The 144,179-nt window shown below is 39.6% G+C and overlaps 1 protein-coding gene, 1 long non-coding RNA gene and 2 pseudogenes across 3 annotated transcripts; 3 read left to right on the top strand and 1 right to left on the bottom strand.

Moving 5' to 3' along the window:
• The first annotated feature begins 11,388 nt into the window (after positions 1 to 11,388).
• On the top strand, positions 11,389 to 12,365 carry LOC116274512 (annotated as a pseudogene).
• A 16,983-nt stretch (positions 12,366 to 29,348) lies between these two features.
• On the bottom strand, positions 29,349 to 101,410 carry SDHAF3 (succinate dehydrogenase complex assembly factor 3). The gene is made up of 2 exons (XM_003896291.4): positions 101,141 to 101,410; positions 29,349 to 30,111 (listed from the first exon to the last, which is right to left on the bottom strand). The coding sequence occupies exons 1-2, from the start codon at positions 101,312 to 101,314 to the stop codon at positions 29,908 to 29,910; spliced, it is 378 nt and encodes a 125-aa protein (XP_003896340.1). The 5' UTR covers positions 101,315 to 101,410; the 3' UTR covers positions 29,349 to 29,907.
• LOC101025588 lies at positions 70,251 to 71,068 on the top strand (annotated as a pseudogene). Its single transcript, XR_004183214.1, has one exon. The product of XR_004183214.1 is annotated as a 40S ribosomal protein S3 pseudogene (transcript).
• Positions 101,411 to 101,522: 112 nt separating the features above from the next.
• On the top strand, positions 101,523 to 128,304 carry LOC110742862. The gene is made up of 2 exons (XR_002521071.2): positions 101,523 to 101,604; positions 126,059 to 128,304. It is a non-coding gene; the product is annotated as an uncharacterized LOC110742862 (long non-coding RNA).
• Positions 128,305 to 144,179: the final 15,875 nt, after the last annotated feature.

Genomic DNA, 144,179 nt, shown 5'->3' with positions numbered 1-144,179 from the left:
TAGAAACTACCATCACAGAATATATAAATACCTCTATGCAAATAAACTAGAAAATCTAGAAGAAATGGATAAATTCCTGGACACATACACCCTCCCAAGCCTAAAGCAGGAAGAAGTTGAATCACTGAATAGACCAATAACAGGGTCTGAAATTGAGGCAATAATTAATAGCCTACCAACCAAAAGTCCAGGACCAGATGGAGTCACAGCTGAATTCCACCAGAGGTACGAAGAGGAGCTGGTAACATTCCTTCTGAAACTATTCCAATCAATAGAAAAAGAGGGAATCCTCCCTAACTCATTTTATGAGGCCAACATCATCCTGATACCAAAGCCTGGCAGAGACACAACCAAAAACGAGAATTTTAGACCAATATACCTGATGAACATTGATGTGAAAATCCTCAATACTGGCAAACTGAATCCAGCAGCACGTCAAAAAGCTTATCCACTTCGATCTAGTCAGCTTCATCCCTGGGATGCAAGGCTGGTTCAACATACACAAATCAATAAACGTAATCCATCACATAAACAGAACCAAGAACAAAAACCACATGATTATCTCAATAGATGAAGAAAAGGCCTTCAACAAAATTCAACAGCCCTTCATGCTAAACTCAATAAACTAGGTATGGATGGAATGTATCTCAAAGTAATAAGGGTTATTTATGACAAACCCATAGCCAATACCGTATCAAATGGGCAAAAACTGGAAGCATTCCCTTTGAAAACCAGCATAAAGATACGTGTGCATGTGTCTTTATAGCAGCATGATTTGTGGCACTATTCACAATAGCAAAGACTTGGAATCAACCCAAATGTCCATCAGTGACAGACTGGATTAAGAAAATGTGGCACATATACACCAGGGAATACTATGCAGCCATAAAAAAGAATGAGATTGTGTCCTTTGTAGGGACATGGATGCAGCTGGAAACCATCATTCTCAGCAAACTATCGCAAGAACAGAAAACCAAACACTGCATGTTCTCACTCATAGGTGTGAACTGAACAATGAGATCACTTGGACTCGGGAAGGGGAACATCACACACCGGGGCCTATTATGGGGAGGGGGTGGGGGGGAAGGATGGCATTGGGAGTTATACCTGATGTAAATGACGAGTTGATGGGTGCTGATGAGTTGATGGGTGCAGCACACCAACATGGCACAAGTATACATATGTAACAAACCTGCACGTTGTGCACATTTACCCTAGAACTTAAAGTATAATATAATAAATAAAATAAAATAAAAAAGAAAACCAGCATAAGACAGGGATGCCCTCTCACCACTCTTATTCAACATATTATTGGAATTTCTGGCCAGGGCAATCAGGCAAGAGAAAGAAATAAAGGGTATTCAATTAGGAAATGAGGAAGTCAAATTGTCCCTGTTTGCAGGTGACATGATTGTATATTTAGTAAACTCCATGGTCTCAGCTCCAAATCTCCTTAAACTGATAAGCAACTTCAACAAAATCTCAGCATACAAAATCAATGTTCAAAAATCACACCCATTCCTGTATGCCAATAATAGAGAGCCAAATCATGAGTGAACTCCCATTCACAATTGCTACAAAGAGAATAAAATACCTAGGAATCCAACTTACAAAGGATGTAACTAGAAATCACTGCTCAACGAAATAAAAGAGGACACAAACAAATGGAAGAACATTCCATGCTCATGGATAGGAAGAATCAATATTGTGAAAATGGCCATACTGCCCAAAGTTATTTATAGATTCAATGCCATCCCCATCAAGATACCAATGACTTTCTTCACAGAATTGGAAAAAATTACTTTAAAGTTCATATGGAACCAAAAAAGCGCCTGCATTGCCAAGACAATCCTAAGCCAAAAGAACAAAGCTGGAGACATCACGCTACCTGACTTCAAATTATACTACAAGGCTACAGTAACCAAAACAGCATGATACTGGTACCAAAACAGAGGTACAGACCAAGGGAACAGAACAGAGGCCTCAGAAATAACACCACACATCTATAATCATCTGACCTTTGACCAATCTGACAAAAACAAGCAATGGGGAAAGGATTCCCTATTTAATAAATGGTGCTGGGAAAACTGGCTAGCCATGTGTAGAAAGCTGAAACTGGATCCCTTCCTTACACCTTATACAAAAATTAATTCAAGATGGATTAAAGACTAAAATGTTAGATCTAAAACCATAAAAACCCTAGAAGAAAACCTAGGCAATACCATTCAGGACATAGGCACGGGCAAGGTCTTCATGACTCAAACACCAAAAGCAATAGCAACAAAAGCCAAAATAGACAAATGCGATCTAATTAAACTAAAGAACTTCTGCACAGCAAAAGAAACTACCATCAGAGTGAACAGGAAACGTACAGAATGGGAGAAAACTTTTGCAATCTACTCATCTGACAAAGGGCTAATATCCAGAATCTACAAAGAACTCAAACAAATTTACAAGGAAACAACCCCATCAAAAAGTGGGCAAAGGATATGAACAGACACTTCTCAAAAGAAGACATCTATGCAGCCAACAGACATATCAAAAAACGCTCATCACCGGTCATCAGAGAAATGCAAATCAAAATCACAATGAGATACCATCTCACACCAGTTAGAATGACAATCATTAAAAAGTCAGGAAACAACAGATGCTGGAGAGGATGTGGAGAAATAGGAACACTTTTACACTGTTGGTGGGAGTGTAAATTATTAAAACCATTGTGGAAGACAGTGTGGCATTTCCTCAAGTATCTAGAACTAGAATTACCATTTGACCCAGCCATCCCATTACTGGGTATATACTCAAAGGATTATAAATCATGCTACTATAAAGACATATGCACACGTGTACTGAGGCACTATTCACAATAGCAAAGACTTGGAACCAACCCAAATGTCCATCAATGATAGAGTGGATTAAGAAAATGTGGCACATATACACCATGGAATACAATGCAGCCATAAAAAGGATGAGTTCATGTCCTTTGCAGGGGCATGGATGAAGCTGGAAACCTTCATTCTCAGCAAACTATCAGAAGGACAGAAAACCAAACACTGCATGTTCTCACTCATAGGTGGGAATTGAACAATGAGATCACTTGGACACAGGGTGGGGAACATCACACACTGGGGCCTGTCATGGGGCGGGGGCCTGAGGGAGCAATAGCATTAGGAGAAATACCTAATGTAAATGATGAGTTGATGGGTGCAGCAAATCAACATGGCCCATGTATGCCTACGTATCAAACCTGCATGTTGTGCACATGTACCCTACAACTTAAAATATAATTAAAAAATAGAATCAATAAAACCAGTGACTTTCAAAAAAAGTCAACATCTTTTGTGATTAAACACTCTCAATACATTAGATATAGAAGGAATATACCTCAACACAATAAAGGCCATATATGATAAGCCCACAGTAAACATACTCAACAGTGAAAAACTGAAACCCTTTTCTCTACGATGTCAAAAAGACAAGAATGCCTACTCTCATTATTTCTATTCAATGTAGTGTGGGAAGTCCTTGCCAAAGCAATTAGACAAGAGAAAGAAATAAAAGGCATTGAAATAGGAAAGGAAGTAGTGATATTACTGTTTGATGACAAGAGCTTATATATAGAAAAACTATAAAGATTTCACCAAAAACTGTTAGAGTTAATTTAAGAAAATAGTAAAGTTGTAGAATACAAAATCAACATACAAAAATTGGAGGTCTTTATGTACACTAACAATGAACATCCCAAAAGAGAACAATCCTATTTATAATAGCCATACAAATAATTTAGAAATAAATTTAGTCAAGGAGATAAAGAGACCTGCACACTAAAAACTATAAAATGTTAATAAAATAAATTGAAAAAGACACAAATAAATGGAAAAATATCCCATGTTTATGGATTGGAAGAATTGATATTGTTTAAATATCCATAATACCTGAAGTGATCTACAGATTCAATGCAATCCCTATCAAAATTTCAATGTCATTTTTCATGGAAAAGAAAAATAAATCCTAAAATTCATACAGAACCACAAAAACCTCAAATAGTCAAGGGAATCATGAGGGAAAAAAAACTGGAGGCATCATACCACCTGAAGCAATCATAAAGCAATCATAAAGCAGCATGGTACTGGCCTAAAAATAGACTCATTGACTAATGGGGAAAAATAGCCTGGAAATAAATCCATGCACATATGGACAACTGATTTTCAAGAAAGGTGCCATGAATACAGGAAAAGGACAGTCTTTCATGAATTCTGTTGAAAAAAAAAAAAAGGGTATCCATATACAGAAGAATGAGATTAGACCCTTATCTCGCACCATATGCAAAAATTACTTCAAAATGGATTAAAGACTTAAACATAAGACCTGACACTATAAAACTACTAGGGGAAAACATTCTGGAAAAACTACAAGACACCGGTCTGGGCAATGATTTTTTAGATTTGACCCCAAAAGCACACTCAATAAAAGCAAAAAGAGACAAACAGGATTACCTAAAAATACAAATCCTCCAGACAACAAAGGAAACAGAGTGAAGAGACAACCTAAAGATCAGGAAAAAATACCTGCAAGCCATGCATCTGATTAGGGGTCAATATGTAAAATGTATTAGAGTCAATTCTATAGAAAGAAAACAAATCAGATTTAAAAATAGGTAAGGGAACTGAACAGACATTTATCCAAAGAAGATCTACAAATGGCCAACAGATATATGCAAAAATGCTCAATATTTCTAATACTAGAGAAATGCAAATTAAAACCACAATGAAATATCGCCATACACGTGTCAGAATGGCTATTCAAAAGATGAAAGATAATGAGTATTAATGAGAATGTATAGAAAAGGGAACCCTTGTACACTGTTGGTGGAAATATAAATTAGTACAGCCATTATGGAAAACTGTATAGAGATTTCTCAAAAAATTAACATAGAATTACATATGATTCATCATTCCCACTTCTGAATATTTACTCAAAATACTTGAAATCAATACATTGAAGAGATGTCTGCATTCCCATGTTCACTGCAGCACTGTTCACAGTGGGAAAGTTATGGAATCAGTCTAAGTGTCCATCAGAGGAATAGATAAAATATGATATTACACATGATGGAATACTATTCAGTTAAAAAAGTTGCATTTGTGGCAATATGGATGGAAGTTAAAAACATGCTAAACTAAATAAGCCAGACACAGATGAAGAGTGCATGTTCTCACTATATGTAGAATATAAAACACTCAAATGCAAAGAAGCACAGAATTGAATGGTAGTTACCAGGGTGTGAAGGTTGGGGGGTGGTGCAGGAGGAATGAGGAGATGATGGTTAAAGAAAACAAAGCCTCAATTAAAAGAAATATTTCTTTTTTCTTTAGATATATTGCATTGCAGAGTGAATATAGCAAAATAACCTATTGTACATTTCAAAATCACTGAGAGTTAAGTTCAAATGTTCTCACCGTAAAAAAAATAAGTATTAAAGGTAATGAACATATTAATTAGCTTGATTTAATTATTCCACATTATATTCATAAATATCACTTTGGGCCAGGCGTGGTGGCTCACACCTGTAATCCCAGCACTTTGGAAGGCTGAGGCAGTTGGATCACCAGGTGAGGAGTTCGAGAGCAGCCTAACATGGTGAAACCCCATCTCTACTAAAAATACCAAAAAAATTAGCCGGGCGTGGTGGCACACACCTGTAATCCCAGCTACTGAGGAGGCTGAGGGCAGGAGAATGGCTTGAACCCAGGAGGCAGAGGTTGCAATGAGCCAAGATCACACCAATGCATTCCAGCCTGGGCTACAGAGTAACACTCCATCTCTCCAAAAAAAAAAAAAAAAATCACTTTGAACCCCATAATTGCATGCAATTATAACTTGTCAATTTACAATTAAAAGTTTTTTAATAGGCCAGGCATGGTGGCTCATGCCTATCTCAGCATTTTGGGGGCTGAGACGAGAGGATTGCTTGAGCTCAGGAGTTTGAGACCAGCCTGGGCAACAGTGAGACCTCATCTGTACTAAAAAAATAAAAACTAATAAAAACATCTATGGGCTGGGCGTGGTGGCTCACGCCTGTAATCCCATCACTTTGAGAGGCCGAGGTGGGTGGATCATGGGGTCAGGGAGATATAGACCATCTTGGCTAACATGGTGAAATCCCATCTCTATTAAAAATACAAAAAAATTAGCTGGGCGTGGTGGCACGTACCTGTAGTCCCAACTACTCGGGAGGCTGAGGCAGGAGAATCACTTGAACCGGGAAACAGAGGTTGCAGTGAGCTGAGATGGTGCCACTGCACTCCAGCCTGGGCGACAGAGAGAGACTCCATCTCAAAAAACAAACATCTATGGCAGAGGAGATTCCCAGTAATCAGGTGAATAAATTGACATAATTTGTGAATATCTTTCAGCTTCTTTCTCCAACCATCCTAGTGCTTGATGGGCCTATGTACAAAGTGGCCATGGCAGCAGGGATATGGTGGCAGGATGCTATGCATGGGCTAAACAACATGGACTTGCCCTCAGCAAGGCTGACATGGATACCACTGTTGTTGAGCGTAATCTATCAACATCAGAGATCAATGCTGAGCACTTTGATGTGCCAGTACCCGCTAGGGGACTAGCTAGATATCTGGTAGCAAATTAATTACATCTGTCTCTTCTTCATGAGGAATAGGCAGGGATTTACCCTCATTGGAATAGGTATGTATTCTGGATATGAATTGGGCTTCCCTGTTGATAATACACTGCCAGCGTCACAATTTGTGAACCTGTGGATTGCCTCACTCATCATTATGTGATAATACAAATGTTGCTAGTAACTGGGGAACTCATTTCAGAGCAAAAGAAGTGCACGATGGGCTCATGCCCATGGAGTTCGTTAATCTCCCAGCACCAATTACCTAGAAGCAGTTGATCTAGTAGAATGCTAGAATAACCTAGTGAAGATTCAGTTATGATGCCAGTTTGGAGACAATGCCCTGAAAGTATGGGGTTCTATTTTACAGGATGAAGTTTATAGTTCGAATTAGTGACCAATATTTGGTGCTGTCTCTCCCAAAGTCAGGATGATGGACCCAGAAATTAACATACAGAACTGAATATCTGAATATCATTCCCTTCACTATTAGTAATATACTTGCAGAATTTTTGCTTTGAACTTTGCCAATTTAGAAGACATGGTTCCAAGGGAAAAATGTTTCTACCGGGGGACACAATGATGGTTCTATTGAATTAGAAGTTAGGGCTACCACCTGGCCATTTGGGGTTCTTCATGCTGCTGATCCAGCAGGTAAACTGGCTGGGATGATTGACTCTGATTACTAAGAAGAAATAGGGTTGCTGCCTAAACTGGAGCCAGGAGGACTATGTTTGGAACCCAGAAATTTTTCCGCCTCAAAAGGGCAGGTCCACTGAAGATTCAGGTCCTTCAGAATGAGGGTTTGAGACATCTCACCAGGTTAAAAAGAACAGTAAAGACAACTTTGATCTGGTGGAGTTATGGCAGAGAACAAAAAAGACAGGATTTGTAGTGAAAGAAGAAAGTTATAAACTATTACCTTGGGACTAGTTATAGAAATAATGACTAAATAATGTATTTTCTGTTTATTGTATAAGTGGGTGTTCATCTCTGTACATGTAAATACAAATTTTTCTTTCATATGCTTCCCCTTATTAATTTTCACAAATTTTGTTGGCATGTAAGTTTACAATTTGGTCTTTAGGTGACCAAATATTTACATGGAACTGTGACTGAATTTGGGAAGAAGTTATCATAGACCAGAGATAAATCATTTATGGACATGTGGATGCTTTTATTGTTGTAACTTTAGGCTACTCATTTTGAGAAAAGGATGAGAACATCTTCATTGTACAAAGGATAGTTGCATTTCTAAGTGAAAACATAGAGTTGTTTTTGTTGTTTGTAAGACGAATACATATATAAGGATGCGAGCATGCTGAGTAGCTAAAGGGATGGATTTTGCCAGTTTCTGAGTTATTGTCCTTTAGCTTCAAACCTACTCTTCTAACTCAGCTTTGTGATGCTGGTATTAGGACTCTACAAACTACATTTCTGCTTTGCCAGATGGTTTCCTTAGGCTCTGCCAAAAGGGGATACTAGAGGAAAACTACTGGATTGGAGAGAAGGAAAAGCCTTGTTACTTCCTGTTTGCTTCTTATTCCTATTCCTACCAGTGTCCTCCAGCCTCTTTTCACTCTAGAAGCTGCAGCCCATTCTAGTAGCAGCAGTTGAAGCGAATTTACACTTTCTAACATTTGCAAAACTAGCTGCATCATACTCCACCTAAGATACACCAGCTGTCCACTGCCCCTCTCCTCAGAGGCCTGAGTTTCGGCTGCTTGGGGCACACTTCTTTTAAAGTTTAATAATTTTAACCTCTTCCCATTATTCCCTCAGCCCTAGAATTGATAGCTTCTTCCTGCAATTGCCAACTCTATGACATCTTATTGTTCTCTTTTGCTTTACTAGTTCTTAATAAGTAATAAACAACTTTGCATGTTAAATTCAATGAAAATGACTGGTGTAGTTTCTGTCTCTGAGAGTAGTTTCGGTCTTCTGACTGGACCCAAGTTTAGCCTAAAACTGCCTTCTCACCTATTTTAAGTTCAGCTTAAAGGTTTCTCCATACAGAGAAATAGTGTAAACCAGAGCTGTAAACAAATTATAACCTAATCTTGTTTCAGTCAAGAACTTTTGGCCAGTTGAAGGCAGCCAGCTGTTCAAACCATGTTCAAATAAAGCAAACACAAAGATGTAATCAATCCAGCTGTTTCTGTACCTCAACTTCTACTTTCTGTATGTCACTTTCCTTTTCCTGTCCATAAATCATCTTCTACCAGAGAGCTGTGTTGAAGTCTCTCTGAACCTATTTTGGTTTGGGGACTGCCTGATTTGCCAGTCCTTCTTAGTTCAATTAAACTGTTTGTCTACGGTTGTTTCTTTTAGCAACTCTAAGTGATTCAAGAGGTAAACTCAGGCTAGATTGTAAAGCATCTAACAATACACATTGAGGAGTTTGGAATTACCTTGAACAAGATAGCATTGAAGGGTTTTTAAAGCAAGGAAGTGACATAATCAGATTTGAATTTGAGAAAAATTACCCTCGTGGCACTCTAGAGAACAGATTGGAGGGGCCAATACTAGAGGAAGTTGGGAAGATATTGTAGAAATCCAGATGAGATAATGGGTTGAACTAGAGTGAAAGTGTGGATAGAAAAAACTGAGTGAATGTAAGAGTTATTAAATAGAATAAACAAGACTTGGTGAGAGGTTGGATAAAGGTGGGGAGGGAACAAAAGGAATGTACTTCATGCAGAGGTAAGGAAGAGAAACACATCAAAGATCACACTCAGTTTTGGGTAATGACAGCTGGGTGATTGTTCATAAAAAGAAGCCCAGACAGGGTGACCAGGTTTAGGGCAATTGAATGAATGGAGTTTTGAACTGTCGTCTTGGGTCTTAGGATCGCTAGGGGTAGATATCTAAGGAATGCTTGGATTCAGAGGTATGGAGCTCATGAGAGAGATGTAGCCTGGGAAGAGATCTGGATATCATCAAATACATGGTTCAGAGAGCCAAAGGAGTTGATGGAGTACTCAGGGAGGGAATGGAGTAAGAAGAGATCTAAGACCAAAATCCTAACAACAAACTATGAGCATGTTTGGTGTGGTACTTTGAGTAAGCAGGTGTTTCTTTCCATTCCTGAATTTGAAAGATACTATTAACTGTGTCCAGAGTTAGGGAACATTTACATGATCTCAGGAAATTTGCCTCGCAGCCTCTTTTTGGAAGAGTTACTATCATCTAGTGTTGACTGTCACGCCTGCACTGTCTCCCTGCAAAGGGGACTCTAGTGGGACTACCCTATTGGCATCACTATTCGATGACCAGTATGGGGTGCTTGTCTGTGAGGAACTGATGCAGAGGTACCTAAAGGAATGCTTAGCACCCTACGAGCAACATGAGAACCTTTGAGTGGGTAAGACCGCTGAAAAGCAAGTGTCTAAAGGGGTCACTTGATGGGGACATGACCAGTAAGTGCTGACCCAACAGGTCACCTTTAAAAATTCAATTACATTTTCCTCTGGGAGGAAGTGTAATGGTATAGTGGTTAAAGGCATAGGTGCTAGGAAAACTAAAAAGGTTGTAATCCCACTTCTTGCTCTTATCAGCTATTTGACACCTAGCAAGTCATTTCATTCCTCTAAGCTTCAGATTATTCATCTATAAAACAAATAGCAAATCATAGGGAAGTTGAGGTTTAAATAATTTTTGTAACATGATCTATATAATAGATGAATGCTGCATACTATATGTAATCTAATAATCAATGTAAATCTCAGTATCTGGCATACATTCTATCTTAACTACCTATGCTTGATGTCAGTTTATTGCCTCTCTTCTCCAAAGTGATTCTGCCTTACCAGCTCTGTGATGATGGAGATTTAAATATTTTTCCTTTGTAGTGAGAAAATATCTAGCTTTATCAGTGGAGAGTGCTGAAGGATCATTGCAAAAGCAGGGATTTATCTAGTGTGCTGCCATTTTTGCTTCTCCTTTGCTCCTACTGCACAGATGCCAGCAGCATGTATGTTGGGACCCTGGCATACTCTGCCTACCTGCAGGTCCAGGATGTAAAGTCTCTTACCAAGCTTGTAGCCTGGCCTGGACTGGTGATCACCTCACCTGGCACTCAGGACATGATCAATGAACATTTCATGCTATGGGGCACCCTGCTCACAAGTAAACTCCAGATGCCTGACTCCCTCTTTGTGCCTACCTGGTTATCAGCTCTGCCCATCCATACCTGAGTTGCTTATTATGTAACTCTAGACACACACACACTGTGCACTCTAAGCCACACATTTCCTTAGGCCTCATACCCTCTGTGTGCCTGTTACCATCCTCAACCTGTCTGCATTGCATAAGGTTGTTTCTTAAGATGCCCAGATATCCACACTGCATATCCATCTGTACACGGCCTTACCAATGAGCAGAATCCCCAAACTCCCAATTCCTCTGTAAGCCTGCCTGTCTGCCATCACCATCACACCTGCCAGAGGGTAGTTTCCTGCTTACTTAGCTGTAGCCTGGGCAACACAGCAAATGCCTCTGCTATTTACTAGGCTCTGAGTTCTAACCTTGGGAAGGGCCTCTCTTTCCAAGTTTGTTCTTCTGTGGGCACTCTGCCTTATCCCTAAGGTATTCCTTTGAGTTCTCTTTACAGCTTTATAACAGCTTTACAGTTACTACCCTACTTAATACTTTTTATATTAAACTTTCCATATTCAAATTGATCGTTTGTTTCCAGAATGAACACTGACTGCTATACTATTTTTAGATATTATCTTATTCAACTAATGTTTATTGAGTCCCTATAGTGTGGCTGGCACTTTATAACTATTGGTCAAACATCAGAGAACAAAACAAAATTTCCGCCTTATGGAACTTGCATTCTCTATAGAAAGACTGAGATTGGGCTCTCTCCTCCCACCACCCAAGATGCCAAAAAGAAAGGGCAATGGGAAAAAGCAGGTGGCCAAGAAAGTGGTGAATCCCCTGTTTGAGAAAAGAATTAAGAATTTTGGCACTAGACAGGACATCCAGCCCAAAAGGGAGCTCACCTACTTTATGAAATGGCCCCATCTTATCAGATTGCAGCACCAGAGAGCCATCCTCTATAAGTGGCTGAAAGCGCCTCCAGCGATTAACCAGTTCACCCAGGCGTTGGACCGCCAAACAGCTACTCAGCTTCTTAAGCTGGCTCACTGACCAGAGAAGAAGCAGAGGCTGTTGGCCTGGGCTGAGAAGAAAGCTGCTGGCAAAGGGTAAGTCTCCACTAAGAGATCACCTGTCCTTCAAGCAGGAATTAACACCATCACCACCTTGGTAGAGAACAAGAAGACTGCAAAGGACATGGATCCCATGAGCTGGTGTCTTCCTGCCTGCCCTGTGTCATAATATGGGGGCCCCTTACTGCATTATCAAGGGAAAGGTAAGACTGGGGCATCTAGTCCACAGGAAGACCTGCACCACTGTAGCCTTCACAGCTTAACTTGGACAACAAAGGAGCTCTGGCTAAACTGTTGGAAGCTATCAGGACCAATTACAACGACAGATATAATGAGATTCCCCATCACTGGGGAGGCAACATCCTGAGTCCCAAGTCTGGCTCGCACTGCCAAACTGGAAAAGCCAAAGGCTAAAGAACTTGCCACCAAATGGTTAAATGTACACTGTTGAGTATTCTGTACATAAAAATAATGAAAATAATACAAATTATCCTTTTAAAAAAAGACAGATTGTGGCGACAGAGTTAAACAATGTGAGATGTGTCTTTAGGTCTAGAAGACACGAAGGTACCCTCACATGTTTCATAAAGCTAAGCTTTGAGAACAAATCCAATATTTTGAAGATATTCACTGTACTATTTTATTGAAGTGTTACAATGTTGCCTTTCTCCCTACTTGAGATTAGTTGGTTTAAAATATTATCTATTCCAACTCCCATTCATTCAAATGTTTTTACCATAATCTTTTTGTTTAGTCATATTTTAAAATAAAATTGCTACTGAGTAAGCTTGTCTTACAAGTTCATTATGATATACATTTTAAATGTAAAATTTTACTATTCTTGTACCCTGGTGCTTTGTTCTCCTTTCAGTCATCTAATGTGAGTGGCAGCATTCATTAGACATGCCATTACTATGCAGATAGTTATTCTTTTAATGTTGCTTAGCAACAATTATTCAACATTCAGCTCCTTTCAGCTTTTGCACTGATACATTTTGAAATCCTGAAAAGGGTGTACTATTTCAGGTATCTAGCATTGAACTCTATTGTTTCTTTGCTAAAACATTATAAGCTAATCTTACAATTTGTACAAAAATAATACATTTCCTAAAGCCCATAACTGCCAACTGACCCCAGCATTTCTGCAAGTTTCTGTAAGTCAGACTTAAAGATGTCTAAAATACTCAACTAGGTGGAATAAGTGAATTTATCTTTCAAATTCATTAATGTCCAGAGTCAAAATGCATTCCTTGATCAAATAAGGTCTGAAAATAAAAGGGTAAAAAATGTGGTTAAACTAGATACATTTATCAGCCTCTTGAAATTCCATAATTTTATAGGAATCAAATTGATATAACACTCTCATTTATAAGGCTCAATATGCCTTCGGAAAAGGAAAGGATGGGGTTCCATATCATATCCGCTCTTCAAATGTTTCCAAATGTCTTTGGACTGTCTATTTAGAGATTACACTTTCTCTTTCATATGCGCACACTTTGAACAATTATCTTTTCCATTCCAGAAGTTTTTACTGGCTTAAAAATGGAAGTCAATGACGTACACATACAATTTGAAGAATAATTGTGAACACTCACATAAACATAATACAACTTAAAATATGAAACACAGCCCCCTAGGATACGAGAAGACCCCATGTGCCCATTTCCAATCACAACCTTGTTAGTGGAGTTAACCACTATTTAATTTTTGTGATTGTAATTTGCTTGCTTTTCTTTAACATTTTACTATGAATACTTGCATCCCTCACAATATTGTTTTGTTTTGCCTGTTTTTCAATTTTGTACTAATGCATTCACACCATATTTATTTGACTTCTTTCTTCAATCAGTGTATATCAAAATAATAGTTCATTCAGGTTTGCTGCTATATGACTATATCATAACTTTTTTTCCATTCTACTATTGAGGGACATTAGCATTGTTTCTGGCTTCACAAAAGCAATGGGAAAAGGATTCCCTATTTAATAAATGGTGTTGGGAAAACTGGCTAGCACTACACAGAAAACTGAAACTGGACCCCTTCCTTATACCGTATACAAAAAATAACTCAAGATGGATTAAAGACTTAAACATAAGACCTAAAACCATAAAAACCCTAGAAAACTGAAGCTGCTAAAATAATTCTTATATGAACATTCTTGTATAGTATCCTAATTCACACATGCACAAAATTGTCTAGAACTGGTTTTGTGGGTTGCAAAGTAATAGCAGTAACAGCAGTAACAATAATAAATGCTTTGCAGTGTTTATTACATTCCAGGTACTGTTCTGAACATTTCACACAGACTAACTCGTTTAATGCTCAGAACACTATGAAAGCAAAAATTGGTTTTGGGGTGGGGAAACAAACCTTACTTTTATGAATCAAGTCACATGTTCAAGGTCAAAAGGCTAGGAAAATGGGATTCAAATCCATGTAGTTGGCAGAAGTGTCTGTACTCAACCATCATACTACAGTGCAATACCATTAATGCAGTAACATGAAAATGCAATAGTATTATGCATAATAATCTTCAAATTTACTAGAGAATATCAAAATCTATTCCAAAGACATTATACTAATCTACACTCCCAAGAGCAGGATAAGAGTTTTTAATATTTCCTTATCTTTTTCAACACTTGTTATTGTCAGACTTTATTTTATTAAACCTGGAAGTTGTGTAATGTAATCTCATTGTAATTTATATTTAAATTTCCCTATTACAAATGAGGCCAAGGATTTATTTATTTATTTATTTATTGAGACGGAGTCTCGCTCTGTGGCTCAGGCTGGAGTGCAGTGGCTTGATCTCAGCTCACTGAAAGCTCCGGCCCCCGGGTTCATGCCATTCTCCTGTCTCAGCTTCCCGAGTAGCTGGGACTACAGGCGCCCGCCACCACGCCCGGCTAATTATTTTTGTATTTTTAGTAGAGATGGGGTTTCACCATGTTTGTCAAGATGGTCTCCATCTCCTGACCTCGTGATCCACCCGCCTTGGCCTCCCAAAGTGCTGGGATTACAGACGTGAGCCACTGCGCTTGGCAGAGGCCAAGGATTTTTTTGTTAACTAACCATGTAAATTTCTTTTATTTGTGAATTTACTGTTCAATATTTTTGCCCTTATTCTATTGGAATGTACCCCTTTTTCATTGATTTATAGGAGTTTTTCAGATGTTCTGTTGGTCATTAATATGTGTAGCAATGATCTTTTTATACTGAGGCTTGTGTCTGCATTCTTTACTACTTTTAATAATAAGCTGTATGTTAATCAGATGTATTCATTTTGTTCTTTAGAACTTGTCTTATTTTAAAAGTTCTCTCCTACTCCAATATTTTGAAGATATTCTCTGTATTATTTTCTTGCAGTGTTGTAATACTGCCTTTCATATTTTGATCTTTAAGAAACCTATAACCAATGTGAGACACCAAAGTTTTTTTTTTTTTTTTCCGTAGAAAAATACCACTTTCCACAACAGTTTCTTGAAAAGTAGTCATTTCTCCATTATACTGCAGTACATCATTGCCGTAAGTCAAGGCATCCTATAACAAAAGGCTATATTATCTTAATAACTACAGCTATATTTTGACATCTGGTAGGGTAAGTCTGATTATATTGTTCTTAAGGGCGACTTGGTTATCCTTGGCCCTTTACAATTCTGTATCAGTTTTAAAATAAGTTTGCCAATTAAAAATAAAAACATTTAGAAATTAGATGAAGACTGCATTGCAACTACAGACCATTTGGAAACAAGGTATTTACAATATTAAATATTCTAATCCTTGACTGTGGAGTGCCACTTCCTTTAAGAGTTCCTTAGTGTCTTTAAGTAAAAAGTTCACAATTTCTTCCAGAAAATTTTTTTTAGTATAGTTAATTCCAATTATTATTTTTTTAAAATTATACTTTAAGTTCTGGCGTACATGTGCAGAACATGCAGGTTTGTTACATAGGTATACCCATGCCATGGTGGTGTGCTGCACCCATCAACCTGTGATCTACATTAGGTATGTCTCCTAATGCTATCCCTCCCATAGCCTCCCACCATCCGACACGCCCCCGGTGTGTGATGTTCCCCTCCCTGTGTCCATGTGTTCTCATTGTTCAACTCCCACTTATGAGAACATGCAGTGTTTGATTTTCTGTTCTTGTGTTAGTTTGGTGAGAATGATGGTTTCCAGCTTCATCCATGTCCCTGCAAAGGCCATAAACTCATCCTTTATGGCTGCATAGTATTCCATGGTATATATGTGCCACATTTTCTTTACCCAGTGTATCATTGATGGGCATCTGGGTTGTTTCCAAGTCTTTGCTATTGTGAACAGTGCCACAGTAAACATACATGTGCATGTGTCTTTATAGTAGAATGATTTGTAATCCTTTGGGTATATACCTAGTAATGGGATTGCTGGGTCAAATGGTATTTCTGGTTCTAGATCCTTGAGCAATTGCCACTGTCTTCCACAATGGTTAAACCAGCTTATACTCCCACCAACAGTGTAACAGTGTTCCTATTTCTCCACATCCTCTCCAGCATCTGTTGTTTCCTGACTTTTTAATGATCTCCATTCTAACTGGAGTGAGAAGGTATCTCAGTGTGGTTTTGATTTGCATTTCCCTAATGACCAGTGATGGTAAGCATAAGTTGTCCGCATATGTTGTCTGCATAAGTGTCATCTTTTGAGAAGTGTGTGTTCATATCCTTTGCCCATTTTTTTGATGGGGTTGTTTTTTTTCTCATAAATTTGTTTAAATTATTGGTAGATTCTGGATATTAGCCCTTTTCAGATGGATAGATTACAAAAATTTTTCCCCATTCTGTAGGTTGTCTGTTCACATTAATGATGAGCTTCTGCACAGCAAAAGAAATTTTTAGTTTAATTGATCCTAATTGCCAATTTTGGCTTTTGTTGCCATTGTTTTTGGTGTTTTAGTCACGAAACCCATGCCTATGTCGTGAATGGTATTGCCTAGGATTTCTTCTAGGGTTTTTATGGTTTTAGGTCTTATGTTTAAGTCTTTAATCCATCTTGAGTTAATTTTTGTATAAGGTATAAGAAAGGGGTCCAGTTTCAGTTTTCTGCATATGGCTAGCCAGTTTTCCCAACACCATTTATTAAATAGGGAATCCTTTCCCCATTGCTGGTTTTTATCAAAGATCAGATGGTTGTAGATGTGTGGTGTTATTTCTGAGGCCTCTGTTCTGTTCCATTGGTCTATGTATCTGCGTTGGTACCATACCATGCTGTTTTGGTTACTGTAGCCTTGTAGTATGGGTTACCTTGAATTGTGTTAACATCCTCAAATATGGGGCTGCTTAATCATTTACTTACCAGGTAATGCCAAACTATTTATTTATTTGAGACAAGTCTTGCTCTGTCACCCAGGCTGGAGTGCAGTGGCACAATCTCAGCTCACTGCAACCTCCGCCTCCTGGGTTCAAGCAACTCTCCTGCTTCAGTCAGCATCCCAAGTAGCTGGGATTACAGGCATGCACCACCACACCCAGCTAAATTTTGTATTTTTAGCAGAGACGGGGTTTCACCATGTTGGTCAGGCTTGTCTCAAACTCCTGACCTCAAGCAATCCACCCACCTGGGCCTCCCAAAGTGCTGGGATTACAGGTGTGAGCCACTGCACCTGGCTGGTAATGTCAATTTTGAATTGCCTCCTAGTGGACTGAAATTTTTATTATATGACTCTTTCCACAGCAATTTTTTTCCAATACTAATATATCTACATCAGCTTCCTTTTGGTTTGTGTAACTTTACCCATCACCTTACTTTCCAATTGTTTGTATTTTATGGTTTAGGTGTTGTCTTTTATAACAGTATACGATTGGTTTCATTTTTTAATCAGTTAACAATCTGCCTTTAACTGGATAACTCGGTCCATTTACATTTAATGTAATTACTGACATATTTCGGTTATGTCTATTAATACCGTCTCTTTTTTTCTACTTATTCTGTTCCTTCTATGTTTCTTCTATTTCTCTTATTTTATAATATTTTTTCTATTTCATTTTTCCACTCTACTAGTTTTGAAGTTATATATTCATTTCTATGTAACAATCATTTGTAGTGGTTACACTAGAAATTACATCTATACTTATTACATCTGTTAATATCTTTTTCTACTTACTCTGTTCCTTATATTTTTTTCTATTTCTTATTTTATAATTTTTATTTCATTTTTCCACTCTACTAGCTTGAAAGTTAAACATTCATTTCTATTTAACAGTCATTTGTAGTGGTTACACTAGAAATCACATCTGTATTTACAATTAAGTTTATCAGTATATTTTTTCACTTCTCCCACCGTCTAAACTTAAAGCACTTCCTTCAACCATTACCATACCAATTTATGTATTATTCTTGTATGTTTTTAAATCTCTCATTTTTAACCCCATGAAACATCATTATTCAATAAAAGCTCCTTCAGAGTTACCCATTTTTACAATCTAATTGGTCCTTTAGTTCTTCTCATTACACAAAGCACATCCTTTTTTATTGAAAAGAAACATTTTAAGTTCAGAGGTACATGTGCAGGTTACATAGGTAAACTCGTGTCATAGGGGTTTGTCATACAGATTATTTTGTCAGGTATTAAGCCAAGTACCCATTAGTTGTTTTTCCTGATCCTCTCCCTCCTCCCACTCCCCACCCTCCGACAGGCCTCAATGTCTGTTGTTCCCCTCTATGTGTCCATATGTTCTCATCACTTAGCTCCCACTTATAAATGAGAGTATGTGGCATATGGTTTTCTGTTTCTGTATTAGTTTGCTAAGGATAATGACCTCCAGCTCCATCAGCATTCCTGCAAAGGACATGATCTCAGTCTTTTATGGCTGAATAGTATTCCACGGTGTATATGTACCAGATTTTCATTTTACACTTCCACCAACAGTGTATAAGCATTCCTTTTTCTCCATAATCTCACCAGCATGTTAGTTTTTGACTTTTTAATAGTAGCCCTTCTTACTGGTGAGATGGTTTCTCATTGTGCTTTTGATTTGCATTTCTCTAATGATCCATGATATTAAGCTTTTCTTATATGCTTTTTGGCCACAAGTATATCTTCTTTGGAAGAGTGTCTGCTCATGTCTTTTGCCCACATCTTAATGGCGTTGTATTTTTCTTGTAGATTTAAATTCCTTCCAGATGGTGGATATTAGAACTTTGTCAAATACATAGTTTGCAAATACTTTCTCCCATTCTGAAGGCTCCCTGTTTGTGCAGCTTTTTAGTTGGAATTAAATCCCATTTGTAAATTTTTGCTTTTGTTGCAACTGTTTTTGGCATCTTCATCATGAAATCTTTGTCCGTGCCTATGTCCTGAATATTGCCTAGGTTGCTTTCTAGGGCTTTTATAGTTTTGGGCTTTCCATTTAAGTCTTTAATCCATCTTGAGATTTTTGTATATGGTATAAGGAAGGAATTCAGTTTCAATCTTCCGCATATGGCTAGCCAGTTATCCCAGTACCATTTATTTATAGGGAGTCCTTTCTCCATTGCTTGCTTCTGTCACCTTCATGAAAGATCAGATGGTTGTAGGTGTTTAGCTTAATTTCCAGGCTCTCTATTCTGTTCCACTGGTTTATGTGTTTGTTTTTGCACTAGTATTATGCATTTTGGTTACTGTAGCCCTGTAGTGTAGTTTGAAGTTGGGTAGTGTTAATGCCTCCAGCTTTGTTCTTTTTGCAAAGGAGTGCCTTCGCTACTTGGGCTCTTTTTTGGTTCCGTGTGAACTTTAAAGTAGTTTTCCCTAGTTCTGTGAGGATGTCATTGGTAATGTAGTACGAGTAGCATTGAATCTATAAACTGCTTTGGGCTGCTACAAGGTCATTTCAATAGAATTGGTTCTTCCTATCCATGAGCATGGAATGTTTTTCCATTTGTTTGTATCATCTCTGATTTCTCTCAGCAGTGTTTTGCAGTTCTCCATGTAGAGATCTTTCACCTCAATGGTTAACTGTATTCCTAGGCATTTTATTCCTTTTGTAGCAACTGTGAATAGGATTGCATTCCTGATTTCACTCTTGACTTGACTATAGTTGGTGTATAGGAATGCTACTGATTTTTGCATTTTATGTGTCCTGAGATTTTGCTGAAGTTGCTTCAGCTTAAGCTTTTGGGCTGAGATTATGTTTTCTAGATACAGAATCACGTCGTCTACAAACAGAAACAGACTTCCTCCTTCCTATCTAGATGCCCTTTCTTTCTCTTGCCTGGTTGCTCTGGCCAGGACTCCAATACTACGTTGAATAGGAGTAGTGAGAGAGAGGGTATGCTTTTGCCCATTCAGTATGATGTTGGCTGTAGGCTTGTCATAGACGGCTCTTAAAATTTTGAGGTATACTTTATTGAGAGTTTTTAACATGATGAGGTGTTTAATTTTATGGAAAGCCTTTTCAAAGCACATCCTTTATGATTTCCTTTAGTGAGAATCTGCAGGTGGCAACCTTGCTCATATTTTTTTGTCTGACACTATCTTTCTTCTACCATCGTTCCTGAAATACACTTGCTAGGTACAGAATTTTTAAATGGTATTTCTCTCAACACATTAGAGATAGTCATTCAACTGGTTTCTGATTTCCATTATTGTTCTTGAGAAGTCAGCTTAAGATTTAGTTGTGAGGAAGATTCACTGTCCACTGCTTACCACTTTAGCCCACTGCATCTTGCACTGTAATCTCTACTACTTCCAACAGTCTGGTGAGACAGGACATTCATACACACGTTTCATGAAGTCGTCTTATTAATTATAGGTAAGCAGTAAGGAACAACAGTAGCCCAGGATTCATGACAACCAAGTCTCCAAAGGCTGAGGAAAGCTACCTAGGGCAGATTTGGACTCATCTGTGCATACTCCACTTGTACTGTCGCTGAGGGCCCCTGGGTTTCGAAAGTCATACCCACTAGGAGGTGACATGGTCTGCTGGATTAAAGTGGTGAAGGACACCCTGTTCCAGGAGGGACAGGAACAGAGCATGGGCTGTTCTGGACAATTCTTTATTATCTTAGGATGTTGTATTCCTGGCACATTTTTACAAGAACTACAAGAACTACAAGTGAGAAAGTGGAGAACAGCTGGGTCACCAAACCTATCCAGGGACTTTCCTGTACTAGCTGAGGTTCCTTTGTGACTTTTGTTTTGGCTGCTTTTACAAGCTTTTGGCATTCTGCTGCTTCAGTACAGTATGTCTAAGAGTGAGGATTTTATATCTATCCTGCTTAGGATAAATCTATAGACTAATGTGTTTCATTGATTTGAAAAAGTCTCAGGAATTATAGCTTCAAATATTGGTTCTGCTGCAGTATCTATCTGAAACTATTAGATATACATTAGACCCTTGTGTTTTAACCACCTCTCATATTCTCAAGTTTGCTTTTTATGCTGAATTCTGGATAATTTCTTTTGGTTCTATGTAACAGTCACTAATTCTCATCATTTCAAATCCATCCAGTTTTTTAAACTTGTCCATTAGGGTTTATTTTTTAATTTCAGTTATTCTATTTTCTACTTCTACAAGTTCTACTTGGTTCTTTTTCAAATATGCCAGGTTACTTTTTATAATGCCTTGCTTCTTGCAGATATTTCCAAATAACTTTTAAGTTTAAACACGTGAACATGTTTTATATTATACATGTGTTAATTCCAATATCTGAGTTTTCTGTGTTAAGTCCAATATCTGAGACTCATGTGGAGTCTGCTTGTTTACTGAAACTTCAGGATTCACTTTCCTTGAAATTATTTGTGACCTGAGTGTCCTCAAAAACTTGTTTACATTTATCAGGTACTCATTCTGGGGCCATATATTAAATTTATAGCTTAAGTTTTGTTTTAGCACACAGATGACTTGAATCCAGGATAGCCTGCAATTCTGCACAAGTACTGGAGCAGGTTTTCTTCTGGCTCACTCTAACACTGAGAGTATAGTCCTTAGGGTCCTGTCTTTCTGGAAAAAGTGTTTCTTATGACTCTTATGTGGGTTCTGTGCTTTGTCTTCTGCCCATTGTGTCCCAAAGGACCATCAAAACCAAAGCAGAAATTCATGTTAGGGTAAAAGAGGCTTTACCAGTTTCACTTGCCAATATTGGCCTTATAATTAATCTCTTAGGATATTGCCAGCTCCTAGAAGCTTCTCAAAAATACTTTTTCTACTCTACCTAAAAGTTTTCATTTTCAGCAGGAGAACTGCTCAGGTTAGCATTGTCTGCCACATTACTGAAAAGAAAATATAACATTTTATTTAAAATCCCATATATTTCATAGCATCATTTTCTCACTTGTCAGGAAATTTTCCATGTCATTAAAAATTCTTCATAAAACTACATTTAAACTACTTCGTTATATATGTCATCACAACTCACTTAACCTTTTAAGTATTTGGGGGAGTTCTGCTGTTCCCAAATTCACTCAAAATCATTTTAATAACATTATATGAAAAACTTTGTGCACATTCCTGCATATCTTTTCTTTAGTATAGAATCTTAGAAATAAAATTTACAGGTTCAAAAAGTACCATTGTTCTTAAAGTTCTTAATACATATTTCCAATTTATTTTCAATAAGCTGTATCAGAATCCTCCCAACCACCAAGACCAATGGTAAGAAGCCAATTGTGCCATGTATCACTACCATTAAGTACAATTCAAACACCCTCCTCCACTCCAAATGTTAAGCAGGGAAATACGATAGGATTTGCATATCACTAAGGTGACTGGCTGCAAATAACATACTAAAAAACACGCTGGAGACAAGAAAGCCACATATAGATTGCTACATAAAAAAATTCTAAGTCTGAAGTATCAGACTAATATTCGGAAAAGGGGGAATGAGAGATTTTGAGACAATAAAGCAGTAGAGTGTATCAGTTCTAACTATATAATAAGCCATCCCGTAACGTACTGACTTAAAAGAACTGCCATTAATTTGGCTTGTAATTGGCAATTTGGACTGGGATTAGCTGTCATGGCTGAGCTCACTCATATAAATGTGGTTGGCTGAGAGCTGGCTGGTCTACGATGACTCACCTTTGCTCCACATCTGATCCCATCCTCTGGTAGGCCAGCCCTAGTTTGCTCACATGGCAGATGGACAGATGTCCAATAGTGCCGGCAGAAGTATGCAAAGCTCTGAGGGCCTAGAACCTAAGTCTGCATAATATTGCTATCTCATTATTTTGAGCAAATCAAGTCACAAAGCCTGCAGATTTGAATAACTGGAAAACAGATGAATAGGAGGCACTGCAAAGTTACCTTGCAAAGGGCATGGGTTCAAGGAGTGGTAGAGAACTATGAGCATTTTGTGATCCACCATATAGTGTTGTCAGAATTGCTGAATAATGAGGAAGAGGCCTCTAGGGAAATGGTGAAGTCGAAGCAAAATTACAAAAATCTGAACTGGTACTCTGTGTATATGTTATTATTCACTGAAAAGGGAAGAGAAGTATATTTGATTTTAAACATGAGTTGGAAATGTCCATTTCAAACACAGATCTGAAGTTCAGAAATGAGATTGACAGGCTCCATCAAAAACCACAAGAACTGATAAAATCAGTGAAATTGCAAGATACAAAATCAACATATAAAAATTAGTAACATCTCTATGCCAAAAGTGAACAATCTGAAAAAATTTTTAAATCATTTTACAATATTTACAAATAAAATTAAATATCTAGAAATTAACCCTTTAACCAAGAAGTAAATGATCTCTACAATGAAAACTATAAAACCATGAAAAAAATTGAAGAGGACACAAACTATGGAGATATTCCATGTTCATGGATCGGAAGCCTCAATATCGTTAAAATGTCCATATTAACAGATTTGATGCAATCCCTAACAATGACATTCTTCACAGAAATAGGAAAAACTCTAAAATTTATGTAGAACCACAAAAGACCCAGAATAGCAAAAATTATCGTGAGCATAAAGAAGAAAACTGGAGAAATCACATTACCTGACTTCATATTCTACTACAGAGCTATAGTAACAAAAACAGCATGGTACTGGCATAAAAACAGACATACAGAACAATGGACAGAAAAAAGAGAATCCAGTAATAAATCCACACATCTACTGGCCGGGCAAACTGGCTCATGCCTACAATCCCAGCATTTTGGGAGGCCGAGGCAGGTGGATCACTCGAGGTCAGGAGTTTGAGACCAGCCTGATCAACATGGCGAAACCTCATCTCTACCAAAAATGTAAAAACTAGCCAGGCATGCTAGCACATGCCTGTAGTTCCCAGCTACTCAGGAGGCCGAAGCGCAAGAATTACTTGAACCTGGGAGGGGGAGACTGCAGTGAGCCGAGATCATGCCACTGCATTCCAGCCTGGGTGACAGAGCAAGATTCTGTTAAAAAAAACAAAAACAAAAAACAAAAACAAAACAAAACCAAAAAACCACACATCTACAGTGAACTTCTAGTTGACAAAGATGCCAGGACACATCTACAGTAAACTTACTGTTGACAAAGGTGCCAGGAACATACACTGGAGAAAAGAAAGTCTTTTCAACAAATGATAGTGAGGAAAACTGGATATCCATATGCAGAAGAATGAAACTTGACCCGTTTCTCACCATATACAAAAATAAAATCAAAATGGATTAAAGACTTAAATCCAACAACTCAAATTATAGAACAACTATAAGAAAACACTGAAGAAAATATCCAGGGCACTGGTCTGGACAGAAATGTGAGTAATACCCCACAAGCACAGGCAACCAAAGCAAAAATGGAAAAATGGGATTATAGTACATTAAAAAGCCTTCTGCACAGCAAAGGAAATAATCAACAAAGTGAAGAGACAACTCAGAGAATGGGAGAAAATATCTGCAAACTACCCATATGACAAGGGAGTCATAATCAGAATATACAGGGAGTTCAAACAGCTCCACAGGAAAAAATCTAATCAGATTTAACAATGGGCAAAAGATCTGGTACACATTTCTCTAAAGAAGACATTTAATGGCAAACAGGCATATAAAAAGGTGCTCAAAATCACTGATCATCAGTGAACTGCAAATCAAAACTACAATGAGATATCATGTCACCCCAGTTAAAACGAGTTTTATCCAAAAGACAGGCAATAACAAATGCTGATGAGAATGTGGAGAAAAGGGAACCTTTGTACAGTTTAGGTGGGAATGTAAATTAGTACAACCACTATGGAGAACAGTTTGGAGGTTCTTCAAAAAACTAAAAATATAGAGCTAATGTATGATCCAGCAATCCCATTGATGGATACAGACCAAAAATAAGAGGAGTCAGTATTGTCATGCGCATCCGTGTGAAGAGACCAAGCAGGCTTTGTGTGAGCAATAAAGCTTTTTAATCACCTGGGTGCAGGCAGGCTGAGTCCAAAAAGAGAGTCAGTGAAGGGAGATAAGGGTGGGGCCATTTTATAGGATTTGGGTAGATAAATGAAAATTACTGTCAAAGGGGGCTTGTTCTTTGGCGGGCAGGAGTGGGGGTCGCAAGGTGCTCAGTGGGGGAGTTTTTGAGCCAGGAAAAGGAATTTCACAGGATGATGTCATCACTTAAGGCAAGGACCTGCCATTTTCACTTTTTGTGGTGGAATGTGTTGTCATCAGTTAAGGCAAGGACTGGCCATTTTTACTTCTTTTGTGGTGGAATGTCATCAGTTAAGGCAGGGCAGGGCATTTTCATTTCTTTTGTGATTCTTCAGTTACTTCAGGCCATCTGGGCATATATACGTGCAAGTCACAGGGGATGCAATGGCTTGGCTTGGGCTCAGAGGCCTGAGAAGTATACTACAGAGATATCTGCACACTCAAGTTGCAGCACTCTTCACAGTCGGGGAAAATTCACCCCCAATAATTCATGTAGGTTCTTTTCTATGTCCATAAGTGTCACCTCATCTGAGAAATAAACGGAAAGAGTACAAAAGAGAGAAATTTTAAAGTTGGGTGTCCGGGGGAGACATCACATGTTGGCAGGTTCTGTGATGCTCCCTGAGTTGTAAAACCAGCAAGTTTTTATTAGAAATTTTCAAAGGGGAGGGGAGCACACGAATAGGGTGTGGGTCACAGAGACCATGTGCTTTAAGGGCAACAAAAGATCATAAGGTCAGGGTGAAACTAGAATCACATGAACTTCCATGTCCAGCTGTGCACACATTGTCATTGATAAACAAGGTTCAAGAGCAGAGAACTGGTCTGACTAGAATTTGCCAGGCTGGAATTTCCTAATCAATAGCAAGCCTGGGGGCACTGCAGGAGACTAGGGTGTGTTTCATCCCTATTTACATCTGCATAAGGCAGGCACCCCCAGAGCAGCCATTCAGAGACCTCCTCTGGGAATGCATTCTTTTCCCAGGGCTGTTAATTAATATTCCTTACTGGGGAAAGAATTCAGTGATACATTTATCTTACCCATTTTTTGGTAATAAGATAAATATGGCTCTGTTCTGCCCGGCCCACAGACAGACTTTAATCTCCCTTGTTCCCTGAAAATCGCTGTTATCCTGTTCTTAAGGTGCTCAGATTTCATGTTGTTCAAATACACATGCTCTACAAACAACTTGTGCAGTTAACACAATCATCACAGGGTCCTGAGGTGACATTCATCTTCAGCTTACGAAGATGATGGGATTAAGAGATTAAAGACAGGCATAGGAAATCACAAGAGTATTGACTGGGGAAGGGATAAATGTCCATGAAATCTTCACAATTTATGTTCTTCAGCTATGGCTTCAGTCAGTCCCTCCATTCGGGATCCCTGACTTCCCGCAGCAACTCACAATACCAAAGTTATGGAATCAGCCTAAGTGTCCATCAATAGATGAATGGATAAAGAAAATGTGGTATACAATAAAGTACTATTTAGATATAAAAAAGAATGAGATCCTGTCATTTGCAACAACATGGATAGAACTGGAAGTCAGTATGTTAAGTGAAATAAGGAATGAACAATACCTAGTATTTCATAGCACAAGGTGACTATAGTCAGTGACTGTACATTTTAAAGTAACTAAGTATAACTGGATTGTTTGTAACACAAAAGATAAATGTTTGAGGGGATGGATAGCCCATTTTCCATGAGATGATTATTACACCTTGCATGCCTGTATTAAAATTATCTCATGTACCCCATAAATATATACATCTATGTACCCACAAAAAATTAAAAATTTTTAAATGAGATTTAGGTTGGTGTTAGTGATTTAGGGGTAGAGCTAATATTTGAAGCAACAGACATGTAATCTGAGAGTCCTGAGGATGAAATCCCCGAGAACATCATATTTTTAAAGTGGGGGTGGGGAGAAAATTTATAATCTAAAGGAGAATTAGGCAGTATAAAAAGCAGAAATGATTTAAAAGCAGAAGACAGTAACACTATCAAATCTTCAACATATCAATCTTACAGTGATTAATATCCCATTGATTTTGGCAAGTGAGTGGCTACCCTGGCTAGAGCAGCAGATGAAGTAAAAGAAAAAGGAGACATGGAAGGTACTCAGTGGCTGGCTGAAGCGAAGGATCACAGCAACTAGGCAGTCTGTAATGGAAATAAAAGCACTAGTAGAATGACATTGAAGGTGCCAAGTAGTCAAAGGACTGATAAGTTTATGTATCAGTTTACTGTTAAAGATCACTCCCTATTTCCCAAACTTTTAGTTTACAAACTTGTTTTCCCAGTATTTGCACAGTGCATCTAGGCAAAACAGCAAACAAAACTTAGTTTTGTTTATTAAGTAGTCCAAACAACTTATCTATGCCATAACAATTTAGCACCTGTTGGACACTATGCAACTTACACTGTAATCATATTGACCGACACTACCTACATTTTCTGTTACTCATCTTCTGTGATATTTGCATTTTTATCATGGTAACCACTAAAAGCCCAGCTTCACAAAGATCTGTCATTAAAAAGAATGGCAATATAGCTATAAAAGTGAAAAACCTTGCATAGTAATGTGTGTGGTGTCCAGCAAATACAAACGTGGCTGTGACTTCCTCAAAGTTAAAATATCCTGCAGCACCCCTGAGTTCTCTGTGATGCCCAGGAAATCTCAGTTTATAATTTGGGAACCATAGCCCTATTCTTGCTTTTATTTTTCTCAATAGTACTTATCACCCTACATATTTTATTTCTCTCCTTTAGAATGTGAGTTCCATGGTGGTAGTAGACTTTTTGTCTTTGATAAGTGCTGTATCCCTAGTCCCTAGAATGACATCTGGAAAATGCAGGCTTTTAATAAGTATCTGTGGAATGAATTGTGTGGTGGGAGTAAGAAACTGATTATATTGTTAACAGACAGTGGCAAAAGCACAGGATATTTAAATTCATAATTTCAGATGCAGAACAGTTCTGAACAGAGTGAAGGTTTAAGTGTAGCCATGGCATGAGTGAGTGGTTGAATGAGTGAAAGTGAATAATGCCAGATAACTCTCAGTCTACTGGATAAGTAAACGACATAAATACTAAGTCACCAAAATAATGGCAAGATTTGAGGTAAGTCAAGTGCCAATGAACAGAAGGGAAGTATACCCTAAAAGAAAGCCACAGAGGGAAGAGTTCTTAAGCGAGGGTGGCAGAGTGATGGGTTGAAAGGGACAATAGGATGGGTCTCTTGTAAAGTGGGAGTTGTGGCCCACTTTACAAGACTACAGTGAAGCAGTGTCTTCATAATTATTAGGTTTCTATTAGGCAAGATGAAAAGGATAATGCTGTAAAGAGTTTGCAGATGTATTTGTTCATTATGAAAGAGAGCTCCTGAATGCACAACTAGATTTTAACCTTCTTGAGGGCAGGAGCTTTGTCTTATCCCTGAAGCCTGTTATAACACAGACAGTAGAATAATTGATTATCTTTCTCAATGAGAAAGACCAACAGATCAGACTGACTCAAAAAAAAGCAGCTATATACAAGGAGAGAACACATGAGACACCAAACCAGATAAAACAAGTATCAGTTTCTAAAGAGATGACATAAATTGCAAGTGCATCTTAAAAAATGACCATTTCAGAATCTTGGAGTAAGCCTCCATAACAGTCTTAGTCTCCTTGGGCTGCTATAACAAATTACCATAAACTGGGTGGCTTATAGATAGAAATCTGTTTCTCATGTTTTGGAGACCGCAAAGTACAAGATCAGGGCACCAGCAGATTCAGTGTCTGATGAGGGGCCATGTTTGCTTTAACATCTTCTCACTGTATCCTCATATGGTAGAAGGGGCAAGAGATCTCTCTGGGGCTTTGTTTTATAGGCCAACAATCCCATTCATAAGGACTCTACCACCTAATAGTATCACACTGGGAATCAGGTTTCAATAACTAAAGATATAAGTCATTTGGCATAATATTTTTTAAAATACACATTTCATGTTGTAAATGGGGTTACCATTTTTTAAATGTAAGATCTTAGGGAAGTTTCTTATAGTTAAGTTGATTTGTAATGTCCTCAACTATTAGCTGATAAATCAGAGTCTCAAGGTAGCTACACATTATTTCAGGGGTTGTTATTAACAAACAAACACTGGAGGAAATGTATTAGACTTTGTATAGTCTATTATACAAATGATAGTAAAACAGTGAATTTTAAAGCTTCTCCCTAACCTTTCACTGTGAATGAACAGTGATGCAGGGAGAAGAGACATTCAGAAGAAAAATCATGTATGTATTATTAAAGTAGAAGTGATGAGAAATGTTCAAAATGACAATGTATTTAAAAAAATAACCTTGTTGGAATTCTGTATCTATCATTATCACAACATACTTACTTGATGAAGCTAAAGAAAAGACAGAAGGCTAATATGGTTGGATGAGAATAGCATTTTAAAATGTTTTCAGAAATTTGTCCATTTTAGATCCATTATTTCCCGTTTAGTTCCAAAATCGAATTTCATACAGCAAGTGCTATTATTCCAATAATTTTTTCAATTGTCACTAGTGATCTTGATTCATCTATTGTTGCATTCATAATATCCAAAATAAGAGAATATTTCATTAATAACAGGCATTTTCAAAGCTTAAATAATACATTTCAAAAACCAATGACAGTTAAAGTAAGGGTTCTCAATTTTTGCATATCTTGTTAAGTTTTGTCATATGAACTAAAATTTTGGTTTTGTAGACTCAGAAATACTAAATTGCCTATTGGGTTTTGTGGCTTCTTGCATCAGCTCCTGCAACTGTCCAATCTGTTCATCACGAAAGTCATTAAGTTTTTCTTCTGGGAGGAAGGTGCCAAAACATGCTTTTCCAGTTGAATTTTGTCTGTTTTCGTTAGCTTGTTGCGATAACACTGTTGCATACACCTAAAAAGACAAGGAATGAATGTTATAGATGTAAAGTTTAAATAATATTTAACATTAGAGGACCTGAAGTCTAATTCTTAGTCACCTATTTTTCCTCATCACTAAATGTAGAAGCATTTGGTTAGGAAAATAGAAATATAGTTGTGAAGATACAATTCATTGATAATTTCATATATATCTATTTTTAGCACTTTAAACGTTTTAATCAACTTTTAGCAAAATGTTTAACCTGGACATAAGTAAAGAGTGGTGAGTCCACGGATGGGCTTCAGGCGCATGCATAAACCACCTCAAACCATATGCAAAATTGTATTTACACAAGTATGGACATCATTTCTGGGGCCATAGCTTTCAATAGATTCTCAAACAGGAACCATGGGTCTTTTTCCCCCCAACTTTTATTTTAAACCTGCACATGTACCCCCTAGATACAAGGGGTACACGTGCAGGTTTCTTACATGGGAATAATTGCGTGATGCTGAAGTTTTGGGGACAGATCCTGTCACCCAGAGAGTAAGCCCAGTACCCAACAGGTAGTTTTTCAACCCATACCTCCCTCCAGTAGTCCATGCTGTCAATTGTTCCCTATTTACATCCATGTGTGCTCAATGTTTAGCTCCCACTTAAAATTTTATTTTTCTGTTCCTGTGTCAATTTGCTTTAGACAGCCTGTGCCACATGTCATCCTATTTATGTCAGCACAGTATTCTACTGTGACATGTAATACATCTTCAAGTGAGTCTAAATTCATTCCTATGTCTTCAATTACCACTTTATTTTTTATTTATTTATTTATTTATTTTTTTGAGACGGAGTCTTTGCTCTGTCGCCCAGGGTTGAAAGTGCAGTGCATGCTCACTGCTCTCATAAGCTCCCCCTCCTGGGTTTACGCATTCTCCCGCCTCAGCCTCCCGACAGCTGGGACTACAGGGCGCCTCGCCCACCTCACCGGGCTGGTTTTTGTACTTTTTAGTAGAGACGGGTTTCACCGTAGTCAGCCAGGGATGGTCTGATCTCCTGACCTTGTGATCCGCCTGCCTTCTGCCTCCCCTAGCATTACAGGCGTGGAGCCACCACCTACCGCCACTCAACACTCCTTAATTCAAAACATACTAGAGAGAAACTTCTTAAACCTTTAAGCCTTCAATATTTAACAACCATCTGTGTCAAGAAAAACTAAGTACATTCAGCCTAATATTCCAACTATCCCCATCTGCACAAGTGCCACTGTTTTGAAACAGACTCACTCTAAAATTAATCTTTTAATTAGACAAAGTACCAGTGTATTTTAGTTCATGAAGTTAAAGTGAATGAACTGGCTAACTCTGGATAATGCTGCTACCTAATCTGGCTTGAGGTATCTAAATTGCTTGTAATTGCTGGAACGGCAGCATAGACAGAGCAACTTTAATTCCAAACATTCCAAACCTATGGAGAAAATATTTTTCCATGATTTACAGAAATCCACTTATTAAGACAAAAACACCTCAAGTTTTATCAATTCCACTTCTATATGCTTCAGAGCAAGCAGGATTTTTCAACCTTGGCACTATTTTGTGTGTGTTGGGGGGTAGGGGTGGGGATGGGTCGGTGGGAGTCTGCATAGTAGGATGTTTAGTAGCATCTCTTGTCTCTGACCACCAGATGGCAGTAACGCCCCCTCCCAGTCTTGATAATCTAAAATGTCTCCAAACACGTGAACAAGTATCATGCACAAGAATGTTCATTGTTAAAAGCAAAACAAAATAAAAAAATGGAAACAATTGTACTTCAATAGGAGAAAGGTCAAATACACTGAAATTTACTCAGATGATTAATAAAGTCACAACAAATAAGCTATAAGTCTATGTATCAACATGGATGAATCTCCAAAAAATAAAATCTAAAAAGCAGGCTTTAAGAAAGTATTCATTTGCAAAAATGGAAAAGTTGATAAAGTAAGGAACTCTAAATAGCAAAAACAATCTTGAACAAGAACAAAATTAGAGGACTCACAACTCCCAATTTCAAAACTTAACTAGAAAGTTACATTAAACAAAACAGTGTGGTACTGGCATTAGAACAGATATGTAACACCAATAGAATGGAGAGTCCAGAATTAAATCCTTACATGTATAGCCAACTGGTTTTTGACAAAGATGGCAAATCCATTCAATGGAGGAAAGAATAGTCTGGTCAACAACTGGTTCTGGGAAAACTAAATTTCCACATGCAAAAGAGTGAAGTTGGACCCCCATCTTCTACCATACACAAAAATTAACTCAAAGTGAATCAAAGACCTAAACGCAAGAGTTAAAATCATGAGAATCCTAGAAGAAGACATATAGGTAAATCCTTATGACCTTTGACTTGGCAATAGGTTCTTAGATATGACACCAAAAAGCACAAGCAACAACAACAATAGATAAATTGGATAGTATCAAAATTAAATACTTTGGTGCATCAAAGGACACTTGAGTGAAAAGACAAACTACAGAATGAGAAAAAAATTGCAAATCATATCTGAAAAGGGTTTATTATCTAGAATATATAAAGAATCACAACTAAAAGACAAATAGCTCAATGTAAAAATGGGTAAAGCGTATGAATAGACATTTCTCCAAAGAAGATATAGATGGCCAAGTACATGAAAAGATGCTCAAAATCATTTGTCATTAGAAAAGTGTAAATCAAAACCACAATGAGATGCCACTTCACACCAAGATGTCTGCTATAATTTTTTAAACCCCAGAAAAATAACAGTTGTTGGCAAGGCTGTGAATAAACTGGAATCCTCATACATTGATAATGAGAATATAAAATGGCATAGCCACTGCAGAAAAGATTGGCAGTTCCTCAGAAAGTTAAACACAGAATTACCATATGATCCAGCAAATGCACTCATAGGTATATACCAAAATAACTGAGAGCAGGAACTCAAAAACACATACTTGTATACCCATGTTCACAGCAGCAATATTCACAAATAGATGACATTCAGAAAATAACCTAGATGTCCACCAGCAAGTAGATAAACAAAATGTGGTATAGATATACAGTAGAATATTTATCACTCTTAGAATGAAGTTCTGATCCATACAGCATGGGTAAACCTTGAAAACATTATGCTAAGAAGCCAAACATAAAAAGACATTGTATGATTCCACTTACATGAAATATCTAGAATAGGCAAATTCATAAAAGAATGGAGAATACTAAGGGCTGGGAGGAGGTAGGAGAGGGTGTTATTTAATGGCCACCAAGTTTCCGTTTGGGTGAGGAAAAATCTAGAATAATGTCTCTACAATGTATCATTTACAGTGTCCAGGAAAAAAATTCAAAATTATTACAAACAGTCAAGACAAAGGGCAATCAATGCAGACCAGTGCCTGAGATTATTCAGACATTAGAATTAGCAGAAACAGATTTTAAAGCAGGTACTATAAATGTACGTAAAAGACAATATGGTAATCATAAATGGGCAGATAAATCTCAGCAGAGAATGAGGAATTATAAGAACCAAATAAATTCGAGAACTCAAAAATGCAATAATGGAATTTTTTAAGTGTCACTTAATAGTAGACTGGAGATGAAGGGAAGATTCATGAACTTGAAAATACAGCAACAGAAATTATTCAGTTTTAAACAATGCCAAAAGATTTATCATAAGTTTAAGTGGAATCCAAGAAAAGAGGTAACTACCTTAGAAGAAAAATAAATTTTAATGGGTACCTTTTTTTTTTTTTTGAGATGGAGTCTTGCTCTGTTACCCAGGTTGGAGGGCAGAGGTGCGATCTCCGCTCACTGCAAGCTCCGCCTCCTGGCCTCAGCCTCCCAAGTAGCTGGGACTACAGGCGCCCGCCATCACGCCCGGCTAATTTTTTTTGTATTTTTAGTAGAGACGGGGTTTCACCGTGTTAGCTAGGATGGTCTCGATCTCCTGACCTCATGATCCACCTGCCTTGGCCTCCCAAAGTGCTGGGATTACAGGCATGAGCCACTGTGCCCAGCCGGGTATCTTATTTTTATAAATTTTTATGAATTTTAATGAGTATTTTAAGGAAACATAAATTCAAGAAGCTTAGCAAGTTCCAAGGAGAATACAAAATACTATACCTAAGCATATGATAGTTAAATTGTTGAAAAATAAAGCAAAAATTTTTTTAAAAGTTAAAATATATATGTATCATTTACAAATATACGCAAATGTACAAAACATAAAAACAAGCATGGAAACAACCAACATCAGGATCCTGATTACCTCTGAGGAGTAAAAAGGGGGAATGCAATTTTAGCTGTACTTTTAATATTATTTACTTTCAAAAAGTGATCTAAATATTTCAAAATATTAATATTTGTTAAATCTGAGTGGTGAATACATAACTTTCCCATTTTTGAAAATTTTTATAACTGTATATAATTTCAGAGAACATTTCACTTAGGGTATAATTTATAATAATTATGGGAATAATGTTTCTTATGGAAAGTAGAAATACATTTCATGTTTGAGAAATGATCAATGAATGAACATCCTGGGTTCTAGAAAGACTGTCACGAAAAGGAAACAGAAAAAAATCTCAACCGTCCCCCTGTACACCACCCATTTACCTACTAGTCTTTGACTCCATGTACTTGCAACAGTATTCCTTTCCTGGCAAGACAGAAGAATGGCCAAAATAAAAATAACTTCAGGACCACAATTTGGAGGTGGTCCAGACATAGGTAAGAAGCAGCAATAAAATGTGAATTTATGACTAGGTCACCCTGCCAAGCATATCTACCTAGAGGGAAGAGACTCAGAACAGAAAAATACTACACTACACATTAACAGCATCCTTTGGTTTCAAACTGTTAACATGCTGGCTTCTAGGAATAAAGCTATCCTGAAAGTTAGAAGATTCCTATGATTGCTCTCTTGAACCAAAGAGAATGTGCAGTGCTTCCTCAGGGTAAGTTAAGCAGCTGCTTTAAGTAGCACAAAGCCATCGAAGAGAAACACTTTGAGTATGGTGAGAGCAGGTGCAGTGGGCTGAATGGTGTCCCCAAAAGATGTCAAGTCCTAATCTTTGGAACTGTGTTACCTTATATGTATATTACAGGTTTTGCAAGTGTGATTAAGGATTCTGAGATGAGATTATACTGATGGTCCCGAAAAGTATTCTTAGAGGGGATGATAAATTAGGCATACAGAGGAGAACTTGATATGAAGAAAAAATCAGTTTGGAGTGATATGGCCATAATTCAAGGGAATCCTGGATCCACCAGAAGCTAAAAGATGTGGATTTCTTCCCTAGAGCCTCTCACTCTTTAATTAGGCCTCTCCAGAGTATGCTACCATTGTTTTAAGTCAGGCTGTGGTAGTTCATTGGAGCAGACACAGGAAATTAATACAGCAGTGAACTACAGAAACAGTCTTAAAGTCTCCTAGTAGAAAAAAACTAACCTTCATGCTAAACTGTTTCCCACTAGTTTTTGAAAAGGCAGAGAAGCTATAGTACCAGTTTGTCAGGGATAGAACAATCAAATATTTTGAGGCTCAGCTGTGCCTTCACTGTACTCTAATTCTCTATCTGTATATTAAACTTGTTTATAGTCTGAATCAAATTGATACTATTAAATTACTAGTATGGTCGAGCACACTGGCTCACACCTGTAATCCCAGAGCTTTGGGAGGCCGAGGCAAGAGGACTGCTTAGTTTTTAGTAAACCAAACATCACACATTCTCACTTCTAAGTGGGAGCTAAATGATGAGAACTCATGAACACAAAGAAGGGAACAACAGACACCTACATAAGGGTGGGAGAAGGAACAGAAAAGATAACTATTGGATACTGGGCTTAATGACTGGGTGATGAACCAATCTGTACAACAAACCCCCGTGACACAAGTTTACCTATGCAACAAACCTTCACATGTACCTAAAATTAAAATATAAAAAACTTGTCAGTTTAATAACATTAAGAAAACAAATTATAATTAAATTTTAAAAATCATTTATCTATTATACAGATGTTTTTAAAGAATAGAAATGAACTATATTAGATTGCTTCTTAACAGCATTTAGAATCAAACTAAATAAACCATTTCAAGTAACCATTTCTGAGTAACAGGACTATGAAGGCAGAAAAGCTACTGGACCCATTCATCCCTTAAAAAACATAAATAACATAAAAAGAGAAACAACCAGATATTATGTGCCTCCTGATAGAAGTATATATTACCAAAAAAAAAAAAAAAAACCAAAAAACAAAAAACATACACCTAATAAGCCTCTACATCTATTATCAATTTACAGGAAACACAAGAGACCTAAGTGTTAAACATCACCATGGGAATGCAATCAGCATGATTCAGACTATGAAAAACTACATAACAACCCCAGTCTCAGAAGTAATAAAGGAAAAATAGCAACTTTACAGTGATGAAAGCTGAAAGATGCCACCTCAATGAAATGATCAAGGTAAACATCACCAGTAATAAGTCACACTGCCCTCATGTACCTCCCGATAATTAGGCACTGAGAGGATGTATCACCTCGGTGGTATTCTTCCCAATAATGCACAACCTCAATCTAATCATAAGAAAACATCAGATAAACCTCAATTAAGGGACACTCTATAAAATAACTGATCAGTACCCTTCAAAAGTTTTAAGGCCATCAATGACAAGGAAAAAGGAAGGAACTATTACAGATTAGAGGAAACTAAGGAGCTCTGATGACTAAATGTGATGCAGGATCTTGCATCAGGCCCTGGAACAAAAAGAAAAAAATCCTATAAAAGCTGATGAAACTGAATATACTCTGTAGTTTAGTTAATAATATTGCATCCATGTTAGCTTCTTAGTTTTTATAATAGTACTATGGTTACGCAGGCTATTAACAGGGGAAGTAGCTGCAGAAAGGTATAGGGAACCTGTACTATCTTTGCAACTCTCTTCAGTAAGTCTAAAATTAACTCAGCTAAAAAAAAAAAGAATTTTAGATTTAACAGGTGTATGAACTAATTATAATACATTTATTTATTTCTTATTTGAACAAAAATGCTCACAGTGGCTCATGACTGTAATCCCAGCATTTTGGGAGGCTGAGCTGGGTGGATCACTTGAAGTCAGGAGTTCGAGATCAGCCTGGCCAACATGGTGAAACCCTGTCTCTACTAAAAATACAAAACTTAGCCGGTGTGGTGGCATGTGCCTGTAATCCCAGCTACTCAGAGGGCTGAGGCAGGAGAATTGCTTGAAACCAGGAGTTGGCCGGGCGCGGTGGCCCAAGCCTGTAATCCCAGCACTTTGGGAGGCTGAGACAGGCGGATCACGAGGTCAGGAGATCGAGACCATCCTGGCTAACATGGTGAAACCCTGTCTCTACTAAAAACATACAAAAAACTAGCCAGGTGAGGTGGCGGGCGCCTGTAGTCCCAGCTACACGGGAGGCTGAGGCAGGAGAATGGCGTAAACCTGGGAGGTGGAGCTTGCAGTGAGCTGAGATCCGGCCACTGCACTCCAGCCTGGGCGACAGAGCAAGACTCCGTCTCAAAAAAAAAAAAAAAAAACCAGGAGTTAGAGGTTGCAGTGAGCCGAGATTGTGCCACTGCACTCCAGCCTGGCAAAAGAGCAAGACCCCATCTAAAAAAAAAAAAAAATGCTGCTAACAAAAAGAATCAGGAAACTTTAAAAACTGACTGGATGTTTGGTATTAAGAATTATTTCGGCCAGGCACGGTGGCTCACACCTGTAATCCCAGCACTTTGGGAGGCTCAGGCAGGCGGATCACGAGGTCAGGAGGAGATCGAAATCATCCTGGCTAACATGGTGAAACCCCGTCTCTACTGAAAACACAAAAAATTAGCCTGGTGTGGTGGCAGGTGCCTGTAGTCCTCCCAGCTACTTGGGAGGCTGAGGCAGGAGAATGGCGTGAACCCAGGACACGGAGCTTGCAGCAAGGTGACAGAGCGAGACTCCATCTCAAAAAAAAAAAAAAAAAATATTTCTAATTTTGGAGGTGACATAATAGTATGGTCATGACTTTAAAGAGTCTACATTAAAATACTGAAGACAAATTTTATGTTTGTGATTTAAAAATAATCTGGGAGAAAGAGAAGTAAGTGGAGGTACAGATGAAACCTGATTGGCCATGAGTTGATAACTGTTGAAGTCAAGTGACAGGTACAAAGTGGTTCATTATATTTTCTCCACATTTGTATATGGTTGAGATTTCTCTAATTAAAAAAAATGCATATATACACATGCATACACACATTCATATATAACTTAAAATTAAAAACATTCAACTAAAACTATTTCAGTAATTTCTCACTTTCAACTATGGGTTTGATATTTCTTTCCAACAAAGCTTCCCAGGTACTGGTGCAGTCCACAGCCTGTTAGGAAGCAGGCAAGCATGATCACCTGAGCTCTGCCTCGTGTCAGGTCAGCAGTGGCATTAGATTCTTACAGAAGCATGAACCCTATTGTGAACTACTTATGCAAAGGACCTAGGTTATGTGCACTTCATGAGAATATAATGCTTGATGATCTGAGGTGGAGCCATTTCATTCCAAAACCATCCCCCACAACCTGTAGAAAAATTGTCTTCCATAAAACTAATCCCCAAAAGGGGACCACTTAAAGTTCTTGGATAAAGCCTTGATTTACCAGTAGTTTTTCTTCTGTTTCTAAAAATATTTCTTAAACATCTTATTATAATAATTTTTTACAATATACATTTTTAAAATCCAAGACATAGCAAAATCATTTTAAAATAGATTCACAGTAATTTCCTCACCAAAACAATGGGATTTCAGAACTGTCACTTTAGCACATAGCTGGTGAACCTTTATTTAATAATTCACTTTGTGTACCATTAATATTTTTATTTATAATGTAAATAATTTAATTTCCCCACAGGCTAGAACCAAAGTGGCATGAAATTCCTTATATAACTGACATACAAAAATTGAGACTGACTGGTTCAACAAACAAATCTGGGCCACAGTTTAAGATTCCAACAATGAACAGTGTTGGAAGAGAATGGGATTTGAATATGGAATGGTGATAGAGTCACAGAAAGACAAGAACCAAGAAAACAATGGATTTCGGAGAGTTGAGGACTCTGAGTAACAGGACTATGAAGGCAGAAAAGCTACTGGACCCATTCATCCCTGAAAAAATACATGCATATAGAAAGAGGTATAAGGATTGCTCACATTAACGATACAGTTCATCTAGACTACAAAAAAGCATGCGATAAGGATTGCTCACATTAACGATACAGTTCATCTAGACTACAAAAAAGCATGCGATAGTTAAAAAGAACAAGGTCAAACATGTACTGACATGAAAAGCTTCCCACATAAAATAATCAACTTGCAAAATATGTATAGATGCTATTTGTATATGCTTCAAAACATGTACAAATTTAAACAGAGGCTGAAAGGATGACCTGAAACTTCTGAATAGTTTTTCAAATTTTGTTCTGAACACCTCAACTCTGTACTGTTTTGATATTTTATAATAAATATTATTTAACTAACTAAATGAAAGGGAAAGAAATTAAAGAATACCTATAGGAAAAATTGGGGGATAAGGAAATTACAGCTCCAATGTTTCATTTGTCCTTACCAGCAGAGATCAAAGCGATTTTGCAGACTGTAATTAATGTACTTTGAACACAAAGCTTTAATCATGTATCTAGTATTTGCTTATCTGTGTTTTTTAAAACAAAATTCAAACTAAATGGCCCAAAAGTAATAATGATATATGAAAATCTAAACTGTCAAGTTCTGTAAATAAAGACAATTAGTTGCCTCACAAAAGGCTATTCTTATTTAGGAAAGCATGTATCATAGGCCTCCTTTAATACTAAAACCAAATGGTTTAAAACATTTTATGAAAATAGCATTTTTAAGATACTCATCGACTGTATAGAGTTCAAGAAAATACCAAACTATATAACATCTGTCCCATTAAAAACTTGACTTGTTAAATACTTTATATACAACGAATTTCCTTAATAGCATAAAAAAAATTTTAGGTTAAATCATAAAAATGCTGTCACAATCAGAATTAGTCTGATGCCTTTCTTTTGAATTACAAGAATTATAAATTCCTTTTAAAATAGGCATAAAGTGTGCTACTGTTCTCACAACTTCCTGAACAACTAAAATGACAGTAATTTTTTATAGTTTTGAACAATTATTTGTATTCTTCAATGTAAACAACCAAAGAGAAATCCAACTATTATCTAGGAAAGAAAAAGGTAACTTTCCCCCCAAATTCATTCAATTATTGTAAGATTCTATGTAGCAACACTGAACCAACAACCTAAGTTAGGAGCATTTGGTTAAGCTTTCCCTAGAGAACTTATTAAAAATATCATGCCTCCTAGAGGAGCAAAAACCAAAACACCCCTCTCCACAAGAAGCCTGAAAGTTACCTGAATTACAGTAGCTAAATTCAAAGACACTTTGGGGATGTGAGGCACATCTTCCCAAGTCATTAGTACACAATATATTATAGAAAGAAAAAAACAAAGAACCTATGTTGGCAATGACAATAAATTTGGTTTCTTGGGCTCATTCTGACGAGGTTTTATGATTTTCGAGTCAAAGATGATAGATTATACATGCTATTTCTTAGCCCACAAACACTCGTAATATATAACACTTTGATTCACAGAGTGCAAAGAATAGAAAGTAACACCAGTGTCACTAACAAGTGAATTTCTCAGGGGGCCATGAAGCTTAGCCTCTGTGAAGTCAAATTCCCCAGGTTCCTCTGTAAACCAAACTCAAGATTCACCTGTGACTCCCAGAGATAAGCCAAAAAGGTGTTAGTTGTGACACAGCACAGCAAAGAAAAAAAAAAAAAGCAAGAACATAGAAAGTTCTTGCCTAAGGAAGCAGTAAGGAAATGTTACAGAAAACCTAGTTCAGAAATATTCTTTACATTTGTCTACTATAAACTCTGTATGTCCGTGATATTGGACACTTACAAATCAAATGTCATAATGTCAGAAATGAGAAGTCAGCACAGAAAATAAGCACATTCTTGTTTATGAAATTCATCCAAAAGTTCCCAGAAACAATAATGGCATTGTACTTAAGGTAATATTACATAACTTATTTTACTTCATCTAAAAATGTATTCATGAAACTAATTTTAAAAATACATTCTCCTGATCATTTAGGTGAATGGACTATTTGTACATTTTATGTTTTATATATAACCTTTAATTTATCCTTTAGTAATATTAGAATACAGTGAGGCACAAGGAAATTTTCTGGAGTAATAGATTTTTGTTACCTTGACTGTGGTGACAGTTTCATGGGTGTATATATATTCCAAAACTCACCCAAGTGTACACATGTGTGGTTCACTGTGCATCAATGACACCACAGTAAAGCTGTTACATTCAAAAAAAAAAAGGAACTAGCCAACTCTTTACCTTACTTATACCTCAAAGGAGGTGAGGATGGGTTCTACGAAAGTAGCAAGAAAATAAGCTTAAATATAATACCTAAGGGTGACAACGACCCAGTTAGATAAGAATGTATATACACTACTGATTTAAAAATTGATGGGGAACAAAAAACAGCTTATAAAGCTAATATACAAAACTCAAAAAAAGTTTTCGAAAAAATTCTTCCAAATATCTTACTATCAGTCATCAAAAACAACTAAATTTTAATAGTTAAGAATAGAACAAAAAAGTTCACTCCTAGACATTAAAAACATAAAGCGTTCAAAACTGTAATTTTTTCTTTTTTTTTACATTTTTTATAATCAGGCTTTTTCTTTTCACTCTACAGAAAAACTGCATTTAGCAATAGATTTTTAACTACCTGCTCATCTGTGATGCAGGTTAATTCTATATTTTTTTAAAAAAACAATTATATAGGCCGGGCGCGGTGGCTCAAGCCTGTAATCCCAGCACTTTGGGAGGCCGAGACGGGTGGATCACGAGGTCAGGAGATCGAGACCATCCTGGCTAACACGGTGAAACCCCGTCTCTACTAAAAAAATACAAAAAAATAGCCGGGCGCGGTGGCGGGCGCCTGTAGTCCCAACTACTCGGGAGGCTGAGGCAGGAGAATGGCGTGAACCCGGGAGGTGGAGCTTGCAGTGAGCCGAGATCGGGCCACTGCACTCCAGCCTGGGCGGCAGAGCGAGACTCCGTCTCAAAAAAAAAAAAAAAAAAATTATATAAACTAAAGGACATGATGCATTCAAATTCTATTTTGATGTAATCTGTTTAGAAAATTCCCAATTTATTGAGAAAATAAAATCAGTATGTTTTATAACAAATTATTTACATTATAGCTGGCATCAAAAAAATGTATAGCAATCTGCATAATTCTTATATCTCCAAGGGAATCTAACATCAAGTGAGTTACATCAAATCAAATATTTTTAATGTTATATATTAAATTGACAGTACTTTCACAGGCAGACAATCATGATATTAATATTTTTTTTTTTTTTTGAGACAGTTTCGCTCTTGTTGCCCAGGCTGGAGTGCAGTGCCGTGATCTCAGCTCACTAGGTTCAAGCAATCCTCCCGCCTCAGTCTCCCAAGTACCCACCACCATGCCCAGCTAATTTTTGTATTTTTAGTAGAGGCAGGGTTTCACCATGTTGGCCAGGCTGGTCTGGAACTCCTGACCTCATGTGATCCTTCTGCCTCAGCCTCCCAAAGTGCTGGGATTACAGGCGTGAACCACTGCGCCCAGCCCTGAAAGGCAAATTTTAACAGAAAATTTAAATATATTCTAATATCTTACAAGTTATCTTCTGCATTGTTATTCTAATTAACCAAATGAAAGAGTGTAGCATTATCACAATCACATTTCACGTTACCCAGAATCTACACATCTGTAATCAAACTAAAATATCAAACAAATAAGATAGCTCACGCACTAAAGGAGAATATAAGTATATAAGAAATGAACAGGATATTTATTTATGGGCTAAAGAAAAGGGAACAAAAATAGTTAACAAAATAACATAATAAAAAATGTAAAAGGCATGAAGAAAACACAAAAGTCAAGTGTATGAAACCTCTCACCTTTGAGTCAACCCCCATCCCAATCACACCCCCAGTTAGCAGGAAGTTAGAGCAGTTGTCACACTTTTTCCATCTTCATTGGCCCACATCTTAAGATTAAGGTGTTATAAAACCCAAAGGAAGGGAATGAAACCATCATTGCAAAATTATAACTGGGACAGTGAAAGAGATCTGACCTAACCAACTCCATCTTGCTTCTCACATCCAAGCTGTCCTTATTCTTTCCTGGGTACAGGATTGAATTAACTTGGTGAGAATTTAGTTTACAGTTTGGAACAAAGATAACAGATCTTTCCCAAAACAAACACCCTTCTTGCCTGGGGACTAGACTGTTGTTGTAGGACTAACAAATTAGCCAAAAGATTATGATTTAAGACTCATGCAGCTGGAGGCTACAGATTCTGACCTTCCCCAAATTGCTCCTGAGGATAATATCACTACTGTGAAACTTAAGATTGACGCAGGATTTTTTGCTCTAAGCTTAGTTCAGCTAAATCCAGGTTCTTGTATCATGACCAGGAAAAATTAGGCAGGTGAACACACTGAAGGGTGACGAGGGCAGAATTCATTAGGTAAAAAGAGGGGGTCCCACCAGCAAGCTCCCGCCTCACAGACTGAATACCAGGGCTCTCACACATGAGCTGAAGAGACCACGCTCCTCCCCTGCATAAAGCACGAATTCCTGGTAGCTCCACCCCATTCCCCCCAGTGCATGTGGGCCTCTAGTTCACTGTGGGCATGCCCAGGGAAGACCCTGTGCAGGTATATTCCCTTATCTGCACAAAAAAGTCCAATGTAAACACTTGTGGGTGGATCAAAGATTCTCCAGGGACCCTTCCTTATCTAACTCGGCATTTGTCTGCCTCCTGCCTCTATCAAGATCAGTGCTTGTTTTGCAGACCCTGCACCTGAATCAGCTGGCACCATCCAGATGGATAAACTGGCTCATCTGATCTGTGGGCCCCCAACCCAGTGCAAGAGGATAGCTTCAACTCTGTATGATTTTATCTCTGACCCAATCCATCGGCACTCCAGACTCACTGTTCCCAATCCAATAAATTTTTCTTAAACACCCTGATCCCAAATGCTCGGAGAGATTGATTTGAATAATAATAAACTCATCTCTTGTACAGCCGACTATGTGTGAATTACTCTTTATTGCAAGTCCCCTGTCTTGATAAATTGGCTCCATCTAGGCAGCAGGCCTGGTGACATTGGGTAGTGTATTAGTCTGTTCTCACACTTCTATTAAAAAAACTACCTGAGACTGGGTAATTTTTGGAGAAAAGAGGTTTAATTGACTCACAGTTTGGTAGCCTTAACAGGAAACATGACTGGGAGGCTACAGGAAATGTACAATCATAGCAGAAGATGAACGAAAAGCAAGCACCTTTTTCACATAGCGGCAGGTGAGAGAGCAAGCCAAGGGGTGAAGTGCTACACACTTTTAAACCATCAGATCTTGTGAGAACTCACTATCATGACAACAGCAAGGGGGAAATCTGCCCCTATAATCCAGTCACCTCCCACCAGGCCCCTCCTCCAATTCGATATGAGATTTGGGTGGGGACACAAATCCAAACCGTATCAGGTGGTTACATGTAAATCCACCCTAACTCCTCTTTAACTGCCTTGGCATGAAAAGAAAAAAAAATCACTGAAAGTTATAAAATTTTATCAAGCATTGTCAAGAAAGAAAGTGCGTAGATCAGTCAAATCAGTATTTTGATGCCCTGAGCAAGACACTACAGTGGAAAAAGTACATAAAATCCATTATGCATTGTTCTATGCTGAATGAATAAGTTTTAGACGGCGATTATTATTTCTACTATTCTATAAGGTCCTTTATCTGGCTCCTTATTTCACCAGTATCATTACAAACTACCTATAATTCCTGTAAACCCAAAATAAAATTCTAAGCTCGCTGCCAACTAACTGGCCCCTTCTCTTGGCCAAGGGCATTCTAAAGTAAACCTGAAATATTAGTTCAGGCCATAATGGGAAAGGGTGGTCAGACATGCCTCATCATACCTTCTTCCCTTTGGAATTCAGGCACAACTGACCAGCATTAACATTAAAACAGAAACCTTAAAACTAACAGAACAGACTCTGTCTTACAATCTATTCTCTCCAAAAGCTGCTATCAGGAGACTTCATCTGCATAACAAGAACCTTCCTCTCCACAACCCCTTATCTTAACCCAGACACTCCCTTTTATTCATTTCAACTCTTTCAACCTACTGCCCATCAGAAAATGTTTGAATCCCCCTAAGACCTGGAACTCCCACCCTCCCCAATTTGAGTTCTCCCAGTTTTCCAGACTGAACCAGTGTACATCTTACATGCATTTACGGATGTCTTATGTCCCCTAATATGTATAAGGCCAAGCTGTTGCCCAACCACCTAGGGCATATGATGTCGGGACCTCCTAAGGCTTGTTTCACGAGCATGTCCTTAACTTTGACAAAAAACTGCTGAATTGATTGGTTGAGACTTGTCTCAGATAGTTTCTGGTTTACATTGCCAAATATTCTATACCCATCCATGCATCAGCAGCCATATACTCCCTCTATTTGGAATGTCCTTATTTACTTCATGGAGTAAGATTTCAAGACTCAGTTCAAATGTCATTTTCTTGAGGACACCTGTACCCCTGCCCCAGCTTTGCCTCTATGCTCCCTTGGCACTCTACGCAGTTTTTTACAGCAGAGTTCTTACTGTTGATACTGACAGCAAAGTCCTAAAGACATAGGATCATGCTAAGACACCCACATGCCTTCACTGTCTAACAATACCAGGCATTGATATCTACTTATTAAAGAAAAAAGGAAGAGAATAAAATGTGTAAACTGGGCTGACCAGCTAAAACCTGTATTCACAACTCATCTGACAATTTTTGTTTTACAAGGCAAACTGCCAATTTAGCCTTGGAGTCTGCATACTAACCTCTTCAATTTCACAAAAACACATACAACTTCAACAAGTTTGAATGGATGAGCTTGCAAATTTAAATATCAGAATTCAGACCTGGGTTTATCCCAAGAAAATGAGGATACTCAGTGAGCATTAGTATAAACATGATTATTTGGAGGTGTTTATTTCTCCTTTATACCATTTTACAAAATCTCACCTAGTCATTTAAATTCTTCAATCCCAAAAAAAGTATTATTAAAAAGGCAGCAAAGTCCCGTTAATCCCACATTTGAAAGTCAAATGTTGATTTTCAAGTAAATACCTCTAAAAAACATGCTAAGGGAATGCTAACTGGTAATCAAAATGAAAACAAGCAAAAAAAAAAAAAAAAAGGAAAATCCTTTGAGATACCCTAATTGATCTGAAGTCAATAAATTTGTCAGTATAAACACAAGTGTAATCTGGTCTCTTAAAAAATTTAACCTAAAAGGAGTTCTGAGGCTGTCTATACCTTCTTCTATTCCTTTCCCTGTACATATGTAAAAACTGCACCATTAAAATTACGTCAACTTTTTAACTTTTATTTTTATTGAAAGAATAAAATGCAGCTATCATATATGTGTACACTTTCTCAAAAGATGATAAATCTAACAAAACTGTTAACAAAAACTGTTGTTTTTGGAAGGTGATTCTCATGGCGACACTGTCTCTTTGCTTTTCAACCAGCTATGGTTTAATTTTTTTTTCGGGGGGGGAGTCTTGCTCTGTTTCCCAGGCTGGAATGCAGTGGCGTGATCTCGGCTCACTGCAAGCTCTGCCTCCCGGGTTCACACCATTCCCCTGCCTCAGCCTCCCGAGTAGCTGGGACTAGAAGCGCCCGCCACCAGGCCTGGCTAATTTTTTTTTGTATTATTTTAGTAGAGATGGGGTTTCACCATGTTAACCAGGATGGTCTCGATCTCCTGACTTCGTGATCTGCCCGCCGTGGCCTCCCAAAGTGTTGGGGGTTTAATCTTTCAAAGAGCGAGTTATATTCAAAGAACTCCAAGCTATTGTTTTCCATTAGTTTCATCACAGCCATGACACATCATTTCAAACTATGTTCCCTAATAGGTTTATCTAGCCATCTTTCCTATAGTTTCAGTTCACTATGTAATTTTGTTTGTATAATAATATATTGCTTCATTATGTCGCAAATTATGAGAAATTACGTTAGTCTATCATCCCTCCATCCCCACACTGGTAGATCAGTTTCACTTCACATCTCTATCACTAGTTATTCACTGTGTGTGTGATGTGTGCGCGGTTCACACAACTCCTCAAGATGACTTGGGGCATGAATGTCATAGCTATATAAAAGAACTATGAACCGGCCAGGCACAGTAGCTCACGCCTGTAATCCCAGCACTTTGGGAGGCCGAGAGGGGTGGATCACCTGGGGTCAGGAGTTCGAGACCAGCCTGATCAACATGGAGAAACCCCCGTCTCTACTAAAAATACAAAATTAGCCTGGCGTGGTGGTGCACACCTATAATCTCAGCTACTCAGGAGGCAGAGGCAGGAGAATCGCTTAAATCCGGGAGGTAGAGGTTGTGGTGAGCTGACATTGCGCCACAGCACTCCAGCCTGGCCAACAAGAGTGAAACTCCATCTCCAAAAAAAAATAAATAAATAAAAAAAGAACTATTATACCTAAAAAAAAAAAGAACCAATACACCTTTAAGAACTATGAACCTGGCCGGGCGCGGTGGCTCAAGCCTGTAATCCCAGCACTTTGGGAGGCCGAGGCGGGTGGATCACGAGGTCAGGAGATCGAGACCATCCTGGCTAACACGGTGAAACCCCGTCTCTACTAAAAATACAAAAAACTAGCCGGGCGTGGTGGCGGCGCCTGTAGTCCCAGCTACTCGGAGGCTGAGGCAGGAGAATGGCGTGAACCTGGGAGGCGGAGCTTGCAGTGAGCCGAGATCGCGCCACTGCACTCCAGCCTGGGTGACACAGCGCGAGACTCCGTCTCAAAAAAAAAAAAAAAAAAAAAAGAACTATGAACCAATACACCTTTAGTTCAGAGATAATAATTACCTTGCCACCATACAGTCTGTTAAACAAGCAGGAGGCCATTAGCCTGAGGCTGTCCTAAGTAACAAACTGCAAGCTAATTTTGTAACAAATAGCCAGTTTCAACCAATCACAGTCAAGCTTTAACCAATCACAAGCAGCTAACATGCCACCATGCCCAAATACTTCCTGTGTCTGATGTACCCAACTGAATATCTGAACATGGGATTTAAGACTTAGTTTTATAAAATGACTGCCTCTGGGAAGCACACACACAAAAATGAGAAGGGATGAGACAAGGCAATGATGCTTTTAATGCTTTGATACGACCTGATTTTTGAGACTATGTAAACATAAAACTTAAAAAAAATTAGAAAGAATGCTTTATGATTATATTTTTTGGGAGGTAGGATAGGAGTTCCTGAACTAGGCCCCATTTTGCCAGGGTCCTATTCCCTGTTTCATACATTTCTAACCTGCCTTCGCCTCCTGAAGTGAAGTCTTTCTTCCGGTTTTCTTGGTTCATCCTTATCTCTGCTCTTTAAATTTCTAAGAGAGAAGTCAGTCAGTATCAGCATTACCTGGAATTTGCAAGAAATGCACATTCTCAGGTTTCGTCTTGAGATCTACTGAATGAGACAATAGGATTAGGGGGCCAGGAATCTGTGTTATAAGAAGCTCTCCAGATTTTTCTGGTGTAACTTAAAATTTGAGAACTACTGCTATAATGGTTTAACATTCTTCTTTTTCTGATTTCTTCCACAAAGCCTACATCCTCTCAATTTCCACACAAACACCTATGAAAGTACACAGCCCATGCAGAAGATATAGTCTGTGTAAAAGAAATACCATAAATACCTGGGGAAAGGGCGCAATTATCATAAACACTATTCTGCTCTCAAATGCCATGAATTTCTAGATGTTTAATAATAAATCTGAAACGTTTTAAGTGGTTAATGAAAAGAAATAGCATGGAAGGGATGTCCCTGAGTTCTTTTCAACAAATAAGAATCACTTTCTTTCTTACCTGCAAGGTAAAACAAAGACATCTATCTTAATGCTAAAAAGATGGGTGTACTTACAATACCACTCACTTTTGACCGCTTTGATTCATGCTCTCTTAATTCTTACAATCAAATAAAACCACAGAAGGCTTTCTGTGGCACATGTTCATAAACACTAATAAATCAAAACAAAGCTTCTAAGGATCATTTTTAAATTGTTTTTTAAAATCAAATATATTTTAAATCAAAACTTTTAAAATCAGATTTACAATAGCCCAGGAAGATGGGGAGAAACCAGCGCAAAAAGGCTGAAAATTGCAAAAACCAGAAAGCCTCTTCTACTCCAAAGGATCACAACTCCTCGAAAGCAAGGGAACAAAACTGGGCAGAGAATGAGTTTGACGAATCAGAAATAGGCTTCAGAGGTGCGTAATAACAAACTCCTCTGAGCTAACGGAGCATGTTCTAACCCAATGTAAGGAAGCTAAGAACCTTGAGAAAAGGTTGGATAAATTGCTAACTAGAATAACCAGTTTAGAGAAGAAAATAAATGACCTGATGGAATTGAAAAACAGCATGAGAACTTCATGAAGCATACACAAGTATCAATAACTGAACTGATCAAGCGGAAGAAGGGATATCAGAGATTGAAGATCAACTTAATGAAATAAAGTAAGACAAGATTAGAAAACAAAGAATAAAAAGGAACAAACAAAGCCTCCAATAAATACAGGACTATGTGAAAATACCAAACCTACGTTTGGTGTACTTGAAAGTGATGGCGAGAATGGAACCCAAATTGGAAAACACTCTTCATGATATTATCCAGGAGAACTTCGCCAACCTAGCAAGACAGGTCAACATTCAAATTCAGGAAATACAGAGACCACCACAAAGATACTCATCAAGAAGAACAACCCCAAGACACATAATTGTCAGATTCACCAAGGTTGAAATGAAGGAAAAAATGTTCAGGGCAGTCAGAGACAAAGGGAAGCCTATGAGACGAAGAGCAGATCTCTCTGCAGAAATCCTACAAGCCAGAAGAGAGTAGGGGACAATATTCAATATTCTTAAAGAAGAGAGGCTGGCCCGGGCGCGGTGGCTCACGCCTGTAATCCCAGCACTTTGGGAGGCTAAGGCAGGTGGCTCACGAGGTCAGGAGATCGAGACCATCCTGGCTAACACGGTCAAACCCCGTCTCCACTAAAAATACAAAAAAATCAGCTGGGTGTGGTGACGCTTGCTTGTAATCTCACCTACTTGGGAGGCTGAGGCAGAAGAATTCCTTGAACTTGGGAGGTGGAGGTTGCAGTGAGCCGAGATGGTGCCGCCGCACTCCAGCCTGGGTGACAGAGCAAGACTCTGTCTCCAAAAAAAAAAAGAAAAAAAAAAAAAAGAGGCCTTGCCTTGCACAGTGGCTTATGCCTGTAATCCCAGCACTTTGGGAGGCTGAGGCGGGCGAGGAGATTGAGACCATCTTGGCCAACATGGTGAAACCTCGTCTCCACTAATAAAAAAAAAAAAAAAAAAAAAAAAAACAGCCCGGCATGGTGGCACGTGACTATAATCCCAGCTACTTGGGAGGCTGAGGCAGGGCAATCACTTGAACTTGGGAGGCGGAGGTTGCAGTGACCTGAGATCGTGCCACTGCATTCCAGTCTGGCAACAGAGCAAGACTGTGTCTCAAAAAAAAAGAATTTTCAACCCTGAATTTCATATATAGCCAAACTAAGCTTTGTAAGCAGAGGAGAAATAAAATCCTTACAGACAACCAAATGCTGAGAGATTTTGTCACCACCAGGCCTGCTTTACAAGAGCTCCCAAAGGAAGCACTAAACATGGAAAGGAACAATTGGTACCAGCCATTGAAAAAGCATACCAAATTGTAAAGAACATCAACACTATGAAGAAACCGCATCAACTAACGGGCAAAATAACCAGCTAGCATAATAATGACAGGATCAAATTAACACATAAATATATTAGCCTCAAATGTTAATGGGCTAAATGGCCCAGTTAAAAGACACAGACTGGCAAACTGGACAAAGAGTCAAGACTCATCAGTCTGTTGTATTCAGGAAATCCATCTCACATGCAAAGACACACATAAGCTTAAAATAAAGGGATGGAGGAATATTTACCAAGGAAATGGAAAGCAAAAAAAAAGCAGGAGTTGCAATCTTAATCTCTTATAAAACAGACTTTAGGCCGGACGCTATGGCTCACGCCTGTTATCCTAGCACATTGGGAGGCCGAGGCAGGCGGATCACGAGGTCAGGAGTTTGAGACCAGCATGGCCAATATGGTGAAACCCTGTCTCTACTAAAAACACGAAAATTAGCCAGGCATGGTGGCGGGCGCCTGTAATCCCAGCTACTGGGGAGGATGAGGCAGGAGAATCGCTTGAATCCAGACGGCTGAGGCTGCAGTGAGCCGAGACTGCACTGCACTAAAAATTAAAAAAAAAAAAAAAAAAGACTTTAAACCAACAAAGGTCAAAAGAGACAAAGAAGGGCTTACATAATGGTAAAGGGATCAATGCAGCAAGAAGAGCTAACTATCTTAAATATAAATGCACTCAATACAAGAACACGCAAATTCATAAAGCAAGTTCTCAGAGACCTACAAAGAGACTTAGACTCCCACACAATAATAGTGGGAGACCTTAACTCCCCACTGTCAATATTGGACAGATCAATGAACAGAAAATTAACAAGGATATTCAGGACTTGAACTCAGCTCTGCACCAAGAGGATCTAATAAACATCTACAGAACTCTCCACCCCCAAATCAAAAGAATATACATTTTTCAGAGCACCTCATCACAATTATTCTAAAATTGACCACATAATTGGAAGTAAAACACTCCTCAGTAAATGCAAAAGAATGGAAATCATAACAGTCTCTCAGACCACAGCACAATCAAATTAGAACTCAGGATTAAGAAACTCACTCAAAACCGCACAACTACACGGAAACTGAACAACTTGCTCCTGGAATGACTACTGGGTAAATAACAAAATGAAGGCAGAAATAAAGATGTTCTTTGAAACCAATGAGAACGAAGACACAATGTCCCAGAATCACTGGAACACATTTAAAGCAGTGTGTAGAGGGAAATTTATGGCACTAAATGCCCAGAAAAGAAAGCAGGAAAGATCTAAAATTGACACCCGATTATCAAAATTAAAAGAACTAGGGAAGCAACAGCAAACAAATTCGAAAGCTAGCAGAAGACAAGAAATAACTAAGATCAAAGCAGAACTGAAGGAGATAGAGACACAAAAAACCCTTCAAAAAAATCAATGAAGCTAGGAGCTGGTTTTTTGAAAAGATCAACAAAACAGACCACTAGCCAGACTACTAAAGAAGAAAGGATAAAAGAGTCAAATGGGTGCAAAAAAAAAAAAAAAAAATGATAAAGGGGATCTCACCACTAATACCACAGAAATACCAACTACCATCAGTGAATACTATAAACACCGCTACACAAACTAGAAAATCTAGAAGAAATGGATACATTCCTGGACACATCCACCCTTCCAAGTCTAAACCAGGAAGCAGTCAAATTCCTGAATAGAACAACAACAAGTTCTGAAATTGAGGCAGTTATTAACAGCCTGCCAACCAAAAAATGTCCAGGACCAGAGGGGTTCACAGCCGAATTCTACCAGAGGTACAAAAACGAGCTGGTACCAATGCTTCTGAAACTATTCCAACCAACAGAAGAAGTGGGAATCCTTCCTAACTCATTTTATGAGGCCAGCATCATCCTGACACCAAAACCTGGCAGAGACACAACACAAAAAGAAAATTTCAGGCCAATATCCCTGACGAACATCGATGCAAAACTCCTCAATGAAATACTGGGAAACCGAATCCAGCAGCACATCAAAAAGCTTATTCACCAAGATCAAGTCGGCTTTATACCTGGAATGCAGGGCTGGTTCAACATATGCAAATCAATAAATGGAATCCATCACATAAACAGAAACAATGACAAAAACCACGATTATCTCAATAGATGCAAAAAAGGCCTTCGACAAAATTCAACACATCTTCATGCTAAAAACTCTCAATAAACTAGGTATCGATGGAATGTATCTCAAAATAGTAAGAGCTATTTATGACAAACCCACAGCCAATATCATACTGAATGGGCAAAAGCTAGAAGCATTCCCTTCAAAAACCGGCACAAGACAAGGATGCCCTCTCTCACCACTCCCGTTCAACACAGTATTGGAAGTTCTGGCCAGGGCAATCAGGCAAGAGGAAGAAATAAAGGGTATTCAAATAGGAAAAGAGAAAGTCAAATTGTCCCTGTTTGCAGATGAGATGATTGTACATTGAGAAAACCCCATAGTCTCAGCCCAAAATCTCCTTAAGCTGATAAGCAACTTCAGCAAAGTCTCATGACACAGAATCAGTGTGCAAAAATCATAAGCATTCCTATACACCAATAACAAACAGAGAGTCAAATCATGAATGAACTCCCATTCACAACTGCTACAAAGAGAATAAAATACCTAGGAATCCAACTTACAAGGGACGTGAAGGACCTCTTTAAGGAGAACTACAAACCACTGCTCAAAGAAATAAGAGAGGACACAAACAAATAGAAAAGCATTCCATGCTCATAGACAGGAAGAATCAATACCATGAAAATGGCCATACTGCCCAAAGTAATTTATAGATTCAATGCTATCCCCATCAAGCTACCACTGACTTTCTTCACATAATTCGAAAAAACTACTTTAAGCTTCATATGGAACCAAAAAAGAGCCGGTATAGCAAAGACCATCTTAAGCAAAAAGAACAAAGCTGGAGACATCAAACTACCTCACTTCAAACTATACTACAAGGCTACAGCAACCAAAACAGCATGGTACTGGTACCAAAACAGATATATAGACAAATGGAACAGAACAGAGGCCTCAGAAATAACACTACACATCTACAACCATCTGATCTTTGACAAACTTGACACAAACAAGCAATGGGGAAAAGATTCCCTATTTAATAAATGGTGTTGGAAAAACTAGCTAGCCATATACAGAAAAGTGAAACTGCACCCTTTCCTTACACCTTATACAAAAATCAATTCAAGATGGATTAAAGACTTAAACTAAGGCCTAAAACCATAAAGAATCCTAGAAGAAAACCTGGGCAATACCATTCAGGACATAGGCATAAGCAAGGACTTCATGTTTAAAACACCAAAAACAATGGCAACAAAAGCCAAGATTGACAAATGGGATCTAATTAAACTAAAGAGCTTCAGGACAGCAAAAGAAACCACCATCAGAGTGAACAGGCAACCTACAGAATAGGAGAAAACTTTTGCAATCTATCCATCTGACAAAGGGCTAATATCCAGAATCTACAAAGAACTTAAACACATTTACAAGAAAAAAAACAACCCCATCAAAAAGTGGGCAAAGGATATGAACACATACTTCTCAAAAGAAGACATTTATGCAGCCAACAGACTATGAAAAAATGCTCATCATCACTGGTCATTAGAGAAATGCAAATCAAAACCACAATGAGACACCATCTCATGCCAGTTAGAATGACAATCATTAAAAAGTCAGGAAACAACAGATGCTGGAGAGGATGTGTGGAGAAATAGGAACGTTTTTACACTGTTGGTGGGAGTGTAAATTAGTTCAACCATTCTGGAAGACAGTGTAGCAACTCCTCAAGGATCTAGAACTAGAAATACCATTTGACTCAGCAATCCCATTACTGGGTATATACCCAAAGGATTATAAATCATGCTACTATAAGGGCACATGCACATGTATGTTTACTGCAGCACTATTCACAATAGCAAAGACTTGGAACCAACCCAAATGTCTATTGATGATACACTGGATAAAGAAAATGTGGCACATACACACCATGGAATACTATGCAGCCATAAAAAAGGGTAAGTTTATGTCCTTTGCAGGGGCATGGATGAAGCTGGAAACTGTCATTCTCAGCAAACCATCACAAGAACAGAAAACCAAACACTGCATATTCTCACTCATAAGTGGGAACTGAACAAGGAGAACACACGGACACAGGGAGGGGAACATCACACACTGGGACCTGTTGCGGGGTGGGGGTTTAGGGGAGGGATAGCATTAGGAGAAATACCTAATGTAGGTGATGGGCTGATGGGTGCAGTAAACCACCATGGCACGTGTATACCTATGTAACAAAACTGCACATTCTGCACATGTACCCCAGAACTTAAAGTATAATTAAATAAATAAGTAAATAAGAAACTAGCAGAGAAACTTACTGTTATAATCATTCTTCATGTAATCCCAACCAAACAGCAGCTAATTGTGAAGTCAAGTCCCATAGACTATATAGATGCTCGCTGACTTATGATGGGGTAATGTCCTAACAAATCCGTTGTAAGGTAAAAATACCATTAGTGGAAAATAATTTAATACACTTCACCTACCCAAGATCATAGCTTAGCCTATGCTACCTTAAACATACTCAGAACACTCACATTAGCCTACAGACAGGCAAAATAACACTGGCAACACAGTATACTGTGTTGTAGAGTACTGTGTGGTACAGTAGAGTACTGTGACTGAGTGGCTGAGTGGGACCCAGCCACTGCCCAGCATCACAAGAGGCTATGGCACTGTGTATCACTAGCCTAGGAAAACATCACAATGCAAAGCACAGTTTCTACTAAATGTGTTTCACTTTTGCACCCCTGTAAAAGTAAAAATATCTTAAGTCCAACCATCGTTAAGTGGGGGACCATCTGTCCTTTTTTTTAAAAGAGATGACAAAGAAACTGAAACAAGCAGAAATTAATGTTTGTTTATACTAATTTCCAAAAATAATTTTCCTACCTAAAAAAGAAAGAAAAAGAGGTCTTATTGCACCTACACTGACTGTTCTCCACAGCTCAGACTTCAGCAGCCATTTGTTATTCCTTCCACAAATACTCTATGTCCCAGAGCTTCAGCATTGCCAAATTCAAAACCTAATCTCAAGTCTGACCACCTCTGCCTTTCACCACAGTCACATATTTACAACTGCCTACAGCGCATCTCCATTTGGACACTTTTCCATTGGTCTATTCTTAACAAATCCTTGTCATTATCTTTCCTTTCCTAATGTCATCGGGATACTACCATCCTCAGACAAAAATCATAGAAATCAGATGGCAGCAAATATGACAGAGTAGAGAACGCCAATGGTCTAACCTTCCAAAAAGCAACAAATAAACTGGCAAAAATTGTCAGATTCAACTTTCTCAAAACTCCAGAAACTAATGGAAAGCTTATAGCAACCAGGTAAATGTTTAGCCAAGAAAAGAACTAAATCTCAGTAGGATAGTTTTGTGGCTTTTTAACTCACTCTTATCTACTTCCATGTTCCCCAGATGAGCAGTGCCATTGAAGACATCAGTCCATACTCCTGGTAGACATACTCAGTACCAGAGGGAACTGAATAGGCCTTATTCCTTAATAAAAATTTTAAAAAATGGGGTTGTTATGACTTATTTGATGATTTCCTGGAGGAACAGCTCAAAGGGCCTGGCAGTGGCCTTGAAGACATCAGCCCATACTCCTGGTAGACATACTCAGTACCAGAGGGAACTGAATAGGCCTTATTCTTTAATAAAAAGAAAAAAAAATTGGGGTTGTTTGTTATGACTTATTTGGTGATTTCCTGGAGGAACAGCTCAAAGGGACTGCCTTTCTCCTGCTTGACTCAGAACTCTCCCAGGGCTGAGGGGGCTATTTGGGAAACTTCAACAAAAATATGTAAGGCTAATACATTAGTCAGTGCTGCCTGGGGCAAGGGTTATTGGGGGAAAACAACAGACTAACCAAAAGATCTGGGAGGAAAGCTGGTGAATAAGATGCTCTGGCAAATAAGGGCTTTGAAAACCACCCACATATTTCTGGAAATCTAAAAACTCATACACAACGGCTACATGACTAAAATGTTAAGGAAGTTTGGATTCTAGCATCACTGCTTAGAGGAGATTCCCCCCAGGAGAGCTGCCTCAACAGGAACATCTACAAACTATGTTTTAAGAACAAAACATACATTTTTATCATATTAAGCCACTAAGACTTTGGAATTATTTGTTATAGAAGCTGCCACTAATTACTTGAATAATACAGACTTGAAGCAATCTAAAAGACGTGTATGCCATTTTGCTGGAAAATAATAGAGAACTTATTTAAAGAAAAATGCGTAACTTTATACTATGTTCTGTTCAATTAGGATCTCAGCAAGTATACTTTCCTTATATCATTGAATTGCTAACAACAGTAAACAGAAAAAAGAAAAAAAGCAGGTTGTTTACATATGTGTATATATTTTTCAATAATTTACTTTGAGCCTTACACTGTAACAATTTTAAAGCTGCACGAATCAAATTTTTATAAGTTGACGTATTTTAAATTAATTACAGAATGAAATAGTTTATTCCTAAGAAGTCTGCTAAAGTTAAAAATCTCCTATTAGTCCTATTTTATCACAGTTTAAGGTCATATTCTATACACTGGGTTTCTTATAGTGATCATGGTCTATATTATTTTTTAATCATTTTTTTCCAATGACATTGGTCATGCGTATTTCCATTTCAAAGAATTACTCAAAAACATGGGGAAACTCGCTGGGTGCAGTGGCTCACATCTGTAATCCCAGTACTTTGAGAGGCTGAGGCGGGTAGATCACCTGAGGTCAGTCTGAGACTAGCGTGGCCAACATGGTGAAACCCCATCTCTATTAAAAATACAAAAATTAGCCAGGCGTGGTGGCAGGTGCCTGTAATCCTAGCTACTCAGGAGGCTGGGGCACGAAAATCGCTTGAACCCGGGAGACAGAGATTGCAGTGAGCCAAGATTGCGCCACTGCACTCCAGCCTGGGCAACAGAGTGAGACTTTGTCTCAAAAAAACAAACAAACAAACAAAAAACATGGGGAAACTATGATGTTTATAGGATCAGAAGAAATGGAAACATTAAACAACAACAAAAAAGGTTCATGGGTAAAAGCTTTTATATTCTATATTCGTGGAAATAAAACTGTTAGCCTGATAAAAGTGCTCTCTCAATTAACCTAGCCCCCAAAAGAAAATTTTAAGACAAGTAACCTAGCAAGATTGTATTTCTATAAGGATTCCCAGGGTTCTGACTAACTACAAGGTCAGAACCCCAATATACAACCCATCTTTTTTGTCAGGAAATAGAAGGGAACTGTCATAGCAAGGATACCACATACAGAAGTCTAACTTGAAAAAGTCTAGAGAATGTAAAAACAATCAACTTAGGAAGCTAGTAAAATGATGACTTTTGAAATTCTTTTAGTTCTCTACTAGACAATTAGTGTCCAGAGTCAATTGTCAGTATCCCAGGGATAGTGATTACACACAGCAAGGCAATCCACTAGAGTAAGGGGAAAAATAATAGAATTCCTATTTAAAATTTCTGGTTAGAAAACCAAACACTGAATGTTCTCACTTAAAAGTGGGAGGTGAATAATGACAACACATGGACACAGGGAGGGGCCTGTCGGGGGGTGGGGGGCTGGGGGAGGGATGGCATTAAGAGAAATACCTAATGTAAATGATGAGTTGATGGGTGCAACAAATCAACATGGCACATGTATACCTATGTAGCAAACCTGCATGTTGTGCACATGTACTCCAGAACTTAAAGAATAATTTAAAAAAAATTCACTCCAAAATATAGGTATATATAAAAAAATTTAAAAAGAGGAATTTCTTTTTATTAATATTTATAGATTATCTTTAACATCCTTATGACTGTGTAACATACCGTCTAGGTCATGTAGAATACATGCAATAAATAATATGAGGGAAGAACAGAAGTTTTCCTACTCCCCTGCACTGAAGAAAACTCCACCTATACCCCTGTATTTGCTTTTGATGTATGGTATTTATATGTGCTACAGTTTGATATGTCAGTTAAATAGATTTAAATTTATATTATCTAGTTTAATTAAACTGACCCCTAAAATGCACAGATTGAAAGGAGCTGGGCACATTCCTCAGCCCCAGGCTCAAAACTCCCTGAGCCCAGTACAAACACATCCCATCCTCCCATCCCACTACATATCGCCATATATCTCTCAAACTTCCTGAGCCCAGTACAAACACCACCTGGAAAGTCTCCGATAAGGAGACAGCCGTTCAAGGTTTTACTGAAAGCAGGGGAACCAAAAGAATTCCTTTGTTCCCCTGTAACTCTCGGGCTATAAAAAGCAAATGCTCGCATTGTTCGGGGCCCTCTTGTATGCTGTGGAATGGAGGGACCAGGTTCGAACTTGTAGTAAAGATCCTTGCCGCTTGGCTTTGACACTGGACTCTGGTGGTCTTCTCTGGGGAACAAACGGTCTGGGCATAACACCTGGGGGCCCGTCCGGGATTCCCCAAGCCCACTAGACCCCTGGTCAACGGATCTGCTAGGATCGATCTACTGATAGGTGAGCTGGCTCATCTCCGTTTGTCTGTCTGTGTCTGTGTGTCTGTTCTGAATCTGAATCTGTGACTCGCGAGGTCTGAAACTGGAGCTGGCACAGTCCTGGCGGACGCGCTATAGGACGGCCAGTGGAGACCGGTGGGAGACGTCCCCTGGCTCTCCTCTGATCTAAATTGCGATCTGAACTGCCCCGGTTCCCGGGCTTCCGGTGCCCACTTGCGATCGGTTTGGGCAGCAACCGTCTCTGACCCGGGCTGCCGAAGCGCGCCTGCGACTAGATATCATTAATAAGTCAGATCAGATTTCCTTTACAGGGATTTTAACCCACATTCCTTTACAGAAAGAGACTACAAATCATTACAGGATGGGTAATACCCAGAGCACTCCTCTATCTCTCCTTACAAGTAATTTCAAAGAAGTTAGAGCAAGGGGCCATGATCTTGGTATAGAAATCAGGAAAGGAAAGCTAATTACTCTGTGTCGCTCCGAATGGCCTGCCTTTGATGTGGGGTGGCCACCCGAAGGGACCTTCCGACTTGCTGTCATCACTAGGGTAAAGTCCAAGATTTTCCTACCTGGGCGTGCGGGCCACTTAGATCAAATCCCATATATCCTCATATGGCAGGACCTTGTTGAAAACCCGCCTCCTTGGCTGTCCCCTTTCCAATTAGCCTCTGAACCCTGTAAGGCACTGGTTGCCCGACCACTAAAATCCAAGCAACCAACTGCGCCCCCCAATCCTGTTCTACCTGACAGCGGGGACCCACTGTTCGCAGAACCCCCTCCGTACCCCTCCGGGCCCCAGGCCCCAGCCCCCCGGGCTGGGCTGTGGGAAGGAGCAGGCGGACGGGAGGCGGCCGACGCACACGGACCCACCCCCCGGGCTGAGCCGCGGAAGGGAGCAGGCGGACGGGAGGCGGCTGACGCACCCGGACCCACACCCCCGGGCTGAGCCGCGGGAGGGAGCAGGCCGACGGGAGGCGGCCGACGCACACAGGCCCGCTGAAAGGGAAAGTAACTTTGAAGGGCCGGCGGGGCGGACGCGAGGGCGCACTTCGCGGACTAGCCCCCCCCCAGCCGCCTGACTCCACGGTGGCTTTACCCCTTCGGGAAATAGGACCCCCAGATGACACAGGAATCCCCAGGCTCCAGTACTGGCCATTCTCCACCAGTGATCTGTATAAAACTGGAAGACGCAGAGTGCTCGGTTTTCAGACAACCCCAAAGATTTACTGGCTTTACTGGATAGTGTCATGTTCACCCACCAGCCCACTTGGGATGACTGTCAGCAGCTCCTCCGAATCTTGTTTACCATGGAAGAGCGAGAGAGAATACAGGTAGAAGCTAGAAAGCTGGTCCCGGGGGATGACGGTCAACCAACTGCCAACCCCGACCTCATAAACGCAACCTTTCCTCTGACCAGGCCGGCATGGGACTACAACACGGCAGAAGTTAGGGGACGGCTACACCTTTATCGCCAGACTCTAATGGCAGGTCTCCGGGCAGCTGCTCGCAAGCCCACTAATTTGGCCAAAGTATATTCTATTCTGCAGGGAAAGACAGAGAGCCCAGCTACCTACTTAGAAAGATTAATGGAAGCTTTTAGACAGTATACCCCCATAGATCCAGAGGCTCCAGGAAGTCAGGCAGCTGTTGTAATGTCTTCTGTAAATCAGGCAGCCCCAGATATTAAAAGAAAACTCCAGAAATTAGAAGACTTGGAAGGAAAGCGGATTCAGGACCTCCTTCAGATAGCCCAGCGGGTTTACAATAACAGAGATACTCCAGAGGAAAGGCAATTTAAGGCCACTGAAAAAATGACCAAGGTCCTGGCAGCAGTGGTACAGAAAGAGCATCTACAGCCAGAGTACACCCAACCTAGGCGGCCCCCCAGGCATGATAATCTGAGAAAAGACCAGTGTGCCTACTGCAAGGAGGCTGGCCACTGGGTAAGAGACTGCCCCAAAAAGAAACAACGAGGACAGGGACCCCCTAGGTCTACACCCGTACTAGTCACTCAAGATGAAGACTAGGGAAGATGGGGTTCGGACCCCCTCCCCGAACCTAGGGTAACTTTGCAAGTGGAGGGGTCCCCAGTCCAGTTCTTGGTCGATACGGGAGCACAGCACTCAGTCTTAGTTAAAACTAATGGGAAATTATCCTCCAAGTCCTCGTGGGTACAAGGGGCCACAGGAGTTAAGAAATACCCATGGACAACACAAAGAACAGTAAACCTCGGAGCCAAGAATGTAACCCATTCTTTCCTGGTCATCCCTGAGAGCCCCTGTCCCCTATTGGGGAGAGACCTGCTAACTAAAATGGGAGCACAGATCCATTTCCTCCCTGAGGGGCCGGTCGTGACCAACTCCCACAATCGACCCGTGTCCGTCCTGACTATAACCCTAGAAGATGAGTACCGGCTCCACCAGGAGCAAACAGCCCCTGACCAGGACATAGCAACCTGGCTCCAGCAATATCCAGAAGCTTGGGCGGAAACGGGGGGCTTAGGTCTAGCAAAACACCGTCCTGCCTTATTTGTTGAACTTAAGCCTGGGGCAGACCCCGTGCGGGTACGCCAATATCCGACGCCCCTAGAGGCCAAGAAAGGAATTGCCCCGCATATCCGCCAGCTCCTTGACCAAGGGGTCCTTCGCCCATGTCACTCACCCTGGAATACTCCATTGTTGCCGGTACGAAAACCTAATAGTGGAGAATACAGACCTGTACAAGACTTAAGAGAAATCAATAAGAGGGTTGTGGACATACATCCAACTGTGCCTAACCCGTATACTCTCCTGAGTACCCTAAACCCTAAACATCAATGGTACACTGTTTTAGATTTGAAAGATGCTTTCTTCAGTTTGCCTTTAGCCCCTCAGAGCCAAAAGCTCTTCGCCTTCGAGTGGAATGACCCTGATAGGGGCATAAGTGGCCAACTGACATGGACCAGACTGCCGCAGGGATTCAAAAACTCTCCTACCCTGTTCAATGAGGCCCTCCATGAAGACCTGGGTGAGTATCGACACAAACACCCCGAAATAACCTTACTACAGTATGTTGATGACCTCCTAATTGCTGCTGAGACCCAAGAAGCTTGCATCCAAGGGACCAAAGGTCTCTTACAAGCTCTGGGAAATCTAGGGTACCGAGCCTCGGCAAAGAAAGCTCAAATCTGTAAGCCAGAGGTAACATATCTAGGGTACCTGCTTAAAGAAGGGCAGTGCTGGTTAACAGACGCCCGGAAACAAACTGTTCTGCAGATCCCCAGGCCGCAATCCACCCGACAAGTGAGGGAATTCCTGGGGTCGGCGGGGTTTTGCAGACTATGGATACTTGGGTTCGCAGAACTGGCTAAACCCTTATATCAGGCAACACGGGGGCAGCAGCCATTTAAGTGGACAGACGAAGCCGAGTCGGCTTTCCAACAGATTAAAACCGCCCTACTCTCCGCCCTAGTCTCCTGCACTGGGACTACCTGATATTACCAAGCCCTTCCACTTATACGTAGATGAGAATAAGGGTGTCGCCAAGGCGGTAATAACTCAAAACTTAGGCCCCTGGCGGAGGCCAGTTGCCTACCTGTCAAAGAAGTTAGACCCAGTGGCTGCCGGGTGGCCCCCTTGTCTCCGAATGATTGCAGCCATGGCTCTGATGGTGCAAGATGCTGATAAACTTGTCATGGGGCAAGAATTGCGGGTCGTTACTCCACATGCCATCGAAGGTGTACTCAAACAGCCACCTAATCGATGGATGAGTAACGCCCGGCTCACCCACTACCAAGGACTACTACTAAATCCTCTCAGGATAACTTTCCTGCCCTCAACGACCTTAAACCCTGCCTCGCTGCTGCCCAACCCGGATCTGGACGCCCCACTCCACGACTGCACCGAGATACTAGCTCAGGTGCACGGAGTTCGAGAAGACCTGCAGGACCGCCCACTTCCTGACGCCGACCTCGTCTGGTTCACTGATGGGAGCAGCTTCATGCATCAGGGCCAGAGGTACGCTGGAGCGGCAGTGACTTCAGAGACTGAGGTAATCTGGGCGGAACCCCTGCCCCCGGGCACATCGGCCCAGAAGGCCGAACTGATAGCGCTCACCCAAGCTATTACCTTAGGGGCGGGGAAAAAGCTGACGGTATATACAGACAGCCGATATGCTTTTGCAATGGCGCATATACATGGGGCCATTTACAGGGAGAGAGGGTTACTGACGGTTGAAGGAAAAGAGATAAAAAACAAGCAAGAGATCCTAGCCCTGCTAACAGCCCTATGGAGGCCGAAAAGTTAGCCATTGTGCATTGCCCAGGGCATCAGAAACTAACTACTCCAACTGCTCAAGGCAACTTTCTGGCAGACCAAACTGCAAGAAATGTGGCGAAGGCTCCCAGCCAACTCCTTGCACTCCAGCTCCCTGACCCGGGCCCCCGGGACTTGCCATATTTCCCTGATTATTCAGAACAAGATCTCCAGTGGATTGACAAGCTTCCCCTGAAGCAGATCCAGAATGGGTGGTGGACTGATACTAATGACCAAACCATCCTACCAGAAAAATTAGGACAACAAGTGTTAGAACACATCCACCGAACCACCCACCTGGGTGCTCGGCGGATGATAGACCTGATCAGACGCTCTAAGCTCAAATTCAGACACACAGCAGAGACGGCCAGCAACATTGTGACAAGTTGCAAAGTCTGCCAGCTTAACAACGCCTACCCCCAATCCCAGGCTGCAACGGGAACAAGGCTCAGGGGAACCAGGCCCGGTATCTACTGGGAAGTAGATTTTACTGAGATAAAGCCAGGAAAATACGGGTATCGGTACTTACTTGTCTTTGTAGATACTTTTTCAGGGTGGACTGAAGCATTCCCAACCAAAAAGGAAACTGCTCAGATTGTAGCAAAGAAAATCCTGGAAGATATCCTCCCCAGGTATGGCTTCCCCGTCCAGATAGGGTCAGATAATGGGCCGGCCTTCGTCGCTAAGGTAAGTCAGGATTTGGCTTCCATCCTTGGGGCAAATTGGAAACTACATTGCGCTTACAGGACCCAGAGTTCAGGACAGGTAGAGAGGATGAATCGGACCTTAAAGGAGACCTTAACTAAATTAACTATAGAGACTGGCGCTAATTGGGTGGTCCTTCTCCCCTACGCTCTGTTCCAGGCCCGTAATACCCCTTACAGACTGGGCCTTACCCCTTATGAAATTATGTATGGCAGACCCCCACCCTTAGTTCCCAGCCTAAAAGATGATCTGCTCAAGTCTGAAACAGAAAATGTCTCTGAACTCTTATTTTCCCTACAAGCCTTGCAGAAAATTCATCAAGAAATCTGGCCCAAGCTGAAGGAACTATATGAGACCGGTCCCCCGCCGACACCCCATCTGTACCAGCCGGGAGACTGGGTCCTGGTCAAGCGACACCGACAAGAGACCCTAGAACCCAGGTGGAAAGGACCACTCCAGGTACTCCTAACCACACCCACCGCCCTAAAGGTGGAAGGCATCGCGTCGTGGATCCACTACACCCACGTCAAGCCAGTGGACCCAACCTCCGACCTTCTGGGACCAATCACGGCGGCGGCTGAAGCACCGGACGCGTGGACTGTGGACAGAGCTAGGAACAACCCCTTAAAACTCACCCTGCGCCGGCAGCATAGCTCACTGCAAACATGCAGTTAGGTAGTCTAACCCTAATGTTAGTCGCCCTAGTGGCCGCTAGGGAAATCACAAAACCAGCTCATAATCCCTTTGTCTGGAGATTCTGGCTTTATGAAAACCGAACCCACCCTGGGCAACCTCATAAGCCCGGAAAATTATTGGCCAGTGCTGATTGCCCTTCCTCAGGGTGCAACAGCCCAATTCTACTAAATTTTACTGGTTTCCAAATAGCCAAACCTATGACAGCAACAATATGCTTTGAGTTTGATCAGACTAAATATAATTGTAAACACTATTGGTGGCACCAAAATGCCGGCTGTCCTTATAACTATTGTAACATCCATAGACCCCGTTACTGGGGAGAGAGAAAACAGTTAGACCCTAAGTGGCCCTTCCATCGTAGACGGGATGGAGACTTTTCATATACATGGATAGTCAGAGACCCCTGGAACTCCCGCTGGACCACGCCTCAACATGGGGCTGTATACTACTCCCCCTCCTCCACATGGCCTAGCAGTCACCTCTATCTGTGGCGAGGCCTAGTGCAAGTACTGCCACTGGTCCACGGGAATATCCAACGACAGGAAAACAGACTAACACAAGACTTACGTCCTTTCTCCTGGTTAAAGTTATTACAAGAAGGACTAGAACTTGCTAACCTTACAGGACTTCATAGCCTGTCTGGCTGCTTTCTGTGCGCCACTCTAGGACGTCCACTGCTAACTGCTGTCCCTCTGCCATGGGGGTCCTCTACCTTTGCCCAAGCTAACAACCTCTGAAACCTCTCGTATGCTCCTATCCTGAACGTGCCCCTATACCTAAACCCCAGTCAGGAGAAGTTTCCCTACTGTTTCTCAGGAACCAATTCCAGCCTCTGTAGCATCACTGCAACGCCCCCTAATATCACCTTAAGGGCTCCATCAGGCATATTCTTCTGGTGTAATGGAACCTTATCTAAAAACCTACCTAGTCCCTCTGTTAACAACCTGCTGTGTCTCCCTGTCACATTAGTTCCCCGGTTGACTCTACTAACTGCTGGCGAGTTCCTAGGATATACCGGTAACTGGACTAGTGCTGTTATTCACCCAGACCCTAGACCAAGACCTGCACGAGCCATATTTCTCCCCCTCATTGCAGGAATCTCCCTCACCGCATCCCTCATTGCGGCCGGACTGGCGGGGGGAGCCCTAGGTCACACCCTCATAGAAAGTAACAAGTTGTACCAACAATTTGCCGTTGCTATGGAGGAGTCGGCTGAGTCCCTTGCCTCCCTTCAGCGGCAGCTCACGTCCCTAGCTCAGGTAACCTTGCAGAACCGGAGAGCCCTAGACCTACTCACTGCAGAAAAAGGTGGTACGTGTATATTTCTAAAAGAAGACGGTTGTTTCTACATAAATGAATCAGGACTTGTAGAGGACCGGGTCCAACAGTTACACAAGTTAAGCACTGAAGTAAAAACACGGCAGTTTGCTTCAGCTGCAGACCAATGGTGGAATTCCTCTATGTTTTCTCTGTTAGCCCCCTTCCTTGGACCCCTGCTAAGTCTACTATTTCTGCTTACCGTAGGACCTTGTGTTAACAGAATTTTACAATTTATTAGAGATAGATTTGACACCGTACAACTCATGGTCCTCAGAGCCCAATACCAACCTGTAAACGCTGAAACAGAATCAGACTTATAAGACCCAAGATTGGCTCTAAAGATATCCGAAAAGAAGGGGGGAATGAAAGGAGCTGGGCACATTCCTCAGCCCCGGGCTCAAAACTCCCTGAGCCTAGCACAGACACATCCCATCCTCCCATCCCACCACCATATATCTCTCAAACTCCCTGAGCCCAGTATAAACACCACCTGGAAAGTCTCCGATAAGGAGACAGCCGTTCAAGGCTACTGAAAGCGCGGGAGCCAAAAGAATTTCTTTGTTCCCCTGCAACTTTCGGGCTATAAAAAGCAGACGCTCGCATTGTTCGAGGCCCTCTTGTATACTGTGTAAAGGAGGGACCAAGTTCGAACTTGCAGTAAAGATCCTTGCCGCTTGGCTTTGACTCTGGACTCTGGTGGTCTTCTTTGGGGAACAAACAGTCTGGGCATAACAATATGATCCAGCAACTGCATTCCTTGGTATTTATCCAAAGAAGTTGAAAAATTATGTATACTCAAAAACCTGCAAACAGATGTTTACTGAAGCTTCATTCATAATTGACAAAACTTGGAAGCAACCAGGATATCCTCCAGTAGGTAGATGGACAAACTGTAGTACATCCAGACAATGAAATATTAATCAGAGCTAAAAAGAAATGATCAAGCCATGAAAAGACTTGTAGGAAACTTAAATGCATATTACCAAATAAAAGCAGCCAAGAAGCCAATTTGAAAAGGCTACATTCTGTATGATTCCAACATGTAACATGCCAGAAAAGGCAAAACTAGGGCAAGAGTACACAGATCAGTGGAGAAACCACCTTTGCAAAAATTATAAGAAAGAAAATTATGACAGTGAAAGAGACATGACCTAACCAACTCCATCTTGCCTTTAACCCCCAAACTGCCCTTGTTTGTTCCTGGGTGTAGTAGGTCTAGCTAACTTTGGGAGGAATTTACACTTTAACTTTGAAACAAAGACAATAACAGTCCCTCCCCAAAACAAACATCCTCCTTGCTTGGAGACTAGACCACCTTTGTAAAAGTAACAAATTTGCCACAAAATTAGCAATAATGGCTCAGGGCCAGAAGCAGTGGTTCATGCCTGTAATCCCAGCACTTTGGGAGGCCACTGTGGGCAGATCGCTTGAGGTCAGGAGTTCAAGACTGCCCAACATGGCAAAACCCTGTCTCTACTAAACCAAAATGCCTACAAAAATTTGCTGGGCATTGTGGCACACATCTGTAGTCCCAGCTACTCAGGAGGCTGAGGCACGAGGATTGCTTGAACCTGGGAGACAGGGGTTGCAGTGACCTGATACTGTGCCATTGCATCGCAGCCTGGGTGACAGAGCAAGACTTCATCTCAAAATAAATAAATAAACAAACAAACAAACAAATAAAATAATGGCTCAGAAGTCACGCAGAGGCCATAAACTTCCTAACCTCCTCAATTGCTCCAATGGATAACATTACTACTGTAAAATGTAAGACTGATGTTTGACATATTTTTCAGACCCTGCATTCTAACAGATCCACTGGCCAGACCCATAAACTGGGACATCTGGTCTTGTGACCTCCCACCCAGGAACTGACTCCATGCAAGAGGATAGATTCAACTCCCTATGATTTCATCCCTAACTTAACCAAATCAGCATTCCCCATTCCCTAGTCCATGCCTGAAAACTATCTTTTAAAAATCCTAGCTTCCAAATTTTCAGTGAGGCTGATGTAATAGTAAAACTCCAGTCTCCCATTTAATTGGCTCTATATGTATTAAACAGTTTCTCCATAAAAAATTCCCCTGTCTTGATAAATTGGCTTCCTCTGGCAGAAGGCAAGTAGAACCCATTGGGGGTTACAGTTGTGGGTTATCAGAGATTGGTGAGGGGGATGAACCAGCAGGGCAGAGAGAATTTTTAGGGCAGTGAAAATATACTGTATACTACCATAAAGATGGATACATGTCATTACACATTTGTCTAAACTCATAGAAAGTAAGAAAACAAGAGTAAACCCTACATGTAAACGATGAACTCTGGGTGATCTTAATGTGTCAATGTAGTGTGAGGGCTCAGAAAATGACACCCCAAAGTAAGGCTCTTTGGTATCCTGACTGGGGAACAGCAGGGAACCAGCGGATGCAAGCTGGTTTTCTCTGAGGACCCCTAATCTGCTTAAAGATGGATGTGGAAAGACCGTACCACAGGAAAAAGAGACTAAAGGTTAACAACCTCACCCAGAGAAGCTTTACCCATTCTTTGGAGGGCTGCTCCCCAAGATATTTTAATCTACAAAACAAGACAACCTTTGTTCACTAGATTTCTTCCTCTCATCCTCCCAAAGCTGTCTGTCCTCACCTCTACTCCCTAGAAGTCCCAAGCCCCTCTTTCTTTCTGCAGCTACAGATACTATAAAAATTCCAATCATCTGGCCTGAGTCTTTTATTTTGTGAGACTCTTGTGTATATGCACATAATAAACCTGTATGCCTTTCTCCTATTAATCTGTCTGCTTTCAGTTTATCACAGATTCAACTACAGAAACTTCAGAGGGTGCAGTAAAAGTTTCCGTCACCCCTACAGTTTGTTCATCTATTGTAAAAAATGTACTACTCCAGTGGGGGATGCTAATAATGGGAGAGGCTATGCATATGTTGGGGCAGAAGGTGTATGGAAAATCTCTGTGCTTTCCTCTTAATTTTGCCATGAACTAATCTTAAAATATTAAGTCTTAAACAAACAACAGACAGCCAGGCTCGGTGGTGCATGTCTGTAGTTCCAGCTACTGAATATTGTAACCCCACTATTCAGACTACTGCTCAGAAAAAAAGATTCCTAGGCTGGGTGTGGTGGCTCACGCCTGTAATCCCACCACTTTGGGAGGCCACAGTGGGCAGATCATGAGGTCAGGATATCGAGACCATCCTGGCTAACATGGTGAAACCCGTCTCTACTAAAAATACAAAAAATTAGCCAGGTGTGGTGGCAGGCGCCTGTAGTCCCACTTACTCGGCAGGCTGAGGCAGGAGAATGGTGTGAACCCAGGAGGCAGAGCTTACAGTGAGCCGAGATCGCGCCACTGCACTCCAGCCTAGGGGACAGAGAGAGACTCCTTCTCGAAAAAAAAAAAGAAAAAAGGATTCCTTTCAAAATATTACTGCTCACTGAAAATGCACCTGGTCACCCAAGAGCTCTGATGGAGCTATACAAGGAGATTAATAATGTTTTCATGCCTACTAACACAACATCCATTATGCAGCCCCATGGATCAAGAAGTAATTTTGACTTTCAAGTCTCATTTTAAAAATACATTTTGGCTTTCCTTTCGGCAGAGCGCGGCGGCAAGATGGCTGTGCAAATTTCCAAGAAGGGGAAGTTTGTCACTGATGGCATCTTCAAAGCTGAACTGAATGAGTTTCTTACTTGGGAGCTGGCTGAAGAATGCTACTCTGGAGTTGAGGTGTGAGTTACACCAACCAGGACAGAAATCATTATCTTAGCCACCAGAACACAGAATGTTCTTGGAGAGAAGAGTACACGGATTCCGGAACTGATTGCTGTAGTTCAGAAAAGGTTTGGCTTTCCAGAGGGCAGTGTAGAGCTTTATGCTGAAAAGGTGGCCACTAGAGGTCTGTGTGCCATTGCCCAGGCAGAGTCTCTGCGTTACAAACTCCTAGGAGGGCTTGCTGTGCGGAGGGCGTGCTATGGTGTGCTGCAGTTCATCATGGAGAGTGGGGCCAAAGGCTGCGAGGTCATGGTGTCTGGGAAACTCCGAGGACAGAGGGCTAAATCCATGAATTTGTGCATGGCCTGATGATCCACAGGGGAGACCCTGTTAACTACTACATTGATGCTGCTGTGCGCCATGTGTTGCTCAGACAGGGTGTGCTGGACATCAAGGTGAAGATCATGCTGCCCTGGGACCCAACTGGTAAGACTGGCCCTAAGAAGCCCCTGCCTGACCAAGGGAGCATCCTGGAAGCCAAAGATGAGATACTGCCCACCACTCCCATCTCAGAATAGAAGGGTGGGAAGACAGAGCCACCTGCCGTGCCCCAGTCAGTCCCCACAGCATAACAGGGTCTCCTTGGCAGCTGTATTCTGGAATCTGGATGTTGCTCTGTAAAGACCTTTAATAAAATCTTGTACAAAAACAAAAAATAAAAAAATAAAATAAAATAAAAATACAATTTGAGGCCGGGGGCGGTGGCTCACGCCTGTAAACCCAGCACTTTGGGAGGCCGAGATGGGTGGATCACGAAGTCAGGAGATTAAGACCATCATGGCTAACACAGTGAAACCCCATCTCCACTAAAAATACAAAAAAAAAATTAGCCGGGCATGGTGGTGGCCTCCTGTAGTTCCAGCTACTCAGAGGCTGAGGCAGGAGAATGGCCTGAACCTGGGAGGTGGAGCTTGCAGTGAGCCGAGATCCCGCCACTGCACTCCAGCCTGGGTGTCAGAGCGAAACTCCGTCTCAGAAAAAAAAAAAAAAAAAAAAAATTGGAAAGACTATAGCTGCCATAGACAGTGATTCCTCTGATGGATCTGGACAAAGTAAATTGAATAACTCCTGGAAAGGATTCACCATTCTAGATGCGATTAACAGCTTTTGTGACTCACGGGAGCAAGTCAAAATATTAACATTAACAGGAGTTTGGAAGAAGCTGATTCTAACCCTCATGGATGACTGGAAAGCTTGAGAATTCAGTGGAGTAAGTAACTGCAGATGTGGTGGAAACAGTAAGAGAACTCTAGTTCAGAAATGAAACCTGAAGATGTGACTGACTTGCTGTAATCTCATTATAAAAGCTGGATGGATGAGTTCTCTCTTATGGATGAGCAAAGAAAGTGATTTCTTGAAATGGAATTTACTCCTGGCAAGGATGCCATGAACAGTGTTGAAATGACAACAGAGGATTTAGAATATTACATAAACTTAATTGATAAAGCAGCAACAGGACTTGAGGGGACAGACTTCAATTTTGAAAAAAATGACTACTGTGCATAAAAAGGCATCAAACAGCAATGCATACTACAGATAAATCTTTCCTGAGAGTGTTGATTAATGCAGCACACTTTATTGTGCTCTTATTTTAACAAATTGCCACAGCTACCCCTAAACTTCAGCAACCAACCCCCTCATCATTCAGCAGCCATCAACACTGAGGCAAGATTCTTGATCAGTAAAAATATTATGACTTGCTGACAATCATTAGCATTTTGAGCAATATTTTTAAATTAAGGCATGTATATTGTATTTTAAGACATAATGCTATGATACACTTAGAAGATAATAGTGTAAACATAACTTTTATATGCACTGGGAAACCAAAAAATCCACACGACTCATTTTATTGCAATATTCGCTTTTTACCACAATATCTCCAAGGCATACACGTGCAGTTTGCTTCTACTACAGTGGTTTTGCCATTTAGTATATAGTACAAATCTGCAACTATTTATTGTTTGGCAATGCTTTTTATTTTGCAACGAACCCTTCTGGCACCAGTAAGCTTTTAAAAAAAAGTGTTATCTTGAGTGAAAAACTGAAATTTTTTCATTTCTCAAAACCAGTTGATAATAAACATGTAACATGGAGACTACTGCAATCTCACTGACTAAATGTAAATCAAAAGACACCAATCAGCCAGGCACGGTGGCTCACACCTGTAATCCCAGCACTTTGGGTAGACAAAGTGGAAGAATCGCTTGAGCCCAGGAGTTCGAGACCAAAGCCTGGGTAACATAGTGAGACCCCTGTCTCTACAAAAAAAATAGAAAAAAAATAGCCAGGTGTGATGGCACACGCCTGTAGTCCCAGCTACTCAGGAGACGCAGGTGGGAGGATTAGTTCGGCCTGGGAAGTCAAGGCTGCAGTGAGCCAAAATCATGCTACTGCACTGTAGCCTGGGAGACAGAGTGAGACCCTGTTTCAGGAAAAAAAAAAAAAAAAAAAAAAAAGACACAAATCTACTGATTGTGCATCAGAATCTACTTTTTAAATTACTGTACATGGAGACAACAGGTATAGCTACAGATAACATGTATTTACATATTACACTGAGAAGCACAATTTTTTCATTTAGATCAAATCACTAATCATCTAACTTAATTTCACTCATTTTCATTCTAGGTTATCTTATGCACATATAAAAAGTAAAGCAATAGTTGTTAGACTGTTAACAAAAGAACTACTTTGCAAAACGTTGAATACTGTTAGCTTTGTATCAGTGATACTAGAAGCTTCAAATGGAAAAACCAGTTAAATTAAATCTAGGAACAGGCTGAATTCTTTATCAAATTCATGGAGTCAAAGTAAAACTATTGGTGACTATTTGTTTTTTGTTTTTTTTTTAAGAGTCAGGGTCATGCTCTTTCACCCAGGCTGGAGTACAGTAGGGCAATCATAGCTGGCTGCAGCCTCAAACTCCTGGGCTCAAGCAATCCTCCAGCCTCGGCATCCTGGGCAGCTGGGCCTACAGGCATGAGGCGTCATGCCTGGCTAATTTTTAAAACACTGTTGTAGAGACAAGGTCTCTCACTTTGTTGCCCAGACTGGTCTCCATCTCCTGGCTTCAAGTGGTCCTCCGGCTTCAGCCTCCCAAAGTGCTGGGATTATAGTTGCAAGCCACTGTGCCCGGCTGGAAATTCATTTTTAAAGGTGAAACATCTGATGTTATCATGAATGTTATTGTAAATTCAGTTTTTAAAAAGTTCAGCAGTGGCTCACATCTGTAATCCCAGCACTTTGAAGAGGCTGAGGTGGGTGGATCACCTGGGGTCCAGAATTTGGGACCAGCTTGACAACATGGTTACACCCCATCTCTACAAAAATTATCTAGGCATGGTGGCATGCGCCTCTAATCCCAGCTACTTGGGAGGCTGAGTACGAGAATTGCTTGAACCTGGGAGTAAGAGAGGTTGCCATGAGCCTGCACTCCAGTCTGGGAGGCACAGCAAGACTCTGTCTCAAAACACATAAAAATAGAATAAATAAATAAATAAATAGTTCACCACTGAAGATAAGATTATTTTTTACAGTGATAACACATTTTGGTGGAACAGAGTGCTAAGGTAAGAAACAATGTTCTTATTAGAGTCTTTGAGAGGAATGTACACGCAATTATTGGTGCGTACACAATTTATAACCATGCCCAAACTGTGACATTCTAATAATCGAAACAGAATCTGCTGTCAAATTGACACTTGGCTAAAAATCTGTATTTATACAGTAAGAGTAATATATAAAATTTTTGTGACAAGATTGCTATTGAGCACAAGCACTTCCCTATGGCAGCATAAGCTTTCCTTTTGGGCTGCCTATCACATAGATTTTAGAAATACTAGAGCCTTTTCAGAACTAACTTGTAAATCAACCTAAGTATCCTACAATGATGCTGAAATTTCTTATAAACTAGTTACCTAGATTTTGGTTGCATTTTGTTCAAATCAGTAGGAATTATTTAATCAAAGTACTGGACAAATAAAGAAACAAAAAGCTTAAGCTTTTAACAAAGTATTTTTGAAAATAAAGCTTAGGCCGGGCGCACTGGCTCACGCCTGTAATCTCAGGACTTTGGGAGGCCGAGCTGGATGGATCACGAGGGTCAGGAGTTTGAGACCACCCTGGCTAACACGGTGAAACCCGGTCTCTACTAAAAATACAAGAAATTAGCAGGGCGCAGTGGCAGGCACCTGTAGTCCCAGCTACTCGGGAGGCTGAGGCAGGAGAATGGTGTGAACCTGGGAGGCGGAGCTTGCAGTGAGCCAAGATCACGCTACTGCACTCCAGCCTGGGTGACAGAGCAAGATTCCATCTAAAAAAAAAACAACAAAGCTTATAACTAGAAGATAAATTTACTAAAAGAAGAAACAATGAATTATGAGAGCACAAATAATGTACAAGATCTAATTTTGAAATTCTATAACTGTGTCTCTATCTCAACTTCAGAAAACAATCTTTGGAAGGAACTCGTAGTTATAACTGCATATACTTATATTCATACCCAAATAGAAGAAAATTTAAAAGGCCTATGATTTTGAAGCATGTGAATTTGGCAAAACGTTTACAATAATCCTAAGTACAGATAATTTATCTGACAAGTTTTATCTTACAGAAATATCTGTCAAAGAAAACTAATCTAAATGGACACAAAAAGAGTACCTATTGGCTGGGCGTGGTGGCTCATGCCTGTAATCCGAGCACTTTTGGGAGGCCGAGGTGGGCAGATCACGAGGTCAAGAGATCAAGACCATCCTGGCTAACACAGTGAAACCCCGTTTCTGCTAAAAATATAAAACATTAGCCAGGTGTGAGAATGGCGTGAACCCGGGAGGTGGAGTTTGCAGTGAGCCCAGATCACGCCTCTGTACTTTGGCCTGGGCGACAGAGTGAGACTCCGTCTCAAAAAAACAAAAAGGTACCTATTAAAATCTTTGGGTTTAAATATTTATAACTTAAACGCAAAAAAAAATTGTTTTGAGAATATCCTTCATTGGGCAACATTTGCCCTAAGTTTCTTTGGTATCCCAGTATCTATAGCAGAATAGTTTTCTCTGTTAATCATAAAATGTAACTTCAAAAAGATATCAGGCAATTAAAAACAATTAGCTAAAACCAAATTGCAAAATCTATATTCTTCAAAGAAAAAAAGTGACACTGTATTATAGACAGGAACAGATAGAAAGTACATAAATATGTCTCAAGAACAATTATTTTCTTTATGTTCTTTTTGTAACATTCATACAATCACAATAAAAAGTGTTTTGCCTTGAAGTATACAAATGTTTTATATTTTGAAAAATTTTGAGAAGTTATAAAGAACTTTTCATAATTCTAACAACATAATATAATTTATATGTCAATAAATACACATTTCAAAAATGTATGTATATGATTTTAGTGCTTCTTTTACTCTCAGAAGTGTCCCAGTTTTGACAACAAATTATACAACCAAACTAATAATAGACAGGACAAAACATCAGCACATTTAAAAAGGCCAGACTATTACTGGCCAAAAATAAAAAATGTCATGTTATCTCTTTGCTTTTTAAACTAAATTATTTGGCATCTAGTGTTCGAAAGTAGAGGAAAAAAATAAATTAAAAAAAAAAAAAGGCCTACTTAAGTTTTCACAAAATTTCTAAATCTCTACTTTTATCTTTTCCAGGTCATCAATGATATAATTCATAATTTCACAATTAATCTGAAAACTATAAAGCTGCATTTTCCTTAAAATTTTTATTATAAATATATTTTGTTGTAGTAAGAACCACAAAAATTTACTTAAAAACAGTCATGTGCTTGATGGCTATCTGCCTTCCAAGATTGGGAAATCCCGAAAACAAAGATTCTCTCTCTGTTGGGGTTTTGAACTACTACGAATCATCAGGCTACAGAGCAGGATCTGAAACATGGAAGGCATTTAATAAACATTTATTGAATGAAATAATTTCTTCAATTAAGACAAAGAAAATTTAAGAGAACACTTGACAGCGACAGGGAAAGGAAGCAAGATTCAAAATGGTAATGAGACCATTTTGTGGTCATTCAAAATTCTAGGTAAGTTAACACAAGAGAACGTATGTTGAACCAATTCCTTAATTTCTAAAATAAAGTCAAATAAAATTTCACATGTTGGGTTTCATATATTCATCTATAACTGGTAAATAAATGCCTTCAATATCCCCTAAACTTACTAAGAAAAATGACTTTTACCAAACCAATCATTTAAACACTATTCAGTGATTATCCACGAAGCTTTCAAAAATGGATTAACATTGTATATAGTAGAAAAAATATTTACTCCCGGCCGGGCGCGGTGGCTCAAGCCTGTAATCCCAGCACTTTGGGAGGCCGAGGCGGGCGGATCACGAGGTCAGGAGATCGAGACCATCCTGGCTAACATGGTGAAACCCCGTCTCTACTAAAAATACAAAAAAACTAGCCGGGCGTGGTGGCGGGCGCCTGTAGTCCCAGCTACTCGGAGGCTGAGGCAGGAGAATGGCCTGAACCTGGGAGGCGGAGCTTGCAGTGAGCCGAGAACGCGCCACTGCACTCCAGCCTGGGTGACACAGCGCGAGACTCCGTCTCAAAAAAAAAAAAAAAAGAAAAAGAAAAAATATTTACTCCCTTTTAAAATTAGTTAAAACATATATAAAATATTTAAAGTGGCAACAAATCTATATCAGACAATTCAAATATGAAATGCACTAGTTAGAATGTAAAAAGACAAATACTACTTCAGATAAAATTTAAATGTAAAGTTTTCATTTGGTTACGCCTTCTCAGACATAAGTATCTTCTGCCATCATGTGGAAATTTCTGAAATTGCATGTATATACACACAAAATTAATTTTATCAAGCTCCTAGAACTGACAAAGGAATTCAGCCAAGTTTCCAGATACTAGATTAATGTACACAAATCAGTAGCTCTTCAATACACCAATAGCAACCAAGCAGAGAATCAAATCAAGAACTCAACTCCTTTTACAACAGTTGCAAAAAAAAAAAAAAATACTTAGGAATATACCTAACCAAGGAGTTGAAAGACCTCTACAAGGAAAACTACAAAACACTGCTGAAAGAAATCACAGATCACACAAACAAATGGAAACACACATTCCATGCACATGGATGGGTAACATCAATATTTTGAAAATGACCATACTGCCAAAAGCAATCTACAAATTCAATGCAATCCCTATCAAAACATCAGCATCATTCTTCACAGAATTACAAAAAACAATTCTAAAATCCACATGAAACCAAAGAAGAGCCCACAAAGCCAAAGTAAACTAAGCAAAAAGAACAAATCTGGAGACATCACGCTACCTGATTTCAAACTATAAGACAACAGTCACCAAAACAGCATGACACTGGTATAAAAATAGGCACACAGACCAACGGAACAGAATAGGGAACCCAGAAATAAACCTAAATACTTACAGCCAACTGATCTTTGACAAAGCAAACAAAAAAGTAAAGTGGGGAAAGGACGACCTTTTCAACAAACGGTGCTAGAATAATTGGCTAGCCACATGTAAGAGAATGAAACTGGATCCTCATCTCTCGCATAATATAAAAATCAACTCAAGATGGATCAAGGACTTAAACCTAAGACCTGAAACTAGAAAAACTCTTGAAGATAACACTGGAAAAACCTTTCTAGACATTGGCTTCGGCAAGGATTTCATGACCAAGAACCCAAAACCAAATGCAGTAAGAACAAAGATAAATAGCTGGGACTGAATTAAACTAGAGAGAAAAGGACAGTCAGCAGAGTAAACAGACAAACACACAGAGTGGGAGAAAATCTTCCCAATCTGTACATCTGACAAAGGACTAATAATCAGAATCAACAATGAACTCAAACAAATCAGTAAGAAAAAACAAACGATCCCATCAAAAAGTGGGCAAAGAACGTAAGTAGAAAATTCTCTAAAGAAGAAATACAAAAGGCCAATGAACGTATGAAAAAACACTCAACATCACTAATGATCAAGGAAATGCAAATCAAAACCACAATGTGATACCGTCTTGCTCCTGCAGGAATGGCCATAATAAAAAATAAATTAAAAAATAATAGATGTTGGCGTGGATGTGGTGATCAGGGGACACTTCTACACTGCTAGTGGGAATGTAAACCAATACAGCCACTATGAAAAACAGTGTGGAGATTCCTTAAAGAACTAAAAGTAGAACTACCATTTGATCCAACAATCCCACTACTGGGTACCTACCCAGAGGAAAAGATAATCTTTTTCATTATTTGAAGAAGATACTTGCACACGCATGTTTATAGCAGCACAATTCACAATTGCAAAATCGTGGAACCAACCCAAATGCCCAACAATCAATGAGTGGATAAAGAGTGTATACACACACACACACACACGCACACACAGTGGAACACTTTTCAGCCCTAAAAAGGAATGAATTAACAGCATTTGCAGTGACCTGGATGAGACTGGAGACTATCATTCCAAGTGACGTAACTCACGAATGGAAAACCAAATATTGTATGTTCTCACTGATATGTGGGAGCTAAGCTGTGAGGTTGCAAAGGCATAAGAATGATACAATGGACTTTGGGGAACTTGCAGGAAAGAGTGGGAGGGGGGTGAGGGATAAAAGACTACAAATATGGTGCAGTGTATACTGCTCGGGTGATGGGTGGACCAAAATGTGACAAATCACCACTAAAGAACTTACTCATGTAATCAAATACCACCTGTATATCAATAACTTATGGAAAAAGAAAAAAAAAGTATCAGACTAGGATATTAGTTTACCCTAACAGTCTCTAATATTTGAAAAGATTAATCCAGTTTTTAAACAAAGTAAATATTCTTAGAAGAATTTAAGAAGGGGCCGGGAGCAGTGGCTGATGCCTGTAATCCCAGCACTTTGGGAGGCGGAGGTGGGTGGATCACTTGAGGTCAGGAGTTCAAGACCAGCCTGGTCAACATGGTGAAACCCCCTTTCTACTAAAAATACAAAAATTAGCCAGATGTGGTGGCGTGCGCCTGTAATCCCAGCTACTCAGGAGACTGAGGTGGGACAATCGCTTGAACCCAGGAGGGAGAGTTTGCAGCAGTGAGCCAAGATCACGCCACTGCACTCCAGCCTGGGCGACAGAGTGAGACTCTGCCAAAAAAAAAAAAAAAGAATTTAAGAAGAAAATAATCCTGAAAAGTTGTTCCTTCTTCCTGAGAGAAGATAGTGGTGTTCATTTGTACCTTAAGGAAATTGCATGCAGATACTCCATTTCATTTTCTTTCTAAGACTCAGCAGTTATGACTCTTCTAGGTCTTTTCCACTTCAAGATCTTAAATTCCTTAAATACTCTCCTTTTCTCTCCCCTACTTTAAGCACTTAAAACACTACATTAAATGGGAAAAGAAACAGGAGTATTAAGCTACTTTAACTTGTCCTGAATAATTAGAAACTAGAGATGCTTGATACTAGTTTTATAAAGACAAAAAGCTTATTAATAGCCAAATAGCAAAAAAAAAAAAAAAAAAAAAAAAGGTAAAAACTGAACCAGCTATGCATACGATCATATGCCTAATGGGTTGACAGTATTATCTACATAGAGACATGAATTAAAGCGCTTGGAATAAGCCTAATGCCCTAAATTCTCATATATTCATAAAATACAATTTCAGAATTTAACACTTTGTTTAAATTATTAATCTTTATAAACACTACAATTCGGGTCAGGCGCAGTGGCTCACGCCTGTAATCCTAGCACTTTGGGAGGTCGAGGTAGGTGGATCACAAGGTCAGGAGCTTGAGACCAGCCTGGCCAATATAGTGAAACAGTGTCTCTACTAAAAATACAAAAAATTAGCCAGGCGTAGTGATACGTGCCTGTAATCCCAGCTACTCGGGAGGCTGAGGCAGGAGAATCACTTGAACTTGGGAGGCAGAGGTTGGAGTGAGCCGAGAGAGTGCCACTGCACTTCAGCCCAGGCAATAGTGCAAGAATTCTCTCTCAAAAAAAAAAAAAAAAGACTACAGTTCACACATTTGATTGCTCAACTTTTTATCCAGCTGTGGTAATATTTGGTCTTTGTCAAAAAATAATCACTCATTTTTCTTTTGGCGGGAAAAAGACTTACTGAACACCTATTATAACATACTGCTCTCCCAGTAATTTTACAAAGATAAGTAGAACATTGTTTGTGTCCTCAATGAACTTACCATCAACTAGTGGCAAAAAGGGGTACATAAGTAACTATAATATAATGTAGATAACATTAAGTACCAAAATAGACTAATCCCAGCACTTTGGGAGGCCGAGGTGGGCGGATCACGAGTGCAGGAGATCAAGACCATCCTGGCTAACACGGTGAAACCACGTCTCTACTAAAAACACAAAAACTTAGCCAGGCATGGTGGCAGGCGCCTGTAGTCTCAGTTATTCGGGAGGCTGAGGCAGGAGAATGGCGTGAACCCGGGAGGCGCAGCTGGCAGTGAGCTGAGATTGCACCACTGCCCTCTAGCCTAGGTGACACAGCAAGACTCTGTCTCAAAAAAAAAAAAAAAAAAGTACCAAAACAGAAAAATACAATTTGAGGGAAATTAAAAGACATAGAAATTTCTTTCCATTTGAAGAATTAATCAGTTAAGAATTGACAGCACCATATGAAGGTTGTTTTGAAAGACACTTTAGGGTTTGGCCATGCAGAGAAAGACAGTAAAACATTTCAGCCAAATGAACAGCCAGAGTCAAAACAACTTGAGGCCACTTTCAGAGAGCAATGCTCAGTTAAATGACTAGAACACAGAATTCATGACAAAGAACATTTAGATAAAGGTAGGAAAAATACATTCGGGCCAGATTTTGCAGTTTTGAATGTCACGTTAAAGAGAGGTCAATGGGAAAACACTGATCGGTTTTGACAAGGGTAATAAAATGATCAAAGTTGTACTTTATAAGGTGACAGTTAAAAGAGACTAAAGGCAAGATTATTTATGAAATAACTGCAAACATCCAGAGGTACTGACCACTGGAATGGAGATAACAGGTCAGAGTTCTGATACTGTAAAGGAAAACAGAATCAACAGGATTTGGCAACTAACAGCATACAGAAGGTAAGAAAGAAGAAAGACTTAGTTAAGAATAATAAAATTACAAAATTTGTTTTCAGAGCACTCTTATCTGGAATTCTTGTCTCCTTCCTGTCAACCTACTTCCTACCCCACATTGACAGCAGGAGGAGGCAGACAAATGCCTAGGCAGATAGGGGCAGGTCCACAGTGAAACCTTAATTTCAAACCAAAGAGTTTAAAGCCTAAAAGTCAAGCTATGAGTCTCAGATAAATCTACAGGCCAGACTGAGAACCTCTCTTTCCGTCTGGTGCCCTTTCCTCCGATTGATCCTTACCCTTCACCTATTTTACATATACCCACCCTTCCCTAATTGGCTTTTATACTGTCAGGCCTACCTTTGAGTGGTGCCTTTGTTTTAGCCTTTTTTGCATACTCACAAACTAATCAGCATACACTCCCCCATTCTGAGCCCATAAAAGCCCCAGACTCAGCCATATTTTGGAAATGCCCATCTCCAGGTGTGGGGGACTACCCACCTTCAGGTGGGGGACCACTCACTTTTAGTCCCCTCTCTGCTGAGACCTGTTCTGTTGTTCAACAAAACTCTTCTCTGCTCTTCTCACCCTTTGGTTGTCAGTGTAACCTCATTCTTCCTGGACACAGGACAAGAACTAAGGAACCACCGAACACAGGTAGGAAAAAGGCTGTAACACTGTGGCCTTCTGCCGGCACTGGGCAGCCACCCCATGCACTGGGAAGCAGCGGCAGGGTCGGGCCAGCCCCGGAGGCACTGGCAGAGCAGGGCAGTGGGACTGAATGAGCTGTAACACAGGCAGGCTGGGGAACACTTGGTCCAGACACAGGCTGAGTGTGGATCCTGTGGCAAGCACATGATCTGGGGCAGAGTGCAAGCCAGGAGTGGTCCAATGGGCCTAGTGGGTAGGCGCCTCCTGCAGCGAGCCTGGGCACAAGCGAGGACCAGATGCAGGTGTCGCTGGCCACAGAGGTCTCCAGCTGGCAAAGCAGCACGAAAAAAATACCGTGTCAACATTAAAGCTAAAATATCTAACATTTATTGAGCACTTACTATGTGTAAGGCACTGGGCAACTATTATGCATATACTATCTTATTTAATCCTTAACCTTAGAGGTAAGTACTGCTGCTATGCCCATTTTACTGATGAGGAAACCAAGGCTTAGAATGGTTAATCAAATTACCCAAGGTCACAGAGTAAGTGGCTAGATGTTAACCAGTGTCAGATAATTATTAAAAGTGTTAGTCATATTAAATTTAAAATGTAATCTCTCACATGGGTATACATATTTTTAAAATAAACTCAAAGATAAAATGATCTTCAAAAGCCAATGAGGGCTGGGCAGTGGTGGCTCATGCCCATAATCCTAGTACTTTGGGAGGCCAAGACAGGTGGATCACCTGAGGTGAGGAGTTCGAAACCAGCCTGGTCAACATTGTGAAACCCTATCTCTACTAAAAACACATAAAAAATTAGCCGGGTGTGGTGGCAGGCACCTGTAATCCCATCTACTCAGGAGGCTGAGGCAGGAGAATTGCTTAAACCTGGGAGGCGGATGTTGCAGTGAGCTGAGATTGCACCACTGCACTCCAGCCTGGGTAACAAAGAAAGACTCCGTTTAAAAAAAAAAAAAAAAGCCAGTGGGGCTTGGCACAGTGGCTCACACCTGTGATCCTGAACTTTGGGAGGCCAAGGCAGGTGGATCACTTGAGGTCAGGAGTTCGAGACTAGCCTGGCCAACACGGTGAAACCTACTAAAAACACAAAATTAGCTGGGTGTGGTGCCACTTGCCTGTAATCCCAGCTACTCGGGAAGCTGAGGCAGGAGAATTGCTCGGACACAGGAGACAGAGGTTGCAGTGAGCCAAGATGGCGCCACTGTACTCCAGCCTGGGCAACAAAACAAAACTCCATCTATTAAAAAAAAAAAAAAAGCAAATGGAATGAGGGTATATGAAGGAATGGCAAGTGACATGGTAGATATATTGAATAGATAATCATAAATTCAATAGCTAAGAAAAAGATACTCTTTCCCTCTTGTACTTACACTCCAAATCATTGTCACACTGCCAAAAGATCAGCATTCACAACAATTATTCTTTAAGACACAATGGGTCTCACTCTCTCAAATATTGATATGTGGCAGGCTCATAAAGTCCTTAAAAATCCTGACTGTATTAATATCTATAACCCCTAAAAAAGAGTAGACATTGAATAACTGAGTAAACAACTGAACTCAGTTGGGCTGCTTCTGTCTAGTCCTCTCCGACATAGCGTGAAAACCCTCACACAGTTCAAGGCCTACATTTTGAATAATTTCTCCATGTCCTTGACTTGAACTTCATCCTGAAATCTCTGCTCCTGACCTGTTGTATCCTTTCTAGTTTTGAACTTAATAATGTCCTGTGCATTATCCTTGACTCTCAACTTGTTAAAGTCATGGACAAATATAGCTGGCCTGATTTATATTACAAGTGTTTCTCCTAGTTCCTAGAAAATTTCCAAGAGTTCCCTAACCCACAGACTCCCTTCTCAGTTATCAGGGAAAGGATTCAATTTCCACGGGCTCTAACAGAACCATGTTAGATCATGAAAGCGTTCTCCTTTGACTGACAATCTAAATCTAGTAGGCTATGCAGAGGATGTGACAGATGTAGACAAGTTCCCAATGTTCTCAGCTTCAGTTTGTATATACTTTCCCAAAGAAAGAATGTAATAAATAGTAGTGAGGCTCCCAGACAGCCCTGAAAAACAAACCACCACCACCAACAACAAAAAACCCTATATTTAAAGAAAACGTGCAGTTAAATATTACACAATAGGAATCACATTCTATTTTATATTTTCAGTATAAATCTACCATTTTATATTAAAGACTAGATCACTGTTTATGGCTAATTCAAGCATTCAAACTAAGAAGATGAATTATCATTACTATCTTCCAAGTATTAAGCAGAGCAATAAATTGCTGGGTATTAAACTATAGTAAGAAGTGAACAAACATTATATTTAAATGCACAATATACATCTACTTCTATAACTACAGACTAAGCTGAAGCAAAATAATTTCAGATTCCAGTTATGCTTTTAAAAGGGAAAAAAAATACTGAATAACTTTTTAAACTTTGCAAAACTTCACACTACCTGTTACTATTTAAGAAAATACAGTTTAAAAATGTACTGTAGTTCAATCTTACACAAACTCTTGCCACCACCTTAATTTAGGCTGTAAATATTTTGATAGCATTTTGTCAAAAAGAGTGGAACTAAAATAAAATAATATGGCAGGTCTTACTTTTTGAATGTACCAAATCTGAATTCTTCACATGAAACATAAATTTTCTTTTCAGATACATGCATCAAGATTTCTAGACATACCCTATTTAAAACAAATTTGATTTATGCAAATACAGGTTTACACAAAGAAACAAATTACAGGTTGATAATTCACTTTTCAAAAGGATTCACAAAAGAACTCTTTTAATTAGTAAGTTTGCCAATATACCTAAAAGTTATATTAAAAAAAAAAAAACCGTTTATAAACAACTCTTCAGAAATACACTCAAGGGTATTAATTACAGTTAGTCATAAGAGCATCAAGCTTCAGAAACTCCTATCAGTCTTTGTCTCAATAGCTGGACAAATATGGCAGGTGAAACCAAATACATTAACTGAAAATGGCATAGAAATGCATATTTAAGATAGTCTCTGATAAATACATATCTATCCTAACAATCGTGAATCTACCAAATTCTTCCTTAAAAATATACACAGGGACTAGGCCAGGCAAGGTGGCTCACGCCTGTAATCCCAGCACTTTGGGAGGCCGAGGTGGGTGGATCATGAGGTCAGGAGATCGAGATCATCCTGGGTAACATGGTGAAACCCCATCTCTACTAAAAATACAAAAAATTAGCCGGGCGGGGTGGCGGGTGCCTGTAGTCCCAGCTACTCGGGAGGCTGAGGCAGGAGAATGTTATGAACCCAGGAGGCGGAGCTTGCTGTGAGCCGAGATTGAGCCACTGCACTCCAGTCTGAGCCACAGAGACTCCATCTCAAAAAAAATATACACACACACACACACACACATATATATATATATATATATATATATATATACAGGGACTAGCAAATAATGCAGTCAATATGACTAAAGGTGACCCCAGGAAACCAATGGGCTAAAAGTTACTTTCCCTTCTTTGTACAGGCCATAAGTACAAAAAGAAAAATCCAGAGATCCCCATTAGTGTTGCAGGTATTTTTTTTTTTTTTTGTGAGAGGGAGTCTCGCTCTGTCGCCCAGGCTGGAGTGCAGTGGCGATCTCGGCTCACTGCAAGCTCCGCCTCCCGGGTTCATGCCATTCTCCTGTCTCAGCCTCCCCAGTAGCTGGGACTACAGGCACCGGCCACCACGCCCGGGTAATTTTTCTATTTTTAGTAGAGATGGGGTTTCACGTGTTACCCAGGATGGTCTCGATCTCCTGACCTCGTGATTCACCTGCCTCCGCCTCCCAAAGTGCTCGGATTACAGGTGTGAGCCACCACACCTGGCCTAGTTATTGCAGGTTTTTAAGAAGTGCTCTCACAGGTCGGAGACAACACCTAAGAAAGGAAATCTAAATTTGATGATCTGGAAATGAAGCATTTTTGAGTAGCTAAGAGAGGCACGAAGAAGATCCTAATGTCCACAAACTATCACTGCCAGCTAGCTTCTTCTGTTTAGAGTTGTATCCCAAATCCACAAACACTGGCATCTTAACTGAAGACCAAAATTAGGTACGATGTAGAGTAACCTTACTGATAACAAAAAGCAGTCTTACAATAATAAAGGGGTAAAGCTGAATGAGAAATATGACAAAGATGTAGCCACTTCAGGAAAATTTGACAGTGCAAAGGAGAAAGCTAAAGTTCCTGCGGGGTGGGGGGGGGAAGAGGAGTAGGATGAACAGGGTGACAGATAGGAGAAAGAAAGGTTTAAGCAAGGGGATATGAAGAAAAAATAAAACTGAGCATCTCTTTCCATGTAAATTCCAGAGCAGGGAAAACATCGTAATACACCTCTCTGAGAATGTGTCTCTGCCCTTACTAGATTTAATTACAAAATTAGAATATGATCACATGGCAGTTTCTAAAAGTGTTCTGAAAATCTTAAGTATGTACATTAAACAGTCGGGGTGTTATAAGCACCCAGAAACTGTATCAAACTGGGAAAAATTTCCAAACATTTTAAAGTAAGAACATCTTCTCAGCTGGGTGAGGTGGCTCACACCTGTAATTCCAGCACTTTGAGAGGCCAAGGCAGGCGGGTCATCTGAGGTCAGGAATTCAAGACCAGCCTGGCCAACATGGTGAAACCCTGTCTCTACTAAAAATACAAAAATTAGCCGGGCATGGTGGCAGGTACTTGTAATACCAGCTACTTGCAGGGCTGAGGCAGGAGAATCGCATGAACCTGGGAGGTGGAGGTTGCAGTGAGCCGAGATCATACCACTGCACTCCAGCCTGGGCAACAGAGCAAGACTCCGTCTCAAAAACAAAAGCAGTTCTTTTCACTCTATGCATCTTTCTCTTAGCCTTATAAAAGCATTTAATGATATTCACAGCATTTTTGTTTTCAAGTGGTGTTCATTCTGGTTATTCACCAGTAATCCAGAGTTATCAGTTATATATATCTATAGTTTATAAAATAAATCACATAGACAAACTCTTGAGGCCCATGATTGGAAGTGTGAGGCAATAAACACGTTACTTTTTGGAGGGGCCACATTCAAGGCATATGCTGTGAAGTCAGACCCGCAGAGGCTGCATGCAGCTGGCAGCCATCTCACCCAGGTAGCTGCTGTAGCTGTTTTTGCAGGTATGTGTTTGCTATATCATCTGCTGCCATTTTGAGCTTTGGAAAGGGGGCATGGAGTCAGCTACATGAAAAGTGTATGGATTTGTTTTTAAGTGGGATAGTTTTTAAACAAACTATAGACCTTTTCATCAGTAAAGAGTCATTGCACCAAAGTCCAGAAAACGTTCCTACTTAACCTCTGATATGTACAATAATACTCTGGTTTTGGTCTTAGGTTTCTGTGTGTTTATTACAATGAAATGTCTTTTAAAGGAAAATAAACCATACTATAATTTTTAAATTTTTTGAATAAAACATAAACATTTTAGTGTTTTAGAGCTCTGAAAGCAAAGTGCAATTTACTTTAGAAATGCTTTGAGTTACACTGACTTAGGAGTAAAGAAGAGCAACAACTTGTAAGTGAGGCAAATATCATTCTCCCTCCTTTGGGGTTAAGCTAATTAAATTTACACACAAAGAGAAGAATCTGAAATTTTTCGGGCCTAGGAAAAATAAGCAAGAAGTAGTTTAATCCATTAACATGTGTAAGAGTAACAATGATACCTCAACAGAAAGAAGGTGGTTAACATAAAAATAAAGGACTGAGGGCAAACTTATAACATGCATTCAGTACTGTTCAGGAAAAAAGGGCAATGAAGCTGTGGAACCCACAAAAATAATCTTACTAAAGGGATGTTTTCTACTGCAGACACAGTGAGGCCTGATGAGAAAAGCTCTCATGCCTACCCACTCCCTGTCATTTTAATTCCATGTTTACCAGGCAACCTTCTAAACACTATTTCAGTTTTCCAGAAAGCTTAATAGAGGTCCACAATTCCCTGAAGTCAAAGAAGTTCTTAAAAACAAAAGCTCTTTCAGAATTTATCTGGCAGCAAATCCTGACATAAATGTACATAAGGTCTTTATTTACTCCACTTACTGTGAATATTCAAATTTTTTCTGCAGATATACTAATGTATTTGATTACAGTACCACCCTAGATCCCACTCGATGTTTCTTAAAATTCACTAAATACTATTTCTTCACTTTCTAAAATCTAAAAAAAATACATGATTCTGAGACATATCTGAAAAGGTATCCCCCCTACCCCTGGAAGTAAATATAAATATTCTAACTCCTGGAAATGAGAGCCCTCTTCACTAGCCCCCACTCCCCTAGCAGCAGAAAAAATAAATCAGTCTTCTTCTTTATACTTCAATGTTATATAAATTTAAGTAATGTGAGTCTGTTGCCAAGAATCTGATCATTTCTGGTTATGTTGGTAAAGTCCAACTCCGGACTACAAGATCAATTACCAGACCCTGTATGATCACAATCAAGGTGGCACATACCTATCTAGAATCTCTTTCTGAAGCCTACTGGTTTCTAAGCTAAGGGGAGCCTGTTTGTCTTCCACCCTCCCTGACTGATGTGTCAGAAGACAAACTAACAGTTAACCTATATCCCCTCTCAATCCTACCTCACTGACAGCCTTCATTCACCTTCCACAAAACATAGGGGAAAAAGGTAAAAAATTAAAATAGAATACAGTTACTACATGGTAACTTAATTTTTATCAAATTAAGTTAGTGGAAAATCATTGAATATTTAAGTATGATCTCTAAGAAATTAAACGTAAGATTCTTCATGTTGCTTAACAAGACATAATACTAGACCAGATAGATGACACTGATGACAGGTACCAAATAGATAATTATGATTATTTTCTGATCTCGGTTTAGAGTCCTAAAGATTCCAAATATTTTTTCTAATGGTTAAGTAAAAAAGAAATATTTAGATAAATTTTGAATCTACACATTTAGATTTTCATTTATTTAATTTAGAAAACTCAACAAGAAATCATACAAAATATATAGATGACATTAGCATTTATTAAATATGAAGAAGTCTGAGTTGAACCTACAAAATTTTAAAAGCAAAATTAGGAAATGTATATATAAGGTGCTAGTAGCTGACTCACTGAGCATGTCTGCCTCAAGTCCTCTGTGAAATACGACTGGTAAAAATATTAAGTATATCCAGTGCATTTTAAAAATTATCCTTAATAACTTTCTTATAATTACCAAAGTAACACCTGATATTTGCAGAGAATCAAGAAAATCTGAGGTACACAGAAGAAAATTACAATCATTCTTAATCTTATCATCCAAAGATAAAGTTTATATGTAATTATGTTACAGTTTTTCCATGTTATTAGTTCTTCTGAAACACCATTTCTAATAACTGCATACTAACCCATCCATCATGTGGCTATAATTTCATTATTCTATCATTGGATATTTACAGTAATTTAAAATTCTCACTTTACTATAGATATGCAACACAGCAATTAACATCTTTGTACATAAATCACAGAATGACCTATTAGAATCTCTTTTGCCCATTTCTTTTAGTAAAGCTTTAAGTTTTTTCCTATTGAGCTAAATAAGTTCTTTTCATATTAATGTGGCCAATCACATATTAATCCTAAACATTCCATTTGTCTTTATACTTCAACCAAGCCATCTGATTCAATAGTTTAACTCACCTCATAATATAATCACATCTTAAGAGGTAAAAAGGAACTTTTGGTCCATCCCTAATTCAGGGGCAAAATATTATTTTCCCTCTTGAGACAACTAAGGCCCAAAGAAACCTTTCAAAAAAGCGTATGTGCCTGATTATTAAGAAAGTTTAACAGTTACAGCCCAGCAATTTCCATTCTCATTTCATTACTGAAAACAATCTTTCAAATAGAAATATTAGGCAATTAGCACTTCAGGCTAACAGTGTAGAAGGGCTTAAAATAAAAAGCAATGTACTCTTTTCTGTGTATCTCCTCTGAGGACATTTTTTGTTTTATTTTGGTCTCTTTCATGTTTCAAATGTCTTGAGAATTTTGGTTATCTGTCCACATTTATGAATAAAGCAATAAGAAACTAACCAAGAACTATACATATAGATAGGCTTGTTGATTGGGAAATTACTTTTAGGGTTAATCTTGCCTGTATTTGCTTCCCGCTCCTGACTTCCTACCTAACCTGGTGTTTGAGTTCACTTGGTTTTGGCAGCTTGGCTATCTCTTTAGGTGTATTCTCTGTATTCTGAACTGTGGCCTCCTCTGTCTGCTTTGCTTCATTATTTACACTGTTCTTCTGCTTTCCATCTTCAGAAAATCTGTTGAAATTGCTTGGCTGCTAATGGCTCCATTCTTGTTCTCTAGTCATTATGGATTATTCCTTTTAAAAATTGCTTTACTACTAGTTTAGTCTGGCTTTGGAAGGGAGAGGAAATAAAAAATAAGCTCTTGTGATATTCCCAGTCTGCCATCTTTACTTGGAAATCCTTTCACGTTAAAGATGAAGAAACTAAGGCCTATGGAAGTAAAATGACTTGTTTGATATTGATGCAGGATTTTTTCACTGTCCTGTTGCCAGCCGGAAATCTTCTCTGGCGGGTAGCACCCCTGCCCAGGCCTCACTTAGTTCTGAGCTGGCCACTAGGCTTGCTCTGCCCACCCAGGCTGGCAGGCTGCGCTCGGCTCACGCTGCCAGCCTGGCTCCCATGTCTACTGAGGGTGAGCCAGGCACAGAGCAGCAAGGGATATGTGAGCAAGCGAGTGTGGGATCCAGCCATGGTGCACAGCCAGGTGTGCCAACTGCTGTGGTGGGTCTGTGGTGGGGTGGGCAGCTCCAGGCACTGGCTTCGTGCGAGGCTGTGGCTGGACCAGGCATACCACAGTGGTTTCCACCTTGGGTGCCAGCATCAGGATGAGGGGAAGGCAGTGGTGCCTGAAAACTTGGAGATGCCAGCAACTGTGGAGCCCCAAAGGGGGCGTTACAGCATGTGAAACCTCGTCTTTACTAAAAATATAAAAACTAGTTGGGTGTGGTGGTGGATGCCTGTAATCCCAGCTACTCGGGAAGCTAAGGCAGGAGAACTGCTTGAACCCAGAAGGAGGTTTCAGTGAGCCCACACAGTGCCACCGCACTCCAGTCTCGGCGACAGAGGGAGACTCAGTCTCAAAAAAAAAGAAAAAAAAACTTGATGTAGAAAACATGTATGTGTGACAAATCACCATTGAATAAACCATCACAAAAACACCAACGAGTAAAAAGCAGAATTAACAATCTGACTGAGACCCAACTGACCCACTCATACTTGAGAGACATATCCCTGACACATACAATCCATTCACTAAACAGAGAAGCAATTCATTCCTTTTCTCCTGCAAGCTAAAACTATAAATCGAGATGTTCAAAAGCAACAAAATTAGGTCCACAAATTAGGTAAGAGAAGCATACATTTATAAAAACTAGCCAAATATTCATCCGATCCTAATTATATTAAGAAAACTCTAAATATAGGTGACATGCCACTTAATACATTTGTATGTGTGGTACATACATACAAATGATGATCCACTTCAAAATCATATATAAGAAAAAGACATCCCATGAGAGTTACAAAGGGATGGCTACCTGAAGTCTGAAGCATTTCCTCCTGTCGAACAAATGCGACAAAATAAAATCAGAAAGAAAATGTTATGATATCTAAATTATCACACAAATATAAAGAATTGAACATAATCAAGTAAGAGCAGTTACAGTCAGTCCGTGATACCGGGATCATTGCCTTTACTTGAAGGGAAGAAAAAGAAAATGGATTCTCTTGGATGTGGCAAGATGGCCAAATAGGTACAGCTCCCGAAGGCAGCTCCAAGTGAGACCAACACAGAAGGCGGGTGATTTCCACATTTCCAACTAAGGTACCCTGTTCATCTCACTGGGACTGGTTAGGCAGTGGGTGCAGCCCATGTAGGGCAAGCAGAAGCAGGGTGGGGTGTTGCCTCACCCGGGAAGTGCAAGGAGCGGGGAGAGGTGAGGGGGCTCTCTTTCCCAGCCAAGGGAAGCCATGAGGGACTGTGCTATCTGGCCCACATACTATGCTTTTCCCATGGTTTTCGTAATCTGAAGACTAGGAGATTCCCTGGTGTGCCTACACCACCAAGGCCCTGGGTTTCAAGCTCAAAGCTGGGTGGCTATTCAGGCAGACACCAAGCTAGCTGCAGGTTTGTTTTTTTATTTCCATATTCCAGTGGTGCCTGGAACCTGGGTGAGACAGAACCGTTCACTCGCCTGGAAAGGGGGCTAAAGCCAGGGAACCAAGTGGTCTGGCTCAGTAGGTCCCACTCCCATGAAGGCCAGCAAGCCAAGAGCCACTGACTTGAAATTCTGGCTGCCAGCACAAGTCTGAAGTTGACCTGGGCCAACAGAGCTTGGTGGGGGGAGGGGCATCCGCCATTACTGAGGCTTGAGTAGGCTCTTTTCCCCTGACGGTACTAAGGACTGGGAGGAACTCAACATAATGCAACAAAGCGGCTGTGGCCAGACTGCCTCTCTAGATTCTTCCCCACTGGGCAGGGCATCTCTGAAAGAAAGGCAGCAGCCCCAGTCAGGGGCTTACAGATAAAACTCCCATCTCCCTGGGATAGAGCACCTGGGGGAAGCAGCACCTGTGGGCATAGCTTCAGCAGACTTAAAAATTCCTGCCTGCCAGCTCTGAAGAGAGCAGTGGATGCTGACAAGGAGGGCTTTCCCAGGACGGTGCTTGAGCTCCACTAAGGGACAAACTGCCTCCTCATCTGGGTCCCTGACCCCCATGCCTCCTGACTGGAAGAGACCTCCCAACAAGGGTTGACAGACACCTCATACAAGAGAGCTCTGGCTGGCATCAGGCCAGTGCCCCGCTGGGACGAAGCTTCAGGAGGAAGGAGCAGGCAGCAATCTTTGCTGTTCTGCAACCTCTGCTGGTGATACCCAGGCAAACAGGGTCTGAAGTAGACCTCCAGCAAACTGCAGCAGACCTGCAGAAGAGGGGCCTGTTAGAAGAAAAACAAACAAACAGAAGGCAGCAACATGAACATCAACAAAAAAGACCCTCACACAAAACCCCATCCAAAGTAAATCCATGAAGATGAGGAAACACCAGCACAAAAATGCTGACAATTTCAAAAATCAGAATGCCTCTTCTCCTCCAAATGATCGCAACTCCTCTCCAGCAAGGACACAAAACTGAATGGAGAATGACTTTGATGAACTGACAGAAGTAGGCTTCAGAAGGTGGGTAATAACAAACTCCTCTAGGCTAAAGGAGCATGTTCTAACCCAATGCAAGGAAGCTAAGAACTCTGACAAAAGGTTACAGGAACTGCTAACTAAAACAACCAGTTTAGAGAAGAACATAAATGACCTGATGGAGATGAAAAACACAGCATGAAAACTTCATGAAGCATACACAAGTATCAAGAGCCAAATCGATAAAGAGGAAGAAAGGATATCAGAGACTGAAGATCAACTTACTGAAATAAGGCGTGGAGACGATATTAGAGAAAAAAGAATGAAAAGGAATGAACAAAGACTGCAAGAAATACGGGACTATGTGAAAAGACCAAGACTATGATTGACTGAGGTTCCTGAAAGTGGTTTCTTTGAAACCAACGAGAACAAGAAGACAACGTATCAGAATCTCCGGGACACAGCTAAAGCAGTGTTTAGAGGGAAATTTATAGCACTAAAATGCCCACATTGGAAAGTGCGAAAGACCTAAAATCAACACCCTACTGTCACAATGAAAAGAACTAGAGAAGCAAGAGCAAACAAATTCAAAAGCTAGCAGAAGACAAGAAATAACTAAGATCAGAGCAGAACTGAAGGAGATAGAGACCTGAAAAACCCTTCAAAAAAAATCAATGAATCGGAGCTGATTTTTTGAAAAGACTAACTAAATAGACTGCTGACCAGACTAACAAAGAAGAAAAGAGAGAAGAATCAAATAGACACAATAAAAATGACAAAGCATTCCCTTTGAAAACCAGTACTAGACAATGAGGACCTTTCTCACCACTCCTATTCAACGTATTATTGGAAGTTCTGGCCAGAGCAATCAGACAAGAGAAAGAAATAAAGGGTATCCAAACAGGAAGAGAGGAAGTCAAATTGTCTGTTTGCAGATGACATGATTGTATATTTAGAAAATCCCATCTCAGCCCAAAAACTCCTTAAGCTGATAAACAACTTCAGCAAAGTCTCAGGATATGAAATCAATGTGCAAAAATTGCAAGCATTCCTATACACCAATAATAGATAAGCAGGGAGCCAAATCAGGAGTGAACTCCCATTCACAATTGCTACAAAGAAAATAAAATACCTAGGAATACACCTTACAAGAGACACAAAGGACCTCTTCAAGGAGAACTACAAACCACTGCTCAAAGAAGTAAGAGAGGAAACAAATGGAAAAACCTTCCATGCTCATGGATGGGAAGAATTAATATTGTGAAAACGGCCATACTGCTGAAAGTAATTTATACGTTCAGTGCTATTCCTATCAAGCTACCATTGACTTTCTTCACATAACTAGAAAAAAAATTACTTTGAATTTCATATGGAACCAAAAAAGAGCCCGCATAGCCAAAACAATCCTAAGCAAAAATAACAAGGGTGAAGGCATCACGCTACCTGACTTCAAACTATACTACAAGGCTACAGTAACCAAAACAGCTTGGTACTGGTACCAAAACAGACATATAGATGAATGGAACAAAACAGAGGCCTCAGAAATAACACCACACATCTACAATCATCTCATCTTTGACAAACCTGACAAAAACATGCAATGGGGAAAGAATTTCCTATTTAATAAACGGTGCTGGGAAAACTGGCTAGCCATATGCAGAAAACAGAAACTGGACTCCTTCCTTACGCCTTAAGACCAACTCAAGATGGATTAAAGACTTAAACGTAAAATCTAAAACCAAAAAACCCTAGAAAAAAACCTAGGCAATACCATTCAGGACACAGGTATGGGCAAAGACTTCACGATTAAAACACCAAAAGCAATGGCAACAAAAACGAAAATTGACAAATGGGATCTACTTAAATTAAAGAGCTGCTCAGCAAAAGAAACTATCATCAGAGTGAACAGGCAACCTACAGAATGGGAGAAAATTTTTGCAATATATCTGTTTGACAAAGGGCTAATATCCAGAATCTACAAAAGGAACTTAAATTTACAAGAAAAAAAAAAACCATCAAAAAGTGGGCAAAGGATATGAACACACACTTCTCAAAAAAAAAAAAAAGACATTTATGCTGCCAACAAACATGAAAAAAAGCTCATCATCACTAGTCATTACAGAAATGCAAATCAAAACCACAATGACATACCATCTCATGCCAATTAGAATGGCAATCATTAAAAAGTCAGGAAACAACAGATGCTGGAGCGGATGTGGAGAAATATAAACACTTTTTACACTGCTGGTAGGAGCGTAAATTACTTCAACCATTGTGGAAGACAGTGTGGTGATTCCTCAAGGATCTGGAACCAGAAATACCGTTTGACCCAGCAATTCCACTACCAGGTATATACCCAAAGGATTATAAATCATTCTACTATAAAGACACATGCACATGTATGTTTACTGCAGCACTATTTACAATAGCAAAGACTTGGAACCAACCCAAATGCCCATCAATGATAGGCTGGATAGAGAAAATGTGGAACATATACACCATGGAATACTATGCAGCCATAAAAAAGCATGAGTTTATGTCCTTTGCTGGGACATGGATGAAGCTGGAAACCATCATCCTCAGCAAACTAATACAAGAACAGAAAACTAAACACCACATGTTCTTACTCATAAGTGGGAATTGAACAATGAGAACACATGGACACAGGGAGAGGAACATCACACACCCGGGCCTTTCAGGGGGTGGGGGAAAAGAGGAGGTAGGAGCATTAGGACAAATACCAAATGCATGCAGGGCTTAAAACCTACATGATGGGTTGGTAGGTGTAGCAAACCACCATCGTACATGTATACCTATGTAACAAACCTGCACGTTCAGCACATGTATCCCAGAACTTAACATAAAATTTTAAAAAGTAAAAAAGTACTTCCTTTGTAGCAGTAACTAGGAACAAATGCAGATGGAAAGAAAAAAAAGAAAAAAGATAAAAAAGAAAAATTCTAGCACTATATGACTACTTTCATTCTCTCAATTCCTAAATGTTAATGTTTTATCTTTGACCAACTTCCCCAACACTATAACCAAAAGGGGCACTTCCACCCACATCTTTGGTCCACCAACTACAGGTAGTAACTTCCAAATCTCTATCTCCAGCCACAATCTGTCTCCTGAGTATCGGACCAACATATATCTCTCTGAATATCTTCACTTAACTGTTCCATGAGAATGTTTAGCACAAAGCACACCAAATTGAACTCATTCCCAATCTGTTCCTCCTATATGACTATTCTGGTTACTGGTATCATGCTCCAAACTCAGGAGTTATCCATTCTGTTTTCTTCTCCTTCACTAATACTGTATTAGTCAACGAGTCAAGTTCCACTCTACTTTAAAAGAAAAAAAAAAAATTTTTTTCATACATCTATATCCTCCATTTTCAAGGCCTCTGTCTTGGTTTAGACATATTCCTATTTGAGACTCAGATTACTACATCCATCTACTAACAGTTCTCCCCACTTTCAAACTGGTTTTTACTTCAATTATTCCTCTATGTTGCTGCCAACATGATCTTTCTAGAATACAATTTATGTCATTTCCACCATTTAAGAAGCTTTCAATGATTCAAAATAAAAACTTAAAACCTTAGCAGAATATCCTGTCTCCTGCCACCTCTTTAGCTTTATTTCTTCCTCATCTTCCGTGTAAAACACTAAATTCCAAACACAATACTGCAGTTCCTGGAAAAAAGTCATACTGTTTCTTACCTCGATGCCTCTGCATATGTTATTCCCTCTTTCTAGAAGGTTCTCTTTTTGACATGGTAAATTTGACCTACTCAAGACTTAACCATCTTGTATAGCTTTCAACTTCCTCCATTTCTCCTTGATCCCACAGCATTTAATAGACACTCATACTATATTACAATTGTCTACCCTTTTCTACTAAACTTTGAACACTGTGAAAGTGAAAATACATTTATTATTCATTTTTGTGTCCTAAATGCCTAGCACATTGTCTGGAAATAACAATTGATCAAAACTATCTGAAAAATGTTTATGCCTTTTTCTAGAAACAAAACACTTAAAAAACATTCCCCAACAGACACAGAACAAAACAGGTACTTAAGAAAAACAACAGGAACTAGGCAAGAGGCAACTGAGAAAAATAAATGGGACAGAAAAAGAAAAATTAAACACATGAAGTCTCTTCAGGTAGCTCCTGAGAGCACTCTTGCATGCTCTTTGTCTCATATTCTCTCACCAACATGTTTTATCTATTTAATCTTCAATGCTTATTCTGATTTCCTAGAAAATAAGTGGTAGGCACAGAGAGAAAAATAGAAAGCCTTACTTAAATCAACTATTCCTCAAAAATGAGCACAGTCAGAACTTTCAAAATGACATAGTTAAGACCCCTGATCTATGGAGTCTCAATTTCACTTCTAATAGTTACCTCCTAAGAGTTGAGATTACAATGCACATTTTACAAACCAGTTATCGTACATTCTCCCTTAATAGATTCCCAAAAACTCTTCCTGAACTTTATTTTTTCTCTTATAGAGAGAAATTACATAAATTCCCTATTTACTCTGTAAACATGCTTTTACATTTATATACTTAAAATACTTTCCTTCCACGTTGCCCCAATTGGTCCTTGAACAAAAACTTCTCCCAGCTGAATTCTCTCTACTACTATATTGCCAGTTTACCAGGATCACAAATGAAAGGAACTAGAGAACTCTCTTCCAAATACGGGGCCTCTAGTGTTCTTGATCCCTTTCTTTTCTTCAGTGGTAACTTACCCAACGTTGCCCACTGATGTAAAACAAATTCAGAATCCATTCAAGTTCACAATTAAGTTGAGATGTGTGTGAGGGACTGGGATTGTGTAGACCAGACTCTACATAACATATAAAGTTAGAAGTCCACAACAGTTACTCTTAGTTGGATGTAAACGTAACCATTAAGTAATATTCAAACAACAGGTGCCAAGTTTGTAATGAGCACTAACTGAAAAATAAAGGCATAAAAATCCATGTCATATCTAGCAGTATCTAGTATAACAGTCATAAATTAGATGTTCTGAAGAACATGTGGGGGAAAAAAAGACATGGAAATCTTAAATATATTACTCTCTGGTGATAAAACTTCTCTAGCCAGGTTTTTTTCCCCTCCAATCATTAGCTCTTCTCTAGCCCTACTCTTTCAAAAATACCAGTTCTTCAAGTATCTTTCTTGGTAGGATCCAACCTACCACGTCTAAAAAAGACCAGTTTTTCAAGTATCTTTCTTGGTAGGATCCAACCTACCACGTCTAACTCCCAGGCTTAGGTTAAGCTGCCTTGCAACTGTGATAATTACGTTATCCAAAGAGATCACTATGTTTAAATTTATCTTTACGCAGCTGCCAATTCATTAATTCCAGTAGATCAACAATGGTCCGGGAAGACAGGAAAAACTGTTCTCTACAGATGCATGTCAACTAATAAATTCAAACAGAATGAGGGAAACAAAAGAACCACCATTGGAACGCAATGGCAAAATCCATCAATGAATGCTAAGATTAGTAGTCATCTGCAAGCCTGAGAGTATCTACCCCCAAATATGTATTAATTTCAAAAGGGAAATAGTAAGTTTACAGTAGAGACACCAGGCGGATTACTACTTTAACCAAGTGATCACAGTTATCATCACCAGTAAGAAGGCATATTAATATCACGTGACCTCTGACATTAAGTGTTGAGAAGAACACTTCAGCCCCTGTGGTATTCTCAGTAATGCGTAAAATCAATTAAACCATGAGAAAACACCAGACAAACTCAAATTGAGAGGCATTCCACAAAGTTAACAGACCAGTACTTTTCAAAAAATTATCAAGGTAATGAAAGATAGGAAGACGAGGAACTCTCACAGAATGGAGATTAAGGAAAAAGAATGACTAAATGCATTGTAGAATCCCCATTGGATCCTGGAACAGAAAAAGGACATTAGTGAAAGGGCTGGCAAATTGTAAATAAAGTCTGTAGTTAATAGTATATTGTAGCAATGTGAATTTCTTGCTTTTGATCACTGTACCCTGATAATGTAAGATGCTAACATAGGGGAAACAGGATGTAGGGAACTCTGTACTGTCTTTCTAACTCTCCTGTATGTCTAAAATTATTCCAAGAGTTTTAAAAACCTCAATTCCAGTTACCAAGCCTACTAGGTCAACTAACGCATTTTTTATTTATGCAGTTCTTTTTTATACCCTCTTTCTCTCCTACAACCTATTATCAATTTTTTTCTGAGTTGCTACTCTTTCCTACTTTTTCCCTAAAAGGCTTCCAAGTGTTTACGTTTTAAGACTTCTCAAAATAACCTTATTTCCTCCCAACAGAGAGCTACTCTCCTTCCTGTACGGCCACAAAATGACCTACCTTAAAAGATGTAAAATACTTTAATACAGTATCTTATAGCTTCGTAACAATTAGCAATACAAAAGTGCTTGTAAATACATTTACGTATGTAAATTTTGAGATGCATAAACACTTATTATTTTATAGATGAGAAAATAAGACCAGAAAAATTAAGTGATTGACACTTAATATTAATAAATGTCAGAGACTGAATCTGAATCCAGTTCTTCAGGCTCCAAAACTAAATTACCTTATTAAAATAAAATGCTCTGTACCTGAAAAGCGTCAACTTCCTTGGCTTCAGACAAGCGAATTACATCAAATAGACCATGATTTTCAAGGAAGGTCTAAATTTTCCTATTGTTCTAAATGTCAAAAAGCTTCAATAATTATACAAATAAGAATTCTGGAAATCATTGCAAATTTTGTGCTCACCCTAACCATTCTTTTGATTTTTTAAAAAAAGCAGACTTTAGTCAACTCCCCTTCAACTTTTTAGGCCGAAGAATCGCTTACCTCTACTTTCATACCAGCTCCAGCTCATGCTTTCAAGTATCTGAGCTGTCATTCCAATTTCTAATTCATTTCTTTATATTTGCAAATGAAAACTTGGGACAATCCTGCAGGGCCCCGAGCCCCACGAAATACTCTGAATATCTTTTGTCCTTCACTCAAAAAAAACAAAAAAAAGTCAAACGACTTATTGCTAATGCATGTGTTCGTTTAACATTTAGCGCAACGGTGTAGGGCGATGTAACACTGACTTGAGACCTCGGAGGAAACAACTTTCACCTGACTTAACTGGCACCAGCATTTTTCTCCTTCACAGTTTGTAATCTCCTGCCTTTTGTAATCTATAATCTTTTTCATGTTACCTGATTTCTATATCAGCCAAGTGAGAAAATTATTTAAACCAAACCAAAACAGCTGAGATTAAAGAAATCATAAATTACGGAAATAAGCCTTTAAATTTGAAAACTAGTAAGAGAAGCATTAATTTATTAACGGGCGCTTACTATGTGCAAAGGCACTTAAAAGAACAAAAAGCTCCTGAGGTCTTTGAGCACTTAACGACGACTTGCTCATTTTTGTGACCTCCTACCCTCACCCTTCCAGCACCTGGCATCTGCAGGAGCTGAAAAGTTGAACTGAATTGGGGACGCTGAAGTAACAGGATATGCTCCGGGGAAAAACCCGTGGGAGAAACTTTGAAAGTGTTATCGAACAGCATTACGCTGTTTAATTCAAACAGAACAGGTTGCTGCTCTGTTTAACCCCGCATGGGGGACTGGAACGAGAAACCGGGACACCGAGGGACCCCAAAGGTCTTGGGCAGAGAAAAGGGGGCGTCACTTGCCTCCCATTCCTGCAAGAAACGCTGGGCCTCGTCAGAACCAACGCTCTTATGTCTCCTAAATTCGTCTTTCACGTACTGGTCGCCCAGGGCTTTGAGGTCCGGAGGCAGAACACGGTGCAGCTGCAAGACGCGCTTGTACAATGCCCGGACTCGAGAAACGTGCCGCCCCGGCATAGCGCCGCGGGTCAAGCGGTTACTACGCCTGCGCAGAGGGACGACACGTTTCAGCCCTTCTGCGAAGTTGCGTATTAGTGAACCGGAAGGTAGACGAAAGAGGGCGCGCGACCTCTATCCGGTTTGGTCCCTTCCAGAATCAGGTCCTTCCGGAAACCCAAGCTCCGATGCGGGCGGAAAACTGGTCGGTCCTTCTCTAGGAGGGGCGTGGCCCTCGTGGAGTCGCGCCTGCGCCTCGTCGTGGCTTCTTCTGGGCAGCGTCCTGGCGACACAGGCCTTGAAAGAGGGAGGTCAGTCGTGGGCAGTTGTCACTTCTCAGTCCCACTCCACTGTCTTTTTCATGCAACTTCGTTTCTGTTCCTCCTACCAAATTTCTTGTTCCAGTTTTTTTCTGGTTTCCTTTGGAGTCAAAGAACATGTGTAATACCTCTTTGAAGAGCCAACACTTGTGAAAATGTGAGAAAACATTCTGCCAATGAATTAATTAAAAAAGGAATTAATTGAGCCAGAAGAGAGTAGAAAGGGTCCACAAAGCATTGGATAATCAATGCTCAAAAATGGCAGATGATGGGTGAAGGAGAAGCCAAGACAAGTGGTTAGCCCTTGAAAAGTGGAATCAAGCAATAACAGTGAGAATAATGACAGTTAACCTTTATTTTATTTTTTTACAAGCTGAACAGTGAGCTACATTTTCAGGACAAAACTTCCTCTGTTTCCCTGACCAATTTAGGCTGATCAGTGTTGCTCTTGTGGTAAAAATAGCCATGAACTGAAAATAAGATCACAGTTATATTTCTGGCCACCGATCTAGATCACTACACTTCATGCAGACCTTTCCTTTATTCCTTCATGTGTTTCTTTTTTTTATATGTTACTCTGCAAGTGATTTAACCGCTCTGTGCCCAGATTTTCTCACATGTAAATTAGCTGGGTTAGGTAATTTGCAGTGCTTTCCAACTTTACTAATCTCTAACCATGACTTCTCTCAGATTCCCTCCAAAATGTTTTGTAAAGTGAAAGAGAACATGTATCCACTCTTAAATAATTGCTTTAAAATTTTTTTGTTTAAAGAAACGTGGGGTAAATGCCTTAAAATTATATATGTCACACATCGCCTAAGCCTTTCAAGGCACACAAAATATAATAACCACCTATAGCCATAGGGATGATCAACACAGCAACTGCACTATTCAGCGTACTGCTTCTGTGGACTACCTCACACACAACTAGAAATGGAAGGAGACGGCTAGGGACAATTTTTGACAAGCAGATAAAGAATTTTGAGGTCAAAAGAGATGGAGAGAATTGGTAAATAAGAGAAAATTAGAGAAGAAGAAACACCTACATGAAGTGTACTGAATTGTTACTTTGTATTATACTCTTGTCTTGACTAAAACGTTGAAAATAAGTCTTGCTTGCAAATAATGCTAAAGCATTTTTCTCTCAAACGGAAGTGAGAAAGGAGTGGGGAGGGGGAGAAACAACAAAAGATTTGGAAACTGCTTACATCATTAGATAAGAACACAACGTTTTTACGGTGTTGAATTCAGTTGCACAAGTGGCTTAGTTTTCAAATTATAGTTACTCAAATTTCAAGTTCTAAATTATTGAGAACAATGAAAAGTCTGGGACAAGATACATCTTTAAACCCAAACAGCTCTCACATGCTTAGAAGCCTAGAGAGATGTACATACCGGATCTAGCCATTGTGACTACCCATAGTCCCCCAAAACAACACCACAAATTGTCTTTCATTTCCCACCTCATCTTGGAGTCTCAACTTTAGGTACATCATTGTGTGACGATGAAAACTATAAAAAGGAAGGAGTTATGTAACGTTTTTATATGGTATCTGATATGTCTAATTATTGAAATGCAGTGGTAAGATAGAAGATAGTCTTAAAACCAAAATTTCAAGCTTAAACATACTGTTCAAGGAATTAGAAAAGTAAATACATTCATGGAAAGTCCATTCTCTGAAAGTCAATTTAGAAAGCATAATAGTCTTCAGTATTTTTCTGAATTTCTGAAACAAGTTACATAAAAAATATCAAAGAGAAACTTAATGTGTTTGTATCTGGAGAGAAAAATCAAACCAAAAGGAATGTTTTTAAATGTTTGTAATTGTTGATTATTGAGAACAGAAAATCAACTGAAAGTCCAAATAAAATGTTATATTTTATAATTTAAAGTATTAATGATATACTATAGGAAAAAAAATGACCATTGCTTCAGAAGCTGAAAAACATTTGACAAATTCAACACCCATTCCTGATTTTAAAATAATGATAATAGCCAGGCGTGGTGGCTCACACCTGTAATCCCAGCACTTTGGGAGGCTGAGGTGGGCGGATCACGAGGTCATGATATCAAGACCATCCTGGCTAACACAGTGAAACCCCGTCTCTACTAAAAATAGAAAAACGATTAGCCGGGCGTGGTGGCGGGCACCTGTAGTCCCAGCTACTTGAGAGGCTGAGGCAGGAGAATGGCGTGAACCCCGGAGGCGGAGCTTGCAGTGAGCCAAGATCTCGCCACTGCACTCCAGCCAGGGCGACAGAGTAAGACTCCGTCTCCAAAAATAATAATAAGAATAATAATAATAGTTAAAAAAATAGAAATCAATGAATTCTGCAACACAAAAGCCAGCATCTTAGTTGATAGAAAAACATCTGACAAAGTAGGCAAAATTTTGTATTAAAAGGGAATGGAAAAAAATCCATATACAGCTGACCCTTAAAGAATGCAAGGGTTAGGGATGCCAGTTAAAAATTCGCATATAACTTCTGACTCCCCCAAAACATAACTACTGTGCAAAAAGGATAAACTAAAAACCGCATTATCTTGTTCAGTTGATTATATTATTCAAATTTTCTATACTTTCTCTTTTGCCTCCTCGATCTTTCCATTTCAGTAAGTAGAGCTTTGGATTCACCCACTGTTGATCAGAAGCCTTATTAATTCCGTAAACAGTTGATTAACACATACTGTATGTGTATTATATACTGTGTTCTTATGGTAAAGTAAGCTACGGAGAAGAAAATGTTAAGAAAATCACAAGGAAGAGAAAATATATTTACAGTACTGTAGTATATTTATTAATGCCATAAGTTTATGTCATCTGTTTCCAAGATGAATTGTATGTCAGAAATGGCTGGCAACCAGAGGTGCAGACCTCAATCTATGGTATATATCAAGCAATTTAACTTTTTCTTTTAATGTCATGACTTTTTTCTGCTTCTTGAGAGTACTTCCAGCATTGCTAGTGGGACTTCACATGGGTCCCTTGGTGTTATTCAAGGTTTACTCTACTGCACTGGATGCAATAAAAAATGTGCAAGAACTGTGACAAATCTTTTTTACTGGGATATGCAGTTTACTGGATGATGAACTGTTCACACAGAGATTATTAGCATCACACAGTGATTTTTTTGTTTGTTTTTTGTTTCTGTTTTTTTGAGACAGAGACTCCCTCTGTCACCAGGCTGGAGTCCAATGGCATGATCTCGGCTCACTGCAACCTCCGCCTCCCGGGTTCAAGCGATTCTCCTGCCTCAGCCTCCCCAGTAGCTGGGACTACAGGCATGTGCCACCACACCCAGCTAATTTTTGTATTTTTAGTAGAGATGGGGTTTCACCCTGTTATCCAGGATGGTCTTGATCTCCTGACAACGTGATCCGCCCACCTCGGCCTCCCCAAGTGCTGGGATTACAGGCATGAGCCGCTACACCTGGTCCTAGCATCACACAGTGTTTTAAGCAGATACTTGCAAACCTGAGCTCACCAAAATAGCAACAGAGGTGGCTATGAAATTATAATAGTATAACAGTACGAACCACCATTAATTTTATGCAGTTATGATCTAATACTACACCTTTATGTTTGTTTACATTTCTCTATACTGTGAATGGCCCCATATACTGTCTGTTCGTATGTGTAAGTTTTGATAAATTTTAGTTTTTTTCTAATAGATTTGCATATATTTTATGGTAAGAAATGATAAAAATAAACTAGTATTTGCATTGTATTTTATGAATTTATGACATACCTCACATTTTCTTAATTTTTTAATATTTTTAGGCTGTGCAATTTGTGAGTTTTGTCAAACTGTCACAAATCTCCAAAAATTTTTCAATGTATTTTTTTTTAATCCACATGTAAGTGGACCCGTGCAGTTCAAACTCATGTTGTTCAAGGGTCAACTGTATTTCTTTAGCTGTGCAAAAAGAATAAACTAAAAACTGCATTATCTGGTTCAGTTGATTATATTATTCAAATTTTCTATACTTTCTCTTTTTTCTTTTTTTTTTTTGCCTCCTCGATCTTTCCATTTCAGTAAGTAGAGCTTTGGATTCACCCAGTATGACTGTGGATTTGTCAGTTTCTCCACATGAATGTATTTGTTTTTGGTTTGTGGTTTTGGGAACTATGTTGTTAGACACATTAAGACTTATGTGTATGATTGTTATACTTTATTATACCTTTCAATAACATGAAATAGTTCAAGTTCCTTTCAGTATTTTTGTCATAAATTGTATTTTATCTGGCCAGGTATGGTGGCTCACGCCTGTAATCCCAGCACTTTGGGAGTCCGAGGTGGGCGGATCATAAGGTCAGGAGTTCCAGACCAGTCTGGCCAACATGGTGAAACCCTATCTCTACTAAAAATACAAAAAATTAGCCGGGCATGGTGACACCTGCCTGTAATTCCAACTACTCAGGAGGGTGAGGCAGGGGAATTGCTTGAACCTGGGAGATGGAGGTTGCAGTGAGCCAAGATCGTGCCACTGCACTCCAGCCTGGATGACAGAGTGAGACTCAATCTCAAACAAACAAAAAATTATTTTTTATCTGATATTAGTATAGTTACAATTGCTTTTGTTTTGTTAGCATTTGCTTCAAGTGTTTTTTTATGTTCAACCATCACATGTCATTTTGTTTTTCTCCTCTTTACTATAACTGGGTTTTATGCAGTCTCTCAGTTGATCAATTTAGCCTATTATTGTGTTTCATGGTCTGTTTGGATTACTCCCTGCTGTCATATTTTGTGTTTTCTACTAATCACAATTTCCAGATTTTTTTTTGACTGTATTGCCTTTTATTGAACTACCAGTTGGAAACTTTTAAATTCTATTTCTGTTGTTCTACTCATCACCCTTGCATTTTCAACATGTATCCATAATATCATATTATTCAAACAATATCTAAGGTTAATCAGTTCCTATATGCTCCTCCAAATAAGACAGGAATATTAGCATGATTTTATTTCCCTCCCTGCCTGTCCTCTGCAATGTCCTGTATTGATGTCAATTCCAATTGTAGGTTCAGATTATTGTTCAAATTTAGTTTCCCTAATCTTAGTTAGTGATACACTATCCTCTGTTCTCATCCTGTTCTGCTTGCTCTGTTAACTGTTTCCTGAGGTATAAGTACTTATATTCGTTGAGTTCATTGTATTTCCTGGTATTGGCTTTCCACAAATATGAACAATTCTGACCAGGTACTTACTTTTGTATTTCAGATGCCCAATTAGTGTGTCTCTTCTCTCAAGGCAAAGACAGGCTACCAAGGATTGTATGTCTATCACTTTTCAGTAAGCGTAAGGAAGTACAGACAATGTGCCACTAGGATACCTTGCCAGTCTGAGTATCTTAGTGGGTATCTTAGTCTTACACTTGTGGAAATTCCTACTCTCTTGTGTGCCCTTGTCATCCACTTAAGGGCACATTCTCATCTCTCTGACCCAATCTCCCATACCTATTGCCTTCACCTGAAGGCAGCCACCTGGCTGCTCCTGCTGTGGCACCCTAACTAATCACCCTGTTCGCTGCCAAGACCCTCCCTGCTCATAGTGTTTATCTCTTCCAGGTGTGGTACATTCTGGGAATCACTCTTACCTGCTTCTAGCAGTACTCATGTACTCACCTTTTGGGCTGAGCTTTCTTTTTCAATGAGATCTATTCTTCATCACTCAGGGAATCTTCACAGTTTCTGAAGTTTCAATCTACAGTACTGTTATTATCGTAAGATTACTAGTGTAGTTCCCAATTTTGAACAACACGTTATCTCTTTTACATATAAAAAGATATTTTACATAATTTGTTTAAAAACTGTTTAAAACAATTCAATTGCTATTAAATTATTAATATTAAATTCCCCATCTTTTCCAATCCAGTTACCGCTTTTTAAAATATACATTATCTCATTTCTAAAGATTAGTAGGAATGGGAGGTTGGGGTGTGTTTCCAGTCCATTATTTTAACATTTGAAGAATGATATATTATTTATAGTTGCAAAAAAAAAGAATGAAATGTAAATGTCCAACACCAAGGAATTAAGTAAATTATGATATAGCCATATAATAGAATATTAAATATGCTTTAAAAATGATGTTAATTATGATATTTTAATGACAAAAACACATCAAATTATTGTTAATAACCAAGAGCAGGATACAAATATATAAAATATATATGGATTTTAGTCATTTTTTAAAAATAGAAACTCTAGAAGCAAATATGCTAAAATATGGTAAGATTATGGATGTAGTTCCCAGTTTTGAACAATAAGTTATATCTCTTTTACATGTAAAAAGATATTTTACATTACTGGCTTAAAAACTTGAAAACAAAGAATTTATATTACTTTCGATTTTCCATACAAATCTTGACAAAAGCTGATCAAAAATTAGATGATATCACAAATAAAAATGTAAATGAATTTTTTAAAAACCAGGAATTTTACAGATCTTATTCTCTGACCACAATGCACAACATTAGAAAATCATAATGCTTACTATGTACCCACAAAAATTAAAACTTAAGACGAAAGAAAAGTACAACCACTCAAAAATTCTAAAGCATCCTTCTACATAAATGTTAGAACAAAGAAAAGGAACATAAAAACAGAATATTTAGAAAATATTAAAAAGAGATATTAAGGACCAAGAACAACACAAACAAAATGGATTATATTTCAAATTGTGTGATCATATACTCACGCACTTATCTAGAAAGACATTATAGATGAGTGGAATCTAAGCTGTGCCTTGAATAATGATACCATATAGACAGGTTAAGAAAAGACCTGAGGGTTTTTCAAAAGAGAAAAACATGAAAAGCAACACTGAGCTTGTGTTCTTAGAACAATGAAGAAACCAAACTGATTAGAATAATGAATAGCCTATTGCAGGCAGAGTAGAAAATAGTCCTTTAAAAAATAGGAATATTTATTTGGATCTAAAAAGAATTATACATGTATAATATATAGTATTATATAATTACATGTCTTTATATATTAATGTATAATTTTACAGGTGATAAAATGGGCCAGAGAAGTTAAGCAACATCCTAAGTCGAATGGGTATTGATTATGAAACTGGCCCAGTTGTCCCATAAAACTGATGTTTATGGTTTCTTTTGAATTAACATAGAAATTGACCCTCTCAAGACTTTTTTAGTTATTCCCTATATTGTTTAAGGGATAATGGCAAGAAAAAAAATGTCTGGGAGATTCTTAAGACTTAAGAAAGTTACATTTTTCTTATCTGAGTTACTTTCTCAGGAAACTAAACATCAGGCCTTCCACATAGTATCAAGGAATTGAAACTTACTAAATCAGTGCATTTGGACAATGAGATGCCAGATCCCTCAGCCATTATTATTGCCTAACTGACCACCTGCTTCCTGTTGACCAATTCCTCTTCCTTACCCCTCCCTAAGTCCTGTTTTCCCACACATAGTTACTTTTCTTTCCTAATATATAAACTTTCAATTTTAGTTGGTCAGGGAGATGGATTTGAGACTGATCTCTGATCTCCTCAGCTATAGCACCTGAATAAAGCCTTCTTCCCTGGCAATACTCTCTCAGTGATTGGCTTCCTGTGTGGTGAGCAGCAGGACCTAGACTGAATCCCTGGAGTTTCAATACCAATTATACAAAGCCTTAAAAGGCACACAAAGTAGTTCACCATTTACAGAGTAGGAAATGAGGAGTTACTGGGAGATGTGAGCCAAGAGAATTGGTGAAAGCAGTCTTTTAAAAACAATCTGGCAGCCATGTGCAAAATAGACTATTGAATGAATAAATATCTTCATTTAAACAAAGGGCCTTGCATGAATCCATGATGACAACATGCTTGAAGAACATGATTAACTCAGCTGTCTGCACTTGAGCCAAAGAAGACAGCAAGAGATTGCCAGGAGTTCATAACCTAGAGGCAGGCAGAGCTCTGGGAGCATGGGCATGAGACTTCTATGAAGGACATTGGATTTAAGGACTTACCGGATATGAGGAAATGGAAAAAAGGCTGAATCTAAGAGGTCTTCATGTTTTCCTTTGTGGATGTACAAGTGAAGACAGAAAGTCTGGAGAGAAAACTGCTGTGGAAATACATTTTATTTTAATCACACTGAGTTTGAATGGGACAGCCTACCCTAAATGATGCATTGAAAATTTACCTAATAGTGTCAGTGCAGTTCCTTTAATGGTCTAAGTCAGTGGCTCTCAACATCTGCTGTATATTACATTCACCTGTGAAACAGGTTAAAAAATACTGGTTCTTAGGCCTCATTCTCAACTGCTTGAATGAGACCTCAATTCAAACCTCCAAGGGTGGGCTTAGACATTGATATTGCTTAGAAGCTCCAGGCAAGGTGATTCTAATGTGGAGCCAGGATTCAGAACCAGTGATCTGAATTCCCATCTTGGAGACATTTGAGTTCTGGGAAAGTACACAAGATATTAAGGCACTGTGTTAAAAACTAATTATTAAATGTTCAGCCTTTTCTGTACTAAAGAGTCCTTGCAACAATGGGGGAAAATATTGTTATGTAGTTAACAATATTTTAAACCATAAAAGTGAAACTTCTCTCTAAGGAGGAGAAAGCAAAGTGAAAACAGCAAAAACATAACTTTGAGTTATATCTGCATTTATAAAGTAGGGGGAGGTGATTATAATGTCACGGTCTGAAGAGCACACCCCAGAATCTTTCCACATGCCACATCCGCAATACCACATGTTTCTCTGGGAAAATGATTTAACTTTTCCAGATAACTAATGAACATTTGGAATACAGCTTACTTATACAATCATCTCTTGATATACATGGGAAATTGGTTCCAGTGCTTCTCCTATTCTCCCCAGGTACCAAAATCTGCAAATGCTCAAGTCTGTGATATAAAATGGCATAGTTATTTGCATATAACCTATACACATCCTCCCGTATACCTTAAATAATCTCTAGATTACTTAAAATACCTAATACAATATAAATGCTATGTAAATAGTTGTTGTACTACATTGTTTAGGGAATAATGACAAAGAAAAGTCTGTATATGTCAGTACAGATGCAATTGTTTTTCTTAGTATTTTCGATCCTGAGTTGGTTAAATCCATGATGCAGAACGCACGGATATGAAGGGCTGACTATACAATGTTGGCAATCTTAATAAAGATCCATGAGATCTCCATTATCTATATCTTCTTCCTTCCTACTCTCCTTCAACCCAAACCTTCCACCAGAACTCTTGATTATATCCCAGCTCTTCTGAAGAGTGTCTTCATAACCATTCCCTTGTTCTTTCTCTCACAGGCATTTTCAGTTATTTTCTTCACGATATTATTTCATTGAGCTCACCAACAGTCACGAGAATACTTCAGGTTAAAAGAAAAGCTCTTCATCTATTCTGCCTCCCCTTTAAAAGATCATCCTGTTACTCTGCTTTTTTTCACTGACTGACTTGAAAATATACATTCCTATTCCCACTTTCTCCATCTCCATACCCATTCCTCACTTAATCCCCCACCTCCTTTTTTTTTTGAGATAGTCTGGCCTTTGTCCCCCAGGCTGGAATGCAGTTGTGTGATATCGGCTCACTGCAACCTCTGCCACCCCAGGTTCAAGTGATTCTCCTGCCTCAGCCTCCCAAGTAGCTGGGATTGCAGGCTACTTTTTGTATTTTTAGTAAAGACGGAGTTTCACCATATTGGCCAGGCTGGTCCCGAACTCCTGACCTCAAGTGATCCACCCGCCTCAGCCTCCCAAAGTGTTGGGATTACAGGCATTGAGCCGCCGCACCCAGCCCATTTGATCCCTTTTAACCTGGTGTTGGCCTCACTATTCCTCTGAAATCGCTTTCTTCAAAGTCACTAGTCATTTGCTTCTGTTCACACTCCTACCCCCTCCTGACTTCCTAGAAGCCTTTGCATCTTTGCCTTCCACACATTTGTGCTGCCCAGGTGATCCCACCTTCAGGACCCCACTCCCTCTGTCTCCTTAACTGGCTGTAGTTCTTCCAGCCCACAAATGTGAACACATCCGAAGGCTCAATCCAAACATGACTCCCTGTCAGCGCTCTTGTCCTGGCCAGCTGTCCCCAGCAATTACTGGTGCTCTGCTGCCCCCGTCTGGCCAAGCCCATTCTAACTACTTCAAAGGCCTCACTGGACCCTTATCTGGAAAACCGCCAGCAAAGCTTCCCAAAAAGCCGTTCCAAGCCTCATACACACACCTCTGACCTCTCTACATTTAGAGTCTTGCTCTCTATATAACCACGGGGTAAGTCCAAATTGGGTTTCCTGTCATCCTTTCAGAGTCTCTGTTCCAAGCTAAACTCATCCGTTTTCTCCAAAGACTTTTCTCTCTCCACGCATCTGTGACATCTTTCCTTCTCTTGATACATGTCATTGTCGAGGAATCCTTGTTTTGATGCTACCTTTGTAAATCAGTTGCTTTTTCTCCTTGCCATTGCCCCACCTGCCTAGACTCTGTATCTCTCAGTTAAAGGATTTCAACAATCTCCTAATTGCATTTCCTTTCTTTAGTTTTTTTCTACCTCCAATTAATAGGACATAACATATTCAAATTGATCTTTTTAAAACATGGCTTCACTCAGGTGTCTTCCACAGCCCACCATCTTCCAAAGCTTTCCCATTGTCCTCAGAGTACAACCTGTGCCCCCAGGATATAAAGTCACATTGTAATCAAAGGCAACACTGGCAGCCACACTATACTAACTCACTTTTTCATAGCACTGTACTTTCGTAGTACATAGCACTCTTAAAATTGAAGAAAAAAAATTTAATAATTCAGACAAATATGTCAACTTCATAATGCCATTGTCATTTAAGCTACAGAAAGCAAAAGTCAGTAAATATATAAACAAATGCAAAAAAATTGACAAGGGACATTATCTCCCTTCTCTCTGTCCTCCTCAAATTAGAATGAATTTACAGTATCTATTCTGTTTTGTTGTTGTTGTTTATTTCAATAGTTTTGGGGGAACAAATGGTGTTTGGCTGCACGGAAAAGATCTTTAGTGGTGATTTCTGAGATTTGGTGCACCCATCACCTGAGCAGTGTACACTGTATGCAATGTGCAGTCTTTTAACTCTCACCCTCCTTCCACCCCTCCACTCGAGTGCCCAAAGTCTATTATATCATTCTTATGCCTTTGTATCCTCATAGCTTAGCTCTCACTTATAAGTAAGAGCATAAGATGTTTGGTTTTCCATTCCTGAGTTACTTCACTTAGATAATGATCACCAACTCTATCCAGGTTGCTGTGAATGCCATTATTTTGTTCCTTTTTATGGCTGAGTAGTATTCCATGGAATACTATATATGTTATGTCCTATTAATTGGAGGTAGAAAAAAAGCTAAAGAAAGGAAATGCAATCAGAAGACTGTTGCAGTCCTTTAACTGAGAGATACAGAGTCTAAGCAGATGGGCAATGGCAAGGAGAAAAAGCAACTGATTTACAAAAGAAGTGTCAAAACAAGGATTCCTTGACAATGACATATATCAAGAGAAGGAAACATGTCACAGATGCATGGAGAGGGAAAAGTTTTTGGAGAAAACTGATACAATTTATATACACACACACACACACACACACACACACACACCCCACGGTGTGTGTGTGTGAGTATATATACACACCACAGTTTATCCACTCATTTATTGAAGGGCATTTAGGCTGCTTCTATGTTTTTGCAATTGCAGATTGTGCTGCTATAAACATGCACGAGCAAGTGTCTTTTTTGGATGATGACTTCTGTTCCTCTGGGTAGATACTCAGTAGTAGGATTGTTGGATCAAGTGGTAGTTCTACTTTTAGTTCTTTAAGAACTCTCCATACTGTTTTCCATTGTGGTTGTACTAGTTTACATTCCCAACAGCAGTGTAAAACTGCTCCCTTTTTACTACATCCATGCCAAAATCTTTTATTTGTTTTCATTTTTTTTTAAATTATGGCCATTCTTGCAGAAGTAAGGTGGTTTTGCATTGCAGTTTCGATCTGCATTTCCCTGATCATTAGTGATGTTGAGCATTTTTTCATGTTTGTTGGCCATTTGTATCTCTTCTTTTGAGAATTGTCCATTCACGTCCTTTGCCCACTTTTTGATGGGGTTATTTGTTTCTTTCTTGCTGATTTTTTTGAATTTCTTGTAGATTCTGGATATGAGTCTTTCATCAGATACATAGCTGGCAAAGATACTCTCCCACTCTGTGGGTTGTCTGTTTGCTGATTATTTCTTTTGCTGTGTGGAAGCCTTTTAGTTTAATTAGGTCCCATCTATTTCTTTTTGTTGCATTTGCTTTTGGGTTCTTGGTCATGAAGTCTTTGCCTAAGTCGATATCTAGAAGAGTTTTTCTGAGGTTATCTTCTAGAATTTTTATGGTTTCAGGTCTTAGATTTAAGTCTTTGATCCATTTTGAGCTGATTTTTGTATAAGGTGAGAGATGAGGATCCAGCTTCCCTCTTCTACATGTGGCTTGCCGATTACCCCAATATCATTTGTTGAATACAGGGTCCTTTCCCCACTTTATGTTTTTGTTTGCTTTGTTAAAGGTCAGTTGTCAGCCGGGCGTGGTGGCTCACGCCTGTAATCCCAGAACTTTGGGAGGCCAAGGCGGGCAGATCAGGAGGTCAGGAGATGGAGATCATCCTGGCTAACATGGTGAAATTCGGTCTCTACTAAAAATACAAAAAATTAGCCCGGTGTGGCGGCGGGCGCCTGTAGTCCCAGCTACTCAGGAAGCTGAGGCAGGAAAATGGCATGAACCTGGGAGGCGGAGCTTGCAGTGAGCCGAGATCGCGCCACTGCACTCCAGCCTGGGTGACAGAGCCAGACTGCGTCAAAAAAAAAAAAAAAAAAAAAAAAAAGGGTCAGTTGTCTATAAGTATTTGACTTTGTTTCTGGGTTCTGTGTTATGTTCCATTGGTCTATGTGCCTATTTTTATACTAGTACCTTGCGCTTTTGGTAACTATAGACTTGTAGTATAGTTTGGAGTTGGGTAATGTGATGCCTCCAGATTTGTTGTTCTTGCTTAGTCTTGCCTTGGCTAGGCTATGGAGGCTTTTTTTGGGGTTCCATATGAATTTTAGGATTGTTTTTTCTAGTTCGGTGAGGAATGATGGTGGTATTCTGATGGGAATTGCATTGAATTTGTAGATTGCTTTTGGCTGTATGATCATTTTCACAATATTGATTCTACCCATCTATGAGCATGGGATGTGTTTCTATTTGTTTGTGTCATCTATGATTTCTTTCAGCAGTGTTTTATAGTTTTCCTTTTAGAGAGCTTTCATCTCCCTGGTTAGGTATATTCCTAAATATTTCTTTTTTTTCACTTGTAAAAGGGGTTGAGTTCTTGATTTGATTCTCAGCTTAGTCATTGTTGGTGTATAGCAGTGCTACTGATTTGTGTACATTGATTTTGTATCCTGAAACTTTACTGAATTCGTTTACCAGATCTAGGAGCTTTCTGGATGAGCTTTTAGGGTTTTCTAGGTATATAATCATGTAATTGACAAACAGTGTCAGTTTGAGTTCCTCGTTACCGATTTGGATGCTTTTTGTTTCTTTCTCTTGTCTGATTGCTCTGACTAAGACTTCCAGCACTGTGTTGAATAGCAGTGGTAAAGGTGGGCAACCTTGTCTTGTTCCAGTTCTCAGGGGGAATGCTTTCAACTTTTCCCCATTCAGTATAATGTTGGCTGTGGGTTTGTCATAGATGACTTTTATTACCTTAAGGTATGTCTCTTCTATGCCAATTTTGCTGAGGGTTTTCATCATAAAGGGATGCTAAATTTTGTCAAATGCTTTTTCTGCATCTATAGAGATGAACATGTAATTTTTGTTTTTGTCTGTGTAGTGTATCACGTTTATTGATGTGTGTATGTTAAACCATCCCTGCATCCCTGTTATGAAACCCACTTGATCATGGTGTATTATCTTTTTGATATGCCATTGGATTTGATTAGCTAGTATTTTTTGTTGAGGATTTTTGCATCTGTGTTCATCAGGGATATTGGTCTGTAGTTTTCTTTTTTTCTTATGTCATTTCCTGGCTTTGGTATTAGGGTGATACTGACTTCATAGAATGATTTAGGGAGGAATTCCTGTTTATCTTGTGAAATAGTTTCAGTAAGATAGGTACCAACTCTTCTTTGAATGCCTGATAGAATTCAGCTGTGAATCCAACTGGTCCTGGACTTTTTTTGATTGGTATTTTTTTTATTACTGTATCAATATCACTACTTGTTACTGGTCTATTCAGAGTTTCTATATGTCCCGGATTTAATCTAGGAGGGTTGTGTATTCCCAGGAATTTATCCATCTCCTTTAGAATTTCTAGTTTGTGTGCATAAAGGTGTTCATAGTAGCCTTGAATGATCTTTTGTATTTCTGTGGTATCAGCTGTAATATTTTACATTTCTTTTTTTTTTTTTTTTTTTTTTTTTGAGACGGAGTCTCACTGTGCTCCCAGGCTGGAGTGCAGTGGCGTGATCTCGGCTCACTGCAAGCTCCGCCTCCCGGGTTCACGCCATTCTCCCGCCTCAGCCTCCCAAGTAGCTGAGACTACAGGCGCCCGCCACCACGCCCGGCTAGTTTTTTGTATTTTTATTTTTATTTTTATTTTTATTTTTATTTTTTTTTTTTTTGAGACGGAGTCTCGCTCTATCGCCCAGGCTGGAGTGCAGTGGCCGGATCTCAGCTCACTGCAAGCTCCGCCTCCCGGGTTTACGCCATTCTCCTGCCTCAGCCTCCCGAGTAGCTGGAACTACAGGCGCCCGCCACCTCGCCCGGCTAGTTTTTTGTATTTTTTTAGTAGAGACGGGGTTTCACCGTGTTAGCCAGGATGGTCTCGATCTCCTGACCTTGTGATCCGCCCGTCTCGGCCTCCCAAAGTGCTGGGATTACAGGCTTGAGCCACCGCGCCCAGCCGTTTTTTGTATTTTTAGTAGAGACGGGGTTTCACCATGTTAGCCAGGATAGTCTCGATCTCCTGACCTCGTGATCCACCCGCCTCGGCCTCCCAAAGTGCTGGGATTACAGGCTTGAGCCACCGCGCCCGGCCACATTTCATTTCTAATTGAGCTTCTTTGGATCTTCTCTCTTCTTTTCTTGGTTACTGTCGCTACTGGCTTATCAATTTTATTTATCTTTTCAAAGAACCAGCTTTTTGTTTCATTTATCTTTTGTATTTTATTTTTGTTTCAATTTCATTTAGTTCTGTTCTGATCTTTGTTATTTCTTTTCTTCTGCTGGGTTTGGGTTCTTGTTTCTGTGGTTCCTTGAGGTGTGACCTTAGGTTGTCAATTTGTGCTCTTTCGGGCTGTTTGATGTAAGGATTTAATGCTATGAACTTTCCTCTTAGCACTGTTTTTGCTGTGTCCCAGAGGTTTTGATAAGTTGTGTAACTATTATCATTCAGCTCAAAGAATTTTAAAATTTCCGTCTTGATTTCATTATTGATCCAAAGATCATTCAGGAGCAATTATTTAATTTCCTTGTATTTGTATAGTTTTGAGGATTTCTTTTGGAGTTAATTTCCAGTATTATTCCACTGTGGTCTGAGAGGCTATTTGATATAATTTCAGTTTTCTTAAATTTATTGAGACTTGTTTTGTGGCCCATGATATGGTCTGTTTTGGAGAATGTTCCATATGCTGATAAAAAGAATGTATATTCCGCAGTTCTTGGGTAGAATGTTCTGTAAATATCTGTTAAGTCCATTTGTTCTAGGGTTTAATTTACATTCATTGTTTCTTTGTTGACTTTCTGTCTTGATGACCTGTCTAGTGCTGTCAGTATAGTACTGAAGTTCCCCACTATTATTTTGTTACCATCTATTTAATTTCTTATGTCTAGTAATACTTGTATTATAAATTTGGGAGCTCCCATGTTAGGTGCATATATATTTAGGATTGTGATATTTTCCTGCTGGACTAATCCTTTTATCATTATGTAATGTTCCTCTTTGTCTTTTTAAACTGTTGTTGCTTTGAAGTCTGTTTTGTCTACATAAGAATACAGTATCTATCCTTCATTGTTACAAATTTAGGGTGACTAAGTCATATTCAACTAGATTCCAGCTCTGCCACTTTTGAAGTCTATGCCTTGGGCTAGTTGTTTAACCTCTCTGGACTTCAGTTTCCTCCTCTTAAAATGAAAATGTTGTTAGGTAGTTACAAAGCATCTGTGAGACTGGGCATGGTGGCTCATGCCTGTAATCCCAGCACTTTGGGAAGCAGAGACGGAAGGATCACCTGAGGTCAGGAGTTTGAGACCAGCCTGGCCAACATGGTAAAACCCCATGTCTACTAAAAACACAAAAATTAACCAGGCTTAGTGGTGGGCGCCTGTAACCCAAGTTACTCAGAAGGCTGAGGCAGGAGAATCACTTGAACCCAGGAGGCGGAGGTTGCAGTGAGCCAAGATCTCGCCACTGCACTCCAGCCTGGGCGACAGAGCGAGATTGTCAAAAAAAAAAGAAAAAAAAAGAAAAAAGAAAAGCGTGTGTGTAATTTAGCTATTTAATATGTAAAAAGCATTTAGAAGCCCAGGCATAGTGGCTCATGTCTGTAACCCCAGCACTTTGGGAGGTCAAGGCAGAAGGATCTCTTGGGCCTGGGAGTTCGAGACCAGCCTGGGCGACATGGCAAGGCACTATCTCTACAAAAAAAAATTTTTTAATTGGCCAGGCCTGGTGGTGCATGCCTGTAACCCCAGCTACTCGGGAACCTAAGGTGGGAGGATCACCTGAGCTGGAGAGATTGAGGCTGCAGTGAACTGAGATTGTGGCACTGCACCCCAGCCTGGGCAAATGGAGTGAGACCCTATCACAAAAACAAAACAAAACAAAACAAAACAAAACAAAACAAAACATTGAGAATAGTTAGTGACTAGCACATAAAAAGTGATGATTCAAGTTAACAATGGTGATGATGATGATCATGATTATGTAAATTGGTAGTCAGTAGAAACTTTATCCACTATTTTTAAAAAATATGTTTTTTAAACCTAATTTTCACTTTAGAACATGACATTGTTAGATATATACAACTTAAATTAACTGAAATAATGATATGATATAACTGTATATGACGGTCTAAATTTTTTTTTTTAAATAGTCTCTCACTTTGTCATCCAGGCTGGAGTGCAATGGCATGATCTCTGCTCACTGCAACCTCCATCTCTGGGCTCAAGCAATCCTCTCAACTCAGCTCTGGAGTAGCTGGGATTACAAGTGTGCGCCCCCATGCCCAGCTAATTTTTTGTATTTTTCATAGAGAGGAGGTTTCACTATGTTGGCCAGGCTGGTCTTGAACTCATGGCCTCAAGTGATCTGCCCTCCTTGGCCTCCCAAAGTGCTGGGATTACAGATGTGAGCCACCTTGCCCGGCCCTTAAATATTTTCAAGGCTGACCTAAGAGTGTTTAAACAAACACTTGTTCCTCCCCAATAAAATAAGACTTTGACAATTAATGGCTACAGTATTTCTTTACAAACATATTAGCAAATGTTACACAGATCTTAGAATTATGCTTAGAGCAAATCGCAAAATTATTTCATTCATTTTAATTGTCTTATTTACTTGAACTCCAAATGGCCTTTCGGATAGTATAATAATGTTCTTAATCGATGAGATTATTTTAAAATGTAACAATGTCACAACATATGCATCCAGTCATGAAATATACATTTCAAAGTTATATCAAATGCCATCTATACTAACAAAAACATACACAAAAAAAGAACACAGATGTATTCTTCCTTTATGGATGTATGGCGGAATTATAGCCGTTTCAATAACTGTAGCGGAATAGACAGTCTATAGAGAATCTATTTTGCCATATAAAAGAATAAAATATGAAAGAAAATTTTTTGTTCACAGGTACCAAATTTAAATACAATCATGCCCTGCATAACAATCTTTGAGTCAACAATGGGCCACATATACAACAGTGGTCCTAAAAGATTATAATGGAGCTGAAACATTCCTATTGCCTAGTGGCATAGTAGCAGTCATAATATCATAGAGTAACATGTTACTCACCTGTTCGTGGTGATGCTCGTGTAAAGAAACCCATTGTGCACATGCAGTTAGGTATAGTGCATAATACTTGATAATGATAATAAGTGACTTACTGATTTATGTATTTACTATACGCTACTATCATTTTTTTAAATTTTTTTTTTATTATTATTTTTTGGGGGGACGGAGGCTCGCTCTGTCGCCAGGCTGGAGTGCAGTGGCGCGATCTCGGCTCACTGCAAGCTCCGCCTCCCGGGTTCACGCCATTCTCCTGCCTCAGCCTCCAGAGTGGCTGGGACTGGGACTACAGGCGCCCGCCACCACGCCCCGCTTATTTTTTGTATTTTTAGTAGAGACGGGGTTTCACCGTGTTAGCCAGGATGATCTCAATCTCCTGACCTCGTGATCCGCCCGACTCGGACTCCCAAAGTGTTGGGATTACAGGCGTGAGCCACCGCGCCCGGCCTATTCTTCATTTTTAATTTCTTTATCAGGCTCCTAGTGAGCCCATCAGATCAAAAAGGGCTGCCAATATTCCTAAGGGATTCTTGAGCACACAGAATGTTTTCCATAGTACTCCTACTGGAGAAGCTACCTAATGTCTCAAGAAGATGGGCCTGAGAAAAGAAGGATTTTCCTAGAATGCCTTCACCCTGAATTGGTGCTTCTCAAACTGTAATGTGCTCACCAGTCATCTGAGTATCTCCTTTAAATGCAGATGCAGATTCAGTTGGTTCAGTGAGGGAACTGAGATCTTACATCTCTAACAAGCTCTCAGGTGATGCCGATGCCGCTGAATCATAGACCACACTTTGAGAAGCACAATCCTAAAACAGTCTGTTTTATGAGCTAACAGAGTGACATTTTGCTTCCCCCAATTAAATTCTTTTTATTATAATTTGTATAATGTAGATACTTTAGGTGACTTGTAAACAATTATAATTTCTCTAAACTGACGTGCAATTTAAAATCATTAAACAGGCCGGGTGTGATGGCTCACAACTGTAATCCCAGCACTTTGGGAGGTCGAGGCGGGCGGATCATTTGAGGTCAGGAGTTCGAGATCAGCCTGGCCAACATGGTGAAATCCCGTCTCTACTAAAAATACTTTAAAAATTTAGCAGGGCATGGTGGCACGTGTCTATAATCCCAGCTACTCGGGAGGCTGAGGTGGAAGAATCGCTGGAACCCAGAAGGCAAAGATTGCAGTGAGCGAAGATCGCACCACTGCACTCCAGCCTGGGAGACAGAGCAAGACTCCATCTCAAAAAATATATAGAAAACAAATACAATAAAATAAAATCATTAAACAAAGGAGCTAAAATAAAGCTTCAGTATATTCTTGTTGTTTGTTTGTTTTTGAGACAGAGTCTCGCTCTATCGCCAGGCTGGAGTGTAGTGGCGCCATCTCGGCTCACTAGAACCTCCGCCTCCCAAAAGCGATTCTCATGCCTCAGCCTCCAAGTAGCTGGCATTACAAGCTTGTGCCTACACACCGGGCTAATTTTTTTATTTTTTGTAGAAGCAGGGTTTCACCACTTTGGCCAGGCTGGTCTTGAACTCCTAGCCTTAAGTGATCTGCCAGCCTTGGCCTCCCAAAGTGCTAGGATTACATGCATGAGCCACCGCGCCTGGCCTCCAGTATATTCTTTGAGTTAAAGAGCTAAGGTAGGAGAAGGATACTACAAGGGTGAAGGCCAATCAGTCTCACCTTGGAAGCGTGGTCTTCAGGTTTGGGGCCTGCCCAGCCAGGGTAGATAGCTCTTATATAGGGTATGGCAGGGCAACTGAATCCTAAGTACCTAAAGCTAAAAGTGTTAATGAAAGTCTACAGTTGCCTAATCAAATTGCTTTTATGCCGTTGGATCATCATTACATTACCCCACAAGGAATTTAAACACAACATAAACATGTGTATAAATGAACTTGGAAGAAAGCTTGTTGTCCCCCTCCTGTTTTAATTAGATATGTCTTATATAAGAAATATATAAATGCAGACTCTGTGGTTTCCCTGGCAAGGCTAAGGCACTAAGTAAATCCACTTTAATACTATTTTGTTTGCTTTTTTTCCCCCTTAATTAAGTTTTTTAAGTTTCCTTAGCTCTCTGTGTGGCTGCTTCAGCTCTGGCAGCTGGGTTTGTGGTGAAGGGTTGGGAGAGCGCATACCAGCCTCCCCTCACCCCTCCTAATCACACCTCCTGTACAACTAGATAGGAAAGTAGAAGAAATTGGAGGGGAAGACATCCCAAGCAAACAATAGATGACCGTCTTATAAATCCCCTGTCATGCTTAAGAAAAGCCCATTATTTTATCTAGCACATTGATGGTGGGAGGAGGGGCTTTACTCGAAAGCTTTCACTTCTCCAAGTATGTGTATGGCTTTCCAAGGCTTATGGAAAACAAGGATAGTGTCCAATTACACAATGCAAATGTATTAAAATATGCTGCTGGCCCAAGTGCTATCTTCAGCATAGATCTCTGGACTGGAGGCTCCTAGATCAGGGGCTGAAACCATGTGCTAGCAAAATAACCAACATGGGGCAACATAGAGGCCTCTGGTTTCTCTCTTATTTTGTTAAAGCCTTAGTGAAGAAAGCCAGGGTTGACAAATGGCACACGCTACTGAATGCTGTTTAAATTAGAAAGCTGAATGGCTTCAAAACTATGTGTGTTTTTCATCTGCCTTTTTAAATTTTGTTTTTAGTTTAATATTAATTAAGCCATAACTGAATGCTGCTAAAACTGAGAACAAAAAGTAACATATGCATAATATGACCTGTGTATGTTGATACAGCTGGCTCCAAATGTGTGATTAAGCTAATGATGACTCATATAAGATATAGGTATATATTTGTATATCCCTTTTATGTTCTAAGACTACATCAAGGAAAAAAATTTAGTAAATCCATGTAGTATGTTTTGACTTACGCTTCTCTTCTTCAGGTTAGGTACTTGGTTTAAATACATTAAAATTTATATATGAACAAAGATATGCATAGAAAAAACACTGAAAGAAATACACCTAAATGTTAACAGTGATTATTTCTGAAAAGTAAAATTAGAGGTGGTTTTTAATTTTAAAAAAAATTGTTTTACTTCTCCTCACCCCTTGCAAAATTTCTAAGTGCTTTAAAACAAAAACAAATGAAAAATACTGTATTACAAGCAGAAGTATGTTAATGATTTTTCTTGATATTTGTTCTACAACTATTTTACATAGATTACTTAATTCAGTCATTCAGCACAATTTATTAAGAATCTCCTATGTACCAGGCACTGTGCTCGAGCATTGCAAATGCATGAATATACATACATTACATATTTTCATCAAATATTTTACCAAATACTCTCCATTGACTTACAGAAGGATACTAGAAATGCAGGCTCCAAGGTACACTGATCTTCAAAATTACCCCTTATTCTCTATCTTTCCTTAATGGAACTGAAAGTAAAATTATTCTGACTAAGCATGCGTTTTTATCACTTTGTTTTTATCTTTAGTGAAAAAAAATGTCACCTAATGGTAACTGCCTTCAACCATGAAAACACAAATGTGCAAGTCTTGTGTCCATCTTTTCAGAGCTTTGTGCCAAGAACCGGTAATGATAGAGCAGACCCCACATTCCTCTGAGGCAGGGACAGGCCTGGGGAGGTGGCAGTGACCCACTTCCCTCTCCCTTCTGAAGACACTTGTATTGTATTTAGGAAGCCCCAGAGAAAGCTGTGTGGGACCAGGCTCACCAAACAGAATAAACAAAAAGTGATCAAACAGTCAAAGATCAAAGTCTGTAAAAGATGCTTAGCTAGTTAAATATAGATCTTCATAATGGAACTTTTGTATATGCCCCAGGTTCCAGAAGAAATCTCTGTAATTAACAAGTTCCATCCATCTAACATTTAAATTCTAATGTAGCTAAGTGGTACTTCTTCAATGTCTAGGTGTAGCGTGTTATTTAAAAACATCTCCAGCCAAGCCATCCTATTGCTTTCCACAATAGGCAGCACATTTCAAAGGTTCCTTGACTGCATATTCAAGGTTTTTGATAAACTGATCCTAGGCTTTGTTCCTCCCACTTCATTCCTGCATAGCCTTTCACTTCAGTTAACTGGGATAACTAGCCAGTCCTGGAAAGTTCCTCCCACTTTCCCATTTTTGTCTCTTAATCCGAAAAGCCATCCTTTCTTTTCTCCCTTTTATCTATTATCCAATAATAGATGACATTCACTTCTTCAGGAAACTTCCTGAGAGGACTTCAACCCCCAGCATGTCTCCATCCTTGGACTCCACTGTACTTCTCTCTGTAGGCCTCATTGGGCCATGAATAGGTGTACAGAGGCAGATGGTTTGAATTGAGTGGGGTGCAGTCTGCACACTCTTAAGAGTGTCTTCTCTCTCTAGCTTCTTACCATTCAGTACTAGCACCTTGATTTTGCTGTCTTTGCCGTTAGACAGCCAGTCTAATACAGAGCTTAGATAGGTCTTCAATGAGCCATAAGCCCCTCTTGTATTGCAGAGTACATAATAGGTAATTAAACATTAAATCATTTTTTAATGATCTAATTGCTCAACTTTTCAAGATTGAGTCTATCCAAATAGACTTTGTGCTTTCTGGAGGCAAGGACCATCTCATTCTTCTTTCATCTCTTAGAGCTCCCAGTGCAATGCTTTTCACATGTTAGGTGCTTAATAAATATGTGTTTGTTGATGTATTTCATATTCAACACTATCAATAACAAAGTGTTCACATAGAAATACCTCAAAGCAAAAAATGTGTCTTATAAATCTGGAGCTGGTCAGCTCTCCAGCTCCACCCTCTATGTATTCTTAGCCAGACTCCTTTTATAGTTTGAGTGTATATTAATTAATACACATGTTAGAATAGCTGAAATCTACAATACTGATAACAAACACTGGCGAGATGTGAGGCAACAGAAACTCTCCTAACTCTCGTTTATTGCTGTTGAGAATTCAAAATGGTATGACCACTTTGGAAGACAGTTTGGAACTGTCTTATGAAGTTAAACATACTCTTACCACATGATTCAGCAGTTGCACTCCCTCCCAAGTGTGTTAAAAATTATGTACACACAAAAACCCTCAGTGGTATGTTTATATCAACTTTATTCATTACTGCCAAAACTTGGAAGCAACCAAGATATCCTTCAGTAGGCGAATTAATAAATAAACTGATATATTCGGACAATGAAATATTATTCAGCACCAGAAAGAAATGAGCTATCAAGCCATGAAACGGCATGGAGGAAACTTAAATGTGTATTACTAAGTGAAGGAAGCCAATATGGAAAGGCTATATACTGTATGATTCCAACTATATGACACTCTGGAAAAGCCAAAACTTTGGAGACAGTAAAAACATTAGTGATTTTCAGGGGTTAGGGGAAGGGAGAGATGAATAGAGCCCAGAGGATTTTTATGGCAGTGAAACTACTCTGTATGGTGCTATAATGGTGAATACATGTCATTATACATTTGTCAAAACCTATTAAATGTATAATACTGAATCCTGATATAAACTATGAATTTTGGGTGATAATGATATATCATTGTAGGTTCTTTGATTGTAACAAATGTGCCACTCTGGTGCCAGATGTTGATAGGGGAATGCTAAACAATTTGAGAGGTGGGGGGTTGGCAGGAGTATAGTGGAAATCTCTGTACTTTCTGCTCTTTTGTTGTGAACCTAAAACTGCTCTAAAAACAGTCTATTTCAAAGGCAGGTGTGTGGGGGAGGATTCCTAAGTGGGTTCTACAAAGGAGCATTCCAATTAGAGAAGCCAAAGCTGCATCTCTCTAAGTCCCAACTTCAGATACAGCTTCCCTCTGCTTGCTGAAACACTCCTGTGGGAGCCCTAGGACGCCAATGTGAAAAGCCCTCTTACCCTGAGGCTACCTTGCTGTGCGGAAGCCCAAACCAAGCCCCACATATATAGCTCAGGGTCCGCATGGAAAGACCCTGAGCTATATAAAGAGAGATGCCTAGCCAGCTCCCAGCTGTCCTTGCTTCCCTCCTGCTCCACCTCAAACCACTGTCTGACTGTAATCAGATGAGAAATGCCAGAGCTAAAACTGTCAAGCTGAGCCCTTCCTGAATTGCAGTCCCATAAAAATAATTAAAGATGATAAGATACCTGTTATTGTTTTAAGTCCCTAAGTTTTGGGGTAGTTTGCTACACAACCTAGATAATCAGAACAGTCACCAGAAGTACAGAGGCCACTACCCAATTTTGCCTGGGCCCATGAGGGAAAAAGGGTATTTCTGCTCAGAGGCTTTGCTGCCTCAGAATTTTAGCCTACAGACCATAGGTTTGGAGTCAAGAGTCTCACTCTTTATTCTTTGCTCCAACTTGATTATGAAGAATGACTTCATGCAATTCACTTGATTTTTTTCAGACTCTACATCTACAAAGTAAAGAGAATCTGCCCTTGTTTTCTACATGGCTCTTAAGAAGGCTGTGAGGGTCAACAGGACGTCATAGGAACAGTCCTCCCAAGGCAGGTGTTCCGTAAATGTAACCTGTGACTTGATTTCCTCATGCTTTCCGGTCTTCATGAAGGTCTTGTAAGACACTGAAGTAGTGTGAAGTGGATACTATAATAGTTCATTAACTGGATTTACGTCCAGCACAACTCCAGCAGACTCAATAGAGACTCCAGTGAGTCTGTTACCTCCTGACTTGTTAAATTACAGGGGAAAGCACTAGCCTCTCCATAATTGTACAGAGGAATGCTGCTTCCCATGCTAAATCTCTCTTCTGTAACTCCACAGGGTCAGTCCCCATTACTTTTCAATAGGAGAAACAGGAGAAAAAATTCTCTTCAAAGGGCCTCTTTTTATGAGCTTTGCTCTCTGTGAGATCTCAGGGAACATATGTGGTTAGTATCGTTTCTTCCAGCACCACAGACTTTTTCAAAATCCCTCCTTTGGCAGCCAGCAAGTATCTTATAATCCCTCTGGAAATAGCTTTTCCCTGAGAATAATCACCCTGGCAATGAGGCAGGGAAGAACACATAACTATGTCCCAGGAAAGCCATGTCGGAGGCCCTTATTTCATGCCAATTCTATACAGAATGGCTACTCCTGAAGGAAAATATCACCTTGATAGAGAAATCAGGCCCTGTGGCTGCTCAGCCTGGGTGGTCTGACAACCAGGTAGAAAGCAACTGCAGGGACAGTTAAGACCTAGGTCACTTCTAATGTTCAATGGTAAGAGAGGGATATTAAAATTTAATTATTTTACTGTCTATTCAGATTTTATCGTGCCTCCAATCAGACAGAAGCAGGATCTGGAATAGCTTCTACCCTAAAACCTAAAATTGAAAAAATTTAAAAATATATACATAGGTACTTTTACTTATATACAATATGAATTGTTTAATTATTATACATTTTCTTGAAAACCTTGAGCAGGCTATTTATTAATAGTAAGGCAAAGAAAGCTCAATATTTTTGAAAAACAAGAAAGATGGGCAAAGATCATTGATACTGCACTAACTAGGAATCTGGAAATGTAATTGAGTAGTTATGTTGAATTTAGTGAAATTGGTTTTGATTGCATTGAGATAACTGATAACATCTCATAGAGGTAAATTTAGAAGAACATGTTGTATTTCATAGAGTATATTTTGGGTGATGTTTTCTTCATTTTCTCCCCTTTCCACAACCCCATTTCTGCTAGAGTAGGAACACAAAGACATTTTGTTTCTGGCTTCTGTAGGCTCCCTTCAATTTTTAAAACTTGAGTGTGAAGCAAACTCAATTCTAAAGGCTACCTTGATTCTTAGCATTGAAAGTATCAAAAATAATTTTTGGACAAATGAAAAGATACATTTTTTGAAAAAAAAAGTACTCAAATTACTAGAAATTTTTAGATTGACTTTTTCTACTATTATAATTTTTAAGTCTTTCAGGTCTTTTCATGGAAGCTTTCAGGGCTCTATCCCAAGGCATTAACTTCTGTTAACAGATCTGTCCTGGCTTCTTATTGGCATTTATTCCTGTGCCACCCACGTAGAACTCCAAATGTGGATCCAAGGATTGCTGAGCTGTGAACACTCTATTTGTGTAATTCTGCCAGTGACCACCCTTAAACCTCAAAAGAATCAAAGGAAAGCAAAGATATGCTGAAATTTTTAAAAGTTTTTAAAAAAAACCTTGAGGATACTTATAAGAATGTGAGTTCTTCTATACTGCATTCTGTCAAATCTGAGTCCGAAGGGTGAGGACCACCTATGTACAGTTTTCAGCAGCTAGGGGCATGATCTGCGGTGAAGTTGTATGCACATATATACCAGCCTGCCCAATGCACCACGAAAACATCAAGACTAACCACAGCCTGAAAGAGGAAATTCTCATCTGCTGCAAAAAGTACATGAATTGTGAACAGCCTTGCATCAAAACACCTTCTTTTACCTTCCTCAATACTTAAATAGGATTTGAGTGTGTGAGAGTGCTATATGCATGTGCAAACTTTGTACCTTAAACCATAACATAAAGACATGAGACAGTAGGGCTTCCCCATCCAGCAACTATGGATTAGACAAAAGTTAAACAAAAAGAAGATATAGTAGTCATTTGAACCTTAACTACTAACTTTCTTGCCAACATCACCAGCAATAAAAACTTTGTTTTGTCTTGATTCCAATTTGTAATTTTAATTTTATTCAGTGTTCTGAATTAAAGTGAGGAGAACATCAGTTAATTATAAGTTAATTTTGCCATAATCTGGAATAAATTAGATGATTGTTTAGTTCAAATAAATATATTGTAATCATAAATTGGGATTTCAGACTTCGAAGGGAGCTTTGAAGTTACTTCCCATCCAAACCTCTCATTTTGGAGATGAAAAAAGTGGGGGATCCAATATGATTAAATGACCTGCCCAAGGTCATACAGCTAATTAAAAGCTAAGCAATAACTAGATATCATGTCCCCTGCTTTCCCATTAGGGGGTTTGTTTTCTTCTATTACACCTCAGCTTTTGGTTAGTCATAATAAGAGGTGGCAGTGGCCTGGATTAAAGAAAACAGCAAATAGACCTCCTGCCCCTTTCTTTGTTCTTTGACTCTTTGAAAATGGGACTGTTTTGTTGTTAGTTTAATTATTTTTATATACTCTGCATCATCTAACATAGTATACATTTTTTCAGCAAAAATGTGTTAATTGCACTGAATAATTAGGGAAATTAACTGATGTATCTTTTGAGAAACAGCAGATTAATCTTAATATTAGCATTACGGATGGTGAAGGAAAGCTGTTAGCCAGGTGGAGAGTGATAGAGGAGGAAGCTGGTTTGGAATTCACATTTTCCATTTCCAGACCACAAAGAATAACCCACATGGAGGCAATAGAGAGTTAACAGGAAAATACAAACAGCAGTATTATTCACATCATGTGGATAAGCCATTCCTTTTTCTCATTATCCTTCTCATGTTGCTAATGAATCATGTCTAACTCTCTTTTTCAAAATGTGTTCCTTCTTTCTCAGATATAACTTAAATCATCTCCCTATTGTATATGGTACAACTAGCCCTGAGCTTATGAGGTTTCAAAATAGATTTCTAATTACAATTTTTGCAGAAACAGTATTGTGTCTTATAAAGAGCGTTTGAACTGAAAATTAGGAGACGTGGTTTCTAGACCTGGACCTGTCAATAAGATATTGTGTGATTTTGAACTAGTTGTGCAAAGCTAGTGGTGACCTCCCATCTCCCTTCCAACTTTAAGATTATGTGGCTCAATACCATTTCTTAACAAAGTCACAAATAGTTATTGAACACTACCTGGGCGTTTATTGTTCTAAAAAAGGTAGCTATCTCATTTAGAGCAAACTTAACATACCGTGTTATCACTAACACGAATGAAAGACTCATGTGACTTGTTAGGCACCAAGGGGGTTGAAGGGATAAAAAGAGATACATAAGGCCAGGCGCAGTAGCTAACATGTATAATCTCAACGCTTTGGGAGGCCAAGGCAGGAGAATCACTTGAGCCCAGAGGTTTGAGACCAGCCTGGGCAACATGGTGAGACCCTATCTCTACAAAAAATACAAAAAAAAATTTAGCCAGGTGTGGTGGCACACGCCTGTAGTCCCAGCTACTTGGGAGGCTGAGACGAGAGAATCTCTCGCATCTTGGAGGCAGAGGTTGCAGTGAGCTATGATCGTGCCACTGCATTTCAGCCTAGGTGACAGAACCAGACCTTGTCTCAGAAAAAAAAAAAAAAAAGAGAAACATAAAGCAGGTTCTCTGCCCTCAAAGGCTTTAACAAACCAGCTGGGGAAAGAGAACCCATCTATAAGATAACAAATAATGTTCATGTTGTCATTGTCCATGTTAAGGGTCTAATTGGTGTCCAGTTGGTTTTATTTGGGTAATGTTTTTTAAACAAGTACTAGGCTAGGTGACATAATCTTTGAACTCTGTAAATATACAGAGAGAGAAAAATGTGACCTAGACTAGAAACACATATCCTAAAACTGGAAGACTGCAGCAAGAGCAGCCAAAGTACTCTTTCACATAGATGGACAGTGAAACCAGTGCAGTCACACAGGGCCCCACAGTTGGGGTTTAATGCTCTGTGGTTGCTGTCCTGAAATTCTTAATAACATTATCTTTGAATATGAATTTTGTGAGTGAAGTCCAATGGGACAATGGAGCATGTGTCAGGACCTTGGAGGGTCAGCTTCACGTGGTCCTGCCTCCCTCTACCTGCCCTGGAGAGGTTCTCGGGAGTCTGCTCTCCCACTCCCTGTCATCCTCCATCCCAGTTCGTTTCCCCGCCCCGCCCCCCCACAATGACTGCCATCCTCTGCTCCTGGTGAGAGCATGGGGGTAACATAAAGAGGATAGAGTTAGGTATCTGCATTCTGGCATCTCAGGATAGAGCATGGTGGCAGCCCCTGAGCCCTGGGCTGACAGCACCATTGCCCACACATCTGTTGAGCAGCCCGTCAGAGGCTGCATCTAGGTCGGGGGGGCCAACCTCTCCCCTATTCCACCTAGATCCTGAGCACATTTCAGCCCTGAGGTTTAAATTTGCTTGGGGATCACCCATCTCCTATGGATTGAGGCAGCACTCTCAATTTCCATAGACCCTAGCACCACTGAGTGGTATGGGTTGACGGCTGTCAGGAGCAGAACCTGGTAACTGACAGTACCAAGCACGCATGTCCTTGTGCAGCTGTGAGGATTCACACTCACCTCACAAATACCCTCTGCTCCATGCCTGGGAGGAATCTTCTCTTCCTCCTTCCACCTTTCCCAAGTGTGGTTCATATTTGTCTCTTCTGGCCCACTAGAGGCAGGAAATTTTCTATTCACTTTTATATTGTGCTCTGACATTTGCATTTAAAACTGGCATTACACGATATAAAAATAAACATTTAATATCTAAATTTTTCTTTACTTAGAATGATATTAAATAGCAAATAAAAACAATAAGAAAAGGTTGAGAGAGAGACCATGGAAGAAAGAAAAAAGCTTCATACCTACTGATACAGTTTGGCTCTGTGTTCCCACCCAAATCTCATCTTGAATTGTAATTTCCATGTCTTGAAGGAGGGACTGGTAGGATTGATTGGATCCTGGGGGCGGTTTCCCTCATGCTGTTCTCATGATACTAAGTGAATACTCATGAGATTAGATGCTTTAAAAGTGTTTGTCAGGACCTCCCTCACTCTCTTTCTCTCCTACTTCACCATAGTAATATGTGCCTGGCTTCTCCTTCGCCTTCCACCTCACTGTAAGTTTCCTGAGGCCTCCCCAGCCAGGTGGAACTGTGAGTCAATTAAACCTTTTTCCTTTATAAACTACTCAGTCTCCAATATGTCTTTATAGCGGTGTGAAAACGGACTAATACACCTACCTTTAATGCTGCTTTCCTCCCTGATTTTTGACAAGGGCTCCCCATTTTTATTTCGCACTAGGCTTTACAAATTATGTAGTCAGCTCCACAAACAGTAAGAGGAATTCTGTCTTTAAAACATTTATTTGAAATTATGTTTATATAGTTGCAAAAAGTTTAAGGATTTCCAACAATTCCTAATCTCCTACTCTTTTTTTTTTTTATTTGTCACCTCACCATTTCTCTGAAGACTCCTCAAGTTTCCAGAAAACCTGAATTTTAATATCGGATTCTTGGAAACAATTGTTCCACTATCACTTGCACCGTTTTTGTCAGCCATTTTGAATAAAAACTATTCACTAAATATAAACTAAATGGGAGAAAGAGAGCCCCTAAAAGAATAAACAGTATTGCTGAGCACGGTGGCTCACGTCTGTAATCCCAGCACTTTGGGGAGCTGAGACGGGTGGATCGCTTGAGGTCAGGAGTTCAAGACCAGCCTGGCCAACAGGGTGAAACCCTGTCTCTACCAAAAATACAAAAAATTACCAGGTGTGGTGGCATGCACCTGTAATCCCAACTCCTCAGGAGGCTGAGTCAGGAGAATCACTTGAACCCAGAAGGCAAAGCTTGCAGTGAGCTGACATTGTGCCACTGCACTCCAGCCTGGGCCACAGAGTGAGACTCCATCTCAAAAAATAAAAAATAAAAAGAATAAATAGTATCTACTGCATAATATTCTCAATTTGGGATAGCAGAGCCCTAGTCCTCCTTGAACTAATAATACACCCCACTAGGTGTCATTGGCTGAGAGACTGCATTAATACCTAGAGCATGGGGAAGAGATACTAAACATGCACAATCATGATTTCACTTCATATATTTGTAAAGAAAAATCCTATACAAATTATGGAACAAATCGCTTGTAAGCTATATATCATTAAGGAACTATGTGCTTACAATTATGTATCCTGCATTCTTCACTTAGTACTTAAATGTTTCTCCCAATGTGTGTACTGTAATTAGCTTAGTATTTTCTTACTTCTGGATATTAGTTGTTTCTGGTTTTGTGCTTCAAACTCCCATGTTTAGAATTACTTCCTTAGCTTATATTCTCCGTGGGGCAAATAATATGATATTGAATTTAAAAATGGTATTTTCAAATTGCTCTTAAAAATGCTACAGAAATTTCTAGTCCACAAACTTGAGCATTTCACAGTGTCTTAGTCCATTTTCTGGTGCTATAAAGAAAAGTTTACTAGGCTCATGGTTCTGGAGACTGGGAAGTCCAAGAGCATGACGCCTGGCATCTGGTGAGGGTCATCACAGGTGGAAGAGCAGAAGACAGAGGGCAAGAAAGTAAGTGTGAGAGACAACTAGCTTTTCTAACAAAGCCACTCCCACCATAACTAAATCACTCCCACAATAAGAACAGTAATCCATTCATAAGGGAGTAGTCTTCATGACCTCATAGCCTCCCAAAGGCCCTCCTCTTGACACTACCACAATGGCAACTAAGTTTCCAACACATTAACTTTTGGGGGACATATTCAAACCATAGCATACAGCATCTTTTCCAACACTTAAATTTGTCACCTAATTATCAATCATTTTCCAATTCAAAAAGTAAATCATACCTTACTGTTTTAATTTGCATTTCTTTGATTACTAGTAAGACTAAACATTTACTAACCATTTTTAATATCTCTTTAGTAGACTTTGTATATATGTATATACCTTTTAAAAAATTAATAGGATATTACAACATTAGTGCTGGGCTTACATCCTACCAGCGTAGCAATGCTGGCAAAAATAAATTCTCCTCCCCAAACTGACTATCACTGGATTGGATAGGAAAACATACACACACTCTTGACCAGTCATCATGGGTAAAGGATAGAGTAGTACCTTCATTTTCAAGGTTTTGGTCGTTATGTCCAACCCATTATGCTGGTGGATGGAGTCAGCCCTAGTTGAGCTGGGAGCAACAAACATCACTGCCCAATACAAATTCCTGAAACAGACTCAGGAAAACTACGGTGTTCTAACTTTAGACATCATAGCATATGGTATTCAGTGTATTACCACACCTTCAATTGGGTATAAATGCTCCTGAGCTAAAGGGAATTGTGGAACAGCTTATCACAAAGTGACCATTTGTAAAAGACAGAATGTACTTGCAGGTGATCAATTATCAAGTACTTAGCTTCCTACATACAAAAACTAACGTTCCGTTTTAGAACTAGGCATCTGTTAAAAGCAAGCATTGGGTGAGATCTATTGTATACAGTATTTTATGAAAACATTAAGTTGTATCTTTAATGTATGTCCAAACAAAACTTACCTTGACACATCATCCATTATTATCTTTTCCTCTGAGTAAAATTTGTCTGGATTGAAGTAGAACAATAAAAACCTTTGTTAAAAAAAAATGGAAAAGTATCTCTTTTAGGAGATATACTTTCAGCTTATAGTGTTCAGAGAGATGTAAACCATGAGAAGTTGATTGAAATGAATTTTGAAAACCTGAAGCTTAACAGTGCAGAGAAGTATACAATAAAAGACTTCTCTGAAAGTGTAAACAAAAAGAGTGATTACATAAGATTACCTCTGGGTGATTTGGTCTTTTTAGTACACTCTTTCTGCTTATATTTTGATCACAAAGAGACCAAGTATCATGAAGCATCAATTGTTGCTTATGTTGGCCCTGAAATGTAAGTTGGTATTATGTTCTTCCCTTCTGTTTTTCACTGCCCCTTTCATTGCTGTGGGGATTGGGGAGGTGTGAAGGTGTGGCGGGTATGGGGATGCACAAAGAAGCTAAGTAACTTGTCTGAAGTCACACAGACAGTCACTAACAGAGCCAGAAACCAAAATCCTATTTCCTCTAGTCTAATCCACTAAATCCCTCCAACAAACGTCATAACCTCAGCAATTGGAATTTTCTGGGTGTGCATTCCAATGGCTAGAAATCAGGTGAACTGTAAATGCCACCAGCAAGTGCTAAATAAGAACCAGTGAGTGCCCAGAGCTGAACCCAAATCCCAACTCTAAATACTCTGTAGTCAATCTGTTTTTCACATAATTTTTTTGAGTTCTCCTGGATATTATTTTAGCTCTGGAAAGAGAGTTGGTTAAAAACTTGGCATCAACTGTGCAAATAAAATGGAATGAATACTTTTTTAAAAGAGTTTATTTCTTCAAAACATTGGTTTAGAAGCTGTGGAAACAGCCGTATTTAATTAAACAAATGCTAAGAAACCTCATGTTTTCGGTGGAGCAGATATGATTTCTGCCATCTGTCTTTTGCAATTGTAGAGTCTCTGTATAGTAGAAGTGGTAAAAGAAATCATGATTGGTTTCTTCCCTAGCAAACATTTTTCATGAAAATTATCACTGTTCTTAACTACTAGCAGAATGAACAAAATATGACAAAATAGACATAAAAGGAATAGAATTTCCAAGTAGTCTTTTGAAAAGGTCCTGATTTCGGTGATATTCTGTCCATTTTCTCATTCAAAACATATATGCAGTTGTCACCTATTCCAAAACGACATCATTTTTAAAAGGGGGAGATTTTAAGCAGATGAATGAAAACAAGTTTCTTGATTTTGAAGATAGCAGAGTACATGCAAACGCCTTGAAAACCTATAGTTAAGAAAAATGCAGAAAAATGAGATGCCACATGTGCTATATAATATAAAACAAGTTGAGAATCATGAAGGGGATAGGATTTGATTTTTCACCTTATATAAATCACAAATATGTGCAGGTTTTTTTTTATTTGCAGAGTTGGAATAGTAATGTTACTCTTACTCAGAAGGACATTTTGTGGTTACCAGGTAAGAGGATTTTAAAAGCAAATACTTAGTAGTAGTATTACAATCATGACGGGTTCTTACCTCTAAAATTATTTACAATGTGGAATCATATAAATCCCACTTCCAAAATATTTCTTGACTATTTATGTTCATTTTAATTGTCACTAATTCATTGTCTTAATTTAAAATAGCATGATCACATAATCAGACTGCTGCAACCATCTCACAACTCATATCTCTACCTCCTTTTTTTTTTTTTGCTAAGAGTTGACTTTAGAGACTTGAAGTCATGAAAAGTTTACAGCTCCCTCTCCTAATCCTCTACATAATTTGAACAAAACTATGCTGTATATTTTTAAAAGTTTTTAACATGTGATTCTGGAAGACAGTTTGCCTTTTTCTGGTTTTCAAGGTAGGCATGTGACTTTTTTCATTTATGTAACATTATTCTTTGGTACAGAAGAGCCTCTTTGGGTGCTCTGCATTTCTATGTTAATTAAAATCTAGAACTAAGATCTGATAGATTAAAAAAAAAAAAAAAAGCCATGAAGGTCACAGCTTCATATTCATGAATCTTAATTAAAATCTCAAGCTCAAGAATCACTCTGCATGGTACAATAGAAATGCCACTTATGTGGCACTTCATACTTTTGCAAGAGAAAATGCTTTGGAGAAGCACATATCTATTGTTTTTGCCTACTAAGCATCCAGTAACTGTTCTTTCCAGAGCCATGCTTCACTCATTGGTTATATCCTTGAGAGAATGTAAATCAAATAAATGAGCATGTGATCCAGGCTAGTCCAATCAGAAGGTCTCTTCCTGGAATCTGAATCTGGGACAAGTAACAAAGAATTTCATTTGGGAAAAGTGGAACTCAAATTGTCCCTGTTTACAGATGACATGATTGCATACTTAGAAAACTCCATCGTCTCAGCCCAAAATTTCCTTAGGCTGATAAGCAACTTCAGCAAAGTCTCAGGATACAAAATCAATGTGCAAAAGTCACTAACATTCTTATACACCAATAACAGAGAGCCAAATCATGAGTGAACTCCCAATCACAAGTGCTTCAAAGAGAATAAAATACCTAGGAATCCAGCTTACAAGGGATGTGAAGTATCTCTTCAAGGAGAACTACAAACCACTGCTCAATGAAATAAAAGAGGACACAAACAAATGGAAGAACATGCCATGCTCATGGATAGGAAGAATCAATATCATGAAAATGACCATAGTGCCCAAGGTAATTTATAGATTCAATGCCATCCCCCTTAAGCTACCAATGACTTTCTTCACAGAATTGGAAAAAAACTACTTTAAAGTTCATATGGAACCAAAAAAGAGCCCACATTACCAAGACAGTCCTAAGCCAAAAGAACAAAGCTGGAGGCATCACACTACCTGACTTCAAACTATACTGCAAGGCTACAGTAACCAAAACAGCATGGTACTGGTACCAAAACAGAGATGTAGACCAATGGAACAGAACAGAGCCCTCAGAAATAATACCACACGTCTGCAACCATCTGATCTTTGCCAAACCTGATAAAAACAAGCAATGGGGAAAGGATTCCTTATTTAATAAATGGTGCTGGGAAAACTGGCGAGCCATATGTAGAAAGCTGAAACTGGATCCCTTCCTTACACCTTATACAAAAATTAATTCAAGATGGATTAGAGACTTAAATGTTAGACCTAAAACCATAAAAACCCTAGAAGAAAACCTAGGCAATACCATTCAGGCACAGGCATGGGCAAGGACTTCTTGTCTAAAACACCAAAAGCAATGGCAACAAAAGCCAAAATTGACAAATGGGGTCTAATTAAACTAGAGAGCTTCTGCACGGCAAAATAAACTGCCATCAGAGTGAACAGGCAACCTACAGAATGGGAGCACATTTTTGCAATCTACTCATCTGACAAAGGGCTAATATCTAGAACCTACAAAGAACTCAAACAAATTTACAAGAAAAAAACAACCCATCAAAAAGTGGGCAAAGGATATGAACAGACACTTCTCAAAAGAAGACATTTATGCAACCAACAGACACCTGAAAAAATACTCATCACTAGCCATCAGAGAAATACCAATCAAAACCACAATGAGATGCCATCTCATACCACTTAGAATGGCAATCATTAAAAAGTCAGGAAATAACAGGTGCTGGAGAGAATGTGGAGAAATAGGAACACTTTTACACTGTTGGTGGGACTGTAAACTAGTTCAACCATTGTGGAAGACAGTGTGGTGATTCCTCAAGGATCTAGAACTAGAAATACCATTTGACCCAGCTATCCTATTACTGGGTATATACCCAAAGGATTATAAATCATGCTACTATAAAGACACCTGCACACGTATGTTTATTGCGGCACTATTCACAATAGCAAAGACTTGGAACCAACGTAAATGTCCATCAATGACAGACTGGATTAAGAAAATGTGGAACATATACACCATGGAATACTATGCAGCCATAAAAAAGGATGAGTTTGTGTCCTTTGTAGGGACATGGATGAAGCTGGAAACCATCATTCTCAGCAAACTATTGCAAGAACAGAAAACCAAACACTGCATGTTCTCACTCATAGGTGGGAAATGAACAATGAGAACACTTGGACACAGGAAGGGGAACATCACACACTGGGGCCTGTTGTGGGGTGGGAGGAGGGGGTAGTGATAGCATTAGGTGATATACCTAATGTAAATGACGAGTTATTGGATGCAGCACACCAACATGTCACGTGTATACATATGTAACACACCTGCACGTTGTGCACATGTACCCTAGAACTTAAAGTATAGTAATAAAAAAAAATTCATGTTTATTCATCCTGATGGTAATGGTTTCCACTACCTATATTTCTGGAAATATTCTTCTTTAAAAATTAAAGTTAAATAAACTTTTATTTTCAGTGTGGTTGGTTACATTTAGAATGAATTCATCACTACATTAAAAGCTGACAAACAAATAATACTCCCCATGCCAAGCTAGCTATGTCTTTCATCTTTGTCAAATAAGACTTTACATTTTTGTCTACTGAAGGCCCAGTTGTCTGAGTATCTGTGTTAAAGAGAAAGATTGTTCAATGATACTTATTAAAATATGGTAAAACATACTTTATTCAGGACTATCAAGATAGGTATAGGGCCCACTGCAATGGGACTTTGCAGTAGGGCAGAGAAATTGGGCTTAACACTAAATATAGCAAGGGCAAATGGGAATTTATAACCAAGAACCAGAATGGAGCCAGTGGATAGAAAATTACTAGAAGGAAACATCAGAGGTAAGGGGGATTCTGGCTAAATCAAAGTAACAAGATTGTTTTCTTTTTTTTTTGTTTTGTTTTGTTTTGAGACAGGGTCTCAGTCTGTCACCCAGGCTTTAGTGCAGTGGCGCAATCTCATCTCACTGTAGCCTCCTGGGTTCAGCCTCCGGAGTAGCAGGGATCACAGGTGCCAACAGGATTCCTGTTGAAGACAAGCCAAGGTGATCAGACCTTGCTGGGGGGATGATGGAAAAGAGAAACCCAATCAGATTCTAAGGGTAATCAGATAGTGAGAGTGGGAGGATCTTGCTAAACTGACTTGGCAAAGTTCTTGCTAAAACTGAATCTTATAAGGAAGTACACAATAGCACCTAGCAGATGGTTCAGGAGCTTGACTAAAGTTTGGTCAAGCAAAGAATCTCTGTCATCTCCCAAGCTTTTAAAGAAGACTGTATTCTAAAACTAGAACACTTATTGTGTAATGAAGAATCTGACTGGCTTTTGTCCCTGCTTCTTGGGAGACACTAAATCCTTGGGATTTCACAAGTCATAGGAGTATCTTTGTTACTTTTGAGCCTCTTGGATCACACCAAGAGCCTCTTTTAGTTTATGCTAAAAGATGCGATGACTCAGGATGGAGGCTGGTCACCAGAATGACGAACCATACAATAATTAGAAGGTGGTGGCTTTGTGTCGGAAGGAAAACAAGCCTCGTGTCCATGGGAAAGGGCACAAAGCTTGTGGAAGCCTCCCTCCCAAACTTTGCCCCACGTGTCCCTACACCTGGCTGGTCTTGATTTGTATTCTTTATGATAAAACTGCAGTCATAAGTACAGCACTTTCCTAAGTTCTGTTAGCCTTTTGAGCGAATTGTCGGAGGGCCTCAGGGGAACTCTCTGAATCTTGAGCCAGTCTGTCAAAAGTGCAGGTGCCCTGAGAAGTCCACTTGTGGCTGGCCTCTAAAGTGGGGGCAGGCTCACTGGGGACCATGCCCCTTAACCTGCGGGCACCAACTCCAGATGGTTAATGTCAGAATTATATTGCAGGGCACCAGGAAGTGTCAGAATAGCATCCTTTCTCTACTTACATTTAAAACCCAGTCAGATTTTCCACAGCAGTGCAAAGTGCAGGCATTTGATTCTTCCCTTTGGTGCTGAGTTGGTATGTGCGCAGCAGTCACGCTCATTCCTCAGCATGTCACTTGTCCCTCCTCATGGCATGGTCAGATTCCTCTCCATGAATACAAGTCAAGGGTCCTGGGGATCAGAGTGTCTTTGATGAGAAAACAGGGTGTGAGAAAGATTCATTTACTCATCCAACAAATATTTACTGGGCACCAACTCTGTGCCAGGCGTGGTTCTAGGCTCTGAGTATGAGCCGTGAAGAAAGTAAGAAAGCCTGCCTCTGGGGCTTCCATTATTTAAAAGATCATCTGCCAGGCCTTGCACCCAAAAGGGGCTCCACATGTGTTTGTGTGACGAGTAAATGAGCACTTCTTACCCCCTAAAGAAAAGTTATTTTCTGCAATAGAGTTTGGTGGCAACACACACACTATGTCTCTGTACTCTCACAATATTGAACAATTCTGTGACAACATGGATGGGGAATTTTCCCCATATGCCAAGCAGTTCTCCAGTAGATACCAAGTATCCTCTACCTGAATTCAATTCTGACACTATCTACCTGGGGATACTGTCAGATCCCACAGGTTAAGGCCTCAGTCTCACAAGAATGCCCTCTAATTCAGACACCAGTCGCCAGTCCCAGGTTGTCACCTGTGTGTCACCTAGTAGCCACAAATCAGGGTTCTCATGCACCCCCTCCTTTGGTTCCAATAATTTGCCGGGACGGCTCACAGAACTCAAGGAAACACTCAACTCACCTGTAGGTTTATTACAAAATATATTATAAAAGATAGACATGAAAAGTCAGATGAAGTGATACACATGGCAAGGTCCAGAAGGGTCCCAAGCACTGGAGCCTCTGTGCCTATGGAGGTGGGGTAGGCTGCCCCAGCTCCACTCAGGCATGTGGATGTGTTCACCAACCTGGAAGCTCTCCTGGAACTATTCTAAGCTCTCCATCCTTTCGGAGAATCTTTGGGTTCTGGCAACAATATCCTAGCAATTTCCTTTTTGGTTTAAGTTAGCCAAAGTTGATTTGTGTTTGCTGCTTTCAACCAAAGAACTCTACTTCATACAGCTTTTGTGCCTTTTTAATTTAAGTACTATTTATCATAGGTGGGGCGCAGTGGTTCACACCTGTAATCCCAGCACTTTGGGAGGCTGAGGCGGGTGGATAACTTGAGGCCAGGAGTTCGAGATCAGCCTGGCCAACATCGTGAAACCCTGTCTCTCCTAAAATTACAAAAATTAGCTGGGCATGGTGGCACATGCCTGTAGTCCCAGCTACTCGAGAAGCTGAGGCAGAAGAATTGCTCGAACCCAGGAGGCAGAGGTTGCAGCGAGCTGAGATCACACCATTGCACTCCAGCCTGGGCAACAGAGCGAGGCTCTGTCTAAAAAAATAAATCAAATAAATAAAAACACACATACAATTTATAATACTTAATAGTATTTAATTTCACAGCAAGGAAAGTTATGAAATAATATAATTAAAAGGAGAAAACCTTTTAGCTGAGTCAAATGGCTCATGCCTGTAGTCCTAGGTACTTGAGAGTCTAAGGTGGGAGAATCACTTGAGCTCAGGAATTTGAGGCTGCAGTGAGCTATGATTGCACCACTGCACCACAGACTGGCAGCCTGGGTGACAGAATGAGACCTGTCTCTAAAAATTAAAATTTTAATTTTAAAAAAGGAGAAACTCTGTAATGCATGTAATTCTGGTCACTTCTTTCTTTAGTCTTTTAAAATAGAAGATGGTGCTAAGAATATTCTATTTTTTTCTTCCAGGACCCTCCACACACCCCAACACCATTTGAGCAGCCGTTAAACTTGCTATTAGTCCAAAGGGAGGCTGCTCAAACACATTTCTGATTGATGTTAAGAATGTCTACAACTTTATATCATCATGGCAGACGGGAGGCAGGACTAGATTGCAGCTCTGGACAGAGCAGTGTGTGGAGGCTCACATTGTGAATTTTAGCTCCAGATTGACTGCAAGGACAAACCAACAATCCTGAGAGGACCCACAGACCCTCTGAAGGTAGCAGACTGCTCCTTCAGGACCCGGAAGTCACCCCAAATACTATGATTGCCCCAACTGCAGAAGTGGGAAAGGGAGACCCTCCTCTCCCAAACACACACCCCCACTGGAGAAACTGAAGGACTGTTTGTGTGAGAAGTTTCTGACTTTAGTTGGAGCTGACTCAATTTAGAGAGCCAAGAGAAATACAGGGGTAGAGGAAGCAGGAGAAAAACCCTGGGAACTCGCTGGGTCCCCAAGCAGGCCATTCCTGCCCGGCATCACAGGGATCCATTGGGAGGGTGGCCATAGTAGTGGGGGTGAAACTCCACCAGGAGAAGAAAATCTCTAGCTGAACTTTGTAACAATTCAAATGAGTTGAGAAGCCTTCTGGCCAGAACTCGGGGGAAGGGCACAAATCTGGTGAGCAGACTGCACAAGTGGAAAAAGAACCAAGCCCTTTTCTTTTGCAACTGGGAGATGGGTAGCCTGGGGCAAGTTTTCAAGCCTGTCTTGCCCACTGCCTGGAGACAGACTAGGGGGTATTTGTTGGGGGAGGGGGTGGGGGGCAGGAGTGAGACCGGCCCTTAAGTTAGCATGGGAGCTTGGTGAGGCCTGTGACTGCCAGCTTTATTCCACTTCCCTGACAACCTGCATGACTCAGCAGAGGCAGCCATAATCCTCCTAAGTACACAACTCCAGTGACCTGGGAATCTCACCTCCATCCCCCACAGCAGCCTCAGCAAGACCTGCCCAAGGAGAGTCTGAGCTCAGACATGCGTAGCCCTGTCCCCACCTGATGGTCCTTCCCTACCCAGCCTGATGGTGGAAGACAAAGGCATATAATATTGAGAGTTCTAATTCCCCACCCACCCACCACTGGTCCCTCTCCATACTACTACAACTAATGCTCTCTGGAAAGTGTCACCTCCTGGTAGGAGGCCAAGCAGCAAAAAAATAGAGCATTAAACCACCAAAGCTAAGAACCCTCACGGAGTCCATTGCATCCCTCTGCCACCTACACCAAAACAGGCATTGGTATCCACAGCTGAGAGACCCATAGATGGTTCACATCACAGGACTCTGTGCAATGAACCCTCAGTACCAGCCAGGAGCTGGTTAGACTCACTAGGTGGCTAGATCCAGAAGAGAGACAACAATCACTGCAGTTCGGCTTACAGGAAGGCACATCCATAGGAAAAGGCTGAGAGTACCACATCAAGGGAACACTCTGTGGGACAAAAGAATCTGAACAACAGCCTTCAGCCCTAGACCTTCCTTCTGACAGAGCCTACCCAAATGACAAGGAACCAGAAAACCTAACTCTGGTAATATGACAAAACAAGGCTCTTCAACACCCCCAAAAATCATACTGGTTCACCAGCAATGGATCCAAAATGAGAAAAAAATCCCTGATTTACCTGAAAAAGAATTTAGAAGGTTAGTTATTAAGTTAATCAGGGAGGCACCATAGAAAGGCGAAGCCCAATACAAGGAAATCTAAGACATGATACAAGAAATGAAGGGAGAAATATTCAAGAAAGTAGGTAGCTTAAAGAAAAAACAATTGAAAATTTAGGAAACTTTGGACACACTTTTAGAAATGTGAAATGCTCTGGAAAGTCCCAGCAATAGAATTGAAAAAGTAGAAGAAAGATTCAGAGCTCGAAGACAAGGTCTTCGAATTAACCCAATCCAACAAAGACAAAGAAAAAAGAATAAGAAAATATGAACAAAGCATCCAGGAAGTCTGGAATTATGTTAAATGATCAAACTTAAGAATAATTGGTATTCCTGAGGAAAAAGATAATTCTGAAAGATTGGAAAACACATTTAGGGGAAAAATCAAGGAAAAGTTCCCTAGCCTTGATAGAGACCTGTACATCCAAATACAAAATGCACAAAAAAAACCTGGAAAATTCATCACAAAAAGATCATTGCCTAGGCACATTGTCATCAGGTTGTCCAAAGTTAAGGCAAAGGAAAGAATCTTAAGAGCTTTGAGACAGAAGCACCAGGTAACCTATAAAAGAAAACCTATCAGATTAACAGCAGATTTCTCAGCAGAAACCCTACAAAGCTAGAAGGGATTGGGACCCTATCTTCAGCCTCGTGAAACAAAACAATTATCAGCCAAGAATTTTGTATCCAACAAAACTAAGTATCATATATGAAAGAAAGATACAGTCTTTTTCAGACAAACAAATGCTGAGAGAATTCGCCATTACCAAGCCACCACTACAAGAACTGCTAAAAGAAGCTCTAAATCTTGAAACAAATCCTGGAAACACATCAAAACAGAACCTCTTTAAAGCATAAATCACACAGGACCTATAAAACAAAAATACAGTTAAAAAAAATACAGGTTGAAACACACACACAAAAACAAAATACACAGGCAACAAAGAGCATGATGAATGCAATGGTACCTC

The sequence above is a fragment of the Papio anubis genome, chromosome 4 (assembly GCF_008728515.1).
Source record: "Papio anubis isolate 15944 chromosome 4, Panubis1.0, whole genome shotgun sequence".
Lineage (NCBI taxonomy): Eukaryota > Metazoa > Chordata > Mammalia > Primates > Cercopithecidae > Papio > Papio anubis.
This window is presented reverse-complemented; position numbering and strand designations above follow the sequence as displayed.

Excerpts from the sequence above, each read along its gene's own strand:
- SDHAF3 (XM_003896291.4), bottom strand. The coding sequence starts at position 101,314 with ATGCCGGGGCGGCACGTTTCTCGAGTCCGGGCATTGTACAAGCGCGTC. Across the intron at positions 30,112-101,140 it reads GTTTCTTGCAGGAATGGGAG|GTGTATGCAACAGTGTTATC; the intron begins GCAAGTGACGCC and ends TTGTCTTTTTAG.